The following is a 144,179-nucleotide window of genomic DNA, read 5'->3' as shown; positions in this document are numbered from 1 at the left end:
GCTGTAATCTCTGTGGAATGCTTTTAAGCTTGCTGGCATCCCTCATTATGGACCTTAACCCAACATCAGGGGATTCTCAATGGATAGAACCTGGTCTGTGGTAAACCCCCAAGTTTACAGTTAGCTTTTGGTCCAAATTCACAATGATACAGGAGGATGCAGTTGAAAAAGCAAAGATCTTCTCCCCAAAACGTTACCCTGTTCCGCCGGATAGCCCGAGTCCCTTGTGAACTCATAGGTGCAGCAAACTACGGATGGCTACACATGAACTCACCTGAGACAGGCCTGTGTGTAGAAAGCCAAACTGAGGGCCAGCAATTGGCTCCCTCAGAGTGCGTTTCACCTTCATGCGACGATTCTGAAACCAGGTCTTCACCTAAGAAAAAAAAAAATAATGAATTCCTTTATTAACAGAAACCCTTAGTGTGTATGTGAGGACTTCCCAAGAGGAATATCACAAAGCTCTACATCAGCAGGGCACACCCATTCACAGCTCTGCTACCCATGGTGTAGTGGGTGGGGGGGCAGGAGGGAATATTGAAAACAAGAGTTACAAAAAAAGGAGTGTGAAACATTTCTCTAGGAAGAACAAAACAAGGTAATATAAAATGAAAAATCAAAGAATTGGATAATTATCAGGAAAGAAGATTGCACTGTCACAGGGAAAGGCAGAGGGGTGGGGCTAGCCAAGGTGCTCTTGCAGAGATGGAATGGTTGCAACGGGCCAAATGGCCTCGCTCTGTACTGTAACCATTCTATATAAACTAGTTCGGATTTCTGAAGACATCCAGAGGAACAACTTAGGAATAGGGCTTTTGGCTCCAAGCCTGCTCTGCCATTCAACAAGCTGATGGCTGAAGTTCTACACTAGCTCCACTTTCCTGCCCTACACCCTTATCCCTCAATTCTGTCCATGGCCAAGAATTTCTCAACCTCAGCCCTAAATATACTCAATGGCGGAGAGTCCACAACCTCCTGGAGTACAGAATTCTGAAAAAACACACAATCTTCTGAATGCAGGAATGTCTCAGTGTGAAATAGCCAACCCTCATCCTGAGACTAGCCCCTCCCCCAGTCCAGCTGGCTCTAGACACTCAAACAGGGAGAAACAGGCTTTGCAAGGATTTTCTATGTTTCAATGAGACTGTCTCCCCTTCTAACCAGGGGATTTTAGATTAACCTTTTAATTAAATATGACTAGTGGAAGCACAGCAAGAAACTGGTAAATTTCAGGCCTGCCTTGCAGGGACATTAACCTCCTAGCGTTAGTCAGGATTCTTCCTCAGGCAAACTTCCTCCAGTAACAAAACTAAAATTGCTGGAAAAACTCAGCAGGTCTGACAGCATCTGTGGAGAGGAACACAGACTTAATGTTTCAAGTCCGTATGACTCTTCAGAACTTAATCTGTTCCGAGTCATACAGACTCAAAACATTAACTCTGTATTCCTCTCTACAGATGCTGTCAGACCTGCTGAGCTTTTCCCACACCCGCAGTATTTTGCTTTTATCGTTTAAAAGGTACCGGGATCTGCGCCTGAAGTGCTGTAACCTGCAAGGCTATGGACCAGGTGCTGGAAAGTGGAATTAAAATGAGCGGCTAGCTTAATTTTTCTATTTGGCCAACGCAGACACGATGGGCTGAATAGCCTCTTCCTGCACTGTAACTTGTCTATGGTTCTCGGGCCTTATCTGAAAGACAGCATCTCGGACGATGCAGCACTGAGTTCCAGCCTGGATTATGTGCTCAATTCTCTAATTGAGCATTAAGCTCCAACAATCTAATTGAGTCGAAGAGTTAATCATTGACCAACAAATTGACACTAAGACCTGTCTTTTGATTTGCAAATCCTGTGCTCAGGGTGGCAGGCTCCTGCTTGCAGCCACAGACTCTGGCCTCAGGTACTAAGCACCTCATTAGCAAAACAAAAGGTACCAGTGGCTCCAATATGTCTGGCTAGAGGAAGGGGAGAAAGATTTGGATACAGTATCACGGCTGCCCTATTCACAAAACACCATAGTTCACACACCATTTGTACATCTTTAATTCTTGAGGCCATTAAAAAAAAGGGTTTCACAAAACACAGCCTAGATACAAAGACAACATCATCTTCATAATGGGCTTGAGTCAGAATTTGACGTCAAATCATTGAAACTCACATTCCAGCAGTTTCTACCTCTTGCACAGTGACATTGCATTGTTCTCGGAAAAGGTAGTTTCCCTGATTAGTCGTTTTACAAAAAATGTGACCTGCAGAAAGGGCAGGCAGCACCTTCTCACTTGACCTTGTGATAATATTCACAGACCCTACCGCACGCAAAGACCGCAGTAAAATTCTGGATTCTGGAAATGATACTAATGGACTACAAGATATAGATAGGCTTGCAGATTGGGCACAAAACGGGTAGATGGAATTTAATACGGAAAAGTGTGAGGTGATTATTTTGGCCGAAGGGTTAGGCAATATGGCCTGACTGTGCTAACAATGTGCTCTAACATGCTTGTTCTTTGAAGGAGTTATCCAATTAGTTACACATCCCCTTGCTCATTCCCCATAGCCCTGCAAATTTTCCCCTTAGAGTAGTTATCCAACTCCCTTTTGAAAATTACTATTGAATCTGCTTCCACCGCCTTCCATTGAATCAGAATGGTTACAAGACACAAGACCTGCTGAGTTTTTTCAGCATTTTCTGTTTTTATTCCAGATTTCCAGCGTCTGCAGTATCTTGGATTTTTATGTTTCAGCTAGTAACACTGAGTGTGGACCCTCGTCAGCCTCCTCCAGATCCCAACAACTTATTACTGTGCAAATTCAAGTGGCTGCCTGTGGATGAGTGGCCAGTTACCTGAAATCTGGCCCTCCTGATACTGGAACCAGTGACTCTATTTATTTTATCAAAACTCTTCATGACTTTGAACACGTCTATCAAGGGATCACAAGTCTACACAGATAAAGCAAGGAAATCTGGGGCCAAGTCAAAAATGTAGAACCTAAACACACGGTGATCAGCAGCATCTGTAAATCTTAATGCCCACAACACTCTTTCCACCCCACCCCCATCACTCCCTCCCTCCAAATCCTATCCATTGGTACCGCATTATTTACAACATGCTTCAGGACACAGGACGATGCGAAGAATCAGCAGTTCGCCCCCCCTCTCCATGGACACACATTACCTGCTGACTGGTCAGTCCTATCGCATTCCCCAGGTCCTGCCGCTCTGATGCAGTGACATAGCGCTGCAGCTGGAAGCGTTGTTGAAGAACGCGTAGCTGCTCAGCGCTGAAGACTGTCCGGTTCTTATATTTCTTCGATGTGGGTTCTTCACTCGAGTCCCTCTCATCTACAGAACTTAGCCAAGAGTCTCCACTGGCATCGAGCCTTTCCAAATCCTGGGAGTCTGCCTCAGACTGGATAATGCTCGAAGCTACAAGGAATAAGGGATTAATGAAGAGCATTCTCAAACAGCAGCATGTAATCAGTATTAAACGCAAGTTTCCCTCATTACTTTTCTCACCCCCTCCAAATTTGTTATGCTGCTTCTCTAGTAGGGAGGAACATTTTCCAGCAGCTAATTATTGGGAATGCTCCATTCCCTCACTACAGACTCCATCCCACTCCCTGACAATTCTCCTGAGGCTCAACCTGACTATTTGCAATCTTGGTGTCATATTTGACCCTGGACTGATTTCCCAAACCCATGTCCTATCCATCACTAAGTCCGCCTGCTTTGACATTGCCGGTCTCTGCACCGGCTTCAGTTGCCCTATTGCTGAGACCCTCATCCCTCAGATTTGACAATTCCAACACCTTCCAGGGGACATCCTGGCTTTCTACACCACCCTCTTTAAACTCGAGCTCAACCAAAATTCTGCTGCCCATATCCTAATTCAGGACAAGTCCTGTTCACACACAGCCTGTGCATGCCAATCTACATCAGAGTCACAATTTAGCCTCAGTTTCAGATTAGAATTCACTCATTCCTGGAAGATAATTCCATTTAAAAAACAGGGAGGTTGAATGTCAGGGTCTCCACAGTTGACTATCCTTCCTCGCACTCTAGCCTCATGTAGGAGGCAGGGTCCCTTGTGTCCTGGGACTGCAGCCCAGTCAGTTATACCCTCAGGAGAGAAGTGAGAAAACAGGAAGAAGGTGATGTCAAGTTCCGTAACCCCCAGCTCCGAAACCCGCTGCCCCCCCCAGCTCCAAAAGCCAGCGTTCGAAACAAAGCAAGAACTGAGCGCAAATAGAAATAAATAAGTATGATCTGATAGCCATTACAGAGACATGCTTACAGGATGACATAGATTGGGACCTGAATATTGAAGGATATGAGACATTTAGGAAGGACAGGAAGTTAGGAAAAGGTGTAGGGGTGGCTCTGTTAATTAATGATGGTTTTAGCACATTAGAGAGAGATGAACTAAGTTCAGGAAACCAGGGTGTGGAAACAGTTTGGGCTGAGATGAAGCATGATAAAGGCAAGAAGTCGCTTGTGGGAGTGGTGTACAGGACCCCGAATTGTAACTAGACAGTAGGACAGAGCATAAAAGATAATGGGAGCTGGTCAGAAAGGTACAGCAATAATCATGGGGGATTTTAGTGGGATTATAGACTGGAAAAATCAGATGGGCAAAGATAGAGTAGATGAGGAGCCCATAGAATATTCTCAAGATGCAGCATATTCTGGAGCCAACCAGACAACAGGCTATACTAGGCCTGGTACTGAACCCGAGGGGATTCATTGATAACCGCCTAGTAAAGCGATCATAATATGATTGAATTTTACATTCATTTTGAGGGAAAAACCAAGTGTCCAAGACTAGCATTTTAAACTTAAATAAGGGCAGTTGTAGGGGCATGAAAGTAGAGCTGGATAAAGTGAACTGGCAAATGAGGTTAAGGGATAGGTCAATAGGAGGTTCAGTGCCAGACATTTAAAGGGATATTTCAGAATTCACAGAATATATACATTCCCACGGGAAAGAAAAATTCCAAGGGGAGGGCCCACCATCCATGGTTAACTAAAAAATGTTAAAGACAGTATCAAACTTAAAGAAAAAGCATATAATTACACAAAGATGGGTGGCAGGTCAGGAGGTTGGAAAGAATATAAAGAACAGCAAAGAACGACAAAAAGATTAATAAAAGGAGAGAAAAATTAGAGTATGAGAAAAAGCTAGCTAGTAATATAAAGACTGACAGCAAGAGCTTCTATAGATATTTAAATAAGAGTTAATAAAGTGAGCATTGGTCCTATAGAAAGTGCATCTGGGGAATTGATAATGGAAAATAGGGAGATGGCGGATGTATTAAACAGGTATTTTGCTTCAGTCTTCACTATAGAAGACACAAGTAACATTCCGGAAATTGCTGTAAATCAGGAAATGGAAGTTAGGGAGAAACTTGGGAAAATTAATCACCAGGAAAGTGGTATTGAGCAAATTGTTGGGGCTGCGGGCTGACAAATCCCCAGGTCCAGATGGATTTCATTCTAGGCTCTTGAAAGAAGTGGCTAGTGAGATAGTTGATGCACTGGTTTTAATTTTCCAAAATTCACTAGATTCAGGGAAGGTTCCATTAGATTGGAAGATAGCCAATGTAACTCCTTTATTCAAAAAGGGAGGGAGACAGAAAGCAGGAAACTACAAACCAGTTAGCTTAACATCTGTCATAGGGAAAATGTTAGATGCTATTATTAAAGATGTTATAGCTGGGCACTTAGAAAAACTCAAGGCAATCAGGCAGCATCAACATGGTTTTGAGAAAGGGAAATCATATTTAACCAATTTATCGGAGTTCTCTGAAGGAGTCACATGTGCTGTGGATAAAGGGGAACCGGTGGATGTACTGTACTTAGATTTCCAGAAAGCATTTGATGATGTGCCACATCAAAGATTATTGCAGAAAATTAAAGCTCATGGTGTAGGGGGTAACATATTGGCATGGACAGAAGATTGGCTGGCTAACAGGAAGCAGAGAGTTGGCATAAATGGGTCTTTGTCTGGTTGGCAGGATGTGATGAGTGGTGTGCCACAGGGATCAGGGCTGGGGTCTCAACTGTTTACAATTTATATAAATGACTTGGATAAAGAGACCGAAGGAATGGAGCTAAATTTGCTGATGACACAGATAGGTAGGAAATTAAATTGTGAAGAGGATGTAAGGAGATTACAAAGTGACATAGGTTAAATGGGTGGGCGAAGATCTGGCAAAAGGAGTATAATGTGGGCAAATGTGAAATTGTTCATTTTGGCAGGAAGAATAAAAAAGCTTATTATCTAAATGGTGATAAATTACAGAGGTCTGAGATTCAGAGGGACCTTGTGCATGAACACAAAAGGCTAGTATGCAGGTACAGCAGGTAATTAGGGAAAGCTAATAGAATAGCATTTATTGTGAGGGGAATTGAGTACAAAACTAAGGAGGTTATGCTTCAGTTGTACAGGGTGTTTGAGAGACCACTTCAGAGTATTGTGTACAGTACTGGTCTTTTTATTTAAGGAAGGATGTAAATGCATTGGAAGCAGTTCAGAGAAGGTTTACTAAACTAATACCTTGAATGGGCGGGTTGTCTTATGAGGAAAGGATGGACAGGCTAGACTTGTATCCACTGGAGTTTAGAAGAGTAAGAGGCAACTTAATTGAAACCTTTAAGATCCTGAGGAGTCTTGACAGGGTGGATGTGGAGAAGATGTTTCCCCTTGTGGGAGAATCTAGAACAAAGGGTCACTTGTTTAAAAATAAGGGATCGCCCATTTAAAATAGATGAGGACAAATTTTCTGAGGGTTGAGAGTCTTTGGAACACTCTGCCTCAAAAGGTGTTGGAAGCAGAGTCTGAATATTTTTAAGGCAGAGCTAGATAGATTCTTGATTAACAAGGGGGGTGAAAGGTTGGCAGGAATGTGGGGTTGAGGTTACAATCAGTGATGATCTTATTGAATGGCGGAGCAGGCTCAAGGGGCTGAGTGGCCTAGTCCTGCTCCTAATTCGTATGCATCAGAAAGCCCCAATATTCATCTTCCTGAAAAACAGTGATTCCACATTCACAGCTGAATCTACTTTGTAGGAGAGTGAGGGGGACACAAGGGGCAAGGGTTGTGGAAGGGGAGAGATGAGAGGTAGCGCTTGTGGCACCCGACTGCTAATCCAAGTTGCTTCACAAGCAACTGGATCTAGAATAAGCAACAAACCAGGCAGGTTCCCGAGCCCTCACTGCACAGATTCCATACACTCCTTACCTACAGAGGCTCCAGTTCTCACTTCTTTGACCACAAAGCCCACGTCACCAGCCTCAGCAAAGTCTCTTTGTCCTGAAGAATATTCACAGCCACAACCCCCAACAAATCCTGGAGATGCACCAGCTACACAAAATACGATATACATTTGTTCTATCCCAAGATGCTTAGCCGGCAGCATTAAGAACCCTTAACATTGTCTAACACCAAAAGATCCCTTTGCGTCTCTACCCCATTTGAATTATTGTTTGATCCATCACTTTGCTCCTTTCCATCTGACAGAGAGATTGGGGCTGGGGTGGGTTGGGGGGGAGGTGTGTGGGGGGTGGGGAGGAAAGTGGGGGTGCCTGGGCAGACCCAAGAGGGTGCTGACTCATTCAGTGGGTGCTCGACAGTCCCAGCATTGCACAGGGAACATTTAATTCAGGCGCTAGATAAATATAAAATTGTTGTTGTGTGGTCACTTTTCAAATGGCAATTAGAGTCAGCCAGGGTAATAGCTCCACACAAACTCTGCTAGGGGTCACTGGACAGTAAACACCATTATCATCTTCTCATTACCCTGGGGCACCAGAACCAACTTCTGCCCAGATTGGGGACCATGAAAAAGATTTCCAAATTCAGTAAAATAAAAGCAAAATACCACAGACCCTGGAAATCTGAAATAAAACACAAAATGCTGGAAAGGCTCAGAAAGTCTGGCAGCCTCTGCAGAGTGAGAAACAGAGTTAATGTTTCTTCCAAAGGGTCATATTCGACTTGAAATGTTAACTCTGTTTCTCTCTGTGGAGTTCTTCCCGCACTTTGTTTATTTCCATGCTCAGTGCATCAGCAGCAAAGCCATTGAGTGGAATTTTACAGTCCTGCCAAAGTCAAATGCTCACTGCATTGTACAGCCCCACCCCCACCATGATGGGGCCTTAAAATTCCATCATGAACTCTTTCTGCTGCACAATGGCACAACAATGGGGTCTCGAGTCCCCTCAGCCCATTATTACTGTTACATTGGAGAATTCACTTTTAAACAGGAGAAACCTGTCCCTAGATGCTCATTTGTGGCTCAGTTGGCTGTGCCTTAAGTGCTCAAATGTCCTATTCCTATCCCTATGGCCCTCAGGGTATATTAAATGCAGGCTCACTGAGGGATTACTGCATTACCCGAGGTGCTGCCTTTTATTTGAGATACAACAGGTTCCATGGCACCATTGGAAGAGGAGTTTGCCTCTCACCAATATTTGATAAGGAATGATCAATAGATGCATATAGACTTTTTCAACGCTGTGCCTCCCAAGAAACTTATTGGGAAAACAACTGGCCATAAGGTTGAAGGGGAAATCTCGGAGTGTGAATAGATGTTACTCGATTTGACAGGAAGAATTGTGTTCATGGGTTTCAGTCATGATTGGAGCCCAGAGCCCTTTTTTTGGATATTTAAAATTAATGATTTGGATGCAGAATATTAGAACACTTAGGGAGAAGGATGAGGGTGCAAACATTCAACTCCCAAATAGAAAATGACAGCAGCATTTGGGATTTATAAACTGAGGACAGTTATAGGACTGGGTTCAGTTTTGGTGCAGCCATCGTCAAAAGAGCTGAGTTCTCGAGAGCAGACAGTATAGGATTACATCAGGATGATGCTGTCGATGGGAAACTAAAGTTATGGAGACAGGCTTGAGATTGTGTCTGTTGGCACCGGAGTGGAGAAGGCCTAGACATTTGTTTCTCTCTTATTGCAGAGTGAAACTACTGGTGAGCCAGTGACAAAGGACCAAATTAAAATGGTCACCAGCAGTGAGGAGGGGGGATGGGAGAGAAGATATTCCATTGTTGGAATGTGGAATATTTTGCCAGAGTCCCCCAGCCTCCTTCTGTGTAGTAACCATTCTCGGATTGTCCGAGAGGTTGAAGCAGAGAGCACTGCATCTTTTAAGCAATAGTTAGGGATTTAAAGCAGGTACAACACATGGGCTGTTGAGAGAAAGTTGAATCATGAGGTAAGACCCAGTGGGTCAAATGGTCCCCTTTTCATCTGTCTAAGTTCACACAATGGCCACTTGGGGAAAGTCATGGACGAGATCGATGACTGTAGCTCAACACCCACCACCCCACCCCCCCACCCCCCACCCCAAAGCACCACCACCCCAACCCAACCCCCAAGAAAGGCGGTGGTGTAGAGATATTGTCACTGGACTAGTAACCCAGAGACGCAGGGTAATGCTCCCAGGACCAGGGTTTGAATCCCACCAGGGCAGATGAATTTGTATTCAATCAATTAAAAAAAAAAATCTGGAATTAAAACTCTAATGGTGACCATGAAACCATCATCGATCGTTGTAAAAACCCATCTGGTTCACTAATGTCCTTTAGGGGAGGAAATCTGCCGTCCTTACCCAGTCTGGCCTACAAATCCATTGCAATGTGGTTGACTCTTAAATTGAGTGGCTATTTATTAAACTGCTACAAAGTCAATAAGGAATGAAATTGGACAGACCAGCCACCAACAATCTAGTGACTGGAAACTAGAACAGCAAACTCTGCCCTGTCAACCCTGCAAAGTCCCCCTTACTAACATCTGGGGGTTGTGCCAAAATTGGGAGAGCTGTCTCAGACTAATCAAGCAACAGCCTGACATAGTCATCCTCAGAATCATACCTTACAGATAATGTCCCAGACACCACCATCACCATCCCTGGTTATATCCAGTCCCACCGGCAGGACAGACCCAGCAGAGGTAGCGGCACAGTGGTATACAGTCAGGAGGGAGTTGCCCTGGGAGTCCTCAACATTGACTCTGGACCCCATGAAGACTCATGGCATCAGCATGGGCAAGGAAACCTCCTGCTGATTACCATGTACTGCCCTTCCTCAGCTAATGAATCAGTGCTCTTCCATGTTGAAGATCACTTGGAGGAGGCACTGAGGATGGCAAGGGCACGGAATATACTCTGGGTGGGGGACTTCAATGTTTATAACCAAGAGTGGCTCAGTAGCTGCTGACTGAGTTGGTCAAATCCTAAAGGACATAGCTGCTAGACTGAGTCTGTGGCAGATGGCAAGGGAACCAACAAGGAAGGAAGGAAGGAAAAACATACTTGACCTCATCCTCACCAACCTGCCTGCCGCAGATGCATCTGTTCATGACAGTATCGGTAGGAGTGACCACCCCACAGTCTTTGTGGAGACAAAGACCTGTCTTCACATTGAGGATACCCTCCATGGTGTTGTGTGGCACTACCACCATGCTAAATGGGATAGATTTCGAACAGATCTAGCAACTCAAGACTGGCCAACCGTGAGGCGCTGTGGGCCATCAGCAGCAGAATTGTACTCGAACACAATCTGTAACCTCATGGCCCGGCATATCCCCCACTCTACCATTACCATCAAGCCAGGGACCAACCCTGGTTCAATGAAGAGTGCAGGAGGGCATGCCAGGAGCAGCACCAGGCATACCTAAAAATGAGGTGTCAACCTGGTGAAGCTACAACACAGGACTACTTGTGTGCCAAACAGCATAAGCAGCAAGTGATAGACAGAGCTAAGCTATTCAACAACCAACGGATCAGACCTAAGCTCTGCAGTCCTGCCATATCCAGTCATGAATGGTGGTGGACAACACTGGAATCTACCAAGCTGTGGAAAATTGCCCAGGTATGTCCTGTCCACAAAAAGCAGGACAAATCCAACCTGGACAATTACCGCCCCATCAGTCTACTCTCCATCAGTAATGGAAGGGGTCATCAACGGTGCTATCAAGCGGCACTTGCTTAGCAATAACCTGGTCATTGACGCTCAGTTTGGGTTCCTCCAGGGCCACTCAGCTCCTGACCTCATTACAGCCTTGGTTCAAACATGGTCAAAAGAGCTGAACTCCCGAGGTGAGGTGAGAGTGACTGCCCTTGATATCAAGGCAGCATTTGACCGAGTGTGGCATCAAGGAGCCCTAACAAAACTACTGGGGTCAATGGGAATCAGGGGGAAGCTCTCCACTGGCTGGAGTCATACCTAGCACAAAAGATGATGGTTGTGGTTGTTGGAGATCAGTCATCGCACCTCCAGGACACCCCTGCAGGGGTTCCTCAGGGTAGTGTCCTCGGCCCAACCATCTTTAGCTGCTTCATCAATGACCTTCCTTGCATAAGGTCAGAAGTGGGGATGTTCGCTGATGATTGCACAATGTTCAGCACCATTCACGACTCCTCAGATACTGAAGCAGTCCATGTCCAAATGCAGCAAGACCTGGACAATATCCAGGCTTGGGCTGACAAGTGGCAAGTAATATTCACACCACACAAGTGTCAGGTAATGACCATCTCAAATGAGAGAATCTAACCATCAGTCCTTGACATTCAGTGGCATTACCATTGCTGAATCCCCCACTATCAACATCCTGGGGGTTACCATTGACCAGAAACTGAACTGGACTAGCCATATAAATACTGTGTCTACAAGAGCAGGTCAGAGGCTGGGAATCCTGCAGCGAGTAACTCACCTCCTGACTCCCCAAAGCCTGTCCACCATCTACAAGGCACAAGTCAGGAGTGTGATGGAATACTCTCCACTTGCCTGGACGAGTGCAGCTCCCACAACACTCAACAAGCTCAACACCATCCAGGACAAAGCAGCCCACTTGATTGGAACCCCATCTACAAACGTTGACTCCCTCCACCACCAACACACAGTAGCAGCAGTGTGTGTACCATCTACAAGATGCACTGCAGGAATTCACCAAGGCTCCTTTGACAGTACCTTCCAAACCTGTGACCACTACCATCTAGAAGGACAAGGGCAGCAGACAGATGGGAACACCACCATCTGGAAGTTCCCCTCCAAGTCACTCACCATCCTGACTTGGAAATATATCAGCCATTCCTTCACTGTCACTGGGTCAAAATGCTGGAACTCCCTCCATAACACTGTGGGTGTACCTACATATGGACTGCAGCGGTTCAAGGCAGAAGCTCACCACCACCTTCTCAAGAGGCAATTAAGGATGGGCACTAAATGCTGGCCCAGCCAGCAACACCTACATCCCTTGATGAATTAAAAAAATGGGAGGGGACTAAATCAGGGATTCTGGTTTTCACTTATTCCCAATGTTAACATTGTTTTGGTCATTATTTGAAAATATGCAAGTGGCCAGCTAATCCCGAGCTGAGTGGGGAATTTCTGGTCTAGACACCAAACAACCACGAGGTACAGGTGAATCCTGTCTACCCCCTTAAAGGACACACATGATCTCTACTGCCGTGTTTAGCTGAAAGGAAACCAATGCCCGACATTGCTCTGCTCATCTCCAATAAGTTGCAATCATTATCAGACACAGGCACCATAGGCTGAATAAGCTCTTTCTGTGCACATAAGCCTCTCTAAATGGTGTTGGCGTTCCTTCCCCTCCAGCCTCAATACTCACCCTCATCCAGGGAGCAGCATGAGGTGGTGCTGCTGTCTTCAAGCTGATCCTGCTCATCCTGCTCAGGGAAGCTGAGTTTCTGCTCCTGTTCCGGCCAGTACCCTGCAGCACCCCTCCGGAAAGAGCTCAGGGTGGGATCTGTCCGAGAGAGAACACTTAGATCAGCGGGGGAAATTCAGGTGTGGTCAGGAAAACTTATTCAGTATTTTTTTGTGGAATACTAAGTGGGCGCTACCCAGGTCCGAGAACACCATAAGACATAGGAGCAGAAATTAGACCATTCGGCCCATCGAGTCTGCTCCACCATTCAATCATGGCTGATAAGTTTCTCAACCCCATTCTCCTGCCTTCTCCCCATAACCTTTGATCCCCTTACCAATCAAGAACCTATCTATCTCGGTCTTAAATACACTCAATGACCTGGCCTCCACAGCCCTCTGTGGCAATGAATTCCATAGATTCACCACTCTCTGGCTAAAGAAGTTTCTCCTCATCTCTGTTCTAAAAGGTCTTCCCTTTACTCTGAGGCTGTGCCCTCGGGTCCTAGTCTCTCCTACCAATGGAAACATCTTCCCCACGTCCACTCTATCCAGGCCTTTCAGTATTCTGTAAGTTTCAATCAGATCCCCCCTCATCCTTCTAAACTCCATCGAGTATAGACCCAGAGTCCTCAAACGTTCCTCATATGTTAAGCCTTTCATTCCTGGGATCATTCTCATGAACCTTCTCTGGACCCTCTCCAGGGCCAGCACATCCTTCCTGAGATACGGGGCCCAAAATTGCTCACAATATTCTAAATGTGGTCTGACCAGAGCATTGTAAGCTTCAGCAGCACATCCCTGCTTTTATATTGCAGTCCACTCAAAATAAATGCCAACATTGCATTTGCCTTCCTAACTACCAACTCAACCTGCAAGTTAACCTTAAGAGAATCCTGCACTAGGACTCCCAAGTCCCTTTGCACTCCAGATTTCTGAATTCTCTCTCCATTTAGAAAATAGTCTATGCTTCTATTCTTCCTACCAAAGTGCATGACCTCACACTTGCCCACATTGTATTCCATCTGCCACTTCTTTGCCCATTCTCCTAACCTGTCCAAATCCTTCTGCAGCCTCCCCACCTCCTCAATACTACCTGTCCTTCCACCTATCTTTGTATCATCTGCAAACTTAGCCAGGATGCCCTCAGTTCCTTCATCTAGATCATTAATGTATAAAGTGAAAAGTTGTGGTCCCAACACTGACCCCTGCGGAACTCCACTAGTCACCGGCCGCCATCCTGAGAAGAACCCTTATCCCCACTCTCTGCCTCCTGCCAGACAGCCAATCTTCTATCCATGCTAGTACCTTGCCTCTAACACCATGGGCTCTTATCTTACTGAGCAGCCTCCTGTGTTGTACCTTGTCAAAGACCTTCTGGAAGTCTAAGTAGATAACATCCATTGGATCTCCTTTGTCTAACCTACTTGTTACCTCCTCAAAGAATTCTAACAGATTTGTCAGGCATGACCACCCCTTGATGAAACCATGCTGACTTTGCCCAATTTTACCATGCACTTCCAAATATTCAGAAATCTCATCCTTAATAATAGACTCTAAAATCTTACCAACGACCGAGGTCAGGCTAATCGGCCTGTAATTTCCCATCTTTTGCCTCACTCCCGTCTTAAACAGGGGGGTTATATTAGCGATTTTCCAGTCCTCTGGGACCCTCCCTGGCTCCAGTGATTCCTGAAAGATCACCACTAAGGCCTCCACTATCTCTTCAGCTATCTCCTTCAGATCTCTGGGGTGTAACACATGAAATTCTTCTCCAAATAGGTAGAAATACCCGGGGAAAGCACCAGTTGCTGCACAGGGAGGCTATTCGGCTCGTTGTGCCTTTGCCAGCTCTATCAAAGAGCCATCCAATTAGATCCTTTCCTGCTCTTTCCTCGTAGATTTTTCCCCCTATATCCGAACCCCTTTCCAAAGTTCCTATGGAATCTGCTTCACCGCTTTCTGGACCCCTAACTCGTTTGTGGTTATTGTGCAAACGCACCGAAACGAGAGCTAGACCAGGGTTAGAGACTGTGCTCGGTCCGGAGCCCCGAGACCCCAGTCTAGATGTTTCCCTACCTGAATCCCAAGGCTCGTTCTCCACGTGTTGGCCAGATGTTTCTATGGAATTCCTCTGGCTGGTATGAGGCTCGGAGGACGGGCAAAGCGAATGAGCACCATTGCTAGTATAGCTGCTGCTCTCCCCAAAGCAGCAATCCTCTATCGGTGCAGATAGTTCAGTTGGAAAATTGACATTGAGGTACAGCTGGTCCATACGGAGCGTTCATGCGGTAGAGAGGGGAGCCCGAATCTTGCGGCACAGCGAACGCATTGCTGAATTTGGGGAGCATTAATAGTGATCACCAGAACAATGTGTGAATCAGGTGTTAATTGCTGCTTTTCCTATGGAAATCGTGTGTAGGGATTCCCCGGGATAAGGAAACACAGGGATAATTAAATCCATCCCAATTACAGCTATTCCAAACATCACTGGCTGAAGGTCCCTCCCTCTTACCTGTCTGTCTGTCTCTCCCCGGGCCATTCTTTTCAATTGCCAATTCCCGAGCCCTCCAACATTGATATTCTCTAATATAAAACACACGAAATACTCGGAGAGATACAATTCCAGATGCAGGAAGGATGTGTCCCTTGGCTGGGGGTTGGAGAGTCTCAGAATAAGGGCCAGGCCATTTGGGACTGAGATGAGGAGGAATTTCTTCACTCAAAGGGTTGGGAATCTTTGGAATTCTCTACCTGTGGAGGCTCAGTCACTGAATATGATCAAGCCTGATCAAGGGTAATGAGTTTAATGAGGGAAAACTCCACTGCAAACCTTCCTCCAGCCCAAAAAATATCCATTGACCAATTCTCTGCTTCGTATTTTTCAGCCAATTTTGCATCCACATTGCTACTGTCCCTTTTATTCCATGAACAATAACTTTTCTCACAAGTCTGTTGTGTGGTACTGTATCAAATGCCTTTTCAAAGTCCATGTACACCACATCAACAGCATTACCCTCATCCACCTTTTCTGTTACCTCTTCAAAAAACTCCAGAAAGTTAGTTAGACATTATTTCCCCTTTAGAAATCCATGCTGGCTCTTCCTTATCAACCCATATTTTTCCATGTGACTACTAATTCTATTGTGAATAATTGTTTCTAGAATTTTGCCCATCACTGAAGTTAAACTGACTGGTCTGTAATCGCTGGGCTCATCCTTACAAACTTTTTTGAACAACGGCGTAATGTTTGCAATTCTCCAGTCCTCTGGCACCTCCCCTGAGTCTAGGGAAGGCAAAGATTATGGCCAGTGCCTCTGCAATTTCTACTCTCACTTCCTTCAATATCCTTGGATGCATCTCGTCCAGTCCCGGTGCCTTGTCAAATTTAAGTACAGACAGTCTATTCAACACTTCCTCTCCATCAATTTTGAACCCTTCTAGTGACAGAGTTTCCTCGTCTGTCACCATGGCCTGGGTAACATCTCCCTCCTTGGTAAAGACGGATGTAAAGTATTCATTTAATACCTCAGCCATGGCGCCTTCATCCATGTGTAAATATCCTCTTAGGTCCCTAATCAGCCCTACTCCTCCTTATACCACCCTTTTACTATTTATATGCCTATAGAAGATTTTGGGATTCCCCTTTACGTTGGCTGCCAGTCTTTTCTCATAATCCCTCTTCACGCCTCTAATATGCTTTTTCACCTCCCCTCTGATCCTTCTGTATTCCTCTTGGTTGTCAATTGTATTTTCTACCTGTCATAAACACACTTTTTCTTCTTTATCTTAATTTCAATCTCCTTTTTCATCCAGGGAGTTCTGGATGTGTTTGTCCTACCTTCCCCTTTCGATGGGATATACCTTGACTGTGCCCGAACCAATTCTTTTTTGAAGGTAGCTAGCCCATTGTGCAGCTACAGTTTTTCCTGCCAACCTTTCGTTCCAGTCTATCTGGCCCAGCTCCGTTCCTGCCCCATCAAAGTTGGCTCTCGTCCAGTTAATTATTTTTACTCTGAGTTGCCTATTGTCCTGTCCTATCATCATCCTAAAATGTACAATACAATGATCGCTGTCTCCTAAATGTTCTCCCACTGACACTTGATCTACTTGGCCCACCTCATTACCAAGAACCAGGTCCAACAGTGCATCTTTTCTTTTTGGATTGGACACATACTGCTGTAGAAAATTCTCCTGAACACAACTTTTCCCCTCTCCTCCCTTTACACTACTACTGTCCCAGTCTACATTCGGGTAATTAAAGTCCCCCATTATAACTACTCTATAATGCTACCATCTCCCTGTAACTTCCCTGCAGGTTTGTTCTTCTACATCTTTCCCAATAGTTGGCGGTCTATAGACTACACTGAGCAATGTAATTGCTCCCTTTTTGTTCCTTCGCTCGAGCCAAATTTGATTCTGTCCCTGAACCCTCTGGGACATCCTCTTTCTCCAGCACTTCAATGCTCTCCTTAGGCAATACCATCACCCCCTCCTCCTTTCCATCCCTTCCTATCTTTTCTGAACACCTTGTACTCAGGAATATTTAACTCCCAGTTCTGCCCTTCCTTGAGCCAGGTCTCTGTTATCACCACAACATCATGTAACTCCCCAATCTTATTCACTATATACCATGCATTCACATACATGCATAGTAACCCTCATTTAGTTTTTGTTATTTTCTCCCTTACCCCAACTTTTCCTGTTAACTTACTATTCTCTATACTAGTCCTATCGCTCCGGTATTTTGTGCACCCTGGTATTCCTCTCTAATATTTTCTCTTGGTTCCCACACCCCTGCCAAGTTAGTTTAAAGCCCTCCCAATAGCATTAGCAAAGCACCCCATCATCAAGTTGCGTTTCAGGTTGTGCAGTACAGGGGGACATCAACCTGTGTGTGTCAGTCATTGTGCAGTACAGGGGGACATCAACCTGTGTGTGTCAGTCATTGTGCAGTACAGGGGGACATCACCCTGTGTGTGTCAGTCATTGTGCAGTACAGGGGGACATCAACCTGTGTGTGTCAGTCATTGTGCAGTACAGGGGGACATCAACCTGTGTGTGTCAGTCATAGTGCAGTACAGGGGGACATCACCCTGTGTGTGTGTCCGTCATTGTACAGTTCGGGGGTCATCACCCTGTGCGTGTCAGTTAGTGTGCAGTATAAGGGGACACAAGCCTATGTGTGTCAGTCACTGCGCAGTACAAGGGGACATCACCCTGTTTGTGTTTCAGGCTCTGTGCAGTACAGGGCGCCATCATCCTGTTTGTTTCAGGCTCTCTGCAGTACAGGGTACATCACCCTGTGTGTGTGTCAGTCACTGTGCAGTACAGGCGGACATCACCCTGTTTGTTTCAGGCTCTGTGAAGAACAGGGGGCTTCACCATGTGTGTGTCAGTCATTGTGCAGTTAAGGAGGGCGTCACCCTATGTCTGTCAGTCACTGTTCATTTCAGGGAACATCACCCTGTGTGTGTCGGTCACTGTACAATATGGGGGTCATCACCCTGTGTGTAAGTCATTGTGCAGTACACTGGGGTATCATGCTGTGTGTTTCAGGCACTGTGCAGTACAGGGGGACATCACCCTGTGTGTGTAAGTCATTGTGCAGTACACTGGGATATCACCCTGTGTGTGTGTCAGTCATTGTGCAGTACAGGCGGACATCACCATGTTTGTGTTTCAGGCTCTGTGCAGTACACTGGGATATCACCCTGTGTGTGTGTCAGTCACTGTTCAGTACAGGCGGACATCACCATGTTTGTGTTTCAGGCTCTGTGCAGTACACTGGGATATCACCCTGTGTGTGTGTCAGTCACTGTGCAGTACAGGCGGACATCACCATGTTTGTGTTTCAGGCTCTGTGCAGTACATTGGGATATCACCCTGTGTGTGTGTCAGTCACTGTGCAGTACAGGCGGACATCACCATGTTTGTGTTTCAGGCTCTGTGCAGTACACTGGGATATCACCCTGTGTGTGTGTCAGTCATTGTGCAGTACAGGCAGAGTCATCACCTTGTCAGATGTGTTTGTCCTCTTATTCTATTTTTGCTAAACCTGTTGGAATAGCTGTGTCAGTGTTAATGTAGAGAAATGCACAGTTGTTAACTTTGCTGTGAGAAACTGTGGCTGTCTTGCTACTTTCAGTTCCTTCCTGCATCACTGGGTAACAATGTTTTGAATGATTCAGAGAGGTTCCAAACTGGAGGGAGAATTATTTTTCCACAAGTTCTCCAACCTACTCACAAGCAATGCTGAAAGTTGGGAGTGCTTATTTCCCAGGAGCAACAGGCAGTGCTACAGGCCCACAGCCCAGCTACAGTCAGCACATCCAGGAGAATAGCACCATGCAGGCACAGACACAAAAGACAGACACAGCAGGAGGTCTGTGAACCAAGGTGAAACTCTGAGGAATTCTGTAGCTTTGCAGCCCACCAGCCTTACTTGATGGCCTGCTGTGCTCAGTCACTTACCACTGTGTTTTGCAGAATGCTTAAACTATTACAATTCATAACTAAATGTCAATTTAAAATATTTCACAGAAAATATTAATTCCTCCAATCTTCCAACCCGACCACTATCTAACTGGTTAAATTAGAAATCATTGCTGTAGGTGACACTTGGCAGTCTCTCTGAATCAATCATTCACACCTCATTCTGACATTCATTACATTGCTGATCCTATCACGTTTTTGTCTGATAAGTAACAACGCAATCACACACATATTTTTGGTCCATAACCTATTTAAACTATTCCTTCATTGTTGCAATTACTTATTCTACAACAACATGGGCCTAAAGGTCAGTGTAGGATTCTCACCTGAACAATCTAAAGGTCAGTGTAGGATTCTCACCTGTATGATCTAAAGTTCTCTGTGTGTTTCTCACCTGGACGATCTGAAGGTGATGGTGCGATTCACACCTGTATGGTTTGAAGACTTAAGGATGGTGATTCCTCACATTGTCAGACAAAATGAAGTATCTTTCTTATTGTTACAAAATTACTTATTATTTCTTCACTTGGAAACAACCTCATAAGATGATAGGATAATGTCACCAAGGAGGAGGCCATTCAACCCATCCCATCTTGTGTCAGTTCTTTGAAGGAGCAATTCAATTAGTCCCACATCCCTTGCTCTTTCCCCATAGTCTGGCATATTTTCCCCTTCAAGTATTTATCCAATTCCCTTTTGAAATTTCCTATTGAATCTGCTTCCGCCGCCCTTTCAGGCAGCGCCTTCCAGATCACAACAACTCGTTGCGTTAAAAAAAAAACCTTCTCCTCATCTCCCCCTCTGGTCCTTTTCCCGATTCTCTTCAATCTGTGTCCCTCTGGTTACCGACCCTCCTGCCACTGGAAACAGTTTCTCCTCATTTACTCTTTTGAACACCTCTAGATCGTCTCCCTTAGCCTTCTCTGCTCTAAGGAGAAGAATCCAGTTTCTCTAGTCGTTCTACTTTAACTGAAGCCTGATATCATCCTGTAAGTCACTCCCTATGTGACCATGGGCAGAATTTAGCCCTTGTCGGGCAGGCTTGGCGGAGGTGGGTGGGGCAGATGAGAAATGGAGGCCAGAAGGCGATTTGACGCTGGCCAGCCAATTAAGGCCCTCCCAGCGTGAAACGCCAGCGACAGCGCTGCCTGTGCAGTGGAGGGGAGGGGGAGGAGTAGTGTGAGCACAAACTCCACGCATGCGCGCGCTTGAGAATCCCCCTGAGGCACAGAGCTGCCTCCGGGAGATGAAGAGTTTTCAAAAGAAATAATAAAGATTAGAAAAATGTTAGAAAACACGTCCCCTCATATGACCCTGTCACACAAGTAGGGATATGTTGTAAGTGAAATCTGAAAAATTTTAAACAAAAAGAAAAATAAAAATACCTGGAAAAACTCAGCAGGTCTGACAGCATCTGCGGAGAGGAACACAGTTAACGTTTCGAGTCCGTATGACTCTTCAACAGAACAGGGTCATTCGGACTCGAAACGTTAACTGTGTACCTCTCCGCAGATGCTGTCAGACCTCCTGAGTTTTTCCAGGTATTTTTATTTTTGTTTTGGATTTCCAGCATCCGCAGTTTTTTGCTTTTATCGGAAAAATTTTATTTTGTTTTTATTTGATGTCGGAAACCTCATCCCGCCCATGGATGAGGTTTCTGTAAAAGTGCAAAGGCCGCTTGGCCTTTTCGCCTGCCCATCAACCGTTAGGTTGGACGGGCAGCGAAAAATTTGAGTTAATTGAACCTCTAATGGCCTTAATAAGCCTTCTAATTGTCGGCGGGCACAGTGCTGATTCCCACGCCCGCCCGCCAACCGAAATATTGCGCGACTACGCGTTGGAGTCGGTACGCTCGCCCAACGCCAACGTGTGTCATTTCACACTCAAGCAGGTCAGGCGCTCGCCGAAATGCATATTCTGCCCCATGTCCACAGCTGTGACATTCTCTCCCTCTTCAACATCCTCGCTACAGCCTTGATATGCTTCCTAAGGTAAGGCAGGCAGGACTGGCCACAATACTCAGCTGGGCCTAACCGGTATTTTACATTGAAAAGCAAAACACTGCAGATGTTGAAAAGCTAAAATAAAAGTCGAAAATGCTCAGCAGGTCTGACTGCCTCTGTGTGGGTCAAACACAGTTAATGTTCCAGGCAGGTGAAGTCATTTGACATAGATTTAAAATAACTCCCTTGTTTTTGTATGCTATGTTTTTACTTATCAAGCCAAGGACCAAATCTGACTTGTTAACAGCCTTTCCAACTTTCAGAGCGGCTGAACATTTCCAGGATATTTTGTTTTTAATCATTGAATAAAACACCAGTTAGGCTGCAGCAAGAGTACTGTATGCAGTCATGGTCACTGCAACTCCAGGAAGGCTGTGATCGCACCAGAGAGGGTGCAGGGGAAATCTACGAGGATGTTTCTAGGAATGGGGAGCTTGAGTAATGAGATCACAAAACCACAGAATTGTTACAGTGCAGAAGGAGGCCTTTCAGCCCATCATGTCTGTGCCGGCTCTCCGAATGAGTAGTTCACTTATAACCGTTCTCCTGACTTCTCCCCATAACCCTGCACATTCTTTGGAAGATTGGATAGTCTGGGTTAGAGGAGAGTTGAAGAGGATTTTTTTCACCCAGAGGGTTTTGGGAATCTGGAACTGACTGACTGAAAGGCTAGTAAAGACAGAAGCCCTTATCACATTTATAAAAATACATGGATAGGCAATTAAACTGCTGTAACCTACAGGACTGTGCACCAATTGAGAGAAGATGGGATTAAACCAGACAATTCTTTCTTCTCGTGGCACAAACACAGTCAGTTAAATGACTGCCTTCTGTGCTGTAAATCATAGAGTCACAGAATGGTTACAGTACAGGAGGCCATTCAGCCCATCATGTCTGTACCAGCTCTCTGAAGAAGCAATTCACCTAGTTCCATTCCCCCGCTCTGCACATTCTTCCCTTTCAGATAATGATCCAATTCTCTCTTGAAAGCCTTGATTGCATCTGCCTCCCACACACTCAGGCAGCGCTTTCCAGATCCTAACCACTCACTACGTGAAAAAGCTTTTCCTCATGCTGCCATTTGCCAGTTGCTTTAAACCTGTTCCCTCTGGTTCTTGAGCCTCCCACCAATTGGAACAGGTTCTCCCGATGTCCTCTGTCCAGAACCCTCATGATTTTGAATACTTCTATCAAATCCCCTTTCAACCTTCTCTGCTCCAAGGCAAACAGTTCCAACTTCTCCAATCTGTCTACGTAACTGAAGTACCTTGTCACTGGAACTATTCTTGTGAATCTTTTCTGAACCCTCTCTAATGTCTTCACATCCTTCCTAATGTGTGCTGCCCAGAAGAGGGTGCAATACTCCAGTGCAGATTGAATGTTTTGTTTTATATAAGTTTAACTTAGCTTCCTTCCTTTTGTACTCTATGCCCCTATTAATAAAGTCCAGGATATTGAAGGCTTTATTAACTGTGCTCTCAACCTGTCCTGCTACCTTCAATGTCTGATGGTCCCTCTGCTTCTGCACCCTCTTTTGAATTGGACCCTTTATTTTATATTGTCTCTCCATGTTCTTTCCACCAAATTACATCATTTTGCACTTCTCTATATCAGTCTTCATCTGCCACTGGTCTGCCCCATTCAAGCAGCCTCTCTAAGCCCTTTTGCAGTTATGTGCCTCACAGTTCACAATACTTCCAAATGTTGTTGTTTAAGTTTCTAAAGCCCCCGAACTTCCATCCTGCAAAACCCAAATTTGTGTCCCAGTCACCTCGGCTAACCTCGGTCCACCGATCTAGGGGCATATCCTGACCTCTAACTACTGCTTCCTGTATCTTCCCAGCTCCCTCTGAACCAGCATGAACAGCCACACCAGTCACTCATCTCTGCCCTCTGTGCACCACCTCTGGAAAAACCCCCACTATAGTTTCAGCTTCACTTCCTTACACACTTGTTGTCTGGGATGAAACATTTAAATCATGAAGAGAGGTTGGATAGACTTGGGTTGTTTTCGTTGGAGTAGAGAAGACTGAGGGGCGACCTGATCGAGGTGTACAAGATTATGAGGGGCATGGACAGGGTGGATAGGGAGCAGCTGTTCCCCTTAGTTGAAGGGTCAGTCACAAGGGGGCATAAGTTCAAGGTGAGGGGCAGGAGGTTTAGGGGGGATGTGAGGAAAAACTTTTCTTACCCAGAGGGTGGTGAGGGTCTGGAATGCGCTGCCTGGGAGGGTGGTGGAGGTGGGTTAGCCTCACATCCTTTAAAAAGTACCTGGATGAGCACTTGGCACGTCATAACATTCAAGGCTATGGGCCAAGTGCTGGTAAATGGGGTTAGGTAGGTAGGTCAGGTGTTTCTCACGTGTCGGTGCAGACTCGATGGGCCGAAGGGCCTCTTCTGCACTGTGTGATTCCGAGCAGGGCCCCTGAGGAAGTGCTTTCCCCCTTTCCTGTGTAACCCCAGCATCATTTTACTTTCCTACTCATGGCCCTGGTTTCGTACCTTCCCCTGGATTGCGCCTGAGTCATTCTCATTCTACATATTCGGGAATTGGATCATTGCTGCTGAGTTAGGCTCCAGCCAATCAGCCAACTTCAGACAGAAAACTCCTGGCAGGAAGTAAAAGTGAAACACAGACTGTTTACCAGAGGGAGAGAGAGAGAGAGATCGAGATCATCCTCCTGGATTTCGCCTCCAACTTGGGGAGGCTGCGACTTGGGCTATGAACACTGCAGTGGTCTGTCCGTTTGCAGGTAAAACCGACCTTGGCAGCGAGGGGGGTGTCAGGGAGTGAATGGGGACACTCGCTACCCCTCTCTCTCTCTCTCTCTCTGCTTCATTTTCTAAACAGGCGATGCGTGACTGCTTCTGACCAAACTTCTCCATTTAATTAAGGAAAGAAAACGATGTAAACAAGCAACAAATCCGTCAAGGCCTGAAAGAGAGAGAGAGAGAGAGACAAACAAATTGATATCTGGGGACAAAACTTGATCATGTTGGCGGAAAGGACCAGATTAATGTTTGAGGGTAAAAACAGGTTAACGTTTGGGTGACGATCCTTTATCAGGATTTACTTTCTGTTTAAAACCCTCCCGTTTGTTTCGCTTGAATTTGGGTTAACCTTTCTGCCTGTATCCAGCATTCATTTTAAGGGTGTTTATATTTACCATATGATATTAAAATTAGAGGGGTGGGTGCGGTATGGTGGTATTGTCACTGGATTAGCAGTCCTGAGACTCGGGGGTTCTGCCTTCGAATCTCACCACGGCAATGATGAAATCTGAATTAAATAAACATCTGGAATTTAAAGTCTCATGACGATGGTCCTGAAATCCCCATCTGCTTCAGGGCGTACCTGATCTTGCCTATAGCAAGGACTGAACTCTGAACAGAAGCAATTAGGGATGGGCAATAAATGCTGGTCTAGACGTATCCACCCAGATCCTGTTCTCTCCCTTCCTTCACCTGTCTATCTAACCAGTGGTTAAATACTTTGCTTCATGGGTTGAATGGCCTCCTCCTGTTCCAAGGTTCAATCATCAGTATCAGTTTCACAGCCTCTCGAGCTGCTGTGTGAAATATTATTCCTGCTCTCTGTCCCAAATCTCTTGCTTTTAATCTTACCTATGTGTTCCCTTATTGTACAACACGAACCAACTGGACGCTTTCTATCTGCTCTGTCCAATCCTCCATCGTTCCGGATCCCATCCTGATCTCTTTTACACTGAAAAGAGTTACAGTTTCCCAAGTCTTGCTCTTAAAATCAGGATTCCGTAATCTTCACCGATTTCAGTAGCTGCTTTGAATCTGAACCTGAACCGACTAAACCTCTCTGCTCCTTCCACATCATTCAACTTTCCACCATTCCAGATGTAATCATTGTTTTTTAATATTTTACCAAAACTGTGCCACCTCCCATTTACTGAGGTTGAATTCCATCGGCTACATTTTTGTCATTCCAGCATCTTGCAGTCAGCTGTGGCTCAGTGGATAGTCCCTGGGTCAGGAGGCTGTGGGTTCAGCCCTACAAACCATTCATACAGAAAGCCCAGGCTGACAAGCCAGGGCAGGACAGAGGGAGCGCCGCACTGTCGGGGGGGTCTGGGCAGAGGGAGCGCCGCACTGTCGGGGGGGGTCTGGGCAGAGGGAGCGCCGCACTGTCGGGGGGGGTCTGGGCAGAGGGAGCGCCGCACTGTCGGGGGGGGGGTCTGGGCAGAGGGAGCACGGCACTGTCGGGGGGGTCTGGGCAGAGGGAGCGCCGCACTGTCGGGGGGGGTCTGGGCAGAGGGAGCGCCGCACTGTCGGGGGGGTCTGGGCAGAGGGAGCGCCGCACTGTCGGGGGGGGTCTGGGCAGAGGGGGCGCCTCACTGTCGGGGGGGTCTGGGCAGAGGGAGCACCGCACTGTCGGGGGGGTCTGGGCAGAGGGAGCGCCGCACTGTCGGGGGGGTCTGGGCAGAGGGAGCGCCGCACTGTCGGGGGGTCTGGGCAGAGGGAGCGCCGCACTGTCGGGGGGGTCTGGGCAGAGGGAGCGCCGCACTGTCGGGGGGGTCTGGGCAGAGGGAGCGCCGCACTGTCGGGGGGGGGGTCTGGGCAGAGGGAGCGCCGCACTGTCGGGGGGGTCTGGGCAGAGGGAGCACGGCACTGTCGGGGGGGGTCTGGGCAGAGGGAGCGCCGCACTGTCGGGGGGTCTGGGCAGAGGGGGCGCCTCACTGTCGGGGGGGTCTGGGCAGAGGGAGCGCCGCACTGTCGGGGGGTCTGGGCAGAGGGAGCACCGCACTGTCGGGGGGTCTGGGCAGAGGGAGCACCGCACTGTCGGGGGGTCTGGGCAGAGGGAGCGCCGCACTGTCGGGGGGTCTGGGCAGAGGGAGCGCCGCACTGTCGGGGGGTCTGGGCAGAGGGAGCGCCGCACTGTCGGGGGGGTCTGGGCAGAGGGAGCACCGCACTGTCGGGGGGTCTGGGCAGTGGGAGCGCCGCGCCCGTCAGGGCCGAGGGGGCGCCGCGCCCGTCGGGGCGGAGGGGGCCGGGGGGGGGGGTTGCCACGCCCGTCGGGGGTCCCATCTTTCGGATGCTATATTAAACTGAGGCCTTGTCTGACCTCTCGAGTGGCTGTAAAAGATCCCATTACATTATTTCAAAGGTGAGTGGATGTTTCTCCAGTGTCCTGGCCAATATTAATCCCTTAACCAACATTTCTTAACAACCAATGCTCTTCACATCTTGTTATTTGTGGGAGTTTGTTGTGCGTAACCTGGCTGCCGGGTTTCCCATTGCAACATTGACTGCATTTCAGAAGCACTTTCTTAGCTGTAAAGAGCTTTGAGGGGTCCTGAGGTTCTGAATACTAAAGAAATAAAAGTCTTTTTTCTGATCAATGTCCTCTTGCAACTTCCTTTGGCCCTTTTGAATTGTTTACTATTCATCTGAAGATATGGACACCTCACCCAAATTATCGATGTAGATGGTGACCAGGAGAGGTCCCAGAACAGAACCACTGAGATATCACTACCCACTCTCACCCACTGAAGAACTGTTTCCTCTTTAATCCAACCTGCTTTCCCCATACTCCATATGCTTGTATCTTCTCCAGTTTCCTCTGTACAGCATCACCACTCCTTCCATTCATGCTGCTTGCAATACCCTTATTTTTCATTTATTCTTTCATGGGATGTGGGCATCACTGGCAGGGCCGGCATTTGTTGCCCATCCCTAATTGCCCTTGAACTGAGTGGCTCACCACACCATTTCAGAGGGGCAGTTAAGAGTCCAGCGCACTTTGCTGTGGGTCTGGAGTCACATGTAGGCCAGACCAGGTAAGGACGGCAGATTTCCTTCCCTAAAGGGACATTAGTGACCCAGGTGAGTTTTTGCAACAATTGATAATGGTTTCATGGTCATCATTACTGAGACTAGCTTTTCAATTCCTGATTACTAATTGAATTTTAATTCCACCAGCTGCCATGGTGGGATTTGAACCCTTGTCCCCCAGGACATCAGCCTGGGCCTCTGCATTACTTGTCCAATGACATTACCATTACGCCACTGCCTGTCCCTAAGGAGGCTGCATGTATCCCGGTCCATTTCATACCCTGAACCCATACCTCTAGAGACAGTGTGTGAACATAGTCAGGGTTTTATTCACTATTGATTTCAGTTACTTGGGGAAAGCGCTTACTTTAGTTTGGACAAGAAGGAGCCCACATCCCACAGTATGGGCCCAGGTCCCTAGTCACTGCTCAGGGACACAGGCTCCTGCTTTATAAATGTTCAGTGATAACAGGCCTGGGACCAGCTGCGGTGCCCGTTCTTTGCAGAATCACACGGCAGCCAAAGTGACATTCTAGCTGAGAGTGCAGGAGTAAAAGGTGAACATAGGCCACAGGTGTTGAGGGAACAAAAGAAAGGGAAGGACCGGAGGAGATGACTTTATAACTGAGGTGGTTCTCTGGGGCTCTGGCACAAACAGCACTATTCAGCGACAGCAGCAGAATTCACGTGGGGAATTTGTAACTTTGCTTAGGTTGGTAACCACTATCATCCCTTTTATGTAGCTCCCAGCAGCTTCTTGGCACTGGGGCAGACACTGGAAAGGGTGCAACTGGGAGACGGAGAACTTAAAAGAAAGAAAGAATAAACAAATGAATTTCCCTAATCTGTCTTCAGACGTCAGCCGTTCCAGTAGCCTCCGAGCCAAAGCTTCATGTGGACACATCACAGAGCCCCTGAGCCTAAAAGCCTGGGCCAAGGCTCGAATAGACACAGTGAGTTTCTTCATTCATTACCTCCTCAACGTGGCATTTACACATGCCTGATTTCCCACCATCTCTCTCGAGGGTGTCGACTTGTGCTAACTGAATTTCAACCCTGAGCACCTGCTGTTACCTCAACTCAATGACCAAAGGTCAGGCTGAGTTTGAGTCTTGTTGCTCCTTGTTTGACTGTGAACGGGAGACGAGATTGTAATGATTGTGCGCTACTCCACTCCCACATCACCTCCCTCCACCCCACCCCACCCCGCAATGTCTGCCTCACTGTGAATTGGCAACAATTATCCAACAGGTTACCACCTGACAGTTCAAATGGTCCCTCCCGCGCCCCTCTTCTCCCATCTCTCTCTTTTCATCCCTCTCTATATTCTTCATCGTATTCTTCATTTTGACAGTCACACAGATTCTATCTCCTCAGGGAAACTGGTCTTTTCCGTGTCAGAGCTGTAAGAAGGAGTGGGTGTGGCAGGAGGTGTGTAAACTGGCGCTCTTCACTGGAGAGGAGAGGGAATGTTACCAGAAAAAACTGGTGGAACTAACCAAAGATGACACTGCATCGTTCAAAAAGGTAACGGGCAAAATATTGAGAGAGATGGGCAGAAAGACAGAGGCATTGGACAGTGTAATCAGCTAAAACTGATGGACAAATATAAACATTTTTCTCAGTGCTAACTGTAGTGGTCCTTTGTGAAATTTCGATCCACTGTTAACCCAGTTCCAACTCGACAGAGTCCCACAATACCAACCTGTGCCAACTCAGCAGCATACCGGTAATCACGCCCATGAGTTTACCAGTCTCAGTCAGGCTATTGTTTTCCCACAAGGCCCCCATGTGATCTTACTCATTTGGGGATATCGGTGCAGCTTGTGGATTCTTGTTAATCCAGCGTGTTTGATGGGGACAGTGTAGAGGGAGCTTTACACTGTATCTAACCCCGTGCTGTACCTGCCCTGGGAGTGTTTGATGGGGACAGTGTAGAGGGAGCTTTACTCTGTATCTAACCCCGTGCTGTACCTGCCCTGGGAGTGTTTGATGGGGACAGTGTAGAGTGAGCTTTACACTGTATCTAACCCCGTGCTGTACCTGTCCTGGGAGTGTTTGATGGGGACAGTGTAGAGGGAGCTTTACTCTGTATCTAACCCCGTGCTGTACCTGTCCTGGGAGTGTTTGATGGGGACAGTGTAGAGGGAGCTTTACTGTGTATCTAACCCCGTGCTGTACCTGTCCTGGGAGTGTTTGATGGGGACAGTGTAGAGGGAGTTTTACTGTGTATCTAACCCCGTGCTGTACCTGTCCTGGGAGTGTTTGATGGGGACAGTGTAGAGGGAGCTTTACTGTGTATCTAACCCCGTGCTGTACCTGTCCTGGGAGTGTTTGATGGGGACAGTGTAGAGGGAGCTTTACTCTGTATCTAACCCCGTGCTGTACCTGTCCTGGGAGTGTTTGATGGGGACAGTGTAGAGGGAGCTTTACTCTGTATCTAACCCCGTGCTGTACCTGTCCTGGGAGTGTTTGATGGGGACAGTGTAGAGGGAGCTTTACTCTGTATCTAACCCCGTGCTGTACCTGTCCTGGGAGTGTTTGATGGGGACAGTGTAGAGGGAGCTTTACTGTGTATCTAACCCCGTGCTGTACCTGTCCTGGGAGTGTTTGATGGGGACAGTGTAGAGGTAGCTTTACTCTGTATCTAACCCCGTGCTGTACGTGTCCTGGGTGTGTTTGATGGGGACGGTGTAGAGGGAGCTTTACTCTGTATCTAACCCCGTGCTGTACCTGTCCTGGGGGTGTTTGATGGGGGCAGTGTAGAGGGAGCTTTACTCTGTATCTAACCCCGTGCTGTACGTGTCCTGGGAGTGTTTGATGGGGCCAGTGTTGAGGGAGCTTTACTCTGTATCTAACCCCGTGCTGTACCTGTCCTGGGAGTGTTTGATGGGGACAGTGTAGAGGGAGCTTTACTCTGTATCTAACCCCGTGCTGTACCTGTCCTGGGAGTGTTTGATGGGGACAGTGTAGAGGGAGCTTTACTCTGTATCTAACCCCGTGCTGTACCTGTCCTGGGAGTGTTTGATGGGGACAGTGTAGAGGTAGCTTTACTCTGTATCTAACCCCGTGCTGTACCTGTCCTGGGTGTGTTTGATGGGGACGGTGTAATGGTAGTTTTCAGCACACAGACAGCAGATTTCCATTTTCAATCATTATTGAATGAACCCTGTGGACAGTGCTTGAATTTAAATGGTTATTGAAGATAGGATCAGGTTTTGCATTGATGGCCTCTGCAGTTGAATAGCTTGCTAACAGTCATGATTCACAATGGCCACCTGGGAAATGTAGCAGATGATGATGACGTGTGCCATGAATGAATGTCCCAGGAAGGTAGCCAACATCAGCAGGAGAGGAAAGAGACGGAAAGGTGGAATCTGTTAAAGAAAGCACCGTTTGGCCCATTGTAGTTCTACCAGCTTCTAGCAAACGCACTTTCTGTGCTTCCCTGCTCCTGTCTTTTCTTCACATCCTTTAAAAGGATCCAATATTGATTCACTTGACTATTTCCAGTGTAACAGTCCATGTGCTGAGGTGAAAATTCTTGGGATTAACCCCGGACATTGGTTGCCATAGATCCTCCTTTATTGCAACTGTGGCTCAAAGGGCAGGAGCAAGAATAGGTGAAAGCACGACACGTCTGAATAGGAATCAAGAGAAGCCTTGGATCTAGACCTCACCCTGGAGCAAATTAAACCTCCCCCCTCCATCTGTGAGCAAGTTTCCAATTCCCCCATTTACACAATCTGCCTTGGTCACTTCCAACTTACCCACACGACTTACAACATGAGATACCACTTGCTCACATGCCCTTCCACTCAAAGGAGCATTGTCACTAGATTAGGAAGGTGAATGAAAGAACAAATTTGCATTAATACACCTATCACATCTCAACACATGTCACATCACGTTTAACAAAGTGGTTTTGAATTGTAGTCCCAGCTTTGATTACGTTAACAAATGCACCAGTCAAATCCCGAAAACAGGAAATGAGACAATTGACCACAGTAAATGTTCTTGGTTGAGAGAGGATTATTGTCTAGCACAGATTATTCAGTCAAAGCCTCGAGTGGCACTGCAAATCACAACTTCCTGATTGTACGTTGACAGTCCTGCCAAGCAAATGACAGCTACACATGGAGCAGCAAGAGGAGACAGTTGTGACCATGCCGACTGCCACTCAGACCGCAGCCGACTGCCCCTCAGACCGCAGCCGACTGCCCCTCAGACCGCAGCCGACTGCCCCTCAGACCGCAGCCGACTGCCCCTCAGACCGCAGCCGACTGCCCCTCAGACCGCAGCCGACTGCCCCTCAGACCGCAGCCGACTGCCCCTCAGACCGCAGCCGACTGCCCCTCAGACCGCAGCCGACTGCCCCTCAGACCGCAGCCGACTGCCCCTCAGACCGCAGCCGACTGCCCCTCAGACCGCAGCCGACTGCCCCTCAGACCGCAGCCGACTGCCCCTCAGACCGCAGCCGACTGCCCCTCAGACCGCAGCCGACTGCCCCTCAGACCGCAGCCGACTGCCCCTCAGACCGCAGCCGACTGCCCCTCAGACCGCAGCCGACTGCCCCTCAGACCGCAGCCGACTGCCCCTCAGACCGCAGCCGACTGCCCCTCAGACTATACGGCACATGCACTTTGACCTATATTCCACCTGCACTGACTGCGCCTCTAACTTCACCAATGAAACTCTGGCACATGCTCGGGCTATGGAACAAATCAGAATGTTTAAAGATGAAAATAAATTCTGTGAATAACAGCAGGTGATCCCAGCATCTAAAGGATAAATGTCAAATGAATGTTTCACTTGGGATCTTTTGTCACAACTTGAACAGTCTTTCCTGTTTTGGATTCTGATGGACCTGTTGTGTAGTTTTTGCATCTTATGGCCTGGGCTTGTATGATGGAGTGTGGCACTCTATGGGTGTGAGGGTTGGACTGGAGAAGAGGACAAGAGCTATTAAATTGTGGGTATGGAGGAGGGTTTCAGGACCAGCTGGATAAACAAAAAGGCAAATGAGTGGGTCAGATCGAGAGTCAAAGTTCAGGAATGGAAAGGTTTGCTGAGTGACGTTAGAGAGAGAAAGGTTGGCCAAGTAAGGAGATTGGAAATGAAAATCCGACAGCCCTGTCCTGGCAACAAATGGAGGAGACATTGAGGGTAAAGAAAAATCAGAAGGGTGGATAGTGATCTGTGGACTGAGGTAGGATTGAAAAAAGACAGAGAAGAAGCAAGCGGATGCGAATGCTCCCTTAAATATGGTGAAAATGAATGAATGATGAAGGTTGGATTTCCTTTTATACAGCTCTGAAATGTAGCAGGTGATCACATCACCGACATGGCACTCTGTGAATCTCTGCTTCAGATAGCAGACCCCCCCCTGTCTAGACCATGAAGGGGCTGACTCCCTTTTGGGGTATAATTCCAAGGGTTTCAAACTTCCCTCTCGTACCACATCCAAGTGGCCATGCCTCATGTTACAAGGAATATTAGCCAACTTTTCAACCAAGAGGCATCACAACTGAACCAGCAAAATCTTCGACAACTTGAGCTATCCTCAACCTGACTCTGGACAAGTTGAGTAAAGGGTGAGGGGACGGGGACACGGGCAGTGAAAATAAATAAATGATTATTACGTATGTTAATTCTCTCTCTTCCCTCTTTCTCCCTCTCTCATGTGTTAAGTGTCCTGACTGCAATTTCCTTGTGCAGCGTTTGGATCTGGAGCGCCTGTGTGTGGAGTGTCTGTTCTGTTCCAATGCAAGAGGGAAACTCTACCAGTTCTGCTGGGACTGTATGAGAGAGTGGAAAAACCCAGACCCTCTCAGCCCTGACTGCGGTAACAAATCCTGCACCATCACAGCAACACTGCTCTCCTGCCCGCTCATTGATGTCCCCCATATTGAGGTACATCAGTGCCCTGTAGTTCGGGCATGTCCCAACTGTGAGGCCCTGGTCTCTCACTGTCAAGAGGGCTGTCCACAGGTCGTGTGTCCCAACTGTTTTAGTGAATTCTGTTATCGCTGCCTTGGTATTGAAGAATGTAACCATGCAGAATTTGTGGAACTGAGTGATGATGATGACACCAATTGCAAGGATCTTTATGATTTCTCTGTATGTATTAGAGCTGGAAGACAGAAAATTACTGGCAGAAAGAACTATAAAATTCATCCAAACTACCAACTGGATGACTAGGTGACAGATGATGACGTAGGAGGCAACGATGACCAGCAATTCATCTAACCTTGCTGGCACAGCAGCCTTGATATAAGAAGTGAGACACTCCACCTCCCAGTGATGGTCAAAGCACAAGGGAAGCTGTGGACAATACAGCTTTAGCATGAACTCAATCCCCATCACAAACATCAGCAGCCTGATCCTAAAGAACAAGTGATGGAAATGACAAAAACATCATTTATTTATCACAGCTCTCAAATTTAACATGCATAGAAATGATATTTGAAGTGCAACTTATGTTATGAGATAGTCCGATAATCTATTTCACTGCATCGTACTTATAGGTGTCCTACTTAATCTATATCAGAATCTCTTACACTTTCAACAGCTTTACAATGTCCTGCGATCTCTGTGCTCTTGTGAAATACCAGTGGGGTGAGATGAGGAGAAATTTCTTCACTCAAAGGGTTGTGAATCTTTGGAATTCTCTATGTCAGAGGGTTCTGGATGCGCCATTGTTGAATACATTTAAAACTGGGATAGACAGATTTTTGGGGTCTCGGGGAATTAAGGGATATGAGAGCGGGTGGGAAAGTGAGGTTGGAACCCAAGATCAGCCATGATTGTTCTGAATGGTGGAGTTGGCTTGACAGGGCTACTCCTGGTCCTATTCCTTGTGCTCTTGTATTCTTAAGTAGTGCAATAAAGTCGACATATAAATACAAAGTCTTGAGCAGTGTCATTCGGCCATGTGATTTCAATACACTGAAGCAAACTTTCAACCAGGATGAATGTACCTTTTCGGCAATTCCCGTTGGAAATAATTTAAGTGTGCTTTTTTTAAAAATAAAACTCTCCTCCCCTGATAAAGGTGCAGATCCTTGACGAGATACAGATCTACAGAAGCCCGGTGTCACCTTAGCCAAGTTATCACACTTCATGTGTGAGCAGCCAATTTGACAGCAGGAGCAACACATCTTAATCTTCTCCTGAAACAAAAACAGAAAATGCTGGAAAAACTCAGCAGGTCCAACGGCATCTGTGGAGAAAAAAAAAGAGTTAACGTTTCGAGTCCTTATGACTCTTCGTCAGAACTAAAGAGAAGTAAAAATGTAATGAAATTTATACTGTTTAAAGGGAGGGGGGCGGGTGGTGGAACAGGTGAAGCTGGATAGAAGGCCAGTGATAGGTGGAGACAGAGGAGAGATTGCCAGAGATGTCATGGACAAAGGGGTGTTAAGGATAGTGATACTGGCTAAAGGAGGTGCTGATGGTGGCATTAAGGTCAGAAAGCAGAATGTGATAATAGCAGGTCAAGGGTAAGCACTCTGGAAAGAACAACATGAACAAGTGACAGGTGGCCCTAGTGGGGGGAGAGGATGGTGGTGGGAAAAAAGATTGAAAGTAGGGTAAAACAATGAATAAAAATGAAAATAAATTTAGAAAAGTGGATAGAAAAATAAAAATTAAGAAATGAGAATGAATATTGAAAAAAGGGGATAAAAAGAGGGTGAGGATGGAAGAGATAGTTCATGGTTTGAAGTTGTTGAACTCAATATTCAGTCCGGAAGGCTGTAAAGTGCCTAGTCGGAAGATGAGGTGCTGTTCCTCCAGTTTGTGTTGAGCTTCACTGGAACAATGCAACAGGCCAAGGACGGACATGTGGGTATGAGAGCAGGGTGGAGTGTTGAAATGGCGAGCGACAGGGAGGTCTGGGTCATGCTTGCGGACAGACCGAAGGTGTTCTGCAAAGCGGTCACCCAGTCTGCGTTTGGTCTCTCCAATGTAGAGGAAACCGCATTGGGAGCAGCGAATGCAGTAGACTAAGTTGAAGGAGGCGCAAGTGAAGAGCTGCTTCACCTGAAAGGAGTATTTGGGCTCTTGGACGGTGAGGAGGGAGGAGGTAAAGGGGCAGGTGTTGCACCTTCTGCGATTACATGGGAAGGTGCCGTGGGAGGGGGTTGAGGTGTAGGGTGTAGGGGGTGATGGAGGAGTGGACCAGGGTGTCCCGGAGGGAACGATCCCTGCGGAATGCCACGGGGGGGTGGTGAAGAGAAGATGTGTTTGGTGGTGGCATCATGCTGGAGTTGGAGGAAATGGCGGAGGATGATCCTGTGAATGCGGTGGCTGGTGGGGTGATAAGTGAGGACAAGGGGGACCCTATCATGGTTCTGGGAGGGAGAGGAAGGTGTGAGGCCGGATGCGTGGGAGATGGGCCGGACACGGTTGAGGGTCCTGTCAACCACTGTGGGTGGAAAACCTCGGTTAAGGAAGAAGGAAGACATCTCAGAAGCGCCGTTTTGGAAAGTGGCATCATCGGAACAGATGCGACGGAGGCGAAGGAACTGAGTGAATGGGATGGAGTCCTTACAGGAAGTGGGGTGTGAGGAGCTGTAGTTGAGGTAGCTATGGGAGTTGGTGGGCTTTTGGTGAATATTGGTGGACAATCTATCATAAGAAATTGAGGCAGAGAGGTCAAGGAAGGGAAGGGAAGTGTCAGTGATGGACCATGTGAAGGTGATGAAGGGGTGGAGATTGGAAGCAAAATTGATAAATTTTTCCAGTTCCAGATGAGGGCATGAAGCAACACCGAAGCAATCATCGATGTACCGAGAAACGAGTTGTGGGAGGGGGCCTGAGTAGGACTGGAACAAGGAATGTTCCACATACCCCATAAAGAGACAGGCATAACTGGGGCCCATGCGGGTACCCATAGCCACACCTTATATTTGGAGGAAGTGAGAGGAGTTTAAGGAGAAATTGTTCAGTGAGAGAACAAGTTCAGCCAGAGGGAGGAGAGTGGTGGTGGATGGGGATTGTTTGGCCATTTGTTCAAGTAAGAAGCAGAGAGCCCTCGGACCATCCAGCTGTAGGATGGAGATGTAGAGGCATTGGACGTCCATGGTGAAGAGGAGGCAGTTAGGGCTAGGCAACTGGAAATTGTTTATATGATGTAGGGCATCAGAGGAATTGCGGATGTAGGTGGGAAGAGACTGGACAAGGAGAGAGAGAGAGAGAGAACGGAGTCAAGATAGGAAGAAATGAGTTCCGTGGGGCAGGAACAGGCTGACACGATCGGTCTACCAGGACAGTCCTGTTTGTGGATTTTGGGGAGGAGGTAGAAGCGGGCTGTCCAAGGTTGGGAGACTATGAGGTTGGACGCTGTGGAGGGAAGATCTCCAGAGGAGATTAGGTCAGCGACAGTCCTGGGAACAATGGTTTGATGTTCGGTGGTGGGGTCATGGTGCAGGGGGAGGTAGGAGGAAGTGTCTCCGAATTGACGCTCAGCCTCTGCGAGGTAGAGGTCAGTGCGCCAGACAACAACAGCACCACCCTTGTCAGCGGGTTTGATGACAATGTCAGGGTTGGACCTGAGAGAACGGAGTGCAGCAATTTCAGAAGGAGACAGGCTGGAGTGGGTGAGAGGGGCAGAGAAATTGAGACGGCTGATGTCACATCGACAGTTCTCAATGAAAAGATCAAGAACAGGTAAGAGGCCAGAGGGAGGGGTCCAAGTGGAGGGAGATTACTGGAGGCGGGTGAAAGGATCTGTAGAACGGGGGGGGGAGGGGGGGACTCCTGCCCTGTCCTCTCAGTCCAGAAAAGACAGACTAGCGTTTATATAGTTGCTTTCACAATCACTGGGTGTCTCAAAGCGCTTTGGACCCAGTGAAGTGTTTTTGAACTATAGTCACTGTTATAATGTAGGAAAGCAGAGCAGCAGTCAAGTGGTGAACAGCAAGATCCCACAAAGAGTAACACAATAAAAAGTAGTTAATCCGTTGTTGAATTGTTGATTGAGGAATAAATATTGACCAGGACATGGAAGATAACTTCCCAGATGATCTTTGAAAGAGTTGATATGACATCTTCTACACCCAGCTGAGAGACCCCAGAGACTGCAGATCCAAACATGGCGGCGGGGCCTGGAGCCTGGAGCCAGGGGCGGAGCCTGGAGCCGGAGGGCGGGGCCTGGAGTCGTGGGGCGGGGCCTGGAGTCGTGGGGCGGGGCCTGGAGGCGCGGACAACTCGCCCCGACCCTCGGCTTCAGGCCACACCCCTGGATAAAGCCACGCCCCCTTTGCCGACGCCCCTGCCCGCCCCAAAGGTCTAGATCGCTTCCGGGGTGGGAGCTGGATCTTGAGGCAGCCTTTGGGGGGCGTGGCCTAGCCCCCTGGGGGGGCGGGGCCGGGGCCGGGGCGCGCCGCCATTTTGATGCAGCGATGGGAATGAAGGTGATCGGAGCCTGTGAGAAACAACAAAGACGCTGAGGTGAGTGATGGTTAATCCGGGCCTGACAGTGATTCCGGGTCTCAGAGCCCAGCGGATCCGGCGCTCCAGGGTCTGTCGCCGCCCTCCCCCCCCTCCCACCCGGATTTAATCACTTGATGCAAAGTAGAAGCCCCGTGTGGGGGGGATAAATAATAAACAACCTCGGCGGGGGCGGGACCGAGAACAGCGGAGCTGACACTGTCCCCCCGGGGGGGGGGATGGGCTGACACTGTCCCCCCGGGGGGGGGGATGGGCTGACACTGTCCCCCCGGGGGGGGGATGGGCTGACACTGTCCCCCCGGGGGGGGGGGGGGATGGGCTGACACTGTCCCCCCGGGGGGGGGGGGATGACACTGTCCCCCCGGGGGGGGGGGGGGGGTGAATGGGCTGACACTGTCCCCTGCGGGTCAGGGGGGTGAATGGGCTGACACTGTCCCCTGCGGGTCAGGGGGGTGAATGGGCTGACACTATCCCTTGGGGGGGGGGGGGGGGTGGAATGGGCTGACACTATTCCCTGCGGGTGGGGGGATGAATGGGCTGACACTATTCCCTGCGGGTGGGGGGATGAATGGGCTGACACTATTCCCTGCGGGTGGGGAGGTTGGGGGGGGGTGAATGGGCTGACACTATCCCCTGGTTGATGACCCATCTCCATTCCTCTGGGGGTGTTGGGAGTCCTGACAGGAGCTAACCCTTTTTAAGGGGTAGGGAACAGGACCGGCTCCCTGTCCGCTGCGGGGAGGGGAGAAACGTGTTTATCTACACAAAGAAATATTGACAGTGACTGTATATGGCAGGTCCACATCTCCACAGTGATACGTATGTAGGATGTTTATATAAGCGAGTGAATAGACTGTGTCTGTGTATTTGTAGATACATGCACTCTTAACACCCTTTACACTCACTGCGTAAACATAATGAACCTCAGAAGCAAAGCTACAGGTGACATCTCTTGACCATGGTCATTGTCCTCCCCTCTTCTTTCTTGGCCTGTCTGTCACCTTTGTCAAAGTGAACCATCACACCATCCTCCTTCCAGTATCTCTCTTCTAATTCAACTATTCTGGCTGTGTACCTATCCGTAGGCAGAGTGTCTCTGGCAATTGTTCCATTTCCTGTCTCCACCCCTGGAATTCCCCAAGGACCTGTTACAGGTGGCAGGCAGTTCAATTGAATGAGATGGGGTCGATGGACCATTGTTACAGTTCTGTGCAATGTTGGATGTGCCGTTTCAATGTACAGTCAGGGCAAGTCACTCTTTATGGCAGAAAATGGGCTTTTCTCCCTCAAAATCAATTCTCCCCAATGATGATCCTTTCTGTGATTTGCCATTGAGTCCACAGGAGTCCTCATCAATAACTAGAGCCAGTGGCTCTGGAGATTTGAGTTTCCTACTTTTGCACTTGCCGGGGTAGCTCGAGCAGAATTTGGAGACGGAGCTGAGACAGGCAGGGTGAGGAGTACCTAAATCTGATTTCTGCATCTGTGAGCCATTTCTCGTTTGCATCATTTTTTATCATTTCCCCCATTGCCTACATCCTCCTGGACTTCTGATAGTCGTGAGATGAAGGGAAAATTGTCCCCTTCCAGCATTACCCACAGTGAGACCTCCCTAGGAGAAGGTATTACTAATAATATGAGGGCCTTAGTGAGGAGGTATGTATAAGAGACAATGAACAAGCCTGCCATTTACTGTTTCGGGACCTGCAAACACCATCATCAGCTTTCATTGGACTCCCTCTGGCTATGAAGTTACTACTCTTGTTCACTTTTGATTGCTCTGGCTCATTTCAGACAGTGGTGGGGAAGATCCATAATTTAAGCAATTAGTTAATGACCCTAATAAAAGAGAGGTCACACAACAGGGCAACACGACATTGATACATTTTTGGCAACTTCCTGTCTGGATACCTTGTAATTTGGCACTTTTCATTGAGAAGCAACTTCTGCCATGTTCTTCTCTGCCTGCGTGCCATAGTATTTTGTTTGGCTGTGTGCTATCTGCCCTGTGTTATACTTTTTGTAAAACTGCACAAACCCATGAGAGTGCAGTCAGTCAACATGGCTGATGGTCAAGTGAGTGAGGCCAGCATTGTACCTCACAAACCTGACACAATCTTCAACCAGAACTGACTTTTTAAAGGGTGTACCTTGATTTTGATGCACCCCAGCAGATTACATTTGCTTCATATCAATCACTACATGGTTATGTATAACTGGCTTTTTTGGATAAGTTACTGTCTGAAAATCCTCCTCCAGGAGTTATTGTATACAGTTTATATACAGGGAATTTCTGCAGTAGATGCCCAACTTGTAATTCCGACCAATGAACCCTGCCAATCTGGTTCTTAAAGCCCAAACAACCCAATTACATAGCAATCACAAGATGTAGACTTGGCTGTTTGACCCAGACACTCTGGTGTATGTCATTTAGCTGAACAGTGGCCCAAATCCTGTATGCTTGCTCTTTTCCCATTACCCTTTATACCACCTATTTAACCCAATACTTGTCAACGTAGTCTCTGCTCCAATCACTAGTTCTGCTCTTTCCCAATCCCTGCCCTCCATCTCTATAATCCTTGCCCACTAGATCCCTCAGAAACTTTAAGCATCTGGCCTCCAGGATCTCACAGAATCACACAGTGCAGAAGAGGCCCTTCGGCCCATCGAGTCTGCACCGACACGTGAGAAACACCTGACCTACCTACTTAATCCCATTTACCAGCACTTGGCCCATAGCCTTGAATGTTATGATGTGCCAAGTGCTCATCCAGGTACTTTTTAAAGGATGTGAGGCAACCCACCTCCACCACCCTCCCAGGCAGTGCATTCCAGACCGTCACCACCCTCTGGGTAAAAAAGTTTTTCCTCACATCCCCCCCTAAACCTCCTGCTCCTCACCTTGAACTTGTTTCCCCTTGTGACTGACCCTTCAACTAAGGGGAACACCCTGCCCATGCCCCTAATAATCTTGTACACCTCATTTCTGTATAATTGGCAAACACAGCTTTAGGTGTATTTATGTGCAGAATGCTCTGTAGTTTTCATCCAAGGGTGCCTTGGGGACAGAAAAAATACAAATGTTCAGGTGCTCATTCACACAGCGCTTACCATTGTGCTCGTGCTTGCTTCCCTGTCCATAGTTATATTACTGACTGGGACTTAATTGCAGCCATCCAGCTATTCTATTTAAAATGTTTCTCTGATTTTATGTGAGAACATTATTGTGGGAAGAGGGTAAATCTATCACTGCCTGTTTGTTTCTCTGAAACTATACTATCTCTGTACTATCTGATTTGAGTGTACAATTCACCTTTGCAAAATGTACTCAAGTTTGTGCTTTTGCAGCTATTCTGAGACTGGGCAGTGCCTGTAGGCTGGAGATATGGGAGAAATTAGCTAACAAATACCTTGGTTTAAAAGTGAGCTCTGCTATTCCAGCAAGCAGCTCATGATTTTGCTGATGATGAATTGTGTAGTAATCAGACTGTCAACATCTGGAGAAATTTAGTGTTATTTTCGATCAGCAAGAGGAATGGATTTCAGACCTGTTTAAACATTGGCCCTTGAATTTTCTGTATTTGGGTGCAGAGATGCAGGTAACCAGGGCACTAATTAATTACATAGCCTAAAAAAATCACAGAATGTTGGGTGTGAGTGAGTAGCAAGTTTAAGCAAAATATCTTCAAATCCTCTCAATCTTACTTGCAGCCCGTCTATCGGTCCCTGGATCTGATCACACCTCCTCTGCTCATATAACTAACTGTCCCCTCTGCAAGTTACAGAATCTTGGGTCTGTGTTTCCTACAAAAGCATTTTCCCTGAGGCTCTCTTAAAATTACCAGATTTTCAAATCTAACGGGAAACGGTGATTTTGCTGGTGTTTTATTCTGATTTTTGGAGTTTTTAAAAACATTAACCCTCACTGACTGCACTATTTTCGGTTTTAATGCGTCTTCGATGATATGGAAAGTTGTTCAATTTTCCCTGGTTGCTGGTTTTAAATGTGCACGGAAGTTGGTTGAATGAGCTAAAAGTTTAATTTTCATACTTACATGGTGCAAGTTTGGTACTTTCCTTAGGCCCCAATTGTTAAAATACGGTGGAACGTAAAATCAACATAAACGAGATTCAGAGGAAATTTAAACAGAGCTTGACAGTGACAGAGTGGGGGGAGAATTGGAGAGCATTTTTTGGGTCTAACCTTTGGGCCGTGGTCACTGAGGAAATTCCTGGCTTGGTTCTTTTTTGAGATGTGGGCATCGCTGGCAGGGCCAACATTTGTTGCCCAGCCCTAATTGCCATTGAACTGAGTGATTTGCTAGGCCATTTCAGATAGCAGTTAAAAGTCAGCCACATTGCTATAGGCCTGGAGGCACATGTAGGCCAGACTGGATATGGTCAAATGCTGCCTTGATATCAAGGGCAGTCACTCCCACCTCATTTCCCGAGTTCAGCTCTTTTGTCCATGTTTGAACTAAGGCTGTAAAGAGGCTGGGAGCTGAGTGGCCCTGGCGGAACCCAAACTGAGCATCAGTGAGCAGATTATTGCTCAGTAAGTGCTGCTTGATAGCACTGTCGACAACCCCTTCCATCACTTTGCTAATGATTGAGAGTAGACTGATGGGGTGGTAATTGGCCGAGTTGGATTTGTCCTGCTTTTTGTCGATGAGACATACTTGGGCAATTTTTCACATTGCCGGGTAGATGTCAGTGTTGTAGCTCTACTGGAACAGCTTGACTAATGGTGCAGCTAGTTCTGGAGCACAAGTCTTCAGCACTATTGCCAGAATGTTGCCAGGGCCCATAGCCTTTGCAGTATCCAGTGCCTTCAGCTGTTTCATGATATCATGTGGAGTGAATCGAATTGGCTGAAGACTGGTTTCATGCTTTTATTAACTGAGTTTAAATTCCACCAGCTGTGCTAGGATTTGAACCCATGTCCGCAGACTGAAAGTGTGGGCCTCTGGATTGCTAGTCCAGTGACAGTACCAGTATACCACAATCTCCCCCTATTGCTAGGCTGTTGGTCTCAGAGTGCCATATTGAACAAAGGAGCTCAAGTTGAGACAGAGATAAGAGTGATTGGCTATTGTATCATAGTGGTCTGGACCCCAGAAATGTTAACCCTGCAATCATGTGACTGGAATTACCTGTCCAGGACTGCATTATAATACATCCTGAAGCAAATCCGGGTGTGAGAGAAACACCTGAAACAGCTGAACTATCTTAGCTGAAAGTCTTGTTCCAGCGTTCAAGTCTATCTGAGAACCAACCTCCTGGCTATTTGTCTACAGGAGACTTCGCCACTTCATGAGAATCCTTTGTTTCTAAAGAACCTTCACTACAACTAAAGCATCAATTCAACCAAGATGACATCAGGCCTGCATCGATATGAAGACTGAATTATAAATTCAGTTTTCATAATTATGGCTTTAGCTTCATCTGTATCTAATTTTTGCACGTGTGATAGTGTGAGTAAGACAAGTGATTGAGACAAAAACAGAAAATGCTGGAGAGAGAAACAGAGTTAATGTTTCGAGCATGTATGACTCTTTTTCAGAGCGAGTGATTGAGACGTTGCATTCGAACATCCGGAGCGAGTGTATTATATTAAATATCTTCCTTTAAGTTTAAAAATCACCAGAAAGCCTGTGGCTGGAATTTATTTTTAATTAAGAAAACTCACTCTAAGGTTAAGGAAGGGTACACATCTTACATACAAACATCCTGATTACGGACTGGGAGGGACAACACAAATCCTGCCCATAACAATTATAAAGAATGAAGTTAAAAGGTATGTAAATGAAGAGGAGAGTGGGATTCAATTAAGATGCACAGACAATGGCCAATGATTGTTTTTATGCTATAACATTCTCTGGTTCTGTGAATTTCTTCTGCTGCTGCTTTGACTTGTGGAACAATTTTCTGTCTGGCAGAATTGAATTAGTACACTGGCTGTTCGGCTGCAAAATCTGAATTGGAATCCGTTCAGAAGTGACAGAGTGAATGTACTCTCTCTGATTGTAAAGGCTTTTGTAAATGCGCTTGACAGTCTGAACTTAGTTCTTAGTTGACATGGGGACAGGACAAAGCTGACAATAATTGGAACTCAGTTGGCAAACTCACTTTAGAGGCCATAGGTTGGCTGCACTGTAATAAAAACCTTTTCTAAGTTGGGGGATGGTATACATTGTTGATAGGTGTGTCAAGACTAAATGATAAAATTACAAAATTATGTGACAAAGTTGAAGAAGACTGTTTTGATGGACTGTGTGGTGTAACAAGTTTTGAGGGAAAAATCTTCCAGGGCTAATCCAGGAAGTATTGATCAGAACAAGACCATTCATTAAGGTTGTAAAGAAATATCTTTTTATTTCTGTTGGACTGTGGATTACAATGGCTGCAGTTTGAAAGACATGTCTACTAGAACAGTCTGATGGATATATACAGTGTTGCTGTCCTGGAACAGAGTGTGCCATGAAAGACAGGACGCTGCCGAGGAGAAGTCTAGTCTAATGGGGAACTGTCTGGCAACAACGTTTTAATTGGCTCCTGACCAAGTGACCAGGGTTTGTATAAGGGCACTGCAGCAGAATAGCTCCTAGCCTGAAAGGAAAAAGACCTAAAACCCCTCTCCTGTGTGTGTAAGATTCCAGTAATTCTTCAATAATAGATAGCTGGCTTTTTCTCCTCATCTCTCTATAACCACCTCTCTCTCTGAAAACCCCTGTCAAGAGGCAAAGGGGAAACTCACTGTGAGAGACATTGAAAGGCAAGTGCTCAACCAGTAAACTAAAGACTGAAAGTGCTGGAAGACTAACATCAACAAAGGACTGAGAGGAATTTGGAAGACATCGACCAAAATCAACTCATTGAATCCTGTACTCTGGAATTGGTGCTATTGAACTGTTTTATCCCACCCTTAAAATCCATGTTTTTGTGTGTCATATGTGTCTTGGATGCGTGTGTATCGGGATTTAAGATGGGGTAGAGTTTAGGTTATAGAGTTAGAAATTAGCAGTTCATATTTCTTTCTTTTGCCACTGGTTAAAGACAATTTGTTCAATAAACAGTTATTTACTTATTAAGTTTACAAACCTGGTGTTTGCATTCTGTTACCTAAATTAAACAATTAGGTGGGTTGATCAAACTTTTCCCATTTGTCGCGGCTCGGGGAGCAGTGGGGCTTGATATTACAGCACACTATCCCCAGTGAGACGTGGCAAGGTGAACCAAATCTTTTCCTTTTTGATCGATTAACTTATTAATTTAGATTAGTCTTATCAGTAAGGGAATCGAGGGTTATGGGGAAAAGGCAGGAAAGTGGAGTTGAGGATTATCATATTGGCCATGATCTCATTGACTGGCGGAGCAGACTCAATGGGCTGAATGGCCTACTTCTGCTCCTACATCTTATGGTTTAACTCCACATATCCACCTTATCCTTCAACTAATTTGCTCTCCAGGCCACGTGTAGTTGACTCACACATCTTTGTCGTCTGCTGTTGCATTTATGATGCACCTTATCACATCTTTCAAAAAATGTTAAAGTAACTCATGTCCAGTATGTTACAAAGTCCCTGAAAGATTTTTTGAAATCAATGTACGACTGCAGGTAGATAAAAGCCATTTTTAAAATAAAACCAGCAGGATGTTTTGCTTTTTATAAATGTGGAGCATCGAATAGAGGAGGAAAGAATGTAATGATGTATTTGTACAAAATATTGGTTAGGGCGTAATTAATGGATACTGCATTAATGAAATGACAAAAGCCAGAAAGAACATACAAAATCTATTCACCAAGATACAAGAACAGTAAGGAAACTTTCAGCATTTGTACTGAGAACATAGTCACTTCCAAATCGAGTAAATACCCATTATCCTACACCCTGCCTGCTACCACCAACCAGCCTCCTAACCTGGTCAATCATTTGCCTTCATTTTCATGAGCTTTAATTTTAACTTATGTTTTCTTATGTGGAAGCTTATTGAAGGCCTTCTGGAAGTTCATATAAACTACATCCATTAATGTACCCTTGTCTGTTACTGTAGTTACTTACCCCAGAAATTGGACATGAGCAACCCTTTACAAATCCATATTGGCTTTCTTTAATCAGCTCGAATTTTTATCAGTGTTCAGCCACACTCTCCTTAATTATCGATTCCAATAACTTCACCACTACAGATATTAGACTAATAGGCCTATAATTTCCGGGGTTTTTTCTTCCTCTCCTTTCTTAAATAACAGAGTTGCATGTGCAATTTTCCAATCTAAAATGACAATTCCTGAATCAAGAGCACTTTGGAAGCACTTTGGCTAAAGTGTCTCCAATTTCCTTTATGAAACTTTTGGGTCGAAACCATCAAGTTTTGGGTATTTGTCAGTCTTTACTGCCATTTTTAAAAAAAACTATTTTTATGTTTGTTAACTTTATTAAGTTCCATTGCTTGGTTTGTCATTAGTTCCCTATAATGTCGGGTTTACTTTCCTCGTCCTCTACTCCGTAGGCTGAGTTTGTCATTTCCTCATTTTCATTTGTATCTGTTTGTAAACCTTTTCCCTTCTAATATAATTGTAAAGAAAAATTGTATTAAGCTTGCATTTGATTTACTGCTGCATCTGCTGAGGAGTTAAAAAACCCCCACTACCTGTCAGACTACTAATTGTGAAAGCATAAAGCATCTCATTGGGTAAGTATGCTGAGGGACTGACTAGCAAGTTAAGATATTATAGGATATTGCTGGTGTTGTGATCCGGCTACTTTTATGAAAAGTAAAAAATCCTTAGTGAAGTTAGCTTATATGTACCAACAGTGCTGTATTGGCAGACCACCTAAAGTAAAAAAGAAGCCTGAGGTACATGTAAGTGTAGGTATTGTATATGGATTGCAGATGTACACTGAGACAGACGATGATCGCCTCTGAATGAATGAATCAAATGAGTTTCATTATGTCCTAAACCTTGACCACGAGGTTTGTGGGTTTTCAAAGCAAAAACCTGAGAATCCTGGCTAATTGGTCTAACACCTCATCTTGTCTTAGAAATGACATTGGCGAAGGTGCAAAAAAGACTCAAGGTTGATATGGTAAGACTCAAGGTTCATATCATAACAAAATGAATGAAATTGAGACAGTTTGTAGCAATGATTCTGACGTAAAGGTAAAGGGCTGACTGAAACATGGCTACGTAGAGAAGAGGATTGGCAACAATTTTGCAACATTTAGGAGGGGAGGGGAGTAGCTGCACTAATTAAATATAACATAATGGCAGTAGGAAGAAGTATGTAACTAGCAGTAAGATAGATACAGAATCTACATGGATTGAGTCCAAGGACAAAAAGGGAGGAAGGTTAAAAACCATATTTCAGCTATACAGATGCCTGGTTAACCCATGTCTGGAGTCACTGTGACCAGTTCTGAATACCTTGGGAGGGATATATTGACCTTGAAGGGAGTGCAGTGTAGATTTACCTGAATGTACTTGAAGGCCCAGTACCATTATGAGGAGTGATTCTACAAAGTAGGGTTGTATTCCCTGGAACATATAAGGTTAAGGGGTGATTTGATCAATGTTTTCAGAGGAGCAGATAAGGTAATACAAACTGTATCCACTGGTTGGGGGAGTCTAGAACTAGGGGGCAAAGTCTAAAAATTAGAGCCAGGCTTTTTAGGAGTGACGTTAGGAAACTCCTTTACACACAGAGGGTTGTAAAAGTTTGGAGCTCTCTTCCACGAACAGCAATTGGTGCTGGTTCAATTCAGAATGTTTCAACTGAGATTGATAGATTTCTGTTAACCAAAGAGATTAAAGGAAGTGGGGAAATGGCAGCTTTTTGGAGTTAGAGCCCATTAAATGGCGGAACAAGCTGAAGGGGTTAAATGGCCTATTCTTGTTTTTATGTTCCTAGTGGGATCCATCACCCTAATAAGGGTGTACTATAGAGTACCGAATAGTGGAGGGGAACTGGAAGAAGTAATGTGTAGACAAATCTATGATTAGCAGGAATGGAACATCATTTGCGACAGATTTCAACTACTCCAGGTAACCTGGCAGAAGAATTCACAAAAGAACAAAAGAAAATGGAGTTTTTACAGCATATACTGGACTCCTTTGCCATTCAGTATGTGAGAAGTCCAAGAAGGAAAGCATCATTTCAGGATCTTGTAATTGTTAATAACCGGAACAAATATAAAAGTGTAGGTAATAATCGTGATCACAACATAGTGAGGTTTAAGATTAGGGTCAAAGAGTGACATAAAGTAGGACAAAGATCAAGTTAATAGTTTGGAAAAGAGCAAGTTATGAGGAAATAAGGGTGCAACTAAAGTAGGCAAACTGAGAAAAAACCTTAAAAAGCGAAGGAAAACGGTAGGAAATCTTTAAACATAATCAGTAGAGTTTAAGAGAAATGTATTCCAGTAAATGTGGGAAAATAAGCAAGCTAGTTATAGGGTAAATAGGTGGGGAAGAAATGGCTGAATGCTTAGCAAATTGGCTAAAAACAGAAAGCGGAGAGCTAGAAGTTCGTTATTCAGGTTGGCAAAAGCTAGAAAGTGGTGCTCCACAAGGATCAATGCTGGGACTACTGTCTGTAATTTATGTTAATGATTGGACCTAGCCAAAGCAATGGGATTTATTTCTAGAGATAAAGAATCCAAAATTAGTGAAGTTACATTACACTTATGGAGGACCTTGGTCAGGCCACACTTTGTATTGTGCACGGCTCTGCTGGCCTTGATACTAGAAAAAGGCATTAGAGAAGCACTGGTGAAAGTGAAACAACAATTTACGAGGATGATACGAAAACTGAGGGATTTTTATTACTTCATAGGATGCCTCAGTTAGTGAATTCAGTACATTTTTGGATGGCTCTCCCAAGCCCTGGCCTATAATATGAAAGCTTTATTAAACCTGTAATGCTGCCAAAAAGGAACAGGCTTCCTGGCCTGAGTTCTCCCAGAGCCTGCAGACATTCTGGCTTTGAGAAACTGGGAGCTTGGCATCACTTAACCTACTTGACTCGCTTCATCTTCCCTCTTTTTAATCTTGGCAGTGTTCAACACTACTGTCCCATCAAAAATGTCGTAGTTGTAACTCCATGTTCTAACAGTTGTGCAGAACTGTGCTCTATACGTTGGGGTGTAATGTGCAGGTCTTCCACAAGCCATAATGTCCTCGAAAAACCAGTGATCAGTGAAAGAGGCGTCACTGTTCATGGGCTAGAGAAACCTAGGAACTACATGGAAAGCATTTATACAGTAATTTTACCCCATTGGGTGCTGAATGAGCACATCCTCTTCCTCCTGCAACGTTGATGCCATTGTTTAATCATATAAGAAATGTTGTGAGTTGTGCCATTCAAGCACAGCCTGTTACATTAATGTGGCAGCGGCTGTCTGTACTGATAGGAACTATTCACCTGAAGCACTCTGACCACAGCTTTCTGTTTGGGTCTGCAGAGGAAGCTTGTAGTATTGCTGAAGAAAGAGACAAGCTGTCGAAACTTTTTGTCTTGTACTCATCAGGACATATGCAAGAATGCCAAACAACAATTTATACTGCAATTTTGCAGGATCCACCCTATTGAACTGTTGAGCATCTCACACTGACTTGCTTTCTTGCTTTCTGGGACAGGTGCTGTGCAAGATTCTCTGACTCAAGATGCCTGCGGGTGTGTACTATTCAATGCCATATTGTGCCATCTTTGTTTTGCCGATCCTCCTGATGGATGTACCAGCTGTGGAGGGATATGTGTGCGCAGTAAGTCAAGCTTAAAAATTAACATTTTGAAAATAACCTGTTTTCCCTCACTCACTGGCCCACGCTTGAAAAGACTGGAGGTTCATTTGTAACGTGCTGGCCTGCTAACCTTGAATTCAGCAAGTGAATGCACTGCTGGTGTAATATTGAATTATACAGCACAGCAAGGCCCCAAGCATCTTCAATCACGGGTCTGCACTAACCCAGTTGAATTCACCAAGGAGTGGCAGTCGAGGTTGTAGTAATCAATCATGATATCAAATGTGAGGCATTGTAAGGAATTCAGGGAGCCAAAGGAAGCTGCAGGGAGATATTGATAAGATGTAGAACAGGGAGTAAAGATGGAATTCATTGCCACTTGGTGTGGAATAGTAACTTTTAGTTTAAAAAAAAAAGCCAAAATAATGATTAAATTTGAATGGAGAAGGCTGGGTGAGATTCAGGTTCAGAAAGCATTAAAAGCCATTCTCAAATGGGCAAGGCCATTAAAAATCAGAAAGAGGAAACTGTGTTTTAATGCAAGATTATTAAAGTCAAGATGGAATGACTTACCTGTACCAGGCATTAGTTCTCTAACTGTAGTCTTACTATGTGCAGATTTGGGCTCCACACTATTGAGGCAAGAGAGGGGGTTTTTGTCATCTTGCGTGTTCTTGGGATGTGAGCAGCAGTTTGTGCCCATTTCTAGTAGCCCTGAGAGCATCAAGAATCAACCAGATATTGTGGGACTAGTGTATCCTGGTGTGGACCAGACAGGGTAAGTGTGGAAAGAGCTCCCCTCTTTGGAGCTCATTTGTCACCTGTAGGGTTGTTACAACAATCTGGTTGCTGTCCATTTCATTTATGTTTTTCTTGTACCCACCAATTACCAGACTTAGTGATTCAGTTCACAGCGTGCCAGAACGGGATTCGGCTTAACCTCTGTGTTACTCATTCACCCTAACCACTGGACTACCTGTGCAGAGCAGATTTACTAGGACGCTGTCAGCTATGAGTGTACAAGTACAAATAAAGACTTGGGAAATTGGTGCTGTATTCCTGAGATTACCTGGTAATTTGATGCAAGTCTTCCAAATTGTGAAGGGATGGGGTAGGTTAGATAGAAAGGGACTGTTTCTAGTGGTTGCACAGTCTAGAACAAGGAGTCGTTTGGATGGTTTAAATGTAAGAGGTTTGGATCAGAAGCAAGAGATTTATTTTTACATAGTACTTTTCAGAACTTCACAATCCTCAATCAAAATTAGTGATTGAAGGAGCCACCATGTCAGTATTTAGGCACAAGTTTGATAGGTAACTGTGAAAAGGGATATGGGAAGAAAGTGGGCACATGGAGCCAAGGTGGGTGGATGGTGTTAGGATACAGATCAGTCCTGATTTGTCGAATAGGAGAACACATTCGAGGTACTGAATGGCCTACTCCTGTTCCTATGTGGACCAGCCAATGTCTTATACCAATTCATCATCCCTTCCTTACTTTTGTGTTCTATATCTTCATATATAACTTGGAATCTCAATGGTTTTTGCTGCCTTACTTTACTCTTAACCTTTAAGTTCAGTAGTCTGCACCCCTAACTCTCCCTGTTCTTTGTTTGCTAAATGTCATACCATTTCAGATATACTTCTAATGTTTGTTACGTTCTCTGTAGCCACCAATGACCTTTAAGGAGATATTTGAATTCCCAGGGTCCCACTGAAAGGATCACATGACAAGGATTCAAGCTTTAAGACTTTTACTGTAACTAACTAAAAGCTAGATTGACTAAACACTATTTACGAAGCAACTTATACCCTAAATTACAGAAAAGATTCAACTTTTTAACACAACTGAAAATTTCATGCTGTAATTGCATGTTACGCCCCACCCTTTGCAGAATAAGCATTTTTACAGGAACCAGCCCAACATCGCTCCCAGCTTCCCTCGGGTTTGCCTCTCCCTCTTTTACTGAGATATAATGTTGAGTGACTGTCGAGAGGGGCTTTTCTCAGTTTCCAGAGAAATCCTAAACTGACTAACAGTAATAAACTTATCCGGCAATTCTTAAGTCATTAGGGTCATTAGTCTGTGGAATTGTCTTCCTCAGAGAGAGGTGGAGGCAGGCCCATTGAACTTATTCAAGGCTGAGTTAGATAGATTTTCGATTGACAAGGGACTCAAGGGTTCTGGAGGGCAGACAGGAAAGTAGAGTTGAGATCACAATCAGCCATGAGCTTATCAAATGGTGAAGGAGGCTCAAAGAGCGAAATGGCCTGTCCCTGCTCCGAAGTCCTGTTGTGGTCCAGCTGTGCCAGGACAAATCTTCCAGATTCCTTAAATGGCCACAGGATGCATCTCTAACCAGAGACCACGTACCCTCCAGCATTCTGCTTGGCAGCCCATAGAACGGACACCTTCCTTTCTACTGACCGCATGCCAACTGCAATCTTTTTCCTCTCTGTGAGACCCCTCTCTGTCATTTCTGTCCACAACTTGTAGACTGAAAGTCTATCCACAGTCAGTACTGCTGCTCTTGCCATTGTTTACAGGTGTGTACATTTTGCACCTTCCACTCTGTAAGTCAGCCTGGGCTGCCTGTGTCTCCATAACAAGCAAGTCACCCACCCAGGCCTGTTGGGCAGAATTTGAAGCAGATGACATGACCCCACCCTCCCCCCCCATTCCTCCTGTTTACTTGGAATTAGAGACAGTCCAAAAACATAGCAATATTATCAACTTTGCATTTGTAACACATTACCATTTGAATAGATTTTTTAAAGTAAAATACTTCACATTTTTCTGTGTTGTAATACATCTGTCCATCCACTCTGCTGGCTGACGTGTTTCCTTCTGCTCCTACAGGAAATTATACTTCCATGTAAAATCCCTTTCAGTCCGAAACCTGCCGGTAATCCTCAGCCATTCTTGTCATGCACCCTTTATGAAATTGGTTGTTGTAGGAAGAGCTTTTGTCTGCTTTGACATAAGATGAATGTTAATATTGCATTGCCTGGCATGAGCAGGAGAAAAAACAAACAACATGTTAATGGTCAGGAATAATGGGTCTGTTTCTTTACACAGTACACAAACAGTACCCCCAACACCACCATGACCTTTGAAGACCTGCCATCAATGTTTGGCTACCAGCTGCTAAAAGAAGGGCTACAGGTAGGTTTATTGCTTTCACTAAAGAACGAGAATCAAAGGAAAGACTTGCATTTCTGTAGCATCTTTCACCATCTCAGGATGTCCTCAAAGTGGGAGAAAGGGAGGAGGGAAACAGGGGAGGGACAGGGCAGCTAGATTTCTCCACTAGCCACAACCTACCTGTTGATTTCAGATCATTTAAACTGTTTCATATTACCACATGACACAAAGGAAGATATAGTCAGCTGTGACACAGTGGGTTATCTTCATGCCTCTGGGTCAGGAGGTAGTGGATTCAAGTTCACTTCAGAGACTTGAACACAGTTGCAAGTTAACGCTTAGGTCCAGTACTTGGGCAGTGCTGCACGGTCACACGTGTCTTCTTGTAGATGAGACATTAAACCAAAAAACAGATGACCTGGTCATTTCATTGTTGTCTGTAGGATCTTGCTGGGTGCAAATTGGCTGCTGTGCTTTTTTCATTCATGCATGGGATGTGGGCATCGCTGGCTGGGCCAGCATTTATTGCCCATCCCTAATTGCCCTTGAAAAGGTGGTGAGCTGCCTTCTTGAACCGCAGCAGTCCATGTGGTGTAGGTACACCCACAGTGCAGTTAGGGAGGGAGCTCCAGGATTTTGACCCAGCGACAGTGAAGGAACGACGATATATTTCCAAGTCAGGATGGTGAGTGGCTTGGAGCGGAACTTGCAGATGATGGTGGTCGCTTGTATCTGCTGCCCTTGCCCTTCTAGGTTGTAGCAGTCGTGGGTTTGGAAGATGCTGTCTGAGGAGCCTCGGTGAGTTGCTGCAGAGCATTTGCTGCCATTCTGCGTCAGTGGTGGAGGGAGTGAATGTTTGTGGATGTGGTGCCAATCAAGCGGGCTGCTTTGTCCTGGATGATGCCAAGCTTCTTGAGTGTTGTTGGAGCTGCACTTATCCAAGTGGGGAGTATTTCTTCGCACTCCTGACCTGTGCTTTGTAGATGATGGACAGGCTTTGGGGAGTCAGGAGGTGAGTTAGGATTCCCAGCCTCTGACCTGCTCTTGTAGCCACAGTATTTATATGGCTGGTCCAGTTCAGCTTCTGGTCAATGGTAACCCCCAGGATGTTGATAGTGGGGGATTCAGTGATGGTAATGCCATTGAACATCATGGGGTTATGGTTAAATTCTCTGTTGTTGGAGATGGTGATTGCCTGGAACTTGTGTGCACGAATGTTACTTGGCACTTGTCAGCTCAAGCCTGGATATTGTCCAGGACTTCCTGCATTTGGACATGGATATTTCAGTGTCTGAGGAGTCACGAATGATGCTGAACATTGTGCAATCATCAGCGAATATCCCCACTTCTGCCCTTATGGTGGAATGAAGGTCATCAGTGAAGCAGCTGAAGATGGTTGGGCCAAGGACACTACCCTGAGGAATTCCTGCAGTGATGTCCTGAAGTTGAGATGATTGACCTCCAACAACCTTACCTTTATTAGCTGAGGCATAGAGTATAAGAGCAGGGAGGTTATGCTGGAACTGTATAAAAAGCTGGTTAGGCCACAGCTAGAGTATTGCATGCAGTTCTGGAATGCACATTATAGGAAGGATGTGATTGCACAAGAGAGAGTGCAGAGGAGATTTACCAGGATGTTGCCTGGGCTGGAGAGTTTTAGTTATGAGCAGAGATTGGATAGACTGTGGTTATTTTCCCTGGAGCAGAGGAGATTGAGGAGGGACATGATTGAGGTATATAAAATTATGAGGGGCATAGATAGGATAGACAGGAAGGAACTTTTCCCCTTGGTGGAGGGATCAATAACCAGGGGGCATAGATTTAAGATAAGAGCCAGGAAGTTTAGAGGGGACGTGAGGAAGAATTTTTTTACCCAGAGGGTGCTGGGAATCTGCCTGAAAGGGTGGTAGAGGCAGAAACCCTCATAACATTTAAGTAGTACTTGGATGTGCACTTGCGATGCCATGGCATACAAGGCTATGGGCCTAGTGCTGGAAAGTGGGATTAGAATAGTTAGGTACTTGTTTGACCAGCGCAGACTTGATGGGCCGAAGGGCCTTTTTCTGTGCTGTAGACCTCTATGACTCGAACCACAGCCATATTCCTTTTGTGCTAGGTATGACTCAAACCAGCAGAGAGATTTCCCTGATTCTCATTGACTCCAGTTTTGCTAGGGCACCTTGATGCCACACTCAGTCAAATGCTGCCTTGGTCAAGTGCAGTCACTCCCACCTCACCTTGGCAGTTCAGCTCTTCTGTCCATGTTTGAACCAAGGCTGCAATGAGGTCAGGAGCTGAGTGACCCTGGCAGAACCCAAACTGAGTGTCAGTGAGCAGGTTATTGCTAAGCAAGTGCCGCTTGAAAGCACTGTTGATGACCCCATACATCACTTTACTGATGATGGAGAGTACACTGATGGGGCGGTAATTGGCCAGGTTGGATTTGTCCTGCTTGTGTACAAGACATTTCTGGACACTTTTCCACATTGCTGGGTAGATGTCAGTGTTGTAGCTGTACTGGAACAGCTTGGCTAGGGGCATGGCAAGTTCTGGAGCACAAGTCTTCAGTACAATTGACATAATATTGTCAGGCCCCATAGCCTTTGTCGTCTCCAGTGCTTTCAGCCGTTTCTTGATATCGCATGAAGTGAATCAAATTGGCTGAGGGCTGGAATCTGTGATGCTGAGGACCTCTGGAGGTCTAAACTGATCGTCCACTTGGCACTTCTGGCTGAAGATTGTTGCAAATGCATTAGCCTTATCTTTTGCACTGATGTGGAGCCTCCTCCAGTGAGTTGTTTAATTGTCCACCATCAGTCACGACTGGATGTGGCAGGACTGCAGAACTTAGATCTGATCTGCTCATTGTGGAATCGCTTAGCTCTGTCTATTACTTGCTGCTGTGCTGTTTAGCATGCAAGTAGTCCTGTGTTGTAGCTTCACCAAGTTGACACCTGATTTTTAAGTATGCCTGGTGCTGCTCCTTATATTACTGGAATGACTACATTTCAAAAGTGCTTGATTGACTGTGAAGCGTACAATTGGGAATGGTGCCGTATAAATCAAAGGGGGAATATATGCACGCTTTGGGAGATTTATTTTATTATTGGACTTCATTTGATTGTAATATTTTTAACTTTGCTGAGTTAAAACGCTCTGGCTACTCTAGTGAGGCTCAGTGCACACGATTGCAGTAATTGTACCACTGGTGTAGAAATGTGACATTGTCAAAGCAAGGCGAGAATGTATAAAGTACTAAGAAGCTCATTCTCTCCTACCTTTTTGGTTTCTCCCCTTCGGAGCAGAGATGAACGAGGATAGTTGGACAGTCTTTAGATGGATGCACTGCATGCTCATGTTGGAGAAGGGCGGGGAAAGGAACTGGAGACTCCTGAGAAGATTAGGAAACATTTAAACTTTCTGTCTTCAAAGTTTGGGAGCTGAGAAAGGGGGAAGTTGTGTGGTGATTTGTACCAAATTAGTGGAAGACTTAGTTCCATGTTTTATTACTCAGCAAATAAATTGGCAGCTTTCTGCCTTTGTCCCTGAGGAGGTGCTGGGTGTGAGTTTGTCCCTGAGGAGGTGCTGGGTGTGAGTTTGTCCCTGAGGAGGTGCTGGGTGTGAGTTTGTCCCTGAGGAGGTGCTGGGTGTGAGTTTGTCCCTGAGGAGGTGCTGGGTGTGAGTTTGTCCCTGAGGAGGTGCTGGGTGTGAGTTAGGCATTTACCTTGATTTGGGAAGACAAGCCCACATTGACCTCCCTTGTAACTGCAGATGGTCAGGTCTCAAGAGTGTCTTTTCAATTAGGAAAGAATTAGGTTTCCAATTGAAAGTCAAACATATTTCTCTTTCAACTCTTGTAGGGTTATCTGGTATTTGCAAAGCCTGATAATGCTTGTGAGCCCATCGCACCACCCCCTTCAAACACCACCATCTTTGACTTTATCGTTCTGATCCGCAGATATGGGTGCAATTTCGACGTCAAGGTATGTAGCACATAAAACTCGAGTGATACCACTACCTGGGAAATATTCCATACTAAACAGCTAAATGCCTGGAATACTTGGATTAGATTGTCACTGTATCTTCAAAGCTGAAATGTCACTGTGATGCAACAGGGAGTTGCACAGGGCCATGATGATTATGATTTGATTTGATTTGTGAACGATGGGAAGAGGAAGGAGCCAGGAAATTTCACAATCCTGTTCACGTATTACTGAGATAAGACCCAGACACAAAGAGGAATCTTCACACGCCCCTGGCAGTCATTTTGTTATCCTCTTTTTCTGAATTTTGTGATTGAGGCGAAGGATGTTAATGTTGGGATTGAATTCCTGCAGCAGCCATCTGTTGGCAGGTTGGAGCAGAGCCATTCAGCCCGTCGAGTCTGCTGGCTCTTTCAAAGAGCCATCCATTCGGTCCCACTTCCCAGATCGTTGCCCATATTCCTTCAATTTCTTTTCTCCTTGTTCCCTTTTGAAAAGCTATTATTGAAGCCATTGCCACCGCCCTATCCAACATTGCATTCCAAATCACCAGCTTAGTACACAAAAAAGTTTTTCTGTGTCTTGCCTCTGGTGTTTTTTTTTGGCAATCACCTTATATCTGTGCCCTCTGCTTATCAACCATTTGGCCCTTGAAAAGTGTTTTTTCCTGATTTCCTCTAAATGCCCCCATCAGATAACCTGCTGTCATTCTGCGCTCCAGAGGGAATAACCCCAGCTTCTCCAACCTATCTATATAACTGTAACCCTTTATCCCTGGAACTATTCTAGTAAATCGCCTCTACTTCTAAAATTGTCCTCAGCGCTGACATTAAACTGACTGGCCCGTAGTTTCTGGGTTTACCCTTCTCCCCATTTGTTGAACAAGGGTGTAATATTCACAGTCTTCCAGTCTTGAAAGATTATGGCTAGCACCTCTGCAATTACTAGCCTTATTTCCTTAAGCAACCTAAGATGTATCCCGTCCTGAATGGGCGCCCAGCCTTTGTCGTACCTCTTTATCTACTTTTATTTCAGAAACTGAATTGGACAATCCTTCCAGCAATGTCTCCCCACCCCACCCGACTCCTTGCGTGGCTTCAGTATCACATTTGGTGGTGCGTGAACCTGACGCTGGGGGGATTCCCCATGTCATTTCTGATTTACAATCAAATAAGATAAACAAATGTTTGCGTAGGAAAAAAACTTCAATTTGTCTAACTGCTTAAGGGCCTGCACTAGTGAGAAATGCTCTTTTTTTTGTTGCAGGTACTTCAGGCACAGCAGGCTGGATACAAAGCTGCAATAGTGCATAATGTTGATTCGGACCAACTGCTCAGCATGCGCTCAAGCAATGGTTAGTTCCAACTCTTCAGAATTCCAAAATCAATGTTCACTTGTTAATTCCTGCTGTCCTCCTCAGAGCCTCCTTCCACATCTGCATCCCAAGTGGAAAAGCCGCTTCAGGAGTCTGGTGTCAGGCATAGGAACCACATGTCCTGCCCAACAAAGCTGGTTTTGAGTGATTAGTGCCTCAATGCTGGACATGTTGGCATGGGAGAGGGCATTGCTGTTGGACTGCCTTTCTTGACGATGGATTTGGAGCATCTTGCGAAGTCCCTGCCATTGGTACTTCTCCAGAGCTTTGAGGTGCCTTCTGTAGGTTGTCTGAGTTCTGAAGCCTATAGGAGCACAGGGAAACACTGCCGCCTGGTGAACCATGACCTTAGTCTCGGGTCTTGTTCATTTACAACTTCATTTTATGTCAGCGCAGCAAAATAAATAAAGAGGAGTTAGTATAGAAGAAAACCCTATACCAGTTCAATCTCTAGTCTGTGTTCCATTAATTGATCTCAACCTAGTTAACAATTACATTAAACCAGCGAAGACATGTTAACTGATGTTCTGGGGGTAAATTACAGAAAAGTGAAGTGTGATCAAATCCCGTCTGATTTAAAGGTGCCAGTGAGAATAAATGTATTCAAAAGTTTTTGCTTGAAACTATAGCTCATTGTTCTGATCCTATGAATGGCTGACTCTTCCCTAGTATGCGAGTCATTACAAGGGAATGGAATATCTTGCATTTTGTACAGCTGTTTTCCAAGCCAGATGCTCCCAAGGCACATGCAGCACGGGTCAGAAACAGGCCAGAATTTTACGGGGCAGCAGTATTCCCGTCCTCAGACCAGAAAGTCGGGGATGACCCTGTCACGGCCGGATCTGGGAGCACTGATGGGATTTTACATTCAGGCAATTAACTGCCCACCCCTGGGGTCAAAGGATGGGGTCTCGGTTCCCAGAGCTGCTGGCCAGTCACAGGGCAGCCAGCTCAGCTGTCCCAAAAGTGGTGACCACTGCTAGGACTGTGACCACACAGCTCCAGTAACCTTGGAGGAGGGACCAGGAGCCAGAAAGGTGGGATGGTGCTTGCTGGGGCCAGTCAGCGGTAGGTTGGGGGTGGGGGGGGTGGTGTTGTTGGTTTTGGGGCAGTAGGATAGTTGTTTTCAAGAAGACAATGCTGCCATGGTGGGGTGGGGGTAGGAGGGGTGGCATCCATGAGTTGCAGGGTGCCCAGTCAGGGACCCCCACCCAAACTCACCATGCCCCCACACCCACTCACAAGAGCTTGCAAGGAGGCCCCCAGGCTACACCAGCCAGTCTCCATACATGACATGGGGCCCACCCTCAGGTGATAAAATACAATTGGCCTGAAGAGACCCTTATGTGGTTCTTAGTCAGCCATTTAAGAGTTCCAATTCACATCAGACAAGGACAGCTGAGCCACCTACCCTGCCGCTAGTAAAATGGCAAAGTAAAGCTCCCTTTACACTGTCCCCATCAAACACTCCCAGGACAGGTACAGCACAGGGTTAGATACAGAGTAAAGCTCCCTCTACACTGTCCCCATCAAACACTCCCAGGACAGGAACAGCACGGGGTTAGATACAGAGTAAAACTCCCTCTACACTGTCCCCATCAAACACTCCCAGGACAGGTACAGCACGGGGTTAGATACAGAGTAAAGCTCCCTCTACACTGTCCCCATCAAACACTCCCAGGACAGGTACAGCACGGGGTTAGATATAGAGTAAAGCTCCCTTTACACTGTCCCCATCAAACACTCCCAGGACAGGTAGAGCACGGGGTTAGATACAGAGTAAAGCTCCCTCTACACTGTCCCCATCAAACACTCCTGGGACAGGTACAGCACGGGGTTAGATACAGAGTAAAGCTCCCTCTACACCGTCCCCATCAAACACTCCCAGGACAGGTACAGCACGGGGTTAGATACAGAGTAAAGCTCCCTCTACACTGTCCCCATCAATCACTCCCAGGACAGGTACAGCACGGGGTTAGATACAGAGTAAAGCTCCCTCTACACCGTCCCCATCAATCACTCCCAGGACAGGTACAGCACGGGGTTAGATACAGAGTCAAGCTCCCTCTACATGAACATACGAATTCGGAGCAGGAGGAGACCATTCAACCCCTCGAGCCTGCTGCTCCATTCAGTAAGATCGTGGCTGATCTGACTGTGGCTTCAATTCCACTTACCCTGATAACCTTGTTAGTCAACAATCTATCTACCACTGCCTTAAAAATATTCATTGACCCTGCCTCTGGGGAAGAGAGTTCAAAGATTCACGACCCTTTGAGAGAAAAATATTTCTTCCTATCTCCATCTTAAATGGGAGGCCCCTTATTTTTAAACTGTGTCCCCTAGTTCTAGTTTTTCCCACAAGGGGAAACATCCTTTTAGCATCCAGTCTGTCAAGCCTCCTCAGGATCTTTCAGTGTTTCAATAAGATCACCTCTGTCTTCTGGACTGCAGTATATACAGGCCAAGCCTGTCCAACCCTTCCTCATAAGATAATTCCCCCCTATCCCAGGTACTAGTCAAGTGAACCTCCTCTGAACTGCTTCTGATCCTTTCTTAAATAGGGAAACCAAAACGATACACAGTACTCCAGATGTGATCGCACCCCTGTACAACTATAGCAAAATATCCCTACTTTTATGTTCCTTTCCCTTTGCAATAGACCACAACAAAAAGCACTTAATAATTTAATTCTATCATCAGATTAGCCTTGTTTGTCACTTCTCACTGTGTTATTCACCATGAATAATTACCGTGAACAGACCTAGTACAACATCATGCCAGAATTACAACTGTCTTCCACATTCTACTGCATCCTCATTGAATGTTGTATAGGCAGCTCCCCTCCTCTCCAGTCTCCAGTGATGTTCCCACCAAGCTCACTGCTCAAGGCCAATGGCCGAAGTATCTCGGAGGTTACTCCAAGTCTCATTGGAAGTTACTTTGGATTTGGTAGTCCCTTGACTCCTCCTCATTTTCAGATAACTGGAATTGTTGAGATAGGCAGGAAATTACTGGCTTTCTCTTTTTAAAGTTGTGCAGCAATTGGTGTTTTATACAAAATGTCGTCAGAGTTTTAAATAGTCACTTAGACTTATTTTCATATGTCTGCGATTGGGACGATTCCTGCCTGAACTTTGCCTTTGGCGGGAGGGGAGTTGAATGTAGATTAGATTCCTAATGAGGAACATGTGGAAGCTGAACTCCTCCTAGAAGCTGTTTGGATTGGTATTGGCAGTGGCCAAAAACGCTGTAGAAATCTTGGCATGGGGCAGGGGAGGGAACTATTTCAAACGTGGTTGTTGACTGGCATTTTATTTAATTCTGCAGAGGAGATCAGACATCAGATAACAATCCCGTCTGTGTTTATTGGGGTCCATTCTTCCCAGTTCCTGAAGTCTCTGTTCACTTACGATAAAGGGTAGGTGATAAACACTTGCAGGTTAGTTGTATTATAACATGGTCGTTGTAAGCATCGATAAGTATGCTGTAAATGTCATATTTTAGGACATGGCCACCATTTCATATTATCCTTTGGAACTTCCAAATACATTTTCAAACTCTGAGTCAGCATTAATGTCTGATTCCCGTAAGCCAGTATGTACCCTTAGCAACATCAGTCTGTCTCTTAATTCTAATTTCCCCAGTGACCCAGCCCCCACCCTCCAAAGATAAGTGCACTTATAATTTTGTGAGTTGTAGATGCTGTGGGGAGACCCACGTGCTGCTGCTATCTTCCCCACACTCTCCTCAGTCTCAGTGGGTCATCTGATGCATGAATTTATACTGGCACAGCGGCTCACAGCTCTGACCCTTGGTCTGTGTTCAGTTGAGCTCAAAGTCCCACATCATTCACCACAAACCTCTGTGTACGGAGGGGTTATTTTCAACATTATTGACTTCCTTCTGCATTCTCCTCTCCTCCACAGAAGCTCAGTGTGTGTAAAACAGCATTTGAATTCTCCTGTGCTGACATTTACACGAGCAAATCAGTAAAATGGAAATTATTGACTTGTATTTATACGCAGCAAAAGAAGCAGGGCAAGATGAAAATTCTTATTACACAGCAAGCTGTAATGATCTGGAACTTTCTGCCATAAAAGGGCAGTGGGAGCTTTCTAAAGAGAATTGGATAAATACCTGAAGGGGAAGGTTTTGCAGGGCTATGGGGAAAAGGCAGGGAGTGAAACTTTAATTTGTTCACTGAAATTGTGTCTGGGCCAGAATGTATTGCCTGCCCCAATGGGCCTTGTGAAGGTGGTGCTGAGCTGCAGCCTTGAAATGCTGCACTCCACGTGGTGTTGATTCACCCACAATACTGTTAGGGAGGGTGTTCCATGATCTTAACCCAGCAACAACGAAGCAATGGTGATTATATTTCCAAGTCAGAATAATGTGTGACCTAAAGGCAAACTTGAAGGTGGTGATCTTCCCATATGCCTGCTGCCCATGTCCTTTTAGGTGGTGGAAGTCATGGGTTTGGAATGTTGATAGTTGCTGCAGTGCATTTTGTAGATGATACACTCTGCTGCAACTATGTGCTGGTGGTGGAGGGTGTAAGTGTCCAAGGTGGTGGATAGGGTGCCTATTAAGCAGACTGATTTGTCCTAGACAGTGTCGAGCTTCTTGAATGTTGTGGGAGCTGCACTCATCCAGGCAAATGGAGAGTACTCCACCACACTCCTGACTTGTGCATTGTAGATGGTGGACTGTCTTTGGGGAGTCGGGAGGTAAGTTAATCTCCACAGAATTCCCAGCCTCTGACCAGCTCTTGTAGCCACGGTCTTTATGAATGGTCCAGTTCAGTTTCTGGTCAATGGTAAGCCCCAGAATGTTGCTCGTGGGGGATTCAGTAATGGTAATGTCATGAAGTGGTGGATAGATTTGCTCTCGTTGGTGATGTTCATTGCCAACAAATATTATTAATTGGATAGCTCATCAATGAGCTGCCATCAGCACGATTGGCTGAGTGCTGCCCTCCTGCACTATGATAACTCTGACTCTGTCCACTTGGCCGTAATCATGCAGCCCCTCCCCCACCTAGGCAACTGCTATAAGAGCAGCAGTGTTGCAGATGGAGGGGATGGAAGCAAGCAACTTGGGTAGGAATGGGTTGTGAATCTGGGGCACTCACTGGACAGAGGAGAATATAAATCTTCCCTCAGCGAACGAAAACTTGAATAATGGACTAGCTTTTGTTCAGCCTTTGGAGGTGATAGTGGTCAGTCTAAAGGCAGCACACTGGATTTACTAGCCTTTGTGTAGAAGCTGCTGAGAGATTCTCTTGTGAAAACTGCACCATGTTTAATGTTCATCTTGAAGCTCATGACATCACAATCACCTACAGCTCCTTTGACATCATGAGGGAGTTGGGGGGAGGGGGTGTGGCTTCGCTTCTGTCTCTCTCTCCCATTTGTTGTATTGTGCAGTGGGTCTAATTGCACTGCAGTGCTCATTTCCATGAGGAAAAACGTGCTGAACTGTGATGTTTGTTTGCATATTAGTTCTGTTTGTTTCAGTTGTGGGGGAAGTGTTTTTCCCAGAATATCAGAACTGCCTGTATCAGTCACCACTCCAAACATTCCTCGTTGTTCTGTCTATTCACAGTGCATACATTGTACTGATGCCAGACTTCAACTTCCCGCTGGGATATTACCTCATTCCGTTCACTGGCGTTGTTGGAATTGTGATTGTCGTAATGATTACTGTCATGGTAAGTGCACAGTGTGGAATACATCTGTGTTGTGGTGCTGCTCAGCAGGAAAAAGGCAAGAGGATGCTGAATTTAATCAACAATTTGGTGTAGAATCTATTTTAAAAGCTGTATCAAATTTGCCACTAATTGACAGCCTGACAGACTGGCGTGCATGGTGCTGATGAGGGCTGATGTGAGACGTGGAGAAATATTGCACTGCTCCACTGGTAAGTTTAGAACTGGGTCACATGGAAAATGCATAAAGAGAACTTCATTCCCTATCTAACCCCGTGCTGTACCTGTCCTGGGAGTGTTTGATGGGGACAGTGTAGAGGGAGCTTTACTCTGTATCTAACCCTGTGCTGTACCTGTCCTGGGAGTGTTTGATGGGGACAGTGTAGAGGGAGCTTTACTCTGTATCTAACCCCGTGCTGTACCTGTCCTGGGAGTGTTTGATGGGGACAGTGTAGAGGGAGCTTTACTCTGTATCTAACCCCGTGCTGTACCTGTCCTGGGAGTGTTTGATGGGGACAGTGTAGAGGGAGCTTTACTCTGTATCTAACCCCGTGCTGTACCTGTCCTGGGAGTGTTTGATGGGGACAGTGTAGAGGGAGCTTTACTCTGTATCTAACCCCGTGCTGTACCTGTCCTGGGAGTGTTTGATGGGGACATTGTAGAGGGAGCTTTACTCTGTATCTAACCCTGTGCTGTACCTGTCCTGGGAGTGTTTGATGGGGACAGTGTAGAGGGAGCTTTACTCTGTATCTAACCCTGTGCTGTACCTGTCCTGGGAGTGTTTGATGGGGACGGTGTAGAGGGAGCTTTACTCTGTATCTAACCCCGTGCTGTACCTGTCCTGGGAGTTTTTGATGGGGACAGTGTAGAGGGAGCTTTACTCTGTATCTAACCCCGTGCTGTCCCTGCCCTGAGATTGTTTGATGGGGGCAGTGTAGAGGGAGCTTTATTCTGTATCTAACCCCGTGCTGTACCTGTCCTGGGAGTGTTTGATGGGGACAGTGTAGAGGGTGCTTTACTCTGTATCTAACCCCGTGCTGTACCTGTGCTGGGAGTGTTTGATGGGGACAGTGTAGAGGGAGCTTTACTCTGTATCTAACCCCGTGCTGTCCCTGCCCTGAGAGTGTTTGATCGGGGCAGTGCAGAAGGAGCATTACTCTATCAAACCTTTGCTGTTCTCTGTTGGGAGTGCAGTGTAGTGCTACTTTACATACTGTGCGCTATTTTACTCCTTTCTGTACAGCAAGATTCAGATTTCTTTCACCTGTTTCAAAAGCAATTTTCATTTGGACCTAAAGATAACCACACAGAAGGAAAACTAATCTAACTTTCTAATCAGATTGAGCACCATTGATTTGACGAGAAATAATAACCATCTCCATTCCTCACATTATTTTTTTGAAAACCGACATTCAACCCAACTGACTATCGTTCCAGCATTTAAAGAATACAAGGGAAGTGAACGCTTTTCAAAAACGTTGTTACTCAAAATATAATCTGCCATCCGGGCTCTGAGACAGCAGCTGGGGGACTGGAGTAGGGGGACAAGGGGACCAAGGGTCCTTGGGACCATGCAGTGTGTTGCTCCTCTCTAAACATGGTGTGGGCTCTGGCATTTGGAGCCTGTAATATCAAAAGAGGCCTTGAAATTCAAAACAGCAAAGCAACATGCAGTGAGAATGTTTGACCTCTGTCGCCTTGTTTGCTGTGCAGCCATCAGTGGGAATAATGTTTGACCATGCATGGCCTCCAGGTCTCTCGTACACATTTTAGGGGCTGGGGAATTCCTCTGCTTGCTGTCATTGACCCACTGGCTGTTCCACTGCCTGGCATTGACCCACTGGCTGTTCCACTGCCTGGCATTGACCCACTGCCTGGCATTGACCCACTGCCTGGCATTGACCCACTGGCTGTTCCACTGGCTGGCATTGACCCACTGGCTGTTCCACTGCCTGGCATTGACCCACTGCCTGGCATTGACCCACTGGCTGGCATTGACCCACTGGCTGTTCCACTGCCTGGCATTGACCCACTGGCTGGCATTGACCCACTAGCTGTTCCACTGCCTGGCATTGACCCACTGGCTGTACATTTGATGACTGTAATGGATTTCCAAGGTAGATTGCTACCTGAAAATGCTCTTCTGTGTTTTTTTTTTCACTCTCCTCCTCTGAAGATGATGGCTTTCACTGTGGTACAATTCAATAGGCATTAGTTCCCCTCCCACCCCACACCACCTCTGATATCTCACCCTTTTCGTGTGAGGGTCTGTACACTGAGGCAGTGGGCGCTGTGTGTTGGAGCCACATTAGATCTTGATGCCTTGCTCGGACATCCTTGCATATTTCCCAGCAAGAGCTATTGGATCAGTACTAGCACCACGCACCTTGGCTGATTTTTCCTCATTGTGGTTCATCCTAAGGCTGCTGAGGATGTTGTAGCAAACTGATTAGAACTGAGATTAGCTAAAACTTTGCACAGGAGAGGGAACCTGAGCTGTTTGTTTCAAATCTGTCTTGCCATCTTGGATGGTGCAGATATATTTGCTGGTGTTTATAGTAAAATAAATACAAAAGTGTTTTGTTTTACTATATCGTAACTGAATTGACCAGGTTCCCAGAAACGCTGCTGAATCATAGAACCTCACAGTGCAGAAGAGGCCCTTCGGCCCATCGAATCTGCACCGACACATTAAAAACACCTGACCTACCTCCCTAATCCAATTTACCAGCACTTGGCCCATAGCTTTGAATGTTGTGATGTGCCAACAAATGCTCATCCAGGTATTTTTTAAAGGATGTGAGGCAACCTGCCTCCACCACCCTCCCAGGCAACACATTCCAGACCGTCACCATCCTCTGGGTAAAAATGTTTTTCCTTACATCCCCCCTAAACCTCCTGCCCCTCACTTTGAACTTGTATCCCCTCGTGACTGACCCTTCAACTAAGGGGAACAGCTGCTCCTTATCCACCCTGTCCATGCCCCTCATAATCTTGTACACCTCGATCAGGTCTCCCCTCAGTCGTCTCTGCTCCAACGAAAACAACCCAAGTCTATCCAACCTCTCTTCACAACTTAAATGTTTCATCCCAGGCAACATCCTGGTGAACCTCCTCTGCACCCCCTCCAGTGCAATCACACCCTTCCTATAATGTGGTGACCAGAACTGCACACAGTACTCCAGCTGTGGCCTCACCAAGGTTCTATACAACTCCAACATGACCTCCCTACTTTTGTAATCTGTGCCTCAATTGATAAAGGCAAGTGTCCCATATGCCTTTTTCACCACCCCAGTAACATGCCCCTCCGCCTTCCGAGATCTATGGACACACATGCTAAGGTCCCTTTGTTCCTCAGAACTTCCTAGTGTCATGCCATTCATTAAATACTTCCTTGTCAAATTACCCCTTCCAAAGTGTATCACCTCACATTTTTCAAGGCTAAGTTCCATCTGCCACTTATCTGCCCATTTGACCATCTCGTCTATATCTTCCTGTAGCCCAAGACACTCAACCTCGCTGTTAACCACCCGGCCAATCTTTGTGTCATCCGCAAGCTTACTAATCCTACCCCCCACATAGTCATCTATGTCGTTTATATAAAGACGATAATAGGGAACCCAGCACAGATCCCTGTGGTACGCCACTGGACACTGGCTTCCAGTCACTAAAGCATCCTTCTGTCATCACCGTCTGTCTCCTACAACTAAGCCATTGAATCCACCTTATCAAATTACCCTGTATCCCATGTGCATTTGCCTTCTTTATAAGCCTCCCATGTGGGGCCTTGTCAAAGGCTTTGCTGAAATCCATATAAACTACATCAACTGCACTACCCTCATCTACACACCTGGTCACCTCCTCAAAAAATTCAATCAAATTTGTTGGGCATGACCTCCCTCTGACAAAGCCATGCTGACTATCCCTGATCAAACCTTGCCTGTCCAAGTGGAGATAGATTCTCTCCTTCAGAAATTTCTCCAATATTTTCCCTACCATTGACGTGAGACTCACTGGCCTGTAGTTCCCTGGCTTCTCTCTACAACCCTTCTTAAATAGCGGAACCACATTAGCTGTTCTCCAGTCCCCTGGCACCTCCCCCATGGCCAGAGAGGAGTTAAAAATTTGCGTCAGAGCCCCTGCGATCTCCTCCCTTGCCCCCCTCAGCAACCTGGGACACAAACCATCCGGACCTGGATATTTGTCCACTTTTACTTTGTCTACTTCACCATCACCTCTCCCTCCACCCTTCCGCTGTCTCTGAATTTTCACACTGCTTGTGTGGTATCCATTACTGGATGAGCAGAAATTTTCTGCAGTGAAATATTGGGAACACCGAAGAGATTGACTTCGGTTCCTGGAATAAGCTGCATTCCTGAGCTATCCATTCCATCCCTCTCTCTGGAAACTGTCCAAGGCTGGAGCAGACAGTGCATGACCTTGGTGTCACTTGAGATGAGCCTCTGATCAAATGTCAGTGACATCAGTAAGACCACCTCATTTCACCCTCATAACATCGCCCGACTCTGCCTCTGCCTCTGCCCCAGCTTGAAAGTCATCCGTGTCTTTATTAGCTTGAACCTGACTATTCCAATGCCCCTGGCTGTGACCCTTGTTCTACCTTTCATTAACTTGAGGCCTGTGTCCTGACTTGCACCAAGTCTCATTCACCTTATCACCCTTTTAGGTGACACCTTGATTTTAGAATTTTATCATTGTTTTTAATTGCCTCGTCCCTCCTTTATCTCTGTGAGTTCCTTCAGCCCCACAACCTCTGAGATATCCACATTTCTCTACTTCTGGCCTCTTAAGCATCTCCAGTTTTAATCACTTCACCATTGGTGACTGTGTGCTCAACTGCTTGGACCCAAAGCTCTGCTATTCCTTCCCTAAACCTCTCTGCCTCTCTATCTCCCTCTCCTTCCCTAAGACGCTCCTTAAAACTTGCTTACCTCTTGACCAAGCATTTGGTCACCTGTCATAATATTTCCTTACGTGGCTTAGTGTCTAACTTTGCTTCTTCATGCTTCTGTCAAGTGCTTTGGGATATTTCATTAAGTACAGGTTGTTAAAGGGGCAGAGTCTCAAACTGTGAGAAGAACATTGAGTGATTTTGTGCAGCCACCACAGCTTAATAACATGAGATGATTGTCTACGTCTCCTGTGGCCTGAGGTCTCACTTTATTTTGTGTCTTGTAGATAGTGAGATGTGTGCAGTATCAGCGCAGAATCCGGACAAGCCGACTGTCAAAGGAGCAACTTAAGAAAATTCCAGTGCATAAATTCAACAAAGGTAGGGACACTGCAGCTATTGCCGCCTGACTCAAAGGCAGCAAAGGATGGTTCCGTGAGAAGAGAAAGGTTCACATTGGCATCTAGAGGGCAATTTTTTTAAAGATTGGGGAACACAGGGAGCTGGAATCAAATTAAGAACCTTGTCTGAAGCCTCCTGGAGTGAGAAGCCAATTGAATAACAGTGCAGTATTAATATGTGTTGCTGTGTGACTGCATGCCCACCAGGGGGTGCTTTGGTACTACCTGCACCTTTCTATTAGAACATGTCACAGACCCATGTGCCATTGCAGTGCTGGAACATTTCACCAACGTGGTGTCGCACACTCCCAACAGTGTTTCTCCACCCCACTTCTCCGATCGGCTCGAAGTGGAGTTGGGGTGCAGTTCCATAGATGATTGCTTTCTGTTATTATGTTCATGTGGAAATACTTTGTTTGAGTGGCCTACGCAGCTGTGGGGCAGCACTGCAGATGGGACAGTCGGCAGCAGAAGACCACAGATCCCACTCTGTACCAGCCGAGGCCAATATTTTTCAACCTTCCCACTCCTGAAAGTTTATATTTCGAAAAATATAATTTGTTCATGAAATTTATAAAAGTGCATTACATAACAGCTCAGAGTTGACTTTACGTAAAACGCAAAACAGAGGAGCTTCTGTCAATACAGAACGAGACACTCCCGAGATGCCTCACTGCACTTACATTTGCAGCTTATATTTACAATATTTCATGGCAAACACACAGCTCGAGGAGTTCTACATGATTACCAACCTCGTGCTGTACTACAGCAGAAGGGCCTTCTAGGTTGACCTTTCTCCATTTGCAGCAGCTGCCCCAAGCTTTTGTGCATCCCAGCACGAGGCCTGGATCTTGGAGTGTGAAGCCTGCAGCAGTGATCATCAACTCTCTGCACTGGAAGACCAGCAACTTCCACGCAGACCAAAGAGTTGATAATCCTCCAACTACAGTTGAAGTTATCTCGGTGTCCCCCCCTGGTAACAGCCCAAAGAGCACAGAGTCCTCCATCATAAGGCTGCCTGGGATGAACCTGGACAAAAACTACTGCATCTCTTTCAGGACCTGCTTTGCAAAGGCACAGTGGAGAAGGATGTGGCAGTGGTTTCCTGAACTGTGCAGACCACTTTTGGGGTGTTCACTGATGGCCCCCCCAAGCGAGAACAGTTAATTCAGCCCAGGCTGATGATGGGGCCTAGGATCTTCATGATCCTTCTGACTCAGCACCATGCTGGGAAGTGTATTTACTTGTGCCATCAGGGGAGTCCATTAGTGTTTTCTAAAGTGAAATCAGGGCGGTTAGCAGCTGCAGCTTTTATGCTTTATTAAATATAGTTGCAAGTAATTTGGAATGGTGTGGAGGAGTTGCAAGCTGACTGTTCACATGGCACTTGGGTATGATTGTTTTTCCATATGGAGAAGAGGAATTTAGTAAAACGGATTCATGCATCTTGACACCATTTCGTTTAATTTTGTGTTAAGCAGGGATTAAATTAACCCCGTTGTTGGCCCTGTTCTCCCAGTTTGGATAGAACATGTGGAAAGCTGACTGCAGGTGGAGCTCATGTACTGTCCGCTTCCTCCATCACCACCTCCAAAACTGACAATGCTGCAATTGGCCTCAATAAAAATGGAGTGAGTGACCAGCTATGAAAAGGAAGTGAGTGAATGATCAGCTGTGACTCAGTGAGAAAGACACTGACCTCTCTCTCTCTCTCTCTCTATAGTTTCTTCCTCAGCCTGAATGTGCTGACTCTTAATGGATTTGGTTCTATGGGTGATGGCAACTTTCTGATTCCTTACCCTAATTGACTTTTATTTAGGTTTGAGACTGACCAGCGGAATATCAGTCAGTGCGCTGTTCAGCTATGCGGGCATTGTAGTTAAACCCAAGCCTGAGCTGGTTTCTTTTCCTTAGGGCAGAGGTCCTGATGTTTAATGCCTTTTAAAACCTGTTAATTCAGCATAGACCAAGGAATAAAACGTGTGTGGTTCTGCAGTTACTGTGCAAGTGGAGAAGAAGAAACACTCTAATCATTAAATGTTTAATATCTCTTAGCTTTCTAAACTGCCTGCAGAATACGATGGTTTTAAAGATTATTGATGATTTACCAAAAATTGATTAGGCTGCAGGTGATGGTGTTTTTTTATGGCCTGATACTCTTACAGCAAATACTACAGGTGTATTCATCATTCTTTTCCAAGCCAGAAAGCTTCTGAAAACCATTTGCACATGATATAGAACTTAACTGAAGATTGTCCAACCTATTCAGCTGCAACTATGTGACTCTCCTCCCACAGGGGCCTCAGGTGAATTCTCAGCTTCAACCAATCATCACACTCTCATCGTTTTTTGATAGTGGGAGGGTAAGACTGCAATTATAGCTAGGGAGAGAAATAAGACTGTAACACTTCAACAGTGTTATTGTTGGGGTGGGTTTAGCCCATCAAAGTTTGCTGAGCTGCGTGTGGCCTGCAATGCTCAGCCTGTCCATGACTGAAAGAGGAAAAGTAGTGGAAAAGGGATGTACAGAAGTGGTAACTTTCATTTTAACACTGAATTCCTAACTAGCTGTAAGTTTAAATTTAGATCACTTGCTGTCAGGACTTTCACTGGTCCCTCAATGGAGCAGGGAAGCAGAGATCTAGGGTTAAGACATGAGATGTAATGGGGGAGGTGGAGGGTACAGTGGTGCATAGGAACTGGCTGACCTGTACCTTAATTCCATCTGCACACCTTTGTTACATATCCTTTCATCCCTGTTGCCTAACAAAAGATCTATCTCTCTCTCTCTCTCTGGAAAGCTGCAGTTACTGCATAATATCCACAGCCTTTTGATGGAGTTAATTCCAGATTTATACTACCCTTGTCTGAAAGAGTGATTCTTGAATTCATTCCAGAATGGCTAATTTCTTATTTTAAGATTATACCCTCATTTTCTGGATTCTCCCCACCAGAGTTTCTCCTTACCTACCATTGCTAATCCATTTTAACATTTTAAATACCTCAGGTCACTCCTCAGTCTTCTATGGTCGAGGAAATGCAGCCTACTCTACGCAACCTGTTCTCATAATTTAGCCCATTTATCCCTGGGATAATTCTAATGGATCTTTGCTGCATCCCCTCCAAGGCCAGTATATCCTTTCTGAGGTGCAGTTGCTCCGGATGGGGTCTGACCAGTACAATTGAAATGAACTTTCTCCCCTTGAGACCACGTTCCAGTAGTCGTCTTGATGGCTTTTCAGTGCTGCAGCTGACCTGTGAGGTTTCAATACATCATTCCATACAAAGCAGACAAATGTTGCAATCTTCAGGACCAAGTTTCATATCTGGTCTGGTCTGAGTTTCCTGATCTGTGCTAAAATAGCAGCTTGTACATGTATCATTGGCTGTGTGACCTGGGCTGGTGAGGGAGGATGGCAGGACGGTCGTATGAGGAGAGATTGGTTCAGCTGGGCCTGTATTCACTAGAGTTTAGAAGAATGAGAGGGGACCTGATTGAAACGTCTAAAATTCTAACAGGGCTAGACAGACTGGATGCAGGGAGGATGTTTCCCCTGGTTGGGGAGTCTAGAACCAGGGGCCACAGCCTCGGGATACGGGGCAGGCCATTTAGAACTGAGGCGAGGAAAAGTTTCTTTACTTGGAAGGTGGTCAACCTGTGGAATTCTCTACCACAGAAGCTGTGGAGGCCGGGTCACTGAGTATATTCAAGAAAGAAATTGATAATTTTTTGAATATTAAGGGCATCAAGGGGTATGGAGAGAAAGAATGGCTTGAGATAGAGGATCAGCCACGATCACATTGAATGGCGGAGCAGGCTCGAAGGGCCGAATGGCCTACTCCTGCTCCTATTTTCAATGTTTCTATGATGAGTCAAAGATCCCACTCCTATCCTTCTGGAAAAGAAGTGTGTATTAGCATTGAATGAGGCAGGTTGCCTCACATCCTTTAAAAAGTACCTGGATGAGCACTTGGCACGTCATAACATTCAAGGCTATGGGCCAAGTGCTGGTAAATGGGACTAGGGAGGTAGGTCAGGTGTTTCTCACGTGTCGGTGCAGACTCGATGGGCCGAAGGGCCTCTTCTGCCCTGTGATTCTGTGAATGACGATAGGATTGGGCTCAGCGGCGATGCCCCATGTTTAAATAGCCTGGCAATACTCATTATCTTCTGGGAGAGAGGCGGACCTGTGGGAGATGCACAGAAAGAAATCCATGAGTGCCCCAAGTTTGAAAAAAGGGAACAGTGACATCAGAGGAAAGTCGTAAGGTGATTGGCTGTTAGGAAATTAGAAAAATGTAATTCTAAACCTTTGAATTAATTTAGAGATTTTAGCAGAAGGGAAGTAAGAAACTAGTGATTATGTCTTTTAATCTTAACTGATAGTGTTTATTGGATTACTGAGGTTTAAATTAGTACAGTAAGTGGTGGTGAGAAGAGGCATTAATTTAATTCAAAATGAACCAAGACAATAATTAGTTATTTACTTAATGAAGCTGAAATAAGGTTGGCAGGGCAGGTGATGCCAGTGTGATCCAATAAAAATCTGGAATTATAAGTCTAATGATTGTCATTAAAACCCATCTGGTTCATTAATGCCCTTTCGGGGATGAACTGTGCCATCCCTTCCTGGCCTACATGTGACTCCAGATCCACAGCAAACGTGGTTGACTCTTGAATGCCTCTGAAATGGCCGTGCGAGCTGCTCAATTGTATCAAACTGTGAGAAAATCAATAATAACTGAAACCAGACAGGGCACCCGGCATCGACCTAGGCACTGGAAACAACAACGGCAGATTCAGCCTTATTGACCCTGCACGTCCTCCTTACTAACATCTGGGGTCTTGTGCCAAAATTGGGAGAGCTGTCTCACAGACTATTCAAGCAACAGCCTGACATAGTCATCCTCAGGGAATCATACCTTACAGATAATGTCCCAGACACCACCATCACTATCCCTATCCCACTGGCAGGGCAGACCCAACAAAGGTGGCGGCAGGGAGTTGCACTGAGAGTCCTCAACATCGACTCCAAACCCCATGAAGTCTCATGGCATCAGGTCAAACATGGACAAGGAAACCTCCTGCTGATCACCACATACTGCCCCTGCTTAGCTGATGAATCAGTACTCCTCCATGTTGAACAACATTTGAAGGAAGCACTGAGGGTGGCAAGGGTGGGCTACTTGAATATCCATCACCAAGAGTGGCTTGGTAGCACCAGTACAGACCTAGCTGGTCAAGTCCCAAAGGACATAGCTGCTGGACTGGGTTTGTAGCATGAAGTGAGGGAACCAAGGAGAGGGAAAAACATTCTCATCCTCACCAACCTGCCTGCCACAGATGCATCTGTCCATGACAGTATCGGTAGGAGTGACCACCACACAGTTCTTGTCAAGACAAAGTCCCGTCTTCACATTGAGGATACCCGCCATGATGTTGTGTGGCACTACCACCGTGCTAAATGGGATAGATTTCAAACAGATCTAGCAACTCAAGACTGGGCATCCATGAGGTGCTGTGGGTCATCAGCAGCAGCAGAATTGTACTCAAACATGATCTGTAACCTCATGGCCCGGCATATCCCCCACTCTACCATTACCATCAAGCCAGGGTCAACCCTGGTTCAGTGAAGAGTGCAGAAGGGCATGCCAGAAGCAGCACCAGGCATACCTACAAATGAGGTGTCCACCTGGTGAAACTATAACACAGGACCACTTGCGTGCCTAACTGCATAAGCAGCAAGTGTTAGAACTAAGTGACTGCACAACCAATCAGGTCTAAGCTCTGTAGTCCTGCCATATCCAGTCATGAATGATGCTGGATGATTAAACAACTCACTGGGGGAGGAGGCTCCAAAATTGATGGGGGAGCCCAGCACATCAGTGCAAAAGATAAGGCTGAAGGATTTGCAACAATCTTCAGCCAGAAGTGCCGAGTAGATGATCCATCTCGGCCTCCTCCAAAGGCCCCCAGCATCACAGATGCCAGTCTTCAGTCAATTTGATTCACTCCACATGATATTAAGAAATGGCTGAAGGCACTGGATACTGTAAAGGCTATGGAACTTGACAATATTCTGGCAATAGTACCAAAGGCTTGTGCTCCAGAACTTGCCATGCCCCTAGCCAAGCTGTTCCAGTACCACTACAACACTGGCATCTACCCGGCTATGTGGAAAATTGCCCAGGTATGTCCTGTACACAAAAAGCAGGACAAATCCAACCTGGCCAATTACCGTCCCATCTATCTACTTTCGGTCATCAGTAAAGTAACGGAAGGGGTCATCAACAGTGCTATCAAGCAGCACTTACTTGGCAATAACCTGCTCACTGACGCCCAGTTTGGGTTCCACCAGGGTCACTCAGCTCCTGACCTCATTACAGCCTTGGGTCAAATATGGACAAAAGAGCTGAACTCCAGAAGTGAGGTGAGAGTGACTGACCTTGACATCAAGGCAGCATTTGACCGAGTGTTGCATCAAGGAGCCTTAGCAAAACTGGAGTCAATGCGAATCAGGGGAAAACTCTCTGCTGGTTGGAGTCACACTTAGCACAAAGGAAGATGGTTGTGGTTGTTGGAGGTCAGTCATCTCAGTTCCAGGACATCACTGCAGGAGTTCCTCAGGGTAGTGTCCTCGGCCCAACTATCTTCAGCTGCTTCATCAATGACCTTCCTTCCATCATAAGGTCAGAAGTGGGGATGTTCACTGATGATTGCACAATGTTCAGCACCATTTGAGACTCCTCAGAAACTGAAGCAGTCCATATCCAGATGCAGCACGACCTGGACAATATCCAGGTTTGGGCTGACAAGTAGCAAGTAACATTCGTGCCACACAAGTGTCAGGCAATGATTATCTCCAACAAGGGAGAATCTAACCATTGCCACTTGACATTCAATGGCATTACCATTACTGAATTCCCCACTATCAACATATTTGGGGTTGCCATTGACCAGAAACTGAACTGGATTAGCCATATAATATTGTGGCTACAAGAGCAGGTCAGCGCTAGGAATCCTGCGGAGATTAACTCACCCTCTGACTCCCCAAAGCCTGTTCACAAGGCACAAGTCAAGAGGATGCTGGAATACTCTCCACTTGCCTGGATAAGCGCAGCTCCAACAGCACTTAAGAAGCTCGACACCATCCAAGCTGTCCGCTTGATTGGCACCCCATCCACAAGCATTTACCCTATCCACCACCGATGCACAGTGGCAGTAGTGTGTATCATCTACAAGATGCACTGCAAGAACTCACTCCATTATTTCAGAAAGGAGGGAAAACAGGGAACTACAGACCTGTTAACCTGACACCAGCAGTAGGGAAAATGCTAGAATCTATTATAATGGATGTGATAACTGGGCACTTAGAAAATAATGGTGAGACTGGGCAGAGTCAACATGGATTTATGAAAAGGAAATCAAAGCTGATGGAGATTTTTTGAGGATGTTACTAGTGGAATGGATAAGGAAGAACCAGTGGATGTGGTGCATTTAGATTTTCAGGAGGCTTTCAATAAGGTCCTATTCAGTAAGTGAGCAAAATTAGAGCTCATGAGATTGGGGGAAATATACTGGTATGGATTGAGGATTGGTTAATGGACAGAAAACAGAGAGTAGGGACAAATGGATCATTCTAGGGATTGCAGGCTGTGACTAGTGGGGTACGGCAAGGATCAGCGCTTGGTCCCAGCTATTCACAGTCTATATCAATGATTTGGACGTGTGAACCAAATGCTGGTGGGAATGTGAGTTAAGATGAGGATGCAAATAGGCTTCAAGGAGATTTAGACTAAGTGAGTGGCCAAGAGCATGGTAGATTGAATATAATGGGGAAACATAGCAACATAGACAATAGGAGCCAGAGTCGGTCATTCTGCCCTTCGTACCTGCTCCGCCATTCAATATGATCTTGGCTGATCCCCTATCCCAACCCCATAGTCTCGCTCTCTCCCCATTACCCTAGATGCCTTTACAGCCCAGAAACCTATTTCCTCCTTAAATATGTTCAGTGACTTGGCCTCCACTGCCTTCTGTGGTAGAGAATTCCATAGGTTCACCATCCTCTGAGTGAAGAAGTTCCTCTTCATCTCAGTCCTAAATGGTCTACCCTGTATCCTGAGACTGTGACCCCTTGTTCTAGACTCCCCCAACCAGAGGAAACTAAAAACCCCTGCATCCAGCCTGTCCGACCCTATCAGAAGTTTATAGGCTTGAATGAGATCCGCTCTCTTTCTACTAAACTCCAGTGAATACAGTCTTGGTCGGCCCAGCCTCTCCTCATGTGACAATCCTGCCATCCCAAGAATCAGCCTGGTGAACTCTTGCTGCACTCCCTCTATGGCAAATATATCCTTCTGTAGGTAAGGAGACCAAAACTACACACACTACTCCAGATAAAAACAAAATACTGCAGTTGATGAAAATCTGAAACAAAAACAGAAAATGCTGGAAAAACTCAGCAGGTCTGAGAGCATCTGTGGAGAGGGAAACAGAATTGACGTTTCGAGTCCGTATGACCTTTCTTCAGATTTACAGGGAGGTAGAAATGTGATAAAATTTATACTGTTTAAGCGGGGGTGTGGAGTAGATGAAGCTGGATAGAAGGCCAGCGATATTTGGGGGCAGAGGAGAGATTGACAAAGATGTCATGAACAAAAGGACAAAGGGAGTGATAATGGTAGTGGTACTCCAGGTATGGTCTCACCAAGGCCTTGTATAGCTGCAGTAAGACATCCTTGCTCCTTTACTCCAGTCCTCTCACAATGAAGGCCAACATACCAATTGCCTTCTTAACTGCTTGCTGCACCTGCTTGCTTGCTTTCAGTGATTGGTGCACAAGGACACCCAGGTCCCTTTGCACACCAACATTTCCCAATCTGTCACCATTTAAATAATACTCTGCCATTCTGTTTTTCCTACCAAAGTGGATAACTTCACACTTATCCACGTTATACTGCATCTGCCATGTATTTGCCCACTCACTCAACTTGTCTAAGTCGCCTTGAAGCCTCTAACACCCTCCCCACTGCTCACACTCCCACCAAGTTTCGTGTCATCAGAAAACTTGGAAATCTGACATTTGGTTCCCTCATCCAAATCATTGATATATATTGTGAGTAGCTGGGACCCAAGCACTGATCCCTGTGGTGCCCCACTAGTCACTGCCTGCCGCTACAAAAAAGCCCCATTTATTCCAACTCTCTTTCTCCTGTCTGCTAACCAATTCTCAATCCACTGTCCTCAACTTTGGTAGGAAAAACAGAAATGCAGAACATTTCTTAAATGCGGAGAGATTGGGAAGGGTTGATGTCCAAAGAGACCTGGGCGAGTTCTTGTTCTTAAGTCACTGAAAGCTAACGTGCAGGTGCAGCAAGCAATTAGGAAGCTAATGGTATGTTAGCCTTTATTGCAAGAGGATTTGAATACAAGAGTAAGGAAGTCTTGCTGCAGTTGTATAGAACCTCAGTGAGACCACACCTAGAGTATTGTGTGCAGTTTTGGTCTCCTTACCTGAGAAAGGATATACTGTCTGTAGAGGGAGTGCAGCGAAGGTTCACCAGATTAATTTTTTTTAAATCCATTCACGGGATGTGGGCTTCGCTGGCTGGGCCAGCATTTATTGCCCATCCCTAGTTACCCTTGAGAAGGTGGTGTTGAGCTGCCTCCTTTAACCGATGCAGCCCATGTGGTGTAGGTACACCCACCGTGCTGTTAGGGAGGGAGTTCCAGGATTTTGACCCAGCGACAGTGAAGGAGCGGCGATATATTTCCAAGTCAGGATAGTGAGAGACTTGGAGGGGGACTTCCAAGTGGTGGTGTTCCCATGTGTCTGCTGCCCTTGTCCTTCTAGATGGTAGTGGTCGTGGGTTTGGAAGGTTCTGCCTAAGGAGCCTTGGTGAATTCCTGCAGTGCATCTTGTAGATGGTACACACTGCTGTGACTGTGTCGGTGTTGGGGGGAGTGAATGTTTGTGGATGTGGTGCCAATCAAGCGGGGCTGCTTTGTCCTTGACGGTGCCCAGCTTCTTGAATGTTGTTGGAGCTGCACTCATCCAGGCAAGTGGGGAGTATTCCATCACACTCCTGACTTGTGCCTTGTAGATGGTGGACAAGCTTTGGGGAGTCAGGAGGTGGGTTACTCACCGCAGGATTCCTAGCCTCTGACCTGCTCTTGTAGCCACAGTATTTATATGGTTAAGATAAAAGCAAAAAACTGCTGCTAATGGAAATCCAAAACAAAAATAAAAATACCTGGAAAAACTCAGCAGGTCTGACAGCATCTGTGGAGAGGAACACAGTTAACGTTTCGAGTCCGTATGACTCTTCAACAGAATCTCCCCTGGAGATCTTCCTTCCACAGCTTCCAACCCCATAATCTCCCAACGTTGGGCGGACCGCTTCTATCTCCTACCCAAAATCCACAAACAGGACTGTCCCGGCAGACCAATCGTGTCAGCCTGTTCCTGCCCCACGGAACTCATTTCGCGCTATCTTGACTCCATTCTCTCTCCCCTTGTCCAGTCCCTTCCCACCTACATCCGTGATTCCTCTGACACCCTACATCATATCTACAATTTCCAGTTCCCTGGCCCCAACCACCTCCTCTTCACCATGGACGTCCATTCCCTCTACACCTCCATCCCCCACCAGGATGGTCTGATGGCTCTCCGCTTCTTCCTCGAACAGAGGCCCAAACAATCCCCATCCACCACGACTCTCCTCCGTCTGGCTGAACTTGTTCTCACACTGAACAATTTCTCCTTAAACTCCTCTCACTTCCTCCAAATAAAAGGTGTGGCTATGGGTACCCGCATGGGCCTCAGTTATGCCTGTCTCTTTATGGGGTATGTGGAACATTCCTTGTTCCAGTCCTACTCCAGCCCCCTCCCACAACTCTTTCTCCGGTACATCGCTGATTGCTTCGGTGCTGCTTCATGCTCTCGTCTGGACCTGGAAAAATTTATTAATTTTGCTTCCAATTTCCACCCCTCCATTATTTTCACATGGTCCATCTCTGACACTTCCCTTCCCTTCCTTGACCTCTCTGTCTCAATTTCTGGTGATAGACTGTCCACCAATAATCATTACAAGCCTACCGACTCCCACAGCTACCTCGACTACAGCTCCTTACACCCCACTTCCTGTAAGGACTCCATCCCATTCTCTCAGTTCCTTCGCCTCCATCGCATCTGTTCTGATGATGCCACTTTCAAAAACAGTTCCTCTGACATGTCTTCCTTCTTCCTTAACCGAGGTTTTCCACCCACGGTGGTTGACAGGGCCCTCAACTGTGTCCGGCCCATCTCCCGCGCATCCACCCTCACACCTTCCTCTCCCTCCCAGAAACATGATAGGGTCCCCCTTGTCCTCACTTATCACCCCACCAGCCTCCACATTCAAAGGATCATCCTCCGCCATTTCCGCCAACTCCAGCATGATGCCACCACCAAACACATCTTCCCTTCACCCCCCCAGCGGCATTCCACAGGGATCATTCCCTCCGGGACACCCTGGTCCACTCCTCCATCACCCCCTACACCTCAACCCCCTCCCACGGCACCTTCCCATGCAACCGCAGAAGGTGCAACACCTGCCCCTTTACTTCCCCTCTCCTCACCGTCCAAGGGCCCAAACACTCCTTTCAAGTGAAGCAGCATTTCACTTGCACTTCCCTCAATTTAGTCTACTGCATTCACTGCTCCCAATGCGGTTTCCTCTACATTGGAGAGACCAAACGCAGATTGGGTGACCGCTTTGCGGAACACCTTCGGTCTGTCCGCAAGCATGACCCAGACCTCCCTGTCGCTCGCCATTTCAACACTCCACCCTGCTCTCATGCCCACATGTCCGTCCTTGGCCTGCTGCATTGTTCCAGTGAAGCTCAATGCAAACTGGAGGAACAGCACCTCATCTTCCGACTAGGCACTTTACAGCCTTCTGGACTGAATATTGAGTTCAACAATTTTAGATCATGAACTCTCTCTTCCATCCCCACCCCGTTTCCGATTCCCCTTTTTTCCAATAATTTATATGGATTTTTCTTTTCCCACCTATTTCCATAATTTTTAAATGTATTTCTATCCATTGTTTTATCTCTACCTTTTAGCCTATTTCGACCCCTTCCCTTCACCCACCCCACCCCCACTAGGGCTATCTGTCCCTTGCTTGTCCTGCTTTCTACCCTTGATTAGCACATTCCTTAGATAATATCACCACCTTCAACACCTCTTTGTCCTTTTGTCTGTGACATCTTTTGGTTATCTCCACCTATCACTGGCCCTCTATCCAGCTCTACCTGTCCCACCCCACTTAAACCAGCTTATATTTCACATCTTTTCTTTTTTTCCTTAGTTCTGTTGGAATCATACGGACTCGAAATGTTAACTGTGTTCCTCTCCGCAGATGCTGTCAGACCTGCTGAGTTTTTCCAGGTATTTTTATTTTTGATTTATATGGCTAATCCAGTTCAGTTTCTGGTCAATGGTAACCCCAAAGATGTTGATAGTTGGGGATTCAGTGATGGTAATGCCATTGAACATCAAGGAGTGATGGTTGGATTCTCTCTTGGAGATGGTCATTGCCTGACACTTGTGTGGCGCGAATGTTCCTTGCCACTTGTCAGCCCAAGCCTGGATATTGCCTAGGTCTTGCTTCATTTGGACATGGACTGCTTCAGTATCTGAGGAGTCGTGAATGGTGCTGAACATTATGCAATCATCAGTGAACATTGCCATTTTTGACCTTACGATGGAAGGAAGATCATTGATGAAGCAGCTGAAAATGGTTACGCCAAGGACACTTCCCTGGGGAACTCCTGCAGTGATGTCCTGGAGCTGAGATGACTGACCTCCCACAATCGCAACGATCTTCCTTTGTGCTAGGTATGATTCCAACCAGTGGAGAGTTTTCCCTCTGATTCCCATTGACTCCAGTGGTTCTGCTAGGGCTTTCTGATGCCACATTCAGTCAAATGCGGCCTTGATGTCAAGGGCAGTCACTCTCACCTGACCTCGGGAGTTCAGCTCTTTTGTCAATGTTTGAACCAAGGCTGTAACGATACCTGGAGCTGAGTGGCCCTGGCGGAACCCAAACTGGGCATCAGTGAGCAGGTTATTGCTAAGCAAGTGCCGTTTGATAACACTGTTGATGACCCCTTCCATTACTTTACTGATGATGGAGAGTAGACTGATGTGGCGGTAATTGGCCGGGTTGGATTTGTCCTGCTTTTTGTGTACAGGGCATACCTGGGCAATTTTCCACATAGCTGGGTAGATGCCAGTGTTGTAGCTGTACTGGAAAAGCTTGGCTGGGGCACGACAATATCTGTGATGACGGGATTGTCTTATGAGGAGAGATTGAGTAAACAGGGCCAGTATTCTCTAGAATTTAAAAGAATGAAAGGTGATCTCATTGAAGTGTACAAAATTCTTAGTGGGCTCGACAGGGTAGTCAACAGGTTCGACAGTTTCAGAATAAGGGGTAGAATTTAGGACAGAGATGAGGAAGAATTTCTTCATTCAGAGGGTGGTAAATCTTTGGAATTCTCTACCCCAGAGGGCTTTGGAGGCTCAGTCATTGAGTACGTTCAAAGCCGGATCAATAGATTTCTAGATACCAATGACATCAAGGGATGCGGGGATAGTTTGGGAAGATTGTGTTGAGATGGGAGATCAGCCATGATCCAGTTAAATAGTGGAACAGGCTCGAGGGGCCGAGTGGCCTACTCCTGCTCCTATGTTCCTTTCTCGGATTACACAAGCAGAATGACAACTGAGGTGAAGTACAAGAGAGCAGGATTGTCAATAGAACCAGTATCCCAGAGCTTTTAAGAGAGATGACAAGACAAATTAAAATCTAAAAATAAGCATGTGTTAGAATATAAATGAATAGAGTTTAAAATATACTGCTGAAAAAATGTTCAGTGTGGTGAAAGTAACTCTCGACTAGCATTATTCAAAATGAGAAGACAAGGTGCTGAATTTATACTGAGTGGAAACTTTTTTTTTGGCGTGGAAACTTTGGTAGATATTTGACTCACTAATCGACTCAGCTACTAATGTGTAAAGTTTAATTTTGAAACCCTGGTATCAATTGCAAGTGGTTGTGGTGAAGGTAGTTATCAGTTCAGACACTTCCTGTTTGCGTCAGCATCTTGGCTTCCCAGTATTCACATTCTGCAGAGTGAGGTTAATGCCTTTTATTGAGATACGGAGAGAATGGAGCTCAAATACAGCATAAGGTGATAGATAGCTGAATTGGTTTATTAGGTCAAAGACCCCATCTCCAGTGTGAGCCTGTCCCTATTACAGCGTGGAGACATCAGTAGGGTTCCCTCTAATTGTGCTTTTTCTCAGAGTATTTTCAATTTTTCATATTAAAACGTCAGTCGTGTCATATTAAAGTGTTAGCTGCAGCTCAGTGGGCAGTATTCTCACTGCTGATTCAGAAGATTCAAGTCCCACTCTAGAGACTTGAGCACAAACTGATGGAGTGCTGCACCATCAGGGATGAACTGTTAAATTGAGGCTCCATCTTCCCTCTGGCATGGATGTACAAGATCCCACAGTCACTATTTTCAAGAAAGAGCAGGGGAGTTCTTCTCGGCGACCTGGGGCCCATATTTATCTCTTAGTCAACATTAATAAACAGATTATCTGTTCATTATTACATGTCCCTTTGTGGGATCCTGCTGTGCACAAATTGGCTGCATTTCTTGCATTGTATAATAGGGTAGATGGGGGTGTAATGGTATTGTCACTGGACTAGTCATTCAGAGACCCAGGGCCTAATGCTCTGGGGACCTGGGTTCGAATCCCACCAGAGCAGATGGTGAAATTTGAATTTAAAAAAAAACATCTGGAATTAAAAGTCTGATGACCACAAAACCATTGCCGATTGTCATAAAAACCCATCTGATTCACTAATGTCCTTTAGGGAAGGAAATCTGCTGTCCTTACCTGGTCTGGCCTACATGTGATGCCAGACCCACAGCAATGTGGTTGACTCTTAAATGCCCTCTGAACAAGGGCAATTAGGGATGGGCAATAAATGCTGGCTTAGCCAGCAATGAACGAATACAAATGAAAAATCAGTAGTCCTTCAACAGCATCTTCTGAACCCATGACCTCTAACACCTAGGACAAGGGCAGCAGATGCATGGGAACACCACCACCTCCAAGCTCCCTCCAAGTCTCACACCATCCTGACTTGGAAATATATCGGCCGTTCCTTCACTGTCGCTGGGTCAAAATCCTGGAACTCCCTCCCTAACAGCGCTGTGGGTGTACCTACACCACAGGGACTGCAGCGGTTCACCACCACCTTCTCAAGGGCAACTAATGCTGGCCTAGCAAGCGACACCCACATTTCCTGAAAGAATGGAAAAAGCTGCACTTCAAAAATACTTTATGTAAAGTAAAGTGGTTTGGGAAGTTCTGGGCCAGTGAAAAGTGTAAAAATGCAAGTCTTTCTTAACACACTCGTATGAAACCTCTTACTAAGCGTATTCAGATGTTAAAAACTAGTTAATGCTCGATTAAAATGGTTGTGGATGAAATGCAATAAACAGTTGTGCTCAAGAATCCCAATAGGCAGTTTAAGAGCAGGTATAATTGAAAGATTGCAGCTGACCTGCCAATCCAAAACTTGCTTTGACATCCACTGTTATGTGGTTATAGTTTAAAGAAAAGTAGAGGTTGTTTGCTGAATTAAGAAACTGCTCTAGATTGCTTAACTAATAATGCGGTGAAGCACGGTCCTTCCAACATGACTTGTTCTTTTTTCAAATTAGCCTGTCCCCATCACTTCCTTTGGCCTTCCCAGATTAATCAGGAAGATGTTCAAACAGCAAATGAGACCTGCTAATCTTGTACACACCTGGGGCCTAACCTTTCTGCTCCAGTATGGTTTAGTGCCACACTAAAGTGGGACATTTTCATGTTGTGCCTTTAGGGAAAGTCAAAATGAAAGACATCGACCATTAGGGCAGTGTACAACAGTATACACCATTCCATAATTTAGGCTGCTAGTAAGGCTGCTGTTGGTGGCATAATGCAGGAATATTGGACAGAGTAAAATTGAAGTCACCATGCAGCTGGTTTGTTGCCCTGAAATTCTCTATTACAAAGGACACTCCCTATATACTGAAGACAAGTTAAAGGGAGCCATTTTAACACTTAATTTAGACAGGTACCTTTGTTGTTTTTCTCTCTTAACTGACTTAAAAATTTGCATTTCTACAGTTTATTTTTGTGGCTGACTCTACAGGAACATTGGACATGTTTCTAAGTGAGAATGAGGGCATTCCACTCTTTGAGCTTGTTCTGTCATTCATTTAGATCATGACTGATCTGAGCAAGGAACAGAACCAACTCCAGGGCAAGAGTGGGCTTGTCAACCCATCTAGCTCACTCCGTGTGGGATTATTCCATCCTTCTACAACAATGAGTATCTTTCCCATACTCTCAGAACAAAACAAAATTAAGTAATGCTGTTAATATCTTTCTAACCCCTTTCTGATCAGAAATGAGGTGCTTCCAGAGCATTAGTTTGTTTGAGATTCCCTTGTTGCAACATGATGGAACTGCTCACTGACCTTTAGACGGTTGGGATGCAAGGACTGATATTCCAGGAATGTATGATTCTTGTCTCTCAATGCCATTCACTTTTGGTGCTTGGCAGCAAACAGTTTAATTACCGAACATGAGTTATTCAGTGTAGATTTTTGATGTTCACCCTTGAGACTTATAATTTCCATCAAGCTCTACAGAAAACCCTAACTGTTTAAAAACTCCTCCACCAGGGTGACTGCATCTCACAAATGATTTTTTTAATATTCATTCATGGGATGTGGGCTTCACTGGCTGGGCCAACATTTATTGCCCATCCCCAGTTGCCCTTGAGAAGGTGGTGGTGAGCTGCCTTCTTGAACCGCTGCAGTCCATGTGGTGTTGGTACACCCACAGTGCTGTTAGGGAGGGAGTTATTTGCAAATGTTATTTGCCACTTGTCAGCCCAAGCCTGGATATTGTCCAGATCTTGCTGCATTTGGACATGGACTGCTTCAGTGTCTGAGGAGTCGCGAATGGTGCTGAACATTGTGCAATCACCAGCGAACATCCCCACTTCTGACCTTATGATGGAAGGAAGGTCATTAATGAAGCAGCTGAAGGTGGGAGGGCCGAGGACACTACCCTGAGGAACTCCTGCAGTGATGTCCTGGAGGTGAGCCAACTGACCTCCAACAGTTACAGCCATCTTCCTTTGTGCTAGGTATGACTCCAAGCAGTGGAGAGATTTCCCCCTGATTCCCATTGACCCCAGTAGTTTTGCTAGGGCTCCTTGATGCCACACTCAGTCAAATGCGGCCTTGATGTCAAGGGCAGTCACTCTCACCTCACCTCGGGAGTTCAGCTCTTTTGTCCATGTTTGAACCAAGGCTGTAATGAGGTCAGGAGCTGAGTGGCCCTGGAGGAACCCAAACTGAGCTTCAGTGAGCAGGTTATTGTTAAGCAAACGCCACTTGATAGCACTGTTGATGACCCCTTCCATTACTTTACTGATGATCGAGAGTAGACTGATGGGGCGGTAATTGGCCGGGTTGGATTTGTCCTGCTTTTTGTGTACAGGACATACCTGGGCAATTTTCCACATTGCCGGGTAGATGCCAGTGTTGTAGCTGTACTGGAACAGCTTGGCTAGGGGCGCAGCAAGTCCTGGAGCACAGGTCTTCAGTACTATTGTCGGAATATTGTCAGGGCCCATAGCCTTTGCAGTATCCAGTGCCTTCAGCCATTTCTTTATATCACGTGGAGTGAATCGAAGACTGATGCTGAGGACCTTTGGAAGAGGCTGAGATGGATCATCCACTCGGCACTTATGGCTGAAGATTATTGCAAATGCTTCAGCCTTATCTTTTGCACTGATGTGCTGGGCTCCCCCATCATTGGGGATGGGGATATTTGTGGAGCCTCCTCCTCTAGTGAGTTGTTTATTTGTCCACCACCATTCATGACTGGATGTGGCAGGACTGCATAACTTAGATCTGATCCATGGCTTGTGGGATCACTTGGCTCTGTCTATCACTTGCTGCTTATACTGTTTGGCACGCAAGTATTCTTGTTTTATTGCGGTATAGCAGAGCTCTGCAAATTCAGTTCCTCACAGAGATCAGTGACTAAAAGTTAGTAGAAAAGTGTGAGGTGTTACATTTTGGAAGGTCAAACCAAGGTAGGACATACACAGTAAATGGTAGGGCACTGAGGAGTGCGGAGGAACAAAGGGATCTGGGAGTTCAGATACATAATTCCCTGAAAGTGGCGTCACAGGTAGACAAGGTTGTAAAGAAAGCTTTTGGCATACTGGCCTTCATAAATCAAAGTTTTGAGTATAGGAGTTGGGATGTTATGCTGAGGTTGTATAAGACATTGGTGAGGCCAACTTTGGAGTATTGTGTGCAGTTCTGATCGCCTAACTACAGGAAGGATATCAGTAAGATTGAGAGAGTGCAGAGAAGATTTACTAGGATGTTGCCGGGTCTTTAAGAGTTGAGTTACAGGGAAAGATTAAACAGGTTAGGACTTTATTCCTTGGAGTGTAGAAGAATGAGGGGAGATATGATAGAAGTTTACAAAATTATGAGGGGTATAGACAGAGTAAATGCGAGTAGGCTCTTTCCACTTAGATTAGGAGAAATAAACACGGGATGACATGGCTTTAGGGTGAAAGGGGAAAGGTTTAGGGGGAACATTAGGGGGAACTTCTTCACTCAGAGAGTGGTGAGAGTGTGGAAAGAGCTACGATCTGACATGGTAAATGCGGGCTCACTCTTAAGTTTTAAGAATAAATTAGATAGATACATGGATGGGAGAGGTCTGGAGGGTTATGGACTAGGTGCAGGTCAGTGGGACTAGCGGAATAATATTTCAGCACAGACTAGAAGGGCCGAATGGCCTGTTTTCTGTGCTGTAGTGTTCTATGGTTCTAGAATGTTGATAAAACTTCATTTTATTTTGTTTTTGTGCTGGTATTATCAATAAAATCACATTCTGTCTTGATGGTTTGACAGATATAACCCACTCTGCAACTGGTGCTGTTACCAGCAATAGTGCAGAATTTGATGGTGCTTTTCCCCACCACAGCCTCCACGCCACCTCATTTTTAGGTATGCCTGGTGCTGCTCCTGGCATGCCCTCCTGCACTCTTCATTGAACCAGGATTGATCCCCTGGCTTGATGGTAATGGTAGAGTGGGGGGATATGCCGGGCCATGAGGTTACAGATTGTGTTCGAGTACAATTCTGCTGCTGCTGATGGCCCACAGCGCCTCATGGATGCCCAGTTTTGAGTTGCTAGATCTGTTCGAAATCTATCCCATTTAGCACGGTGGTAGTGCCACACAAGACGATGGAGGGTATCCTCAATGTGAAGGCAGGGCTTTGCCTCCACAAGGACTGTGTGGTGGTCACTCCTACCGATACTGTCATGGAGAAAAGCATCTATGACAGGCAGATTGGGTGAGGACGAGGTGAAGTATGTTTTTTCCTCTTGATGATTGCTGCATCCATGCTGCTTACTGTAATCTGTGGCTGATTAACTTTTGTTTGTTCCACTCTGCTTCCTCATCAGCTCATGAAGCTTTCCACATTATCTTTTTTAGAGTTTTGGGAATGATTGCTTGCAAATTTAGAGGGAAAAGCACCAAAGGGAGATGAGAGTAATGGGACAGGAGGAAGAGGGAGGGAAAGACTAAAGGTGCAGTCAGAAAGTTAGACTTCTCAGATTTTTCTGAGGAAAGAGACACAGTGAGTCCTGTGGTCACCCATATTGTGAATGGAAGACTGCTAACTGGTAAAGCTCAGGCAGTAGTGAGAAAGGGTAAGGTAGAGGGTGTGCATTGGCATTTGCTGTGAAGTTTGGCAAGCGGGAATAATGAAAAAGTGTGAGCAGATAAAGCCAGATTGTGGGACTAGTTGGACTTTATGAGCAGGGAGAAAGTCATATCCTCAATATAATGAAGAGGGCTGTGACAATCTGAATCCGTGACAGGAGATAGCTTTATATGTGCTGCATTAGAAAGTATAGATCATACAAAGCACCCTTCTGTTCATGTGTTAATCGTCCTATGCTAATAAGCGCCTGTGTGAATGTAGGGTTAAGGTGCAATAGCTTGTCCAAATTCACCGCCTGGATGTGTAATTTAAGGGACCTGGTTTAAGCAAGAATTGGCGCCTTCGGGACATTGGGAAGCATTGGGGCAGATTTTTTGAATACGAAGAAAGTTGTCTTGTCTATTATTCAGTTGGGTTTAGGAGTTTCGGTCTCGTCATCAGCTGTTCAGTGAATGTTTCACGCAAAGAAAGCAAAAATAGAGATTTGCCAGTTCATGCCCCACAGAGCTGTGTTTGTCGGAAATTTGTGTGGGATAGTGTGGACAGCTGCACTTGTGTACAGACCTGCAGTGCAAAGGATACTGGTTCATTTAAAAAGTCATGACATTAGAGAATGTTTAAACTCATTTATTGATTTTTTTTTTCCCCAGTTCCCAGTAGAATGGTGTTTCAGTAACTTTTCTCTCTTTTTAAATCAGCTTCCCCTCGACTTTTGAAAAACAGGAAGTGTTTACTTCTCCTTCCTGTGTTGCAGCTACTAGTGGAAAGGAAGTGGTTGAGTTGCTTTGCTTCTTGCTTTGCATTTGCGGTATAGCAGAGCTCTGCAAATTCAGTTCCTCACAGAGATCAGTGACTAAAAGTTAAACTAGAATGTTGATTAAACTGTTCATTTTATTCTGTTTTTGTGCTGGTATTGTCAATAAAATCACATTCTGTCTTAATGGTTTGACAGATATAACCCACTCTGCAACTGGTGCTGTTACCAGCTAGCCTCCACCCCACCCTATCACCCTTCCAAACTTCTGCCCTTGTTCCTGCTTGCCAGGAAATGGTTACATTCACTTGACTGCCTAGGCAGGTGAGGGCGATGAGTTTCCACAGGAAATCTGATCATGGAGTACAATTTCCAACCTTGCCCTTGCCCCATGTCTTCATAGCACACTGAAATATGGACAGGGCAAGGTTGGATGTCATTCCCCGGGCCCTCCCTCCCAATACATCAACCAAGTGCAATGAGGCTTATTGTGGCACCAAACCACTGTCCTGCGTGTGCGTACCTAACCCTGTAATACTAGGGCTTTGTTGCTCTGTGTGAGGAGACCCAACCCTGTACAGATGGACCTTCCTGCGGTGTCCTTTAGGGAAGAAAATCTGCCATGTCCTTACTTGGTCTGACCTACGTGTGACTCCAGACCCACAGCAATGTGGTTGGCTCTTAACTGCCCCCTGAAATGGCCCAGCAAACCACTTGTGTACCAGACTGCTATCGAAAAGTCAAAACTGAATAAACTGCACAGCTACCCAGCATTAACTTAGGCATTGGAAATGACAATGGCACGCTCTGCCCAACTGACCCTGCAAAGTCCTCCCTACTGACATCTGGAGGCTCGAGCCAAAATTGGGAGAGTTGTTCCATAGACTAATCAAGAAACAAGCTGACATAGTCATGCTGACTGGATCGTACCTTGCAGCCAGTGTCCCAGAATCCTCCATCACTACTCGTGGGTATGTTCTGTGTTACAATACCAGGCGAGATCCCCGATCTTGTTGTGATCCTGGACGAGACCCACAATTTTGTTAGGGACCAGTAACTCTTGGTTTGTTACCAAGTAGACAAAGCTTGTAATCCCAGCTAGTTACTGAGAGAATAAAGCTACATGATTTCACAGTTTTAAGCAACAAGAATTTTTACAATGCAAAAGTCAGCAAAGCAAGCGGTCAACACTATCTACCCTGTACACTGACATACAGGATTAACATGAGGTAAACATTCATTAACGGGCAAACTGCGGATGAACATACCACAAACTGCACATTAAATGGCAGACACGACCAAAGCAGAACTCTCAAATTCTCTCAGCAGCCCACGCAGACGTCAGGGATCACTGAGAGTCACCAAAATTCTTTGAAAGTCTGTTTTCCTCACGAGGAATTTCAGCTCCTCTCCTTCAAGGATCTGGTCTCTGAATTCCCTCAACAGCCGCTCCAACTCAGACTGCCTCAATGATAGCTCGCCTCCCAGTTGCTTAATCTCTTCTCCCGCAACTGTATTCCATTGAATTCTCAAGGCTGAACCCCAGGATCCAATCACCAACAGGATCTCAGATCTCTAGCAGACAACCATTGCTTACAGGGTTTTCTTTGCCCCAACTGCTAGCTGCACTGAGCTATCAACTAATCACCCACATGATCACAGAACTCTAGCTGCCCTAAGCATTACACCACTGCTCTGGGTTCTCCCTGAGCCCCAACTCTCAGCAGCAGGGAACTGTGACAGCACTTCAGCTGCGTGGAGCTAACCTTCATTTTCATCTACTGCCAACTATCTGTCCCTTGAACTGATCGATCCTGTTAATATATCCCAACAAGGTTCCACCCCCTGTTCTGAGGCAGGGTCAAATGTACCAACCCTTGCTGCATTCTGTACCTTAAATGTTACAATCTCCAGTCAACCAAGGGTCACTCCCGACAGGTGCAAAGTCACTGTGGCTCCAAACCTAAAACACACACAAGAAGAATCCAATAGAATACGGATTTTATCACTCCTGTCCCATTGGAAGGAATGACACAGCAGAGGTGGCAGTCGGGAGGAAATTACCCTGGGAGTCCTCACCATTGACTCCAGACCGCATGAAGTATCATGGCATCTGGTCATATATGGGCTCCTGCTGATTACCACCTACTGTCCTCCCTCAGCTGATGGAGCAATGCTGCTCCGTTTTGAATACTACTTAGAAGAGGTGCTGAGGGTAGCGAGGACACAGAATGCTCTCTGGATGGAGGATTTCAGTGACCATCACTAAGAGTGACTTGGTAACACCACTACTGACTGAGTTAGCCATGTGCTGAAGGACATATCTACTAGACTGTGCCTGTGGCAGGTGGTGAGGGAACCAACATGAGGGAAAAACTAACTTGATCTTGCCCTCATCAATCTATTGTAGATGCATCTGTCCATGCCAGTAATTGTAGGAGTGACCACCGTATCGTCCTTGTGGAGAGAAAGTTCCATCTTCACACTGAGGATATCCTCCATCGTGGCACTATCATTGTGCTAAATGGGTTAGATTCAGAACAGATTGAGCAGCTCAAAACTGAGCATCCCTGAGGCGCTGTTGGCCATCAGCTGCAGCAGAATTGTATTCATCCACAATCTGTAACCTCATGGCATGTTATATTCCCCACTCTATCATTATCATCAAGCCAGGGGATCAACTCTGGTTCAATAAGGAATGCAGGAGAGCATGCCAGGAGCCCCAACAGGAATCAGCATGCGATAAACAGAGCAAAGCGATCCCACAACCAACGGATTAGGCCAAAGTTCTACAGTCCTACCAATGTATTCAGGAATGATGGTAGGCAATAAAATAACTAACTGAAGGAGGAGGACCCACAAACATCCTCAATTATAGGGGAGTCCAGCACATCAGTGCAAAAGACAAAGCTGAAGTATATGCAACCATTTTTAGCCAGTAGTACAGAGTGGGAGATCCATCTTAGCCTCCTCAGATCCCTAACATCACAGATGTCAGTCCTCAACCAATTCGATTCACTCTGATATATCAAAAAATAGCCAATGGCTTTGGACCCAGCAAAGGCCCTAACAGCATCCCAACTGTAGTACTGAGATTTGTGCTTCAGAACTGGCTGCACTCCTAGCCAAGCTGATCCAGTACAGTTATAACACTGGCATCTACTCAACAATGTGGCAAGTTGTCCTGTCCATAGAGAGCAGAACAAATCCAATCCGACCAATTACCGCCCCATCAGTCTACTCTCAATTGTCAGCAAAGTGATGAAAGGTGTCATCGACAGTGCTATCAAGTGGCACTTACACAGCAATGATCTGCTCACCTGTGCTCTGTTTGTATTCCACCAAAGCCTCTAGGCTTCAGGCCTCACTTCATTACTCAAGCCTGGACAGAGGAGCTGATTCAAGACATGAGAGTGACTGCCGTTGGCAACGAGGCTGCATCTGACCAATTGCAGCATGAAGGATCCATAGTGACATTGTAGTCAATGGGGAAAATCTCCGTACGTGGCACAAAGGAAGCGGGTTGTAATTGTTGGAGGTCAGGCATTTCAGCCCCAGGACACTGCTTCAGGTGTTCCTCAGGGTAGTGTCCTAGACCCAATCATCTTCAGCTGCTTCATCAAACCTTCCCTCCATATTAAGGTCAGAAGCGCTCGCTGATGATTGTACAATGTTCATTTTGTACCATTCATAATTCCTCAGATACTTAAGCAGTTTGCACTCCCTTGTAGCAAGACCTTGGACATTATTCAGGCTTAGGCTGATGAGTGGCAAGTAGCATTTGTGCAACACAAGTGCCAGACAATGACCATTGCCAACAAAAGAGAATCTGACCATCCATCCTTGACATTCAATTGCAATACCATCGCTGAATTCTCCACCATCAACTTCCTGGAGGTTACCATTGACCTGAAACTGAATTGGACCAGGCAGATAAATACTCTGGCTACAATAACAGGTCAGAGGCTGGGAATTTTGTGGTGAGTAACTCGCCTCCTGACTCCCAAAGCCTGTTCACCATCTACAAGGCACAAGTTAAAAGTATGATGTAATGTTATCCACTGACCTGGATGAGTGCAGCTCCAACAACATTCAAGAAGCCCTACAAAGCGATTCACTTGATTAAAACCCCATTCATCACCTTAAACGTTCACTCCCTCTATCATAGATGCAGAGTGGCAGCAGGATATACCATCTACACAAGGTGCACTTCAGCAACTCACCAAGACAGGATAAATTAATGATCTCTCAGTAAAGGCATCCCTAGGTAGCAGTGATCATAACATGATTGAATTTTACATTCAGTTTGAGGGAGAGAAGAGTAGGTCTAAGATTAAAGTTTTAAACTTAAATAAGGGCAATTATGAAGGTATGAAGACAGAGCAGGTTAAAGTAAATTGGGAAATTAGGTTAAGGGATAGGCTAGTAGAGATGCTGTGGCAGACATTTAAGGGGATCTTTCAGAATACTCGGAAAAGATACATTCCAGTGAGAAAGAAAGGCTCTAAGGGAAGGACACACCATCCGTGGATAACTAAAGAAGTTAAAGATAGTGTCAAATTGAAAGAAAAAGCGTACATTTCTGTTAAGATTAATGGCAAGTCAGAAGATGACACAAAGGTAGTAAAGTAAGTTGTGAAGAGGACAAAAGGAGGCTACAAAAAGATATATAGGTTAAGTGGGTGGGCAGAGATGTAGGAAAATGTGAAATTGTCCATTTTGGCAGGAAGAATAAGAGAAGCATATTATCTAAATGGTGAGAGATTGCAGAACTCTGAGATACAGAGAGATCTGGGTGCCTTAGTGCATGCATTGCAAAAGGCTAGTATGCAGGTGTAGCAAGTAATTAGGAAAGCTAATAAAATGTTACCATTTATTGCGAGGGGAATTGAATACGAAAGTGGGGAGGTTATGCTTCAGTTATACAGGGCACTAGTGAGACCACGTCTGGAGTACTGTGTACAGTATTGGTCACCTTATTTAAGGAAGGATGGAAATGCGTTGGAGCAGTTCAGAAAAGGTTTACCAGACCAATACCCAGAAAGGGTGGGTTGTCTTATGAGGAAAGGTTGGACGGGTTAGGCTTGTATCTGCTCTAGTTTAGAAGAGTGAGAGGCAACTTGATTGAAAAATATAAGACCCTGAGACGTCTTGACAGGGTGGATGTGGAGAGGATGTTTCCTCTTGTGGGCGAATCTAGAACTACGGGTCATTGTTTAAAAATAAGGGGTCGCCCATTTAAAACCGAGATGAGGCAAAACCTTTTCTGAGGGTTGAGAGTCTTTGGAACTCTCTTCCTGAAAAGGTAGTGGAAGCAGAGTCTTTGAATATTTTTAAGGCAGAGGTGGATCGATTCTTGGTAAGCAAGGGGGTGATAGGTTATTGGGGGTGGGCGGGATGCAGATTTCAGGTTACTATCAGATCAGCCATGATCTTATTAAATGGCGGAGCAGGCTCGAGGGGCCGAATGGCCTACTGCCTACTGCTCCTTGTTCATATGTAGAGGATAGGCATAAATGGGTCATTTTCAGGATGGCAGAATGTAACAAGTGGAGTTGCCACCAGGGCTTGAATAACTTACGATCTATATTAATGATTTGGATGAAGGGACCACGTTTTTAGTTGCTAAATTTGCTGATGATACAAAGATAGGTAGGAAAGTAAGTTGTGAGGAGGATGTAAGGAGTCTGCAAAGGGATATAGATAGGTTCAGTAATTAGGCCAAAATTTGGCAAATGAAGTATAATGTGGCAAAATGTGAACTTGCTCACTTTGGCAGGGAGAATAGAAAAGCTGCATATTATTTAACTTGCGAGAGATTGCAGAACTCTTAGGTACAGAGGGATCTATCTGGTACATGAATCACAAAAAGTTATGCAGGTACAGCAAGTGACTAGGAAGGCAATTGGAATGTGGTTGTTTATTACAAGGCGAATGGAATATAAAAGTAAGGATGTTTTGCTGCAGTTGTACAGGGCATTGGTGAGACCACATCTAGAGTATTATGTACAGTTTTGGTCTCTTTATTTAAAAAATGATATAAATCCATTAGAAGCAGTTTAGCATAAGACCCTGAGGGGATTTGGCAAAGTAGTTGTTTCCCCTTGTGGGAGAGACTAGAACTAGGAGACACAGTTTAAAAATAAGGGGTTTACGAAGAAGATGAGAAATTTGTTCTCTTGAGGGTGGAGAGTCTGTGGAACTCTCTTCTCCACAGCGTAGTAGAGGCTGGGTCATTGAATATTTTTAAAGCAGAGATTGATGAGATTCTTGACTAGCAAGGGAGTCAAAGGGTATAGGGGGTAGGCAGGAAAGTGGCATTGAGGCCATAATCAGATCAGCCATGATCTTATGGAATGGCAGAGCAGGCTCAAGGGGCCGAATGGCCTGCTCCTAATTTGTATGCTTGTATGTACATGTGTATGTCCTTAGACAACACCTCCTAAACCTCTTCCACCTAGAAGGACAAGGGCAGCAGACACTTGGGAACAACAACACCCTCAAGTTCCCCTCCAAGCTATGCACCATCCTGATATGGAATTTTATATCATTGTTCCTTCACCGTTGCTGGAAATCCTAGAACTCGCTCCTGTACCACATGAACTGTAGCATTCAGGAAGGCGGTTCACCACCATCTTCCCAAGGGAAATTAGGGATGGACTTTGCCAGTGATGCTTACAGCCTATGCAAGAAAAAAAAACCCTACCCTGTACAGAACGTGAAACTTACTGCTGTGTTTGGTGTCTAACCCTGTATAGACTGGAATCTTCTTGCTCTATGTGTTTGGCACCTAACCCCATACAGAATGTGGACCTTCCTGCTCCCTATGTGACACTGCATTACATCATCGATTCATAAACTTCTGTGACAAAACTCCAGTGCTTACCTAAAGTTTAAATCGGTAGTCGGAGGCTGGAAACTCCAGTTCTCAGCGGGCCTCGGGACTTGTGCCCATGCACCAACCAGGAACTGGCCACATGTATGCAGTTCGAGTTTATTTATGTTCTTCAGCCTGGAACTGACCCTGCGCAAAAGTAAAGAAAGAAAAAAGTGAAATGGTGCGAAAAGCAGGTCAGGTGACCTGGAACTAGAGCACCATTAGAGAGAAGGTCCCAAACCAAGAAGCAGGTCCCAGGCAGGGACAAAGACAGGGATTAGAAACACTCCCCAGAAGACAATTCCAGGTAAGGGACAAGGACAGAGGTCAGAAACAGATTCTGTTAAGTGAAGTTGAAAGAAAGGAGCAGAGAAATAGGCTCCGAATTAAAGACAGAGCTGCAGGAAGCAGACTTGAAGCAAAGTGGGCTTGAGAGAATCCCTGAAGATAAGAGAGGGCAGCCGAAGGTTGGTGACTCTCTGTACTGCAGGCTGTAAGGGCAAAGGTACTCTTTTGGAGCAGTGATATTCTGCTTGGCATGGCCAAAGATCTGAAAATGTGTTTAGGACGTGAAGCTTGAATATATTTGGCTATCCAGGGAAAGGAATCTCAGAAGGCGAGATTGAAACCCTGCAGGTGGATTCTTGTTGAAGCTGTCCAAGTGGGAACGACTTTCGGAGAGAAATCCAAGGCGAGTTTTTCAAAAGTGGAAATTGGAAACCCTCGTGAGAAAGACAGAGTTTCAGTGAGACCAGCTGGCTCACGGTGTGACAAGCATCTGGGTAGATTGTTGAGAAATCCATAGAATCTGCTTTGGTCGCATCTGTCATTTACTTTGGCTGGCTAACAGGAGCCTCCTCATCTGCTAAGACAAAGGGCCTACAATCTTCCTTTCAATTATGAATGGTTGAGACATTTAACAATCTTGGGGATCCTGACGAGGGATACACGTCCTTGTTAAAGACAGTGTGGAGAGGTGGGACTCGTGACATGGGCCTCTGGCTTGAGGAACCAGTAATATTGCGTTGCTGAACTGCAAAGTCTCAGGCTGCTTTTTTATCATTTGACTAGCAGCCTCACAGAAAAGGAACTCTGGCCCAGGTTGCCCCATTCTACACAGCTTTTGCTGGAAATTCTGTACCATCGCCTACAAGATTGACTCACCTCTGTGTCCCTATCTCATCGTGTGAAGTCAACACCACTGGAAAAAGTGAATTATACAGCATCGGTTTGCAGCCCGCCAATATCTGTCAAAGACTTTCTCATTGGACTTTGATTCTGAACTCTGGAACCCATGTGAAACAATAATCCTTTCTCTGGTCTCTGCAATGTAAATGTTTCTTTTCTCTACCCTTCTCTTCACTGTCTGAGTGTGGAGGCAACATTGTGATCCTCTTCCTACGTTTTGAGTGTGAGCAGAGAAACTAACCTTTTGATCCTATCTCAAGTTTGCTGTGGGGCTATTAATAGAAAATTGGATGGCACCAAAACATAAGAGTTTGGGAATATTTCACCACTTATAAAGCGGGAAACACGTTTATCAAAACACCTTTCTTTTTCTGGATGGGTGGTGAGAGGAGAAATTAGTGCTGTTTAAGTTAACCCCACTCCTGTTCGTAACACTTATCTCCACAGTTTCTTAAAAAAAAATCTTTAGGATCTATCAAGCCATGTTTCATTCCGGGATCTAACCTTATCAGTATTAACGTCAGCTGGGATCATAACACTCCTTTAAGTGTTTTATAGGATGCCTGCTCTCCTGCTTCCTCATTTCTGTTCTATTGGTCATAAGTTGCTATGGGTCATTTATATTTTCAGATTTCTAAATTTGCCTTTTCATATAGGTTTTAACAATATTGCTTTCACAATTTGTGCAGTTGACCATTTCAATTTTTTCCTGTTGCATTAAGAAAGGAAAGGTGTGCTTCACAGTATTGAAGTACTTTTTCAGTGGCTGGCTTGGTGGTAGATTGGGTCTCAGCATGATGACCTGCTGTTTGAGAATGGAGAGACTCATTAGATCTAAAGACCATTCCTCTACTTGGTTAAATACTGTACCCTACTGACACTCAGCTCACAGCTGTACGGTCACCAGTGAGGTGTGCTGTAAGGTGACTGCTATGGTGGGAACATGATGTACCGGCAATAATCAGCACTTGAGAGGCATGGAAATAGTATTCTGTTACTGAAGAGTTATGTCTTTTTGATGGTCTTTCCAGTGGTGTTGACGTCACACGATGAGATAGGGACACAGAGGTGAGTCAATCTTGTAGGCGATGGTACAGAATTTCCAGCAAAAGCAGTGTAGATGGGGTGTCATGAATAATTAGGCATTCTGTTCAGATACTCAAATTCTTGCAATTTTAACACTTAGGGTCTCTTATTATTTAGGAAGTTACCATTCGACTTTGAGAATTGAAGCTCCTGATCAACCTAAACACACAATGGTCCTTTGGAGATTTCCAGATAAAGTGATACAATAACCTCCATTGTAATAGCAGGAGCAGACTAGTCAACTTCAAATGCCAGTTTCAATTGCTAGAACTTTACTGAAGGATTGTTGGCTAATTGTCTCTAGTTGCAACACTTTACTTAGCTATTAGCTGAGCTGATGTAACTTCCTCTTTATGTCTTAATCACACTGCAAATAGTCAAATTCTCACCACCCTGGGTGACTGGTAGAATGAGATTATACAGCTGAGTTTGTCATGAGCTCCAATGGCCAGTCTGTCTTTTTCACCAACACTTCCACATTTTTTAAATGTTCTCCAGTGCTGTCTTGCTGATGTTTTGAGGCATACTGCACATCGACAGCCAAATGAAGCAATTCCCCCTCAAGCATCCTAAATGGGAATCTTAAGTCTTGGTGGGGTGGTAAATAATGAAGAGGATAGCCTTAGATTACAGGAGGATATAGACGGGTTGGTCAGATGGGCTGATCGGTGGCAATCGATGGAATTTAATCCGGATAAGTGTGAGGTGATGCACTTGGGCAGGACAAACAAGGCACGGGAATACCGGATGAATGGTAGGACCCTGGGAAGTACCGAGGATTAGAGGGACCTTGGTGTGCATGTCCACCGGTCCCTTAAGGTAGCAATACAGGTAGATAAGGTGGTTAAGAAAGCATATGGGATACTTACCTTTATTAGCCGAGGTGTAGAATATAAGAGCAGGGAGGTTATGCTGGAACTGTATAATACGCTGGTTAGGCCACAGCTAGAGTATTGCGTGCAGTTCTGGAATCCGCATTATAGGAAGGATCTGGTTGCACTAGAGAGTGCAGAGGAGATTTACCAGGATGTTGCCTGGGCTGGAGAGTTTTAGTTATGAGGAGAGATTGGATAGACTGGGTTATTTTCCCTGGAGCAGAGGAGATTGAGGGGGAACATGATTGAGGTGTATAAAATTGAGGGGCATAGATAGGGTAGACAGGAAGGAACTTTTCCCCTTGGTGGAGGGATCAATAACCAGGGGGCAGGAGGTTTAGAGGGGATGTGAGGAAGAATGTTTCCACCCAGAGGGTGGTGGGAATCTGGAACTCACTGCCTGAAAGAAACTCCCATAACATTTAAGAAGTATTTGGATGTGCACTTGCGATGCCCTGGCATACATACCCCTTGATTTCCTGAGATACCAAAAATCTGTCTATTCCAGCCTTAAATGTACTCAACAATGGAGCAGTTGCAACCCTCTGGGGTAGAGAATTCCAAAGATTCACAACCCTTTGAGTGAAATAATTTCTCCTCATCCCAGCCCTAAATGATCATCCCCTCATATTGCGACTGTGCCTCTGTTTTAAATTCCCCCAGCCAGTGGAAACAAATTTTGTGTCTACCCTACCAAGCCCCTTTCAGAATCTTATATGTTTCAGTGAGATTACCTCTCATTCTTCTAGACTCCAGGGAATACAGACCCAATTTACTGAGCCTCTTATCATTGGAAAACCCCCTCATCCACTCCAAACATTCTGCTTCTTGGTTTATTTTGTTCCCTGCAATTCTAATGCCCAGGTAGTGCAATTTGCCACTGAACTTACTGTCATCTGCAAATTTGGATATACAGTGCCTTTTTTTATCCAATTCATTAATGCATATATAGTGAAGAGCTGAGGCCCCAGAGATACCACATGCCATCCCACCAACTGGAGATCATATCCATCATCTCTACTGTCTGTCATGTACCTCCCGACCAATTACTGTCCCAAGTCAGAACACTCTCTGATTCTGTGTGCTTTCAGTTTTAATAATCTCTTGTGTAGAACATTATAGCCTGCCTTTGGAAGTCCGTATGGATACTCCCCTATCCACCAAGTTAGTGACATACTGATAAAAGAATTCAATAAGATTAGTCAGGCATGACTGACCCTTCACAAATTGCTGCTGACTCTGATCAGTTGGCATGTGCTCAGCCAATGTTAATCTAATAGGTTGGTGATTACTGAAGCACTCGTTCCCCTCTCCCTCCATTTTTAAATCATGGAGTGAAATTTCCAATTTTCCAAATCATGGGCACGATTCCGGAATCTAGAGATCTTTGAAAAGTTAAACTTCCTCACCTCCTGTATTTATATCTAGAGCTGGCAGTTTGCATATTTAAATCTCATTTTTCCAATACTATCTAAGTCCATTAATTTTCTTCCACTGATTTATTTAATACTCCCTGTGCTGTTGGTATTTTACTCCTTCCACCACTCTGAAGACAGATACAAAGTCTGCATTTAACAAATCTGCAATTTTCTTATTTTCTATTATAGTTCCTCATAAGTCTGTCTTTAATGAGCTCACATTGTCTTTAGCACACTCCTCCCCTTAATATATTTCAAAAAGCGTTTTTTGTATTCCTCTTTTCATGCTTATTACCTTTTTTGTATCCTTTAGTTCTAGTGTACCGGGTTTCCATCTTTCCCTGCACGTGTATAAACCTCGCGTAAGCCTTTTCTTGTAGCTTAATGTTGGCTGAATCTGATAAAAGAGGAAAGGAATGTGAGGTACGGATACGCAAATCACTGGAAGCAGTGATACAGGTTAATAATGTCATTAAAGGAGGAAGACCAAGTGTTGGGATTCATTGCTAGATAGGTAGAACTGAAAAGCAGAGAAATTACGTTAAACTTGTTTCAAACCATGGCTACACCACACTTGTCGTGCTGTGCATGATCTCCATGTTATAAAAAGAATACAGACGCATTGGACATGGTGCAAAAGATTCACAAGGGTGATGCTGGAAGTGAGAGGATAAACTCATCAGGATAGGCTGAATAGATTGGACTTGATTCTCAAAGAATAAAGATTGAGAATGTTGAGATGTGACCTTATAGAGGTCTTTGAGATAATGTAAGGGTTGATAAGGTAGACATTGAGAAGAGGTTTCCACTTACAGGGGAGACTATAACTAGGAGCTGTAAAGACAGTCACTAATAAACCCAATCGGGAATTCAAGAGAAACATCTTTACACAGAGAGTGGTGAGAATGTGGAATTCTCTATCAGGAGGAGTAGCTGAGGCAAATACAATCGATGCATTTAAAGAGAATTTCATTGCTTAATAGAGAAGTGAAACTGTTATGAGGTCAGTGACCTCTGGCTCTAGCGTTTCCACCTCTGATTCAGAATTTGAAGGGATTGAGCCCCATTCCAAGGCACCTCTGGTGAGAGGAGTGGGACCACTGGCTCTGAATGAAAGGTTGAAGTCTATCTGACGGGTGTGATTGCCCACACGGTAGCAAAGAATAGGTAGGGCCTCTAGCCTCACTTGCAACCCATAGAGAGATGGCATTCCAAAGATAAAGAGTGAGGAAGGCAACGGGAGGCCAACTGGGCTGCTTGTTTTTCAGTAAGTGGCTGTTCAAGAAAGGGAGAGAATTAGGGATGCTCGAGAGAGCAGAATTAAGTGAGGATCAGAGAGGCAGTAATGGGAGGGGTCCAAGAATTAAAGCTAGTGGTACCATAGTGGGATAAAGTTGATATATGTAAGCTGAAGTCAATGTGGAACATTGACAGACTCTTCAAGTTAGGATATAGGTAGGCAACTGAAGTTATCCTTTTGAAGTTTGCACCATACCCTTTTTTGAGTTGCGCTTCTAATTTCTTTAATCCCTTATGCTTTGTGCATTTGTGTACAGAACTCTTATAATTGTCCTCCACCTGCCCATTTATCCTATTGGTTTGTTTCCCATTATGACAATAGAAGGGATGGATTGATAAGATTGGAATTGAATGTGAGAAGAAATGAATGTGCAAAAGGTCAGCATGCAAATGAGACTAGCAGGAATGGGCCTTAACATAGATTGCCATTGGCCAAGTGGTAGTGTGGCTGCGCTGTGGTGTTGCATATCCTGCTTTTAAAAACTACAGCAACCACATTGTCTATATTATCGTTTGAAGGCAGTGAAAAACAATTTGTAAAGGGTGGGGCAGGAGTTAAATATAAGTGATTAAGCACAGTCAGGATGACCCCCATTGCTAAATTCTTCAAGAGTAAACTTAGTATGGTATTGAACCATATTATATGTGAGTATATATATAGATATATATATATACACACACACACACGTGTGTGCATTTTGCCCAGATCAAATCCAGTATTTCTTTGTTTTACCCTTATTCCTGCTGGAACCTTAACCAGCACTAAGTGTCCAGTTTTGCATGGGTCAGCTGCTAAAGTATAATCATGTGCATGGAACCCTGGGTGAAACCTACTTTCAGGAAAACAATGTGTCTGAGGACACTGTCTATACTCATTGCACACAGGGGGTGGGGAAGATGGACTTCATGTGAATTGAGGTGTATTGAGAACTTTTTTTATTTGGCATCTTTTCTGATTTTTGTCTCTGCCCAGCCCCTGAAAGGTATGAATAGTTTCAGCAAGCTTCACAGGATATGACATGTTTTAAAGTCTGTACTTGCACTGGCTGTGTGAATTCTTGGTTCTTGTTCCATTTCCTGTGTGCATGGTTTCAAGAGGCAGTGGTTTTTGAAACAAAAAAAAGCCTTTTTAGGTCATCAGAGGATTGTTGCACAGATCAGATCTTCAGAATATATTCTCATTTACATAGTGGTTTAATACGGCCTAGCATATTGCTAGGCAACATGTACATTGTCTGTGTAGATGGTCAGTAATGTGGGAGACTGAAACCTATTTATGAAAAAAAGCAACCTTTGTCTATTCATTGCTCAGGATTCACAGTGTTAATGGTTTGTGCCTGTAACCCTTTCCTACGCTCTCTCACAAGCATGCTATAAAACATGGAAAAGTATTTCCTTTCCCCCCCTCAACTCCTGAAGGGATTGCTGTTGTTGGGATACCATGGTTCTCAGCCACCCTTCAGTACCCCATCTGAGTGACCATTTGCCGTGTATGAGCTAAGATAGTGAGTGCCAGAAGGTTATTTATTAAGTCTACAATCGTGCACACATTTCAGCAAGAATCACTGAATCGCACTGAATTCTTTCTCTTTCCTAGCCCAGGAATATTAAGCCCATGTAGCACAGTATGGGATATGCTAACTCTAATAAACATGTGCCTTCCTGGATTTTTTCATAACCCACCAGGCAGTGCAGGGTCATTAGCTCTCTGTCCTATTAGCTCTCTCTCCTATGCTGACTGGCTGTACCCACTTCCAAGGCCTGGATAACACTGGCCCATATTCTGTTATTTGCTCAGTTTGTGACCTCATCAGGTAGCAGCAGTTTAAAGGTAGTAGACATTCGATTTAAGCTGCAAAATGTGAACAATAGATCCACGATCCCCTGGTCGTTAGCAACAGTTTAATTACATGTGCACTACCGAGCATTCATTTTAAGCGGCATTCAATGAAGCTGTCGTTGCACTCTGCAGATCAAGCAGAGTTGAAGAAATCCAGCTATGTTTGAGATGCCCATCTTGCTAATATGGCTGCAAACAGGTTTTCTGTGTGAAATTTTAGATTTGGAGCAGGATGTGCATGGGTGGGTGTCAAAGACCACATTCGGCAGAGCTGTGATTATCCACCAGTTAGCTAGCTTGCTGGTGGGATAACCCTCAAGGGCAATTCCTTGGTATTTATTGCATTTCATGTTACAGAACTTCAGAAGAACGATGGAAGAGTCTGTCAGTGCAGGCAGCTGTTACATGGTTTGGTACAGCTCAATTAACCAATGCTTGTGTAATTAGTTTTACAGCTGCATACAGGAAGTTGAGTTATTGTTTGAGATTGTGGGATAGGAGCAGATTCCTGTTTGCAATCTGCATTAAAGGGTTTGTGAAATATCTCACTAGAAAATTAACTGATACATTTCATGTTGTAAACTTGAACTGGAAGTGAAAATCTGGTTTAACAGGGGGTTTGTGTGAGTATGATCACACAGTCGGCACGAAAATCCAAAGTAACTGCAGATTTGGCATTTGCAGGGGAAGTTCTTGCAGCTCCTGCTCAGTGGTGGATGAATGCATTGCCAGCATTTTTAAGACACTACCATATGACAGGGCTTTAGCATTTAATAGGATCATGGCTGATTCTCGACCTCAGCTCCGTTTTCCTTCTCAGTCCTCACTATTTGAAGGGAAATAATTTGCGGGGCTACGGGGAAAAGTTGCTCTTGCTGAGAGCCGGCACAGATTGACGGGCAAATTACCTCCTCCTGTGATGTAACCATTCTATGATTCCATGATGTATCCCTCGATGTCCTTAAACTCTGCACCCAGAGAAAGTAACATTTCAGCATCTACCTGTCTAACCCCCTCAGAATCGCCTCTCATTCTTCTAAACTGCAGAGAGTATAGGTTCAAAATATGCCACCTCTTATCTGGACAACCCTTTCATCCTAAGTAAAGCAAACATTCACTAGATTGATTCTATCTCCAAGGTAAGTATACCCTTCCTTAGATAAGGAGACTAGAACTGTTCACAGTACTCTTGTTGTAGTTTCATCAAATGGGTAAAATGACAGAAGATCAACGGAAGGTGTTCATAAAGAATTTAAAGTGGTACCGAACCAGTTTATACCCCAAAGGAGAAAGAAAAAAAGTTGCCCAGGATGACTAAGGTGATTAGCAGAAGAACCAGAGAGAAGATGAGAAATTTTTTATCACAGGGGTTGTGACCTGGAATTTACTGCGATTGAAAGGGTGATAGGAGTAGCTTCAACAATAATTTTCAAAATAAAATTGGTTAAATACTTGAAAGGAGAAAACATTTATAGAACTAAGGGAAAGGACAGCTGGATTGGAACTAACTGGGTCAGTATGTCAAAGAGCTGGCAGAGGCACGATGGGCCAAATGGCCTCTTGTGTTGTATTATTTTATGATTCTCTTACATGGAGTAGCAATTGCACCATTAACAGACCTCAAGATATCAGTTTAAAGTAATTTCCACTTAGCATTTCTACTTAGTTTTTAATGTGTATTTAAACAGTAATTTCATCCAGGGAATCAGCTAGCGGCTGTATATGTGAGGGACAACAGAATGAACGTTTTCAAGGATTAACAAGTGGTTTAATCACTCATAGGTTACTGACCATCTCTGCTGCTCCCTGTCAGCCTGAGAAACTCTCTTAAACTACCTCCTCTAATGAGCTGCTCATCACTCTCACAATAAAACAAGCACCAAAAATCCATAAGTTTTTGAAATGGTTTTGTTAAATCATCAGCCCCTTCACTCCCAAATATTAACCTGATCTTTGGCACCACTCAAGACACCGGTGGAGAGAGTATCCAAAAATCTATCAATTTTAGTCTTAAATATACTCAATGCCTGAGCATCCACAGCTCTCTGAGATAGAGAGTTCCAAAGATCACCAACAACTTCTATTCGTGTAATAAAATGTATTAAGCACTTCACAGGAGCATTTTAAAGCAAACTTAGACAGAGACATGTTAGTCGATAGTATGGCTTGATCCCTAAAGGAAGGGAGAGGGAGATAGAGAGTCAGAGAGGTTTAGGGAGTGAAACCTAGAGCTTAGGGCCACCAATGATGGAGCGATTAAAATTAGAGATTCTCAAGAGGCCAGAATTAGATGAGTGCAAATATCTTGGCAGGTTGTTGGGCAGGAAGAGAGATTAGAGATAGGGAGGCACAGATTTGAAAACAAGGATGAGAATTTTAAAATCAAGATGTTGTTTGACTAGACGCCAGTGTAGGTCAGCATCAGAATCCTGGAACTCCCTCCCTAACAGCACTGTGGGTGCACCCACACCACAGGGACTGCAGCCGTTCAAAAAGGCAGCTCACCACCACCTTCCCGAGGGCAATTAGGGATGGGCAGTAAAAATGTTGGCCTAGCCAATGACACCCACGCCCCATGAAAGAATTTTAACAAGCTCCGGGGTGATAGGCAGTGTTCTCTGCAACATTCTCCGATTTTTTCTTTCACCGTGCATGGATGATTTGTTTAAGTGCACAGCCTCTTTGTGCCGTAATTCGAAAGTGTGGTCTGCATGGGGGCTTTCAGTTTGCTGCCCCAGTTTAGCCGGAATATCGGTGGTAAGAGTTCTCCTGAAAGCCAGGTGGTGAAGGAAAGAATTGCAGCCAATCTTGATAGACTTTTTACAAGCATTTATTGACAGAGGGTGGAAATTAGGTGCCTCCCAGCAGCAGCAGCAGGAATCGTGGCGGGCGGGGCACTTAACTTGGCAGGAGGCAAAACACCTGCTTCCTGACAACAGGATAAACTGTTGGAATTCTGTTCTTCCAACTTTCAAGGTGGATTAAAGCCGGCTGAGCTTCCTAATGAGCAATATTGGGAACCCCATTTGCATGGATTAGCCTGTCATGAACACTTATTAAAAGGACACCTCGCCGGAATTATGTTCCCCCTCCAGGTTAAGTTCCCTGCCGCTGGGTAATTAGAACGTTCAGCTTTATGATTTTATAAGTGGGTGTACACTCTGCAAGCTTCACTTCAGGTTAGCAGATGTTGATTTCACCTTCATGTTGACCGATCAGTCTCTTTCATATCGGGTTCCAGTAGTACAGGCTGCACTAAGGCTGAGCACGGGAGGCAGAACCAGCAGGGAGAGGTGGGACAGAGACAGGACATAGGGGTGGCGGGGAGAAGGACCAGAGGGAAAAGATGAGATGAAGGCAGGACCGCTTGGGGGTGGAACTAGTAGGGAAATGTGGGAGATTTTCCAGGGCATGTTTAAGAGACTGTCCAGGGAATGAAGCCAGACTGTCAGGGGCAGGTTTAAGGGACTTAGACAGCACCTTCCAAACCCACGACCATTACCATCTGAAAGGACAAGGGCGGCAGACACATGGGGAACACCACCACGTGGAAATTCCCCTCCAAGCCAATCACCATCCTGACTTGGAAATATATCGCCGTTACTTAGAGGAAAGCAAAATACTGCGGATGCTGGAAATCCAAAACAAAAACAGAAAATGCTGGAAAAACTCAGCATCTGTGGAGAGAGAAACAGAGTTGATGTTTCAGATCCATATAACTCTTCAGAGCTACAGAGAAATAGAAATGTGATGAAATGCATACTGTTTAAGGGGGGGTGGAGCAGGTGAAGCTGGATAGAAGGCCAGCGATAGATGGGGGCAAAGAAGAGATTGACAAAGATGTTATGAACAAAAGGACAAAGGCAGTGATAATGGTATGCCACAATCAGCATTATTTTTAACCCTTACCACTACCATGAACCATACGGACTCAAAACGTCAACTCTGTTTCTCTCTCCACAGATGCTCTCAGACCTGCTGAGCTTTTCCAGCATTTTCTGTTTTTGTATTGTCATTACTTCACTGTCGCTGGGTCAAAATCCTGGAACTCCCTCCCTAACAGCACTGTGGATGTACCTACACCACATGGGCTGCAGCGGCTCAAGAAGGTGGCTCACCCCCACCTTCTCAAGGGTAGTTAGGGATGGGCAATAAATAGCCCCTAGCCAGCGTTGCCCACATCCATAAATGAATTTTAAAAAACTTGCAAATGATTATATTCAAAACGTATTTATAAATGTACAGACTATATACAATGAGTGTATACCTGTGCCACCTGTGTGCATTCAATAGTTCTTATTCTTTCTTTGCCTACCATTCCATCTAGGTGCAGCCCTGATATCCACAGCTGGGTGGAGGCAGCCTGCTGACTGCTATGCCCTGTTGACTGAGATGACTTTGGCGGCTGTCCTCTGGTGGCCCGAGGCCTGCTAAGGATCTCCTGCTCAGGTGCAGGTGCACTCCCCATGGCCTGACCTGCTGGAGGCGATGGGGCAGAGAGGTGCTGGAGCAACAGGGCACCCCGGGGTGCCAGGCTGGTGCTACTTCCCTCTTTGGGTGCCCAGTGGCACCTCCCTGACTCCTTGAAGGAAGGGACACCTGGAGGGAGATTGAGGTGCCCCGTCCCCCTCTCACCTAGCCACTGCTGCATTGCACCCATAGCTAGAGTGTTGGTGTGGAGGTCCGAGCACACATCCAGCTGGCCTTCTAATAGACCTGGGTCTTTAAGACAGGCCCCACACTTTTCATGGAGACAACCAAGCGCTCGCATGCCGGAACCACGCCAGCAACTAGAACGTGGACGGAATTTTCCTGCCTTTGGCCCAGTCTGTGGACAGCCTCTGTAACGCTGCCTTATGTTCCCCTGCCTGTCTCTCATCTCCAACAGATCTCTTAGGGCTGAGTCCAGAGGCTTGACCTCTGATCTGGGCTCAGCAGGGACCTGGCCTCCAGTGGTCCTCCCAGCGTCAGAGACTTTGGCTGTCACTGGCTCTGCTAGCTGTGGACCCGTGTCAATGATGTGCTCACCAGATTGTGACCCTGAGCCTTCTTTAGAACTAGGACCCACCGAGGTGTGTGACCTACACTGGTGGAAGGTGCAGATGAACGCTGTGATGATGCGTCCTCTGAGGATATTGAGACTTACTCCTCAGCGCCCCCTTCGAAATCTCCTCCCCCATTTCTTGCGGAATAGAGAAAAGAGAGAGTTAGCAATGACTAAGCAGACTCATACAGAGACTGGATGCACCCTGGGGAAATGCAATCTCGCCTTCTGCACGTGCACAGTCACACTTGCCAGCAAACTCAGCAGCCTCCTCCTGAAAGCTGTTGAGTGAACGAATTTCTGCTGTTCCCCCTCTGGGCTTGGCCTGCTTGCCCTTGTTATGGGCTATCTTGTCCTGAAGAAAGACAGAAGGATTGATTCTGAGGCCATTGGGTAATGGAGCAGTTCAGAAACATACATGACTGTTGCTGCAGCTGCGCCTTCCCAAGTAAGTGTGTAAGAAACTGTGTGTCCTGGAACTAGTATGAAATGGAGAGCTTAATGTGGCTGGCACAGATTCCGTGCTGATGTTCCACCTGCCAGTCATGTGTGACATCCCCAGTGCACTCTAACTCTTTGACTGCATGATGTCAATATGAGAGTGAGTTTGCAGTGAGTAGACGGTTCATTTACCCTGGCGGAGCACAGCAGATCATTAATCCTTTTCCTGCACTGCAGGCTGCTTCATTTTTTGGGCCCCACAGGCACTAACCACCCTGACGACTTCCTCCCAGGCTGCAATGGTCAGACAGGAGGGCATTCTGCCCCCATCCCACAGAAACAGTAGCTCCCACCATTCCTGGACAGCCTGGGGGAGAGTCTCCGGGGAGATATCGCTGGACCATGGGGGCCGCAGGTTGCTTTCTTCTCCTAGACATTTTGGTTGACACAGAGTCCGGAGCACCTGGCCTAGAGTGAGTGAATGGCTATCCAGGTGCCCTTGAAATCTGGCACCTGGACCTTCCACCCCAAAAGGTATTGGCGGGGCAATTGGCAACATCCTGCCTGCCCCATCAGAAGATTCGCCCTGCTTTGCACGGATGCATAATTAAGGTGAGGTAAGACCATAAGACATAGGAGCAGAAATTAGGCCAATCAGCCCATCCAGTCTGCTCCACCATTCAATCATGGCTGATAAGTTTCTCAACCCCATTCTCCCGCCTTCTCCCCGTAACCTTTGACCACAATTTGCATGTGTTCAGCTGTTCCACCACCCAGTGGAACTCATTCCGACTTCCTCGCCCACCACCCGAACTTATATTTCAGAGCGGAATATTCTGCCCCGGGATACACATTACAAACACCTCCTAACCTACACTACAGTTTCAGAAAAAACTGGAAACGCTCAGAAGAAGAGGCAGCATTTGGGGAGAGAGAAACTGAGTTAACATTTCAGATCTGTGACGTTAACTGTCTGTCTCTTACACAGGTGCTGCCTGATCTGCTGAGTGTTTCCAACATTTTCTGTTTTAATTTTAGATTTTCGGCAGCCACAGTATTTTGCTTTTGAACCACAGTTTTAGTCTGTTTCCATTTATGCCCTTTTTCAAATTTGTACCTATTTATACTCTTTCGAGTTATCAATAGTCACAGATTGCAACTCTTTGAGTACAATCACAGTTCTTGGTTTTCCGGGAGTGGGACATGAACCCACAACCCTCTGATTCAAAGGCGAGGGTGCTATGGACTGAGCCACAGCTGACACCTCTGTACCTATTTATAGAAGCACAAGTGAATCTCTTGTTAATGCCCAGCACCTGCATACAATTCAACACAATTAATATACAATTAACAACTAGACTTGTTGCAACTAAGAGTCAGTTCATAGCACCCTCGCCTTTGAATCAGAGGGTTGTGGGTTCATGTCCCACTCCTGGAAAAACCAAGAACTGTGATTGTACTCGAAAAGAGTTGCAACTAAGAGCACGGGCAGCAGAGTTTCGGATGACCTCAAGTTTACAGAGGGTAGAATGTGGGATGCCAGCCAAGAGTCCATTGGAGTAGTCAAGTCTCAAGGTTTAAAAAAAAGCATGAATGAGGGTTTCAGCAACAGATGAGCTGAGGCAGTGGTGGGGTCAGGCGTAGGAACAGGGGAAGCCTGCCAAGCCTGCTCCGCCATTCAATATGATCATGGCTGATCGAACACTTCAATACCTTTTACCCACACTACCCCATAACCTTTTACGTTATTGTTAATCAGAAATCTATCAACCGCTACCTTAAACATACTCAATGACTGAGCTTCCATGGCCCTCTGGGGTAGAGAATTCCAAAGATTCACAACCCTCTGAGTAAAGACATTTCTCCTCATCTTGGGCTTAAGTGGCTTCCCCCTTATTTTGAAATTGTGTCCCCTGGTTCTAGACTCCCCAACCAGGGGAAACATCTACCCTGTCTGTTCCTTTAAGTATTTTGTAGGTTTCAATGAGATCACCTCTCATTCTTCGAAACTCTAGAGAATACAGGCTCAGTTTCCCCATTCTCTCTTCAAAAGCCAGTCCGCCATCCCTGGATCAAGTCTGGCAAACCTTCGTTGCAGCCCCTCTATGGCAGTAATATCCTTTCTAAGGTAAGGGGACCAAAACTGCACACAGTACTCCAGGTGCAGTTTAAACAAGCTTCTATACAATCAAAGCAAAACTTCACTACTCCTGTACTCAAATCCTCTTGCAATAAAGGCTAACATACCATTAGCTTCCTAACTGCCTGCTGCACCTGCATGTTAGCTTTCAGTGACTTATGGACAAGGACACCCAGGTCCCTTTGTACATCTACACTTTCTAATCTCTCACCATTTAGGAAATACTCTGCACATCTGTTCCTTCTACCAAAGTAGATAACCTCTCATTTTTCCACATTATATTCCATCTGCCATGTTCTTCCCCACTCATTAAGTCTGTCCAAACCCTCCTGTAGCTGTTTTACATCTTCCTCACACCACACATTCCCACACAGCTTTGTATCATCCGCGAACATGGAAATATTACATTTGGTCCCCACATCCAAATCATTGATATATATTGTGAACAGCTGGGGCCCAAGTACTGATCCTTGCAGTACCCCCACTAGTCACAGCCTGCCAACACGAGAAACGAGACCCGTTTATTCCTACTCTCTGTTTTCTGCCTGTTAGCCAATCCTTAATCCATGCCAGTACATTACCTCCTACCCCATGTACTTTTATTTTGCTAATCAACCTCCTGTGAGGGACTTTGTTAAAAGTCTTTTGAAAATCCAAGTGTACTACATCCATCCTTTATCAATTTTGTTAGAAACATCCTCAAAAAACTCCAAGTTCGTCAAACATGATTGCTCATTTGTAAATCCATGCTGACTATGCCCAATCAGATCATGATAATCCAAGTATCCATTTATCACGTCCTTTCTAATAGATTCTAGCATTTTCCCTACTACTGATGTAAGGCTGACAGGCCTGTAGTTCCCTATTTTCTCTCTCCCTTCCTTCTTAAATAGTGCGGTGACATTTGCTACCTTCCAATCTTCAGGAACCATTCCAGAATCTAAAGAGTCATGGAGATGGAAATAGGCAGCCTTAGTGATGGCGTAGAATGTGTTTGGAAGCTCATCTCTGGGTCAAGTATGACACCAAAGCTGTGAACAGTCTGGTTCAGGGATGAAGTTTGGAGTGGGGACCAGAGACAATGGCTTCGGTCTCCCCAATACCTAATTGGAGGAAATTACGGCTTATCCAGTACTGGATGTCGGATAAACAATCTGATAATTTAACAATAATGAAGGAGTCGAAGAGGAATGGTCGTGAGTTGGGTGTTGTCAGCGTGCATGTGAAAACTTAACACGGTGCTTTCTGATGGTGTCACCAAGGGAAGCATATAGATAAGTAGGAGCGGGGCCAAGGATAGATTCTTAGGGGACACCAGAGGTAACAATGCAGGAGTGGGCAGAGAAGCCATTATAAGTCATAACTCTCACAATGATTCGAAAGATCAGAATGAGACCAGGCAAATGTGGTCCTACCCAGCTGGACAACAGTGGAGAGTAGGAGGATAGTATTGTGACCTTTGTCAGAAGCGGAAGACAGGTCAAGAAAGGTGAGGAGGGATAGTTTACTTTTACAAGCCTTGAGGGAAGAAGTTTCACGTGAAATCTTTAGCCAGTAGAACCCTTCATTAAGGAAAATAACTTCTGAGGAATGAGTTTGAGAAGAGTATATGTTGTTACAATGAGCACAACTTGAACTCCAAAGGTAGGAAGAATCCTGTGATAAGGTGCCCAGATTGGATGCATGTCTTTGAGCAGGTATGCTCCTGAAAGATGGGCTATTCATAGTGCAGGATAGGTTGAAAAAAGTTTGAGATGACCACATTCGGGTTTACAGTATTATAAAGTGAATTTACACCATTGATAGAGGATAAATCTGTAGCGAAGGGCTAAAATATCATAGCACACAATTTTAAAAATGAGAAAATTAAGAAGGGATATAAACTAACTTGCCCTCTAATTTCTTTTTGGAGTGTGTGAGCGATTTGTTTAAGTGCACAGCCCCTTTTTTTTTGTGTGGCTGTGCACGTGTAATAAGTTAAAGATGCCAGCTTTAGCATGCAAACTCCTGGGCTGTGAGGCTACTCCGCTTAGGAAACACTGAATCAACTTGAAATTCTTTCTAACGTTACAGCAGTGACTACACTTCAGAAGTGCTTCACTGACTGTAAAGGACTTTGAGATGTCCTGACATCGCAAAACCCACAATGGAAATGCAAGTCTTTCTTTCAGGAAAATGGAAGAGTTGTAATATAAATTACCAGAACAAAAGATTTCGAGAAAGAAAGAAGTGAGAGGTATAGGGAGTGGGTTGTAGGTATGTTGGGTCTATTGATTTCTTTCTGTCCCTATGATTGTATCACTTGTTGTCCCGTCACTTATGTGGTCATGTTTTGTTTGAACGCAGGGGATGGATATGAAGTCTGTGCGATTTGTCTGGATGAGTATGAGGAGGGGGACAAACTTCGTGTATTGCCCTGTTCGCACGGTAAGCCAATTCTGTTACTTGTTTCAGTTTATGGTACTGCAGGTGACGGAAGCTGTCTTGGAGCTAAGGAACAGGCAATATGGAACTGCACACTAGGAAGCATTGATATTCAACCAGAATGAAACATGTGGGATAACTTGCAAGGCGTGAAACCACATTGTGGATCATCTCCTTGTTTTCCAAACAGCCCAGCTTTCAGTCTGAAATCTGTGAAGATGAAAATCCTGTTATTTATGTAACGGGCAGCCATCCAAGTCCTTCAAAAATCTACCCCACCAATTCTTCTCAGGGAAGAATTTATTGCAACATGGAAATAATTTTAAGACCCAAAATATTAAAGCAATCTCCTCTTATTTTGCCCCCTCTGTCTAAACATGAAAATGTATTCAATTTGGGAGATTATCGCTATCTCCTGTCTCCTCCACCCTTCTCCCCCCACAATGGGGAATGGGAATGCAGGTGGATGAAATTATTAAGGTAATGAAGAGAAGCTTTGTAAACAAATGCACTGTTTGATGTTGGACTGAGCCAGCGAGCGGAAATGTTCCCGTTTGCTGATGTCATTTGGGGTAGCAGTTCAAGTGCTAAAGTTAAACCCAGCCCTCCTGGGTAATGAAACAAACAAATGTGTTGGTGTTCCTGCCCCTGATCACCATCCAGCAACTCGTGCAGGAAAGTGAATGTGTGGAGAGGTGAGGATCGGATTGAGCCTCCTTGCTTAAATTGCCAGCTAGGGTTAGTTAGGTTCATATAGGAAAATGGCCACAAAGCAAAGTTCCAGATTTCGAACAGCACTGCCCCAGAGTGAGGATATTTTGTGTGAGGCACATGGGAGAGCAGGTTTATGACATTAGCAAGGAAGACTTACTGCTTGTGTTTTAGCACCAGTTACTGCACTAAAGTGCTAATGTCCATCTGTCTCAGAGCTACATGTCTTAGCAGAAGGACCTCTCATCAGGCACTCCCCTGCTAAACTGGAGTATTTCCATTTTACTTCCATTCCTCTTTTGATTTTTGTTCTAAACCATATTAGAAGACTTGACCATGCACATGAAGGAATTGAATTAATTCTTGGTTTCTCTGTATACATTACCTCAATTCTTGGTTTCTCTGTATGCATTACCTCAATTCTTGGTTTCTCTGTATGCATTACCTCAATTCTTGGTTTCTCTGTATACATGACCTCAATTCTTGGTTTCTCTGTATACATGACCTCAATTCTTGGTTTCTCTGCATACATTACCTCAATTCTTGGTTTCTCTGCATGCATTACCTCAATTCTTGGTTTCTCTGCATGCATTACCTCAATTCTTGGTTTCTCTGCATGCATTACCTCAATTCTTGGTTTCTCTGCATGCATTACCTCAATTCTTGGTTTCTCTGCATGCATTACCTCAATTCTTGGTTTCTCTGTATACATTACCTCAATTCTTGGTTTCTCTGCATACATTACCTCAATTCTTGGTTTCTCTGCATACATTACCTCAATTCTTGGTTTCTCTGTATACATTACCTCAATTCTTGGTTTCTCTGTATACATTACCTCAATTCTTGGTTTCTCTGTATACATTACCTTAAACCAAATCTGAGCCTTGCAAAAAAAGAAAAAGACTTTGCATTTTTATAGCACGTTTCATGACCTCAGGATGTCGCAGTGTACTTTATAGCCAATGAAATACTTCTGAAGCTTAATTGCTGTTGTAAATTAGGAAGTGTGGCAGCTCCCACAAACAGCAATATGATAATGAACTGCTAATCATTTGGGTGTTGTTGGGATAAAGACTGCTCAGGGCACTTCTGTTCTTCTTTGAATATTGGTCCTTGGAACCCTTTACATCCACCCTAGATGGATGTTGCCTTGGTTTAACATCACATCTGAAAGACAGTACCTCTGTCAGTACAGCACTGAGGTGTCAACCTAGGTTTTGTGCTCAAGCCTCGAGTAGGGCATCATCTGATTTGGCCAAGAATGATATCCAATAAGCCACAGCTAACACTTAGACCAGAGAACTTACTGGTTCAATCTATGAGCTCTGTCTTAGAGTTGTCTTAGGAACGGTGATATATTTCCAAGTCAGGATGGTGAGCGGCTTGGAGGAGAACTTCCAGGTGGTGGTGTTCCCATCTATCTGCTGCCCTTGTCCTTCTAGATGGTAGTGGTCGTGGGTTTGGAAGGTACTGTGTAAGGAACCTTGGTGAATTCCTGCAGTGCATCTTGTAGATGGTACACACTGCTGCCAATGTGCGTCGATGGTGGAGGGAGTGAATGTTTGTGGATGTGGTGCCAATCAAGCGGCTGCTTTGTCCTGGATGGTGTTGAGCTTCTTGAGTGTTGTTGGAGCTGCACTCATCCAGGCAAGTGGGGAGTATAACATCACACTTCTGACTTGTGCCTTGTAGATGGTGGACAGGCTTTGGGGAGTCAGGAGGTGAGTTACTCGTCACAGGATTCCTAGCCCCTGACCTGCTCTTGTAGCCACAGTATTTATATGGCTAGTGCAGTTCAGTTTCTGGTCAATGGTAACCCCCAGGATGTTGACAGTGGGGGATTCAGTGATGGTAATGCCATTGAACATCAAAGGGCAATGGTTGGACTCTCTGTTGTTGGAGATGGCCATTGCCTGGCACTTGTGTGGCGCGAATGTTACTTGCCACTTGTCAGCCCAAGCCTGGATATTGTTCAGGTCTTGCTGCATTTGGACATGGACTTCTTCAGTATCTGAGCAGTTGTGAATGGTGCTGAACATTGTGTAATCATCAGCGAACATCCCCACTTCTGACCGTATGATGGAAGGAAGGTCATTGATGAAGCAGCTGAAGATGGTTGGGCCGAGGACACTACCCTGAGGAACTCCTGCAGTGATGTCCTTGAGCTGACATGACTGACCTCCACAACCACAACCATCTTCCTTTGTGCTGGGTATGACTCCAACCAGGGGGGAGTTTCCCCCTGATTCCCATTGACTCCAGTTTTGCTAGGGCTCCTTGATGCCACACTCAGTCAAATGCGGCCTTGATGTCAGGGGCAGTCACTCTCACCTCACCTCGGGAGTTCAGCTCTTTTATCCGTGTTTGAACCAAGGCTGTAATAAGGTCAGGAGCTGATTGGCCCTGGCGGAACCCAAACTGGGCGTCAGTGAGCAGGTTATTGCTAAACAAGTGCCGCTTGATAGCACTGTTGATGACCCCTTCCATTACTTTACTGATGATCGAGAGTAGACTGATGGGGCAATTTTTGGCTTGGTTGGATTTGACCTTTTTGTGGACAGGACATACCTGGGCAATTTTCCAAATAGCTGGGTAGATACTAGTGTTGTAGCTGTATTGGAACAGCTTGGCTAGGGGCGCGGCAAGGTCTGGAGCACAAGTCTCGAGTAACATTGCCAGAATATTATCAGGGCCCATAGCCTTTGCAGCATCCAGTGCTTTCAGCCGTTTCTTAATATCACGTGGAGTGAATTGAATTGGCTGAAGACTGGCATCTGTGATGCTGGGGACCTCCGGAGAAGGCCGAGTTGGATTCGAGAGCGTGTGTCCAGACGGCTGTGTTGCCTGCTCGGTGCCAAGGTTAAGAACATCTGCTCTGGGCTGGAGAGGAACTTGCAGTGGAGGGGGAGGATCCAGTGGTTGTGGTCCATAGATAGGACTAGGAAAGAGGTTCTGTATCAGGAGTATGAACAACTAGGGGCTAAATTAAAAGCAGAACCTTAAGGGTAAACTCTGGATTATTACCTGAGCCAAGAGCAAATTGGTGTAGGGTGAATAAGATTAGAGAGATGAATGCGTGGCTCATAGATTGGTATGGAAGCAATGGGTTTTGATTCATGGGACACTGGCATCAGTACTGGAGAAAGTGGGAGCTGTACCGTTGGGACAGTCTACACTTTAACCATACTGGGTCCAGTGTTCTGACAAATTATATAACTAGGACAGTAGAGAGAGCTTTAAACTAAATAGTGGGGGGAAAAGGATCATATGAGGGATATATATTAAAGGGAAACAACAAAGTAGTGGATCTGGGCAGCAATTTGGGTAAAACGGGACAGAGCATACAATCGTAAGAGTGCATCAGCAGATGAAGACAAAAATGGTTAGAAAAAAAACAGTTTAAGGCCCTGTACCTGAATGCACAAAGCATTTATACTAAAAGAGATGAATTGTTCACACAGATAGAGAAGATATGTATGACCTGATGGGCATTACAGAGACATAGTTGAAAGGTGACCAAGACTGGGACCTGAATGTTTAAAGTTTTTGACATATCAGAATGACAGGAAGGTAGGAAAAGGTGGTGGGGTAGCTCTGTAAATTAAGGGTGGTATTAGCTCAGTACTGAGAGAAGACATTAGCTTGAAAGAGCAAGATGTAGAATCAATTTGGGCAGAGATGAGAAATAGTAAAGATAAGAGGTCACTTTTGGGAGTAATTTATAGGTCCCCTAACAGTAGTTACACTGTAGGGCAGAGCATAAAGGAAGAAATAAATTGGGTGTATAAGAAAGGTGCAGCGATAATCATGGATGGCATTAATCTACATGTAGATTGGGGAAAATCAGATTGGCAAAGGTAGCCTGGAAAATGAGTTCATAGAGCATATTTGGGACAATTTCTTAGAGCAGTACGTTCTAGAGCCAACCAGGGATCAGACTATCCTAGAGCTGGTAATGTGCAGTGAGACAGGATTAATCAATAACCCCAAGGTAAAGAAGCTTGTAGGTGTCAGCGATCAAAACATGATGCCTAGGGCAGTCACTCTCACCTCAGATTTTGAATTCAGCTCGTTTATCCAAGTTTGGATCAAGGCTGTAATGTGGTCAGGAGCCAAGCACCCCTGGCGGACCCCAAACAGAACATTAGTGAGCAGATTACTGCTGAATAAGTGTCACTTGTTAGCACTGTCATTGACGGCTTCATCAAATTTGTTGATGATCGAGAGTAGATTGATTGGGGGTCATTGGTCAGATTGGATTTCTCCTGCTTTTTGTGGACAGGACATTAACCTGGGAAATTTTCCACATTGTCAGGTAGATGACAGTGTTATAGCTGCACTGGAACAGCTTGGCTAGGGGTGCAGCTAGTCTTGGAGAATAAGCCTCAGTACAGCAGTCAGAATATCGTCAGGGCTCATAGCCTTTGCTGTATCCAGTGCCGTCAGCTATTTCTTGATATCACGTGGATTGGCTGAAGACTGGCACCTGTGATGCTGGGAACCTCAGGAGGAGGCTGAGATGGATCATCCACTCAGCACTTCTGGCTGAACGTGGTTGCAATGGTTCAGCTTGTCTTTTACACCAGAGTGCTGGGGTCCCCATCATTGAATGGATATTTGTGGAGCTTCCTCCTGCAGTTAGTTGCTTAATTGTCCACCACTATTTGTGACTGGATGTGACTGTACTATAGAGCTTAGACCTGATCTGTTGGTTGTGAGATTGCTTGGCTCTGCACTTTGCTTGCTGCTTCCACTGTTTGGCACTCATATAATCCTATGTTGTAGCTTCACCAGGTTAATGCTTCATCTTTACTATGCCTGGTGCTGCTGCTGGCATGCTCTTTTCTGCTTCTCATTGAAACAGGGTTGACCCCCTGGCTTAATGGTAATGAAGAGATCTAATGGGTCCTGAGGTTACAGATTGTGGTTGAATACAATTCTGCTGCTGCTGATGGCCCACAGCGTCTCATGGATACCCGGTTTTGAGGTGCTCAATCTGTTCTGAATCTATCCAATTTAACATGGCAATAATACCACACATCACAATGGAGGATAACCTCAGTGTGAAGATGGGCCTTTGTCTCTGCAAGGACTGGACAGTGGCCGCTCTTACCAGTACTGTCATGGCCAGATGCATCTGGAACAGATTGGTGAGGGTGAGATAAAGTAGATTATTTTCCTCTTCTTGATTCTCTCACCATCAGTCACAGGCCTAACCTCCAGGACTCAGCCAGCTTGGTCAGTAGTTCTGCAACTGAGCCACTCTTGGTGATGAGCAATGAAATCCCCCACTCAGATGCTGCTCCTAAACATGTTCAACATGGAGGCGTACTGATTCATCATCTGAGGGAGGGTGATGGTAATCAGCAGGAGGTTTCCCTGAGCATGTTTGACCTGATACCATGACACTTCATGGGGTCCAGAATCAAAGTATAGGATTCCCAGGGCAGCTCCCTCACAACTGTATACCACTGTGCTGCCATCTCTGTTGAGTCTGTCCATTTTGGTGGGGCAGGACATACCAGGGGATGGTGATGGAAGAGTCTGGACCACTGACTGTAAGGTATGATTCAGTGAGTATGATTGTCAGGTTGTTGCTTGACTAGTCTGTGGGACAGCTATCTCAATGTTGGCACCCAAGTCTCCAGATGTTAGTGAGGATGACTTTGTAGGATGGACTGGGCATGGCGTGCATTTGTCATTTCTGGTGCCACGGTGATCCTTCCAGTTTTATTCTTTCCCAACTCTTCTGTAGCAGTTTGGCACAACTGAATGGCTTGCCGGGCCATTTCAGAGATTTGCCGGGCCATTTCAGAGACTTGCCGGGCCATTTCAGAGACTTGCCGGACCATTTCAGAGACTTGCCGGGCCATTTCAGGGACTTGCCGGGCCATTTCAGAGACTTGCCGGGCCATTTCAGAGACTTGCCGGGCCATTTCAGAGACTTGCCGGGCCATTTCAGAGACTTGCCGGGCCATTTCAGAGACTTGCCGGGCCATTTCAAGGGGCAGTTAAAAGTCAACCAGATTTCTGTGGACCTGGAGTCATATGTAGGCCAGAATGGGTATGGATGGCAGATTTCCTTCCTTAAAGAGCATTAATGAACCAAGTGCTGTTTTTTTACAACAATTAGGTATTTTCATGGTCACCATTACTAATACTAGCTTTTTATTCCAGATTTATTGATTAGTTAAACTTAAATTCCACTCTGCTTCCTTCTCTTATACTGAAAAATCAGGAAAGCCTGTCTCTCCCCGTTCTCTGACAATCACCTTGGCCTTTCATATTTGTATATTCTGTGTATCCCGGTTGAATTTTTATTTTAAATTAAGAAAATCATGGTGAAGAGCTGAGGCCACAAGCGCAGACACTACCAAAGTTAAGTGAAGGGGAGAAGGCAGAGTAAATAGAGACACAGTGATTGGGTGATAATCAAACTTGTATTTAAAATTTCTGGTATATAGTAAGATCCTGAAGAAGGCAAGAATTTTCATGCTTAGGAGGCCCTGGGGATGAAAATCTCCCGCACTGCAATGTGATGAGTTTTGATTTAAGCAAGAGTATGCAGGATGGAATATTGGAATTGAGGAATTGACTTATTGATACTGATTTATAATTGAGGGAGAAAAGAAGAGTTGTACTGCAGACCAGATATGAGATGAGTTTTAATTTGTATTCTGTGGAACAGCCTCCCCAAGTTTGAGAGCAAATTCCAAATTTCAGATAGGCTTTAGCTTTATATAAAGTTTTAAAAGCCAGATGCTTTACTTAACTCAAGCCAGCTTCTTGGAGGTGGTTTTAACATGAGGAATATGTGAAAGTTCTGCATCTGCAAAGATGGTGAGGGAGGGCTGCCAGTAGATAAAAGATGGAGGATGGAATCCTCAAAGGTAAGAGCTGGGTATTGTTGGTTGGGCTTGTGAGAGATGTAAGGAAACTGTCTTTGAAGAATTTCATAGAATCACAGAAGGATAGAGCTAAGAAAGGGGCAGTATCGTGTGTCATGCCTATGAAAAAGCTATCCATTCAGTCCCACGTCCCTGCCCTTTCCCCATAGCCCGGCAAATTGTCCCCCTTCAAATATTCATCCAATTTCTTTTTGAAAGATACTATGGAATCTCCTTCCACCGCCCTTTCAGACATTGCCTTCCAGATCAGAACAATTCACTGTTGGGGAAGAAAGAATTCTTCTGCCAATTATCCTAAACCTGTGACCTTTGGTTACCATTTCATGATTTTGAACACCTCTATCAAATCTCCTCTTAACCTTCTCTGCTCTAGGAAAATAACCCTTTTTTTAAATTAAAAAAAAAGCATAACATTCTTCTAACCTAAAGGAAAGATATTCATTGCCCCATTGAAGGGTGAAGAGGATACCCAGAAAGCATGATTCTGGCATTATACTGGGTGGGGCTGAGGGTGTAAGATCCAAAGGAAGTTAGTAATTGTGGAGTGTAGGCATCAGCAAAAGATGGATAGAATTGAATACTGAGTGAAGAAACAGATTGGGAAAGGGAGAGAATAAGAATGTCCATCATTTAATGCACTGTGATTTAAGAGAATACTCTGTTTAAACTTGCTTTTAATTAAAGACTTAAATCGTGCCTCCTCCACTTTAGAGACAAGCATTTGTCTGGGCTAGAAAGAATTCTGAAGCTTTAGAAAGGGTGTAATGTAGGCTACTTCCTGGTATAAGGAAATCTAATTACAAAGAAAAGCTTCAAATTGTTTATTTTAGAGCAGTGCAAATTGTGGAATCATTTAATGAAAGTGTTTAAAGTTATGAAAGGGTGAAGCGAGATTGGAGGGAAACTGTTTCCACCACTTGAGGGGTCATGAATGAAGGGCCAAAGATACAAGATATAGTGTAACAGAAAGCAGGAGGGGCTACTTCACACAAAGACTTTGGAATTCATTCCAGGTCAGTGGTTGAATCAGAAACTATGTCAACATTCAATATTAGATTGGAAAGGTGAATGGAAAGAAATGGAAAGAGGGCAGGTCAATTAGATTAGAATTATTTGTTTGTATAGAGCAGGCTTGTTCAACCCAGGGGCCACAACCCGGCCCCCGAGGCCTCTGTATCTGGCCCCCAGAGGCAGTATTCAAACTACAGGTAAGTTCAGTGAAAGATTCAGCAAGGAGTTGCTCCTCCAATCACAGGCCGATTCTCTCCCACGTTTGCTGCTGATAGGCTCAGTGGGAGGATGAGTGGCTTCTCTTTTACTTCAACAGCATGCACTCTCTCACCACTTGGCCGCGCTCTCTCTCTCCCGCCCTCCCGTGCAGTCACCAGCCCCCCTAAAGGAGCACAGGGCTCGGCAGTGAAACGGGCCAGAGTGGCTGTGAGAAACAGCAGAGCTGCAGCAATGGTGCCCATTCGGAGCCCAGCCTGGGGCAGCTGGAGACCAGACAGAACAGAGTGAGAAAGTGTGTTCACTGCGTTCCGAATACCTCCTTGGTAAAACATCCAAACCTGCGGGGCCCAGCTGGGGAGTAAGCGAGTCAGCGTGGGTGGGTCTGGGTGGGTGTGAGTGAGTGAGTCTGGGTGGGTGAGTGAGTGAGTCTGGGTGGGTGAGTGAGTGAGTCTGGGTGGGTGAGTGAGTGAGTCTGGGTGGGTGGGTGAGTGAGTCTGGGTGAGTGAGTGAGTCTGGGTGGGTGAGTGAGTCTGGGTGGGTGAGTGAGTCTGGGTGGGTGAGTGAGTCTGGGTGGGTGAGTGAGTCTGGGTGGGTGAGTGAGTCTGGGTGGGTGAGTGAGTCTGGGTGGGTGAGTGAGTCTGGGTGGGTGAGTGAGTCTGGGTGGGTGAGTGAGTCTGGGTGGGTGAGTGAGTGAGTGAGTCTGGGTGGGTGAGTGAGTGAGTCTGGGTGGGTGAGTCTGGGTGAGTGAGTCTGGGTGGGTGAGTCTGGGTGGGTGAGTGAGTGAGTCTGGGTGAGTGAGTGAGTCTGGGTGGGTGAGAGAGTCTGGGTGGGTGAGTGAGTCTGGGTGGGTGAGTGAGTCTGGGTGAGTGAGTGAGTCTGGGTGAGTGAGTGAGTCTGGGTGAGTGAGTGAGTCTGGGTGAGTGAGTGAGTCTGGGTGAGTGAGTGAGTCTGGGTGGGTGAGTGAGTCTGGGTGGGTGAGTGAGTCTGGGTGGGTGAGTGAGTCTGGGTGGGTGAGTGAGTCTGGGTGAGTGAGTGAGTCTGGGTGAGTGAGTGAGTCTGGGTGAGTGAGTGAGTCTGGGTGAGTGAGTGAGTCTGGGTGGGTGAGTGAGTCTGGGTGGGTGAGTGAGTCTGGGTGGGTGAGTGAGTCTGGGTGGGTGAGTGAGTCTGGGTGGGTGAGTGAGTGAGTCTGGGTGGGTGAGTGAGTCTGGGTGAGTGAGTGAGTCTGGGTGGGTGAGTGAGTCTGGGTGGGTGAGTGAGTCTGGGTGGGTGAGTGAGTCTGGGTGGGTGAGTGAGTCTGGGTGGGTGAGTGAGTCTGGGTGAGTGAGTGAGTCTGGGTGAGTGAGTGAGTCTGGGTGGGTGAGTGAGTCTGGGTGGGTGAGTGAGTCTGGGTGGGTGAGTGAGTCTGGGTGGGTGAGTGAGTCTGGGTGGGTGAGTGAGTGAGTCTGGGTGGGTGAGTGAGTGAGTCTGGGTGGGTGGGTGAGTGAGTCTGGGTGGGTGAGTGAGTGAGTCTGGGTGGGTGAGTGAGTGAGTCTGGGTGGGTGGGTGAGTCTGGGTGGGTGTGAGTGAGTGAGTCTGGGTGGGTGAGTGAGTGAGTCTGGGTGGGTGAGTGAGTGAGTCTGGGTGGGTGAGTGAGTGAGTCTGGGTGGGTGAGTGAGTGAGTCTGGGTGGGTGAGTGAGTGAGTCTGGGTGGGTGAGTGAGTCTGGGTGGGTGAGTGAGTCTGGGTGGGTGAGTGAGTGAGTGAGTCTGGGTGGGTGGGTGAGTGAGTCTGGGTGGGTGAGTGAGTGAGTCTGGGTGGGTGAGTCTGGGTGGGTGGGTGAGTGAGTCTGGGTGGGTGGGTGGGTGAGTGAGTCTGGGTGGGTGGGTGGGTGAGTGAGTCTGGGTGGGTGAGTGAGTGAGTGAGTCTGGGTGGGTGGGTGGGTGAGTGAGTCTGGGTGGGTGGGTGAGTGAGTCTGGGTGGGTGAGTCTGGGTGGGTGGGTGAGTGAGTCTGGGTGGGTGGGTGAGTGAGTCTGGGTGTGCGAGTGCGTCTGGGTGGGCGGGTGAGCCTGGGTGGGTGAACCTGGGCGGGTGCGTCTGGGTGAGTAAGTGGGCGAGTGCTAGAACCTTAGACTGGGAGTGCGCAGACACAGAAACAGACCGTGCCCTCCTCCTCCTCCCTCCCCAAAAACCTACCCACAAAGCAGGCAGGAGAGGAGGAAAACCCAGGCTGAAAGGCAATCCGAATCTGACTCCCACTCTCAGATGAATTCTGCCAAAGCCAGTAAGGAGTGTGTGCCACCAGAGGTGAATGCAAGGTCAGTGTTAGTTAAACACTCCTTAGCTTGGCCCCAAGTCCCAACCCCTTCCCTGGTGACCAGAACTCAGAGCCATGTCTGCCTCCCTCTAGGTCTGCTCCTTAAACGGAAAGACAGAGAAGGTTTTATTGGTTAACTCCGCTGCTTGACATTTTTAATGTTCGTTTTTACTAATGACTCTTTTTTTTATATCATCAATTTATTGATTTGACACAGATCTTTTTTTAAATTCATGTTTAATGTTGTACCAAACCTCATCTTGACAAAATTTGCTGGTCAGTGCCTTGTGTGAGGAAAAAACTGAAAGGTGCCCCCACCCCCTCCCCCGACACGAAATGGATGGCGAAGCCTGGCGTAGAGAGTATATCCCAACATGGCCTGAAATACCCCTTCCGTGTTAGAACTTCAGTGTATTTCTTCTGCACATTATCCTTTTGTACAAAATGGGCTTTTATTTATATGTTACCTCATTGCTTTCGCTTTCTGGTTGCTTTCATTTTCCCTACTTCCTTCCTAGTTTAAATGAGTTAGCAAAGGCTTCGAAGGAGAAGCGGAGGTAGCTGAACTAGCCCATCACAAGTTGCATTTGGTTTCTGCATTCTCTGTGCACAATTTTTCGTTTGCCTTTGAGTCAGGAGGGTGTGAGTTCAGCCGCTGTTACAAATTTGAATACAGTCCAGGTTGACTTGACCTCCCATTGCCTTACAAATGGAGAATGTCGTTAAAGAGAAGCCTGCTAGAAATGTACAGGAGGTCATGCAGCATCTATGGGGAGAGAAACAGAGCGCCATTTCAGGGAGGTCATGCAGCATCTGTGGGGAGAGAAACAGAGTGCCATTTCAGGGAGGTCATGCAGCATCTATGGGAGAGAAACAGAGCGCCATTTCAGGGAGGTCATGCAGCATCTGTGGGAAGAGAAACAGAGCGCCATTTCAGGGAGGTCATGCAGCATCTGTGGGGAGAGAAACAGAGCGCCATTTGAGGACATGCAGCCTCTATGGGTAGAGAAACACAACGCCATTTCAGGGAGGTCATGCAGCCTCTATAGGGAGAGAAACAGAGCGCCATTTCAGGACATGCAGCCTCTGTGGGGAGAGAAACAGAGCGCCATTTCAGGACATGCAGCCTCTATGGGGAGAGAAACAGAGCGCCATTTCAGGACATGCAGCCTCTGTGGGGAGAGAAACAGAGCGCCATTTCAGGACATGCTGTCTGTATGGGGAGAGAAACAGAGCGCCATTTCAGGACATGCAGCCTCTATAGTGAGAGAAACAGAGCGCCATTTCAGGACGTGCAGCCTCTATAGGGAGAGAAACAGAGCGCCATTACAGGACATGCAGCCTCTATAGGGAGAGAAACAGAGCACCATTTCAGGACATGCAGCCTCTATAGGGAGAGAAACAGAGCGCGATTTCAGGACATGCAGCCTCTAAAGGGAGAGAAACAGCGCCATTTCAGGACCTGCAGTATCTATAGGGAGAGAAACAGAGCGCCATTTCAGGACATGCAGCCTCTATAGGGAGAGAAACAGAGCGCCATTTCAGGGAGGTCATGCAGCCTCTATAGGGAGAGAAACAGAGCGCCATTTCAGGGAGGTCATGCAGCCTCTATAGGGAGAGAAACAGAGTGCCATTTCAGGATATGCAGCCTCTATAGGGAGAGAAACAGAGTGCCATTTCAGGACATGCAGCATCTGTGGGGAGAGAAACAGAGTGCCATTTCAGGACATGCAGCCTCTATAGGGAGAGAAACAGAGCGCTGTTTCAGGACATGCAGCCTGTTTAGGGAGAGAAACAGAGCGCCATTTCAGGACATGCAGCCTCTATATGGAGAGAAGCAGAGTGCCATTTCAGGACATGCAGCCTCTATAGGGAGAGAAACAGAGCGCCATTTCAGGACATGCAGCCTCTATAGGGAGAGAAACAGAGCGCCATTTCAGGACATGCAGCCTCTATAGGGAGAGAAACAGAGCGCCATTTCAGGACATGCAGCCTCTATAGGGTGAGAAACAGAGCGCCATTTCAGGACATGCAGCCTCTATATGGAGAGAAACAGCGCCATTTCAGGGAGGTCATGCAGCCTCTATAGGGGGAGAAACAGAGCGTCATTTCAGGGAGGTCATGCAGCCTCTATGGGGAGAGAAACAGAGCGCCATTTCAGGGAGGTCATGCAGCCTCTATGGGGAGAGAAACAGAGCGCCATTTCAGGGAGGTCATGCAGCCTCTATGGGGAGAGAAACAGAGTGCCATTTCAGGGAGGTCATGCAGCCTCTGTAGGGAGAGAAGCAGAGCGCCATTTCAGGACATGCAGCCTCTATGGGGAGAGAAACAGAGCGCCATTTCAGGACATGCAGTATCTATAGGGAGAGAAACAGAGCGCCATTTCAGGACATGCAGCCTCTATAGGGAGATAAACAGTGCCATTTCAGGACATGCAGCCTCTATTGGGAGAGAAACAGAGCGCCATTTCAGGACATGCAGCCTTTATTGGGAGAGAAACAGAGCGCCATTTCAGGACATGCAGCCTCTGTGGGAAGAGAAACAGAGCGCCATTTCAGGGAGGTCATGCAGCCTCTATGGGGAGAGAAACAGAACGCCATTTCAGAGAGGTCATGCAGCCTCTATAGGGAGAGAAACAGAGCACCATTTCAGGACATGCAGTCTCTATATGGAGAGAAACAGAGTGCCGTTTCAGGGAGGTCATGCAGCGTCTATGGGGAGAGAAACAGAGGGCCATTTCATGACATGCAGCCTCTATAGAGAGAGAAGCAGAGCGCCATTTCAGTACATGCAGCCTCTATAGGGAGAGAAACAGAGTGCCATTTCAGGGAGGTCATGCAGCCTCTATAGGGAGAGAAAAAGAGCGCCATTTCAGGACATGCAGCCTCTATAGGGAGATAAACAGTGCCATTTCAGGACATGCAGCCTCTATAGGGAGAGAAACAGAGCGCCATTTCAGGGAGGTCATGCAGCCTCTGTAGGGAGAGAAACAGAGCGCCATTTCAGGACATGCAGCCTCGTTGGGGAGAGAAACAGAGCGCCATTTCAGGACATGCAGCCTCTATGGGGAGAGAAACAGAGCGCCATTTCAGGACATGCAGTATCTATAGGGAGAGAAACAGAGTGCCATTTCAGGACATTCGGCCTCTATAGGGAGAGGAACAGAGCGCCATTTCAGGGAGGTCATGCAGCCTCTATGGGGAGAGAAACAGAGCGCCATTTCAGGACATGCAGCCTCTATAGGGAGAGAAACAGAGCGCCATTTCAGGACATGCAGTATCTATAGGGAGAGAAACAGAGCGCTATTTCAGGGAGGTCATGCAGCCTCTATAGGTAGAGAAACAGAGCGCCATTTCAGGGAGGTCATGCAGCCTCTATAGGTAGAGAAACAGAGCGCTATTTCAGGGAGGTCATGCAGCCTCTATAGGTAGAGAAACAGAGCGCTATTTCAGGGAGGTCATGCAGCCTCTATAGGGGGAGAAACAGAGCGCCATTTCAGGGAGGTCATGCAGCCTCCATGGGCAGAGAAACACAGCGCTATTTCAGGGAGGTCATGCAGCCTCTATAGGGAGTGAAACACAGCGCCATTTCAGGGAGGTCATGCAGCCTCTATAGGATGTGAAACAGAGCGCCATTTCAGGACATGCAGCCTCTATGGGGAGAGAAACAGAGCGACATTTCAGGACATGCAGCCTCTATAGCTAGAGAAACAGAGCGCCATTTCAGGACATGCAGTATCTATAGGGAGAGCTACAGAGTGCCATTTCAGGACATGCAGCCTCTATAGGGAGAGAAACAGAGCGCCATTTCAGGACATGCAGTCTCTATAGGGAGAGAAACAGAGCGCCATTTCAGGGAAGTCATGCAGCCTTTATGGGGAGAGAAACAGAGCGCCATTTGAGGGAGGCCATGCAGCCTCTATTTGGAGAGAAACAGAACGCCATTTCAGGGAGGTCATGCAGCCTCTATAGGGAGAGAAACAGAGCGCCATTTCAGGACATGCATCCTCTATAGGGAGAGAAAAAGAGTGCCATTTTAGGGAGGTCATGCAGCCTCTATGGGGAGAGAAACAGAGCGCCATTTCATGACATGCAGCCTCTATAGGGAGAGAAACAGAGCGCCATTTCAGGACATGCAGCCTCTATAGGGAGAGAAACAGAGCGCCATTTCAGGACATACAGCCTCTATAGGGAGAGAAGCAGAGCGCCATTTCAGGACATGCAGACTCTATAGGGAGAGAAACAGAGCGCCATTTTAGGGAGGTCATGCAGCCTCTATAGAGAGAGAAACAGAGCTCCATTTCAGGACATGCAGCCTCTATAGGGAGAGAAACAGAGCGCCATTTCCGGACATGCAGCCTCTATAGGGACAGAAACAGAGCGCCATTTCAGGGAGGTCATACAGCCTCTATAGGGAGAGAAACAGAGCGCCATTTCAGGGAGGTCATGCAGCCTCTATAGGCAGAGAAACAGAGCGCCATTTCAGGGAGGTCATGCAGCCTCTTTGGGGAGAGAAACAGAGCTCCATTTCAGGACATGCAGTATCTATAGGGAGAGAAACAGAGCGCCATTTCCGGACATGCAGCCTCTTTGGGGAGAGAAACAGAGCTCCATTTCAGGACATGCAGTATCTATAGGGAGAGAAACAGAGCGCCATTTCAGGGAGGTCATGCAGCCTCTATAGGGAGAGAAACAGAGCGCCATTTCAGGACATGCAGCCTCTATGGGGAGAGAAACAGAGCGCCATTTCAGGACATGCAGCCTCTATAGGGAGAGAAGCAGAGTGCCATTTCAGGACATGCAGCCTCTATAGGGAGAGAAACAGAGCGCCATTTCAGGACATGCAGCCTCTATAGGGAGTGAAACAGAGCACCATTTCAGGACATGCAGCCTCTATAGGGAGAGAAACAGAGTGCCATTTCAGGGAGGTCATGCAGCCTCTATAGGGGGAGATGCAGAGCGCCATTTCAGGGAGGTCATGCAGCCTCTATGGGCAGAGAAACAGAGCGCCATTTCAGGGAGGTCATGCAGCCTCTATAGGGAGAGAAACAGAGCGCCATTTCAGGACATGCAGCCTCCATGGGGAGAGAAGCAGAGCGCCATTTCAGGACATGCAGCCTCTATAGCTAGAGAAACAGAGCGCCATTTCAGGACATGCAGTATCCATAGGGAGAGATACAGAGTGCCATTTCAGGACATGCAGTCTCTATAGGGAGAGCAACAGAGCGCCATTTCAGGACATGCAGTCTCTATAGGGAGAGAAGCAGAGCGCCATTTCAGGACATGTAGCCTCTATAGGGAGAGAAACAGAGTGCCTTTTCAGGGAGCTCATTCAGCCTCTATAGGGAGAGAAACAGAGCGCCATTTCCGGGAGGTCATGCAGCCTCTATAGGGAGAGAAACAGAGTGCCATTTCAGGACATGCAGCCTCTAGAGGGAGAGAAACAGAGCGCCATTTCAGGACATACAGCCTCTATGGGGAGAGGAACGGAGTGCCATTTCAGGACATGCAGCCTCTATAGGGAGAGAAACAGAGCGCCATTTCAAGACATGCAGCCTCTATAGGGAGAGAAACAGAGTGCCATTTCAGGACATGCAGCCTCTATAGGGAGAGAAACAGAGCACCATTTCAGGACATGCAGCCTCTATAGGGAGATAAACAGTGCCATTTCAGGACATGCAGCCTCTATTGGGAGAGAAACAGAGCGCCATTTCAGGACATGCAGCCTTTATTGGGAGAGAAACAGAGCGCCATTTCAGGACATGCAGCCTCTGTGGGAAGAGAAACAGAGCGCCATTTCAGGGAGGTCATGCAGCCTCTATGGGGAGAGAAACAGAACGCCATTTCAGAGAGGTCATGCAGCCTCTATAGGGAGAGAAACAGAGCACCATTTCAGGACATGCAGTCTCTATATGGAGAGAAACAGAGTGCCGTTTCAGGGAGGTCATGCAGCCTCTATGGGGAGAGAAACAGAGCGCCATTTCAGGGAGGTCATGCAGCCTCTATGGGGAGAGAAACAGAGCGCCATTTCAGGGAGGTCATGCAGCCTCTATGGGGAGAGAAACAGAGTGCCATTTCAGGGAGGTCATGCAGCCTCTGTAGGGAGAGAAGCAGAGCGCCATTTCAGGACATGCAGCCTCTATGGGGAGAGAAACAGAGCGCCATTTCAGGACATGCAGTATCTATAGGGAGAGAAACAGAGCGCCATTTCAGGACATGCAGCCTCTATAGGGAGATAAACAGTGCCATTTCAGGACATGCAGCCTCTATTGGGAGAGAAACAGAGCGCCATTTCAGGACATGCAGCCTTTATTGGGAGAGAAACAGAGCGCCATTTCAGGACATGCAGCCTCTGTGGGAAGAGAAACAGAGCGCCATTTCAGGGAGGTCATGCAGCCTCTATGGGGAGAGAAACAGAACGCCATTTCAGAGAGGTCATGCAGCCTCTATAGGGAGAGAAACAGAGCACCATTTCAGGACATGCAGTCTCTATATGGAGAGAAACAGAGTGCCGTTTCAGGGAGGTCATGCAGCGTCTATGGGGAGAGAAACAGAGGGCCATTTCATGACATGCAGCCTCTATAGAGAGAGAAGCAGAGCGCCATTTCAGTACATGCAGCCTCTATAGGGAGAGAAACAGAGTGCCATTTCAGGGAGGTCATGCAGCCTCTATAGGGAGAGAAAAAGAGCGCCATTTCAGGACATGCAGCCTCTATAGGGAGATAAACAGTGCCATTTCAGGACATGCAGCCTCTATAGGGAGAGAAACAGAGCGCCATTTCAGGGAGGTCATGCAGCCTCTGTAGGGAGAGAAACAGAGCGCCATTTCAGGACATGCAGCCTCGTTGGGGAGAGAAACAGAGCGCCATTTCAGGACATGCAGCCTCTATGGGGAGAGAAACAGAGCGCCATTTCAGGACATGCAGTATCTATAGGGAGAGAAACAGAGTGCCATTTCAGGACATTCGGCCTCTATAGGGAGAGGAACAGAGCGCCATTTCAGGGAGGTCATGCAGCCTCTATGGGGAGAGAAACAGAGCGCCATTTCAGGACATGCAGCCTCTATAGGGAGAGAAACAGAGCGCCATTTCAGGACATGCAGTATCTATAGGGAGAGAAACAGAGCGCTATTTCAGGGAGGTCATGCAGCCTCTATAGGTAGAGAAACAGAGCGCCATTTCAGGGAGGTCATGCAGCCTCTATAGGTAGAGAAACAGAGCGCTATTTCAGGGAGGTCATGCAGCCTCTATAGGTAGAGAAACAGAGCGCTATTTCAGGGAGGTCATGCAGCCTCTATAGGGGGAGAAACAGAGCGCCATTTCAGGGAGGTCATGCAGCCTCCATGGGCAGAGAAACACAGCGCTATTTCAGGGAGGTCATGCAGCCTCTATAGGGAGTGAAACACAGCGCCATTTCAGGGAGGTCATGCAGCCTCTATAGGATGTGAAACAGAGCGCCATTTCAGGACATGCAGCCTCTATGGGGAGAGAAACAGAGCGACATTTCAGGACATGCAGCCTCTATAGCTAGAGAAACAGAGCGCCATTTCAGGACATGCAGTATCTATAGGGAGAGCTACAGAGTGCCATTTCAGGACATGCAGCCTCTATAGGGAGAGAAACAGAGCGCCATTTCAGGACATGCAGTCTCTATAGGGAGAGAAACAGAGCGCCATTTCAGGGAAGTCATGCAGCCTTTATGGGGAGAGAAACAGAGCGCCATTTGAGGGAGGCCATGCAGCCTCTATTTGGAGAGAAACAGAACGCCATTTCAGGGAGGTCATGCAGCCTCTATAGGGAGAGAAACAGAGCGCCATTTCAGGACATGCATCCTCTATAGGGAGAGAAAAAGAGTGCCATTTTAGGGAGGTCATGCAGCCTCTATGGGGAGAGAAACAGAGCGCCATTTCATGACATGCAGCCTCTATAGGGAGAGAAACAGAGCGCCATTTCAGGACATGCAGCCTCTATAGGGAGAGAAACAGAGCGCCATTTCAGGACATACAGCCTCTATAGGGAGAGAAGCAGAGCGCCATTTCAGGACATGCAGACTCTATAGGGAGAGAAACAGAGCGCCATTTTAGGGAGGTCATGCAGCCTCTATAGAGAGAGAAACAGAGCTCCATTTCAGGACATGCAGCCTCTATAGGGAGAGAAACAGAGCGCCATTTCCGGACATGCAGCCTCTATAGGGACAGAAACAGAGCGCCATTTCAGGGAGGTCATACAGCCTCTATAGGGAGAGAAACAGAGCGCCATTTCAGGGAGGTCATGCAGCCTCTATAGGCAGAGAAACAGAGCGCCATTTCAGGGAGGTCATGCAGCCTCTTTGGGGAGAGAAACAGAGCTCCATTTCAGGACATGCAGTATCTATAGGGAGAGAAACAGAGCGCCATTTCCGGACATGCAGCCTCTTTGGGGAGAGAAACAGAGCTCCATTTCAGGACATGCAGTATCTATAGGGAGAGAAACAGAGCGCCATTTCAGGGAGGTCATGCAGCCTCTATAGGGAGAGAAACAGAGCGCCATTTCAGGACATGCAGCCTCTATGGGGAGAGAAACAGAGCGCCATTTCAGGACATGCAGCCTCTATAGGGAGAGAAGCAGAGTGCCATTTCAGGACATGCAGCCTCTATAGGGAGAGAAACAGAGCGCCATTCAGGACATGCAGCCTCTATAGGGAGTGAAACAGAGCACCATTTCAGGACATGCAGCCTCTATAGGGAGAGAAACAGAGTGCCATTTCAGGGAGGTCATGCAGCCTCTATAGGGGGAGATGCAGAGCGCCATTTCAGGGAGGTCATGCAGCCTCTATGGGCAGAGAAACAGAGCGCCATTTCAGGGAGGTCATGCAGCCTCTATAGGGAGAGAAACAGAGCGCCATTTCAGGACATGCAGCCTCCATGGGGAGAGAAGCAGAGCGCCATTTCAGGACATGCAGCCTCTATAGCTAGAGAAACAGAGCGCCATTTCAGGACATGCAGTATCCATAGGGAGAGATACAGAGTGCCATTTCAGGACATGCAGTCTCTATAGGGAGAGCAACAGAGCGCCATTTCAGGACATGCAGTCTCTATAGGGAGAGAAGCAGAGCGCCATTTCAGGACATGTAGCCTCTATAGGGAGAGAAACAGAGTGCCTTTTCAGGGAGCTCATTCAGCCTCTATAGGGAGAGAAACAGAGCGCCATTTCCGGGAGGTCATGCAGCCTCTATAGGGAGAGAAACAGAGTGCCATTTCAGGACATGCAGCCTCTAGAGGGAGAGAAACAGAGCGCCATTTCAGGACATACAGCCTCTATGGGGAGAGGAACGGAGTGCCATTTCAGGACATGCAGCCTCTATAGGGAGAGAAACAGAGCGCCATTTCAAGACATGCAGCCTCTATAGGGAGAGAAACAGAGTGCCATTTCAGGACATGCAGCCTCTATAGGGAGAGAAACAGAGCACCATTTCAGGACATGCAGCCTCTATAGGGAGAGAAACAGAGCGCCATTTCAGGACATGCAGCCTCTATAGGGACAGAAACAGAGCGCCATTTCAAGACATGCAGCCTCTATAGGGAGAGAAACAGAGCGCCATTTCCGGACATGGAGCCTCTATAGGGAGACAAACAGAGCGCCATTTCAGGGAGGTCATGCAGTCTCTATAGGGAGGAAAACAGAGCGCCATTTCAGGACATGCAGCCTCTATGGGGAGAGAAACAGAACGCCATTTCAGGGAGGTCATGCAGCCTCTATAGGGAGAGAAACAGAGCGCCATTTCAGGACATGCATCCTCTATAGGGAGAGAAACATGGTGCCATTTTAGGGAGGTCATGCAGCCTCTATGTGGAGAGAAACAGAGCGCGATTTCATGACATGCAGCCTCTATAGGGAGAGAAGCAGAGCGCCATTTCAGGACATGCAGCCTCTATAGGGAGAGAAACAGAGTGCCATTTCAGAGAGGTCATGCAGCCTCAATAGGGAGAGAAACAGAGCGTCATTTCAGGACATGCAGCCTCTATAGGGAGAGAAACAGTGCCATTTCAGGACATGCAGCCTCTATAGGGAGAGAAACAGAGCGCCATTTCAGGGAGGTCATGCAGCCTCGATGGGGAGAGAAACAGAGCGCCATTTCAGGACATGCAGCCTCTATAGGGAGAGAAACAGTGCGCCATTTCAGGACATGCAGTATCTATAGGGAGAGAAACAGAGCGCCATTTCAGGACATGCAGCCTCTATAGGGAGAGAAACTGAGCTCCATTTCAGGACATGCAGTATCTATAGGGAGAGAAACAGAGCGCCATTTCAGGACATGCAGCCTCTATAGGGAGAGAAACAGAGCGCCATTTCAGGACATGCAGCCTCTATAGGGAGAGAAACAGAGCGCCATTTCAAGGCGTCATGCAGCCTCTATAGGGAGAGAAACAGAGCGCCATTTCAGGGAGGTCATGCAGCCTCTATAGGGAGAGAAACAGACCGCCATTTCAGGGAGATCATCCAGCCTCTATAGAGAGAGAAACAGAGCACCATTTCAGGACATGCAGCCTCTATAGGGAGAGAAACAGAGCGCCATTTCATGGAGGTCATGCAGCCTCTATGGGGAGAGAAACAGAGCGCCATTTCAGGACATGCAGCCTCTATAGGGAGAGAAACAGAGCGCTATTTCAGGGAGGTCATGCAGCCTCTATAGGGAGTGAAACACAGCGCCATTTCAGGGAGGTCATGCAGCCTCTATAGGGTGTGAAACAGAGCGCCATTTCAGGACATGCAGCCTCTATGTGGAGAGAAACAGAGCGCCATTTCAGGACATGCAGCCTCTATAGCTAGAGAAACAGAGCGCCATTTCAGGACATGCAGTATCTATAGGGAGAGCTACAGAGTGCCATTTCAGCACATGCAGCCTCTATAGGGAGAGAAACAAAGCGCCATTTCAGGACATGCAGTCTCTATAGGGAGAGAAATAGAGCGCCATTTCAGGGACGTCATGCAGCCTCTACAGGGAGAGAAACAGAGCGCCATTTCAGGACATGCAGCCTCTATAGGGAGAGAAACAGAGCGCCATTTCAAGGAGGTCATGCAGCCTCTATAGGGAGAGAAACAGAGCGCCATTTCAGGACATGCAGCCTCTATAGGGAGAGAAACAGAGCGCCATTTCAGGACATGCAGCCTCTATAGCTAGAGAAACAGAGCGCCATTTCAGGACATGCAGTATCCATAGGGAGAGATACAGAGTGCCATTTCAGGACATGCAGCCTCTATAGGGAGAGAAGCAGAGTGCCATTTCAGGACATGCAGCCTCTATAGGGAGAGAAACAGAGCGCCATTTCAGGACATGCAGCCTCTATAGGGAGTGAAACAGAGCACCATTTCAGGACATGCAGCCTCTATAGGGAGAGAAACAGAGCGCCATTTCTGGGAGGTCATGCAGCCTCTATAGGGGGAGATGCAGAGCGCCATTTCAGGGAGGTCTTGCAGCCTCTATGGGCAGAGAAACAGAGCGCCATTTCAGGGAGGTCATGCAGCCTCTATAGGGAGAGAAACAGAGCGCCATTTCAGGACATGCATCCTCTATAGGGAGAGAAACATGGTGCCATTTTAGGGAGGTCATGCAGCCTCTATGTGCAGAGAAACAGAGCGCGATTTCATGACATGCAGCCTCTATAGGGAGAGAAGCAGAGCGCCATTTCAGGACATGCAGCCTCTATAGGGAGAGAAACAGAGTGCCATTTCAGAGAGGTCATGCAGCCTCTATAGGGAGAGAAACAGAGCGTCATTTCAGGACATGCAGCCTCTATAGGGAGAGAAACAGTGCCATTTCAGGACATGCAGCCTCTATAGGGAGAGAAACAGAGCGCCATTTCAGGGAGGTCATGCAGCCTCGATGGGGAGAGAAACAGAGCGCCATTTCAGGACATGCAGCCTCTATAGGGAGAGAAACAGTGCGCCATTTCAGGACATGCAGTATCTATAGGGAGAGAAACAGAGCGCCATTTCAGGACATGCAGCCTCTATAGGGAGAGAAACTGAGCTCCATTTCAGGACATGCAGTATCTATAGGGAGAGAAACAGAGCGCCATTTCAGGACATGCAGCCTCTATAGGGAGAGAAACAGAGCGCCATTTCAGGACATGCAGCCTCTATAGGGAGAGAAACAGAGCGCCATTTCAAGGCGTCATGCAGCCTCTATAGGGAGAGAAACAGAGCGCCATTTCAGGGAGGTCATGCAGCCTCTATAGGGAGAGAAACAGACCGCCATTTCAGGGAGATCATCCAGCCTCTATAGAGAGAGAAACAGAGCACCATTTCAGGACATGCAGCCTCTATAGGGAGAGAAACAGAGCGCCATTTCATGGAGGTCATGCAGCCTCTATGGGGAGAGAAACATAGCGCCATTTCAGGACATGCAGCCTCTATAGGGAGAGAAACACAGCGCTATTTCAGGGAGGTCATGCAGCCTCTATAGGGTGTGAAACAGAGCGCCATTTCAGGACATGCAGCCTCTATGTGGAGAGAAACAGAGCGCCATTTCAGGACATGCAGCCTCTATAGCTAGAGAAACAGAGCGCCATTTCAGGACATGCAGTATCTATAGGGAGAGCTACAGAGTGCCATTTCAGGACATGCAGCCTCTATAGGGAGAGAAACAAAGCGCCATTTCAGGACATGCAGTCTCTATAGGGAGAGAAACAGAGCGCCATTTCAGGGAGGTCATGCAGCCTCTACAGGGAGAGAAACAGAGCGCGATTTCAGGACATGCAGCCTCTATAGGGAGAGAAACAGAGCGCCATTTCAGGGAGGTCATGCAGCCTCTATAGGGAGAGAAACAGAGCGCCATTTCAGGACATGCAGCCTCTATAGGGAGAGAAACAGAGTGCCATTTCAGGGAGGTCATGCAGCCTCTATAGGGAGAGAAACAGAGCGCCATTTCAGGACATGCAGTATCTATAGGGAGAGAAACAGAGCGCCATTTCAGGACATGCAGCCTCTATAGGGAGAGAAACAGAGCGCCATTTCAAGGAGGTCATGCAGCCTCTATAGGGAGAGAAACATAGCGCCATTTCAGGGAGGTCATCCAGCCTGTATAGAGAGAGAAACAGAGCGCCATTTCAGGACATGCAGCCTCTATAGGGAGAGAAACAGAGCGCCATTTCAGGACATGCAGCCTCTATAGGGTGGGAAACAGAGTGCCATTTCAGGACATGCATCCTCTGTGGGGAGCGAAACAGAGCGCCATTTCAGGACTTGCAGCCCCTATAGGGAGAGAGACAGAGCGCCATTTCAGGACATGCAGCCTCTATAGCGAGAGAAACAGAGCGCCATTTCAGGACATGCAGCCTCTATGGGGAGAGAAACGGAGTGCCATTTCTGGACATGCAGCCTCTATAGGGTGAGAAGCAGAGTTTCATTTCAGGACATGCAGCCTCTATTGGGAGAGAAACAGAGTGCCATTTCAGGACATGCAGCCTCTATAGGGAGAGAAACAGAGCGCCATTTCAGGACATGCAGCCTCTATACGGTGAGAAACAGAGTGCCATTTCAGGACATGCAGCCTCTGTAGGGGGAGAAACAGAGCGCCATTTCAGGACATGCAGTCTCTATAGGGAGAGAAACAGAGCGCCATTTCAGGGAGGTCATGCAGCCTCTACAGGGAGAGAAACAGAGCGCGATTTCAGGACATGCAGCCTCTATAGGGAGAGAAACAGAGCGCCATTTCAGGGAGGTCATGCAGCCTCTATAGGGAGAGAAACAGAGCGCCATTTCAGGACATGCAGCCTCTATAGGGAGAGAAACAGAGTGCCATTTCAGGGAGGTCATGCAGCCTCTATAGGGAGAGAAACAGAGCGCCATTTCAGGACATGCAGTATCTATAGGGAGAGAAACAGAGCGCCATTTCAGGACATGCAGCCTCTATAGGGAGAGAAACAGAGCGCCATTTCAAGGAGGTCATGCAGCCTCTATAGGGAGAGAAACATAGCGCCATTTCAGGGAGGTCATCCAGCCTGTATAGAGAGAGAAACAGAGCGCCATTTCAGGACATGCAGCCTCTATAGGGAGAGAAACAGAGCGCCATTTCAGGACATGCAGCCTCTATAGGGTGGGAAACAGAGTGCCATTTCAGGACATGCATCCTCTGTGGGGAGCGAAACAGAGCGCCATTTCAGGACTTGCAGCCCCTATAGGGAGAGAGACAGAGCGCCATTTCAGGACATGCAGCCTCTATAGCGAGAGAAACAGAGCGCCATTTCAGGACATGCAGCCTCTATGGGGAGAGAAACGGAGTGCCATATCAGGACATGCAGCCTCTATAGGGAGAGAAACAGAGTGCCATTTCAGGACATGCAGCCTCTATAGGGTGAGAAGCAGAGTTTCATTTCAGGACATGCAGCCTCTATTGGGAGAGAAACAGAGTGCCATTTCAGGACATGCAGCCTCTATAGGGAGAGAAACAGAGCGCCATTTCAGGACATGCAGCCTCTATACGGTGAGAAACAGAGTGCCATTTCAGGACATGCAGCCTCTATAGGGGGAGAAACAGAGCGCCATTTCAGGGAGGTCATGCAGCCTCTATAGGGAGAGAAACAGAGCGCCATTTCAGGACATGCAGCCTCTATAGGGAGAGAAACAGAGCGCCATTTCCGGACATGCAGCCTCTATAGGGAGAGAAACAGAGCGCCATTTCAGGGAGGTCATGCAGCCTCTATAGGGAGAGAAACAGAGCGCCATTTCTGGACATGCAGCCTCTATGGGGAGAGAAACAGAGCGTCATTTCAGGACATGCAGCCTCTATAGGGAGAGAAACAGAGCGCCATTTCAGGACATGCAGTATCTATAGGGAGAGAAACAGAGAGCCATTTCAGGACATGCAGCCTCAAAAGGGAGAGAAACAGAGCGCTATTTCACGGAGGTCATGCAGCCTCTATAGGGAGAGAAACAGAGCGCCATTTCAGGGAGGTCATGCAGCTCTATAGGGAGTGAAACAGAGCGCCATTTTAGGACATGCAGCCTCTTTGGGGAGAGAAACAGAGCGCCATTTCAGGACATGCAGCCTCTATAGCTAGAGAAACAGAGCGCCATTTCAGGACATGCAGTATCTATAGGGAGAGCTACAGAGTGCCATTTCAGGACATGCAGCCTCTATGGGGAGAGAAACAGAGCGCCATTTCAGGACATGCAGTCTCTATAGGGAGAGAAACAGAGCGCCATTTCAGGGAGGTCACGCAGCCTATATGGGGAGAGAAACATAGCGCCATTTGAGGGAGGCCGTGCAGCCTCTATTTGGAGAGAAACAGAACGCCATTTCAGGGAGGTCATGCAGCCTCTATAGGGAGAGAAACAGAGCGCCATTTCAGGACATGCATCCTCTATAGGGAGAGAACAAGAGTGCCATTTTAGGGAGGTCATGCAGCCTCTATGGGGAGAGAAACAGAGCGCCATTTCAGGACATGCAGCCTCTATAGGGAGAGAAACACAGCGCTATTTCAGGGAGGTCATGCAGCCTCTATAGGGAGTGAAACACAGCGCCATTTCAGGGAGGTCATGCAGCCTCTATAAGGTGTGAAACAGAGCGCCATTTCAGGACATGCAGCCTCTATGTGGAGAGAAACAGTGCGCCATTTCAGGACATGCAGCCTCTATAGCTAGAGAAACAGAGCGCCATTTCAGGACATGCAGCCTCTATGTGGAGAGAAACAGTGCGCCATTTCAGGACATGCAGCCTCTATAGCTAGAGAAACAGAGCGCCATTTCAGGACATGCAGTATCTATAGGGAGAGAAACAGAGCGCCATTTCAGGACATGCAGCCTCTATAGGGAGAGAAACAGAGCGCCATTTCAAGGAGGTCATGCAGCCTCTATAGGGAGAGAAACATAGCGCCATTTCAGGGAGGTCATCCAGCCTGTATAGAGAGAGAAACAGAGCGCCATTTCAGGACATGCAGCCTCTATAGGGAGAGAAACAGAGCGCCATTTCAGGACATGCAGCCTCTATAGGGTGGGAAACAGAGTGCCATTTCAGGACATGCATCCTCTGTGGGGAGCGAAACAGAGCGCCATTTCAGGACTTGCAGCCCCTATAGGGAGAGAGACAGAGCGCCATTTCAGGACATGCAGCCTCTATAGCGAGAGAAACAGAGCGCCATTTCAGGACATGCAGCCTCTATGGGGAGAGAAACGGAGTGCCATTTCTGGACATGCAGCCTCTATAGGGTGAGAAGCAGAGTTTCATTTCAGGACATGCAGCCTCTATTGGGAGAGAAACAGAGTGCCATTTCAGGACATGCAGCCTCTATAGGGAGAGAAACAGAGCGCCATTTCAGGACATGCAGCCTCTATACGGTGAGAAACAGAGTGCCATTTCAGGACATGCAGCCTCTGTAGGGGGAGAAACAGAGCGCCATTTCAGGACATGCAGTCTCTATAGGGAGAGAAACAGAGCGCCATTTCAGGGAGGTCATGCAGCCTCTACAGGGAGAGAAACAGAGCGCGATTTCAGGACATGCAGCCTCTATAGGGAGAGAAACAGAGCGCCATTTCAGGGAGGTCATGCAGCCTCTATAGGGAGAGAAACAGAGCGCCATTTCAGGACATGCAGCCTCTATAGGGAGAGAAACAGAGTGCCATTTCAGGGAGGTCATGCAGCCTCTATAGGGAGAGAAACAGAGCGCCATTTCAGGACATGCAGTATCTATAGGGAGAGAAACAGAGCGCCATTTCAAGGAGGTCATGCAGCCTCTATAGGGAGAGAAACAGAGCGCCATTTCAGGACATGCAGCCTCTATGGGGAGAGAAACGGAGTGCCATATCAGGACATGCAGCCTCTATAGGGAGAGAAACAGAGTGCCATTTCAGGACATGCAGCCTCTATAGGGTGAGAAGCAGAGTTTCATTTCAGGACATGCAGCCTCTATTGGGAGAGAAACAGAGTGCCATTTCAGGACATGCAGCCTCTATAGGGAGAGAAACAGAGCGCCATTTCAGGACATGCAGCCTCTATACGGTGAGAAACAGAGTGCCATTTCAGGACATGCAGCCTCTATAGGGGGAGAAACAGAGCGCCATTTCAGGGAGGTCATGCAGCCTCTATAGGGAGAGAAACAGAGCGCCATTTCAGGACATGCAGCCTCTATAGGGAGAGAAACAGAGCGCCATTTCCGGACATGCAGCCTCTATAGGGAGAGAAACAGAGCGCCATTTCAGGGAGGTCATGCAGCCTCTATAGGGAGAGAAACAGAGCGCCATTTCTGGACATGCAGCCTCTATGGGGAGAGAAACAGAGCGTCATTTCAGGACATGCAGCCTCTATAGGGAGAGAAACAGAGCGCCATTTCAGGACATGCAGTATCTATAGGGAGAGAAACAGAGAGCCATTTCAGGACATGCAGCCTCAAAAGGGAGAGAAACAGAGCGCTATTTCACGGAGGTCATGCAGCCTCTATAGGGAGAGAAACAGAGCGCCATTTCAGGGAGGTCATGCAGCTCTATAGGGAGTGAAACAGAGCGCCATTTTAGGACATGCAGCCTCTTTGGGGAGAGAAACAGAGCGCCATTTCAGGACATGCAGCCTCTATAGCTAGAGAAACAGAGCGCCATTTCAGGACATGCAGTATCTATAGGGAGAGCTACAGAGTGCCATTTCAGGACATGCAGCCTCTATGGGGAGAGAAACAGAGCGCCATTTCAGGACATGCAGTCTCTATAGGGAGAGAAACAGAGCGCCATTTCAGGGAGGTCACGCAGCCTATATGGGGAGAGAAACATAGCGCCATTTGAGGGAGGCCGTGCAGCCTCTATTTGGAGAGAAACAGAACGCCATTTCAGGGAGGTCATGCAGCCTCTATAGGGAGAGAAACAGAGCGCCATTTCAGGACATGCATCCTCTATAGGGAGAGAACAAGAGTGCCATTTTAGGGAGGTCATGCAGCCTCTATGGGGAGAGAAACAGAGCGCCATTTCAGGACATGCAGCCTCTATAGGGAGAGAAACACAGCGCTATTTCAGGGAGGTCATGCAGCCTCTATAGGGAGTGAAACACAGCGCCATTTCAGGGAGGTCATGCAGCCTCTATAAGGTGTGAAACAGAGCGCCATTTCAGGACATGCAGCCTCTATGTGGAGAGAAACAGTGCGCCATTTCAGGACATGCAGCCTCTATAGCTAGAGAAACAGAGCGCCATTTCAGGACATGCAGCCTCTATGTGGAGAGAAACAGTGCGCCATTTCAGGACATGCAGCCTCTATAGCTAGAGAAACAGAGCGCCATTTCAGGACATGCAGTATCTATAGGGAGAGCTACAGAGTGCCATTTCAGGACATGCAGCCTCTATAGGGAGAGAAACAAAGCGCCATTTCAGGACATGCAGTCTCTATAGGGAGAGAAACAGAGCGCCATTTCAGGGAGGTCATGCAGCCTCTACAGGGAGAGAAACAGAGCGCGATTTCAGGACATGCAGCCTCTATAGGGAGAGAAACAGAGCGCCATTTCAGGGAGGTCATGCAGCCTCTGTAGGGAGAGAAACAGAGCGCCATTTCAGGACATGCAGCCTCTATAGGGAGAGAAACAGAGTGCCATTTCAGGGAGGTCATGCAGCCTCTATAGGGAGAGAAACAGAGCGCCATTTCAGGACATGCAGTATCTATAGGGAGAGAAACAGAGCGCCATTTCAGGACATGCAGCCTCTATAGGGAGAGAAACAGAGCGCCATTTCAGGGAGGTCATCCAGCCTGTATAGAGAGAGAAACAGAGCGCCATTTCAGGACATGCAGCCTCTATAGGGAGAGAAACAGAGCGCCATTTCAGGACATGCAGCCTCTATAGGGTGGGAAACAGAGTGCCATTTCAGGACATGCATCCTCTGTGGGGAGCGAAACAGAGCGCCATTTCAGGACTTGCAGCCCCTATAGGGAGAGAGACAGAGCGCCATTTCAGGACATGCAGCCTCTATAGCGAGAGAAACAGAGCGCCATTTCAGGACATGCAGCCTCTATGGGGAGAGAAACGGAGTGCCATATCAGGACATGCAGCCTCTATAGGGAGAGAAACAGAGTGCCATTTCTGGACATGCA

General features: G+C 46.4%; 2 protein-coding genes across 2 annotated transcripts; both read left to right on the top strand.

Annotated features, from left to right (window-relative positions):
* The first annotated feature begins 23,800 nt into the window (after nt 1-23,800).
* On the top strand, nt 23,801-33,411 carry LOC144672964 (E3 ubiquitin-protein ligase DDB_G0292642-like). Its single transcript, XM_078534969.1, has 4 exons — nt 23,801-23,944; nt 27,852-27,949; nt 28,374-28,523; nt 32,688-33,411. The coding sequence occupies exons 1-4, from the start codon at nt 23,914-23,916 to the stop codon at nt 33,195-33,197; spliced, it is 789 nt and encodes a 262-aa protein (XP_078391095.1). The 5' UTR covers nt 23,801-23,913; the 3' UTR covers nt 33,198-33,411.
* A 3,944-nt stretch (nt 33,412-37,355) lies between these two features.
* Nucleotides 37,356-115,596, top strand: LOC144672963 (E3 ubiquitin-protein ligase RNF167-like). The gene is made up of 9 exons (XM_078534968.1): nt 37,356-37,451; nt 49,090-49,215; nt 52,271-52,357; nt 56,197-56,319; nt 57,586-57,673; nt 61,025-61,115; nt 63,302-63,407; nt 68,604-68,697; nt 113,920-115,596. Exons 2-9 carry the CDS (start codon nt 49,117-49,119, stop codon nt 114,120-114,122), a joined length of 891 nt encoding a protein of 296 aa, XP_078391094.1. The 5' UTR covers nt 37,356-37,451; nt 49,090-49,116; the 3' UTR covers nt 114,123-115,596.
* The last annotated feature ends 28,583 nt before the right edge of the window (nt 115,597-144,179 follow it).

Source organism: Cetorhinus maximus, unplaced genomic scaffold (assembly GCF_964194155.1).
Source record: "Cetorhinus maximus unplaced genomic scaffold, sCetMax3.hap1.1 HAP1_SCAFFOLD_174, whole genome shotgun sequence".
NCBI classification, from domain to species: Eukaryota; Metazoa; Chordata; class Chondrichthyes; order Lamniformes; family Cetorhinidae; genus Cetorhinus; species Cetorhinus maximus.
This window is presented reverse-complemented; position numbering and strand designations above follow the sequence as displayed.

Excerpts from the sequence above, each read along its gene's own strand:
- LOC144672964 (XM_078534969.1), top strand. The coding sequence starts at position 23,914 with ATGAACACTGCAGTGGTCTGTCCGTTTGCAG. Across the intron at positions 23,945-27,851 it reads AGTGGTCTGTCCGTTTGCAG|ACGTCAGCCGTTCCAGTAGC; the intron begins GTAAAACCGACC and ends ATCTGTCTTCAG. Across the intron at positions 27,950-28,373 it reads CCAAGGCTCGAATAGACACA|GGAAACTGGTCTTTTCCGTG; the intron begins GTGAGTTTCTTC and ends CTATCTCCTCAG.
- LOC144672963 (XM_078534968.1), top strand. The coding sequence starts at position 49,117 with ATGCCTGCGGGTGTGTACTATTCAATGCCATATTGTGCCATCTTTGTT. Across the intron at positions 52,358-56,196 it reads TGCTAAAAGAAGGGCTACAG|GGTTATCTGGTATTTGCAAA; the intron begins GTAGGTTTATTG and ends CAACTCTTGTAG. Across the intron at positions 61,116-63,301 it reads CTGTTCACTTACGATAAAGG|TGCATACATTGTACTGATGC; the intron begins GTAGGTGATAAA and ends GTCTATTCACAG.